Here is a 117156-nt window from a genome sequence, read left to right as displayed (position 1 = left end):
ATCCACTAGCTACTGACTGAGCTTTTCACTGTCCTAGCAGACGACAATCCAACTCGCTACTGACTGAGCTATTCCACTGTCCTAGCAGATGACAATCCAACTCACTACCTACTGAGCTATCCCATTTTCCTAGCAGACAACAATCCAACTCACTACTGACTGAGCTATTCAACTGTCCTAGCAGATGACAATCCAACTCACTACCTACTGAGCTATCCCATTGTCCTAGCAGACAACAATCCAACTCACTACTGACTGAGCTATTCCACTGTCCTAGCAGACCGAAGATCCAACTCACTTCCTACTGAGCTATCCCATTGTCCTAGCAGACGACAATCCTACTTGCTATCAACTAAGCCACCCCACTGTCCTAGCAGATGCAATCCAACTCTCTACAGCTATCCCACTGGCTTAGCAGATGACAATCCAACTAGCTACCAACTGAGCTCCCCCACTGCCTACCAACTGAGCTATTCCACTGTACTAGCAGACGACAATGCATCATGCTACTGGTAGAGCCATCCTTCAGGTGTTTTTAATTAAAAATGTTACTTTCCTATCAGACTATATCTATTATACTGTAGTATATAAATCAATAATTAATTTACTGGACATACCAATCATCTTCTTATATCAAACACAGATACCACTCAATTTAACTCTTGATTGCATTTGGTATGGTTTTACATGTTTCAGGATCTAGACTTGTCAAATCTGAATTTATCATCTTCTTATTTCAAACAGAGATAACAGCCAATTATATGATTGAATATATTTCTCATGATCCAGGCTTCTCATATCTTAAATTCTGATGCCACAGCATGTTCTTCAGAAAGTCCTGCCAGTAATAGCTTTAAACCCATATTACTTTTTTTCTATTTTAGATACCAGCCAATTCTTCTCATGACCACAACCAGCTGATCACTTTTAAATATTTCAAACGGACTCTTTAAGGGATTGTAAAGAAGTTTTCTAAACTTTTTCTGTGTATCAGAACACTGATAGCAACAATTTGAACCATTCCAATTTTCATTGTGTTGATTGTAGCAATTCTACTAAAACTAACATGTTTTATGACGTCACTAGAGGGGAACTGCATAGATATTAATAGTAGCTTCCACTAGCTCCCCTCTAGTGACGTCCTAAAACACATTAGATATGGTAGAATTGCAAGAACCACAGTTGCTAGACCGAAAATTGGAATGGTGCAAATTGAATCTATCATTGTCACCCATGCACATACAAAATTTAGAAAACCTCTTTACAATCTCTATAAATATTCCAATTCCTTTACGTGTTACATGTGTTATATTTAAGCATTTTGTATGGGTCCTTGGTTCACTTTATTAAAATAGCTTTGTATTAGGTTGTCAAAAGGTGTCATATGGTTTCAGATAGCACCATGGTCCTGTGTGCTGCAGGCTGAACATCTTAAAGAACCTGCGAATGTTGGAATTGAACAGTGTAGATTAAGATTAAAGTCCAAACAAAGTTTCCCTCTTTGCACACCCCAATGGCTAAACTAAAAGTTGGATCTTATTTCATTTTCAAAATTTGTATGTTTTCAAACAATACAAGCTGCGGTGGCAGCCATGTTTTATATTACCGTGACAACAATTGTCAAAATAAATATTACTAATCATGTTATACTGTAATAATAACTAGTTCATTGTCAATATCATATACCATCTCTTGGCACCAAAACTGTGAAATTCCTGGCATTGCATGAAACTGGTTCAGATTCCTCTGTAAGTATAAGATCATCATACAGTTCGTCATGTATTAAGGAACTTGTCTTTAGTTATAATCAGGGGCAAACTGAGCTCTGGTCCCTCTGACTGATGGGTTTCCTAAGGCCCCAAACCCAATGCCTAACTCCACTCTCCCAGCTTTGTCCTTACCCTTCCTATACTAAATTTTTTCATTGGAATTAGGCTTTTGTATTTTTCAAAGAATTTGAATAAAATAAAATTTACAGTCAAATTTTGTTGTTGTCAGAGCTATAGGGCCCCTGTCCTCTCTGGGCCCTTGGACTGTGCCTGACAGTTAGTCTGCCCTAGGGTCATTGTCAAGTACATGTACCAATTTGTCATATATTTATACATCTGAGGGAAAGGTGTTAAACTAAGGATAATAGCCAGGGGATGTTTGAGGATATTGAAAGATAAATTGAAAGATAAGATGAAGTATTTTGTTTGATAATTGTTGATAAAGGTGGTGATTGTTAAACCCAGATAGCCTGAGGGGTAACATTGTAGGGGGTTAAATACATAGTACAAACTTTTTACAAGACCCCCCTCCTTCACTTAGTAACTCTGACAAGCCTAGGGTTAACTTGGAAGGTTGAATACATAGTAGGCTACAAACAAAATTCTTATCCCCTGACCCTTTCAGCACTTTTTTTCTAGCCCAAGGGTTAATCTTGTAGGGGTAAACCCTGCCCCTCTAACTTTTCAATTTAATCAGCTTGCACTAGCCTGATGGTTTAATTTTGTTGGGGTCTTCACAAGCCCACAAAAGCTTCCCTGCCCCTAAAACCTTTAGTTTTACAGTCCTAGGGTTATTCTTGTAGGACAATATAGAAAATTTCCAAAATCTCTATAGATGTATCAGGAATTACATTGCTTGGCCTTGGAGTTTCCAATCCAGATTTGGAGCAGTTTAAGATTCCACTCAAACCCCCAAATCAGTAACAATTTGATCCCCTCAGGATAATCATATCCAAGGTAAATCCTGGTTAAATATTAGACAATGAAAATCTTTATTGGACCCTGAGACAGAGTAGATTATTGGGGGGTCCAACAAGGAAATCTGATCCAGATAGATATATCCTTGCCAAATCCCTTAATGATAGCACATATCTTGACAGTTATAACCTGAAAGGTTTTCATAAATCACAAAGTCGCTTATTGAGGCTCAACAGTTGAGGGTGCTTTCATTTAGATTGGGGTCCAGAGTCTTGGGACTAATATTCTCATTGTTGATTTCTCCACCCTGTTAAGTGACTTTGATTACTTTGTTCAGCAGCTTCAAGCCCCACATTAGAAAGTTAGACTCCATTTCTAAATGTAACTCCTGATGAGGATTTTGTGTCCAAAACATGTGTTGGCAGCATGAGATGAGTTCTCGCTCTTAGCTAACATTAAGTTGTATATTAGAAAGTTAACCCATTTTCCTAAACTAACTGTCCTGATGAGGATCGTGTATCTGAAACATGTATCGACAGCATGAGATGAGCTCTTGTCAATTTCATATGAGTTTACATGATAGAATAGAATGTTCCTACTATTGACTTCTCCATCCTGTTCAGTGAGCTGGCTTACATAGCTTTAACTTATAGACAGGATACTTCAGAACCATGATGAAATATCTTTACTTAATAGAAAGAAACAAATTTCAAACATTGTTTCCTTGTGATCATCCAAGAGCAGATGGTCTCACCTGAACGATCTTGACAATCTGAAGGTCAGTGAGATGGATAATGAGAACTAATGAGATGTGAAATTATAAGAGATGTCTGTTTCAAGGTCATTAAGTTGAATTCAAGGTCAAGATCTGGTATCAATCAAGCCTGTCAATATGATGGTTTATTCTTGTTAAAGAGAAATATTCAGGTAATGGTACAGGTCTTAGCAGTGTCATTTCTACAAGGGCAAGAAGGGCCATGTCCCCCTTCCCCCCACCCCCCTCTAGAACAGAGGCTGGCCAAGCTTTCCCCCCAATTCCCTTTCAAATATGTTGTAATTTTACATAATGAAAGAACGCCCTTTGGCCAACTGAAAATTTTGTGGCATCTGCAAGGCCCCCCTCCCCCCTTTGATCTAATGCATCCGAGAAACGCTACTTGTAGCTCTTAACAGATTTTAGAATCCTTCCATTTCTGACAGTCAGTGGAGGTGTGATAGGTCAAAATGTCTTCGCTTTGTACAAAACTATTTGGTTCAAGTGAATATGGGTCGATCTTTTAATTGAAAAGAAGATATGGTTTAATTAAAGATGGCTGTTACTGTCTTTTTCATTTCCTAAAAAGTATGTCTCCAAATTTAAGAACTCTGATTTTCTGTGGCTTAAAGGATTAATCACATCACTCTGAAGTGGTAATACCAAATTAATTCACAGTGACAAGCTATAGATTAACTTGATCTTGTTTACAACCTTAACTTAATCAACAACATAAGCTATAGCTGCGTTTAGACAGATCGAGTTCGGATTGTAAGAAAAAGTGGCAATGTAAACAGTGTAAATTGGCTTGACACTGTGCTAGTTTCAAGTGGGTTGAGTCCCACAAGAAGAGGTGATCTCGGTCCAAATCATATACGACATGGCAAAATATCAGTGCAGTGTAAACATGACACTGGGTTGGGTCCACTTACCCCAGGGATTGTTGCAACCCTGGTGTTAACACATTTGAAAGTCGAAATTATGACTTGTCTTTTCTTGAGACTCGGACATAAGAAAGATATGAATAATATTTTTATTTTTGAAGGCATTATGGGATTTTCGAAAAGTTCTAGTACTTCTGAAGACCATTTACATATTCTAGATCCAAATCAACCCTAAAAAATTGCAAACCAAGGCCTTAAAATGGAGTACATTATAAATGTTTACGAGACCCAAAAAAATAAAAATAATTTCTAACTTTGTGACAAGGTGAAAAGAAACAGAAACGGGGGAAAAAAAGGTTAAGAACACATTTCTGTTAAAAGACCAGGAAAAAGCCATTTATCTTGACACAATGGAAATAAAACTCTGGTATAATGTAAATGATGAGACAGGACTGACTAACCCAGACTAGACTCGTAAGAAAATTCAGTTTTTTGTTTAAATATTGTCTTTCTTTAATGATTGAATTTACTTGAGTAGTAAATGTAGAATAAAATTTCTTTTGTATTTTTAATTGGTAACTTTTTAATGTATAAAGGGATTATTTTCTTAACTATTTTTCAATACACATTAAAAGTTTACAAAACCTTCTTAAAAAATCTCAGGGGGAGACAGACACATCCCCCTTTCCCTGTTTCCTTCCCTTAAGATCCTTCTTTTCCCTATTATTTTTTTTCACAAATAATTTAATATTATCACAGAGAGAAACAAAGACAAACACTTCTTAATGATCCCCATGGCTCTCTTTTTCATTCCACTCACAATAATCAAAAATTCCATCCTGAGAGAATGCAGTATTCATTTCCATTTTCACTTTCCCTTATCCCCCCTCAAGATCCCCCTTTTCCCTCCCTTAAAATCCCTCTTGCCCCCCCCCCCCCCCTCAAGATCACCTTTGTTCCCCCCTCAAGATCACCCTTGTTCCCCCCTCAAGATTCTCATTGTTCCCCCCTCAAGATCACCTTTGTTCCCCCTCAAGATCCCCCTTGTTGCTCCCTCAAGATCACCCTTGTTGCTCCCTCAAGATCCCCCTTGTTCCTCCCTCAAGATCCCCCTTGTTCCTCCCTCAAGATTTCCCTTGTTCCTCCCTCAAGATCCCCCTTGTTGCTCCTTCAAGACCCCCCCTTGTTCCTCCGTCAAGATTTCCCTTGTTCCTCCGTCAAGATTCCAATTTTTCCTCCCTCAAGATCCCCCTTGTTTCTCCCTCAAGATCCCCCTTGTTCCCCCCTCAAGATCCCCCTTGTTCCTCCCCCAAGATCCCCTTGTTCCCCCCTCAAGATCTCCCTTGTTCCTCCCTCAAGATCCCCCTTGTAACCCCCTCAAGATCACCTTTGTTCCCCTCAAGGTCCTCCTTTTGCCTCCCTTTCTATTTCACAAACAAAAAATCATTTCATCATGTCCCAGAGAGATATCAACCTTCTCAACTCAATTTCACCAACAATACAAGTTGAAATTCTGAAAGTCTGAGAGTCTTGTACAATTTCTTTCAGGAAACAAGGAACCATTTCTGAGACTGACTTGAATTATTCTCCAACAAAAGATATTTAATTGTCAGCCAGACATTTAAAGACGAGGAATTGATTTTTCAATACCCAAACCTCAATGGTGGTGAGGAAACATTTTATAAGTCACTTAATTTTTGATTGAGTCAGACAAAAGCATTTCTATTTTATTCTTTAGGGACTTGTTTACAAAATAGAAAAAAAATAAAATGGAGTTTTCAGGTCCTAATTCCTGTTTCTGGATGGGCTTATGAAGTAGTTGCCATGTAGTGTGCAATGAGGGTAATTTTGCCAGGATGCAGGCATTGACCTACTCTTTTAGGAACCCAAACTGTAGTAATAACTTGACATTGTGAAGATGATTCTCTTATATATAGCTTCAAGACAAGACAATACTGGACCAATATTGATATTGAGTATATCAAAGAAAAGGTGTATTATTATTTCATGAAGTGGACCATGTTACTATAAATTATAAAAACAAACAAGATATCTATAGTAACATAGATCAAACATCCAGTATACTACATGACTAAATATTGACCAGATAGTTTTACATGTTACAGGCTTAATCAAGGGTAATATATAACCATGGTCAAAAACAGACCTATAAGACTTTGCTACACATTGCCTGGATGGTTTTACAGTAGTTTGGTCAAAAACAGATCAATATGACTTGACTAGATAGTTTTACTGTCCTGTTCGGACTTGATGAATATTACTGTCTAAAATCATATCTATATGTGTTAAAAGGTAAAAAAAAAACTATCTGTTGTCCAAACGATGTATTAAAGTAGAGCTGTGTAGCACCAGGCAGGGTACGCTAAGTCTTCTAGACACCTGATATCATTTTTAGTTATGATATACTCTATCATATGAAAAGATCATTAGCTGCAATGTATTGCAGTGGAGATGACTGCTCGCTAATTTTGGGGGTTCCGTGGTTCAGTCGTTCCAATGTTACTTAAAATACCAGCCAATGAGCTCTCATCTTGCTTCAGACTCCTGGAGAACCTGGATCAATGGAGTAGACCAGTACAGCACGCTATGGTTCGAAAGCAAATATTAAATATAACAATATTTGTACATGGTGTTAAGGTGTTTTTAATATCTAACAGAGTAAATATTAGTGATATACTATTGTGTATTGTTTATCTTAGAAAGAGATTGGACAAAAAGGGGTTTGATATTTACACGATATGGCATGTAAGGTTCATAACTAGAAACCACTTTGTAAACACCGATGATTCATTCATTTTCTACTGGACAAATCTTTAGGATCATTTTCTATAAGTTGAAATGAATCTCTGTTGTCTAAAAAACTTGATTATAATGTTTAGAATGATTTTGTCAATGGAGATATTTTTGATTGTCAACTTGCTGCCCATTCCTTTCAGAGAGTCCACATAGTTAAATAGTCTGTAAAGTTATATAGGTTAGTCGGATCTGTAATCCTTTCAGAGAGTCCACATAGCTAATAACACTTATACAGCGTTTAGTTATTGTCAATTCTGCATCTCATTCACATACCTTATTTTGTTATTCAGTATCTAGGTTTGTTATTTCAGCATCCCTTTCAGAGAGTCCATATAATTACTAGTGATTATTTATTTTATATTAAGGTTTATCAACTCAGCTAATAATGTACATCAGTTATTTCAGAGAGTCCACATAGCTAATAATATTTATAATATTTAAGTATATCAACTCAGCATCCCTTTCAGAGAGTCCACATAGCTAATAATTATTATAATATTTAGGTTTATCAACTCAGCATCCCTTACAGAGAGTCCACAAAGCTAATAATGTTTATAATATTTAGGTATATCAACTCAGCATCCCTTAATGTTACAGAGAGTCCACATAGCTAATAATGTTTAATGTTTATTTGGCATTCAGTGTTGTCAACTCAGCATTCATTTCAGAGAGTCCACATAGCTAATAATGTTTATTTGATATTTCATTTATTTTAGAGAAAAAATGTACTTAAATGTGATCAATAAATAAACTAGGTCAGACGACAAACTTATACCTGATTGAGTTGTATTTTAAATTGAATCAATTCCAATGATATTTCCTAGGAGATCATGTAACAAATACATCATTAACATTTCAAAATAACTCCAATTTCAAAACTCTTTCAATTTTCAAAATTGTTCTTAAACTAATATTTCAAAATAGTTAAAATTTCAATTCGGATGAAATTTGAAATTGATTTACAAAATTGTTAAAAATTACAAAATCAGGGAAATTAGAATTTGATAAATATCAAAATGAGTAAAAAATGAAAATGATTGTTTTCAGTAGCACAGGTTTTTGACCAATCCAATTTTGAAGACTTGTGGCCATGTCAGACTCTTTGACCAGTTGGGGAATGCACTTGGTATGTTCCATGTACCAAAAACTTACCTTCAGCTTAAGGAAATATGGAAGAGGAAATCATTAGAAAGAAAGAAACAAACAACCAATTTTAACAAGGATAACAACTTAGGTTCATGAGGATCCTGTCTACAAGCTGATCCTTGTCCAAACCTCTTGGCATTGATCTTTCCTGGATTATTCATATCTATCTACAGCTGGGTTAACTGGAATAATGAGGTAAAATAATTTGAAAGAAGAAACCAGTAGAGATCTGAAGTATTATTTTCTTGGTTCCTGGAAAAAACATCTGTCTAGACAGATACCCTGGGGGTGACATCACTCAGACTAGCTAGGATAAATAAATACTTCTAGATAGAATCAACTTATATCTATCTCTAATCCTTTCTTAGTATTCCTTGTTATTTTCTTGATCTCAGAATCTCTAAGCTTATAGAACCATTTGAAATGATAAATGGAAGGTAATGGAGTTTTACATCCCTTATTTTCATTTTAAATACTTATATACTTTAGATATAAATAGAAGATAGAGGTGTTCTAATGACTTATAAAAATACAAGTTTGTCTCCCATGTCCATAATTAATTCATAATTAGCTAAATTAGAAGAGAATTACCAGCAGATTTCCGATGAGTGACCGATCAAGAAAGGTCAAAAAGTCTTTTTCTGTTTATCCAGACTGTACATACATGGACATTTATGATTGGTTGAAACTTTTAATTATATGCAATAAGAACATAATGATATGATTAAGAATACAGGATAATTCATTAGAAACACCAATTAATCAAATAGTTTGCTTAATTTAACACTAAAAAATAAGGAAACCCATCTTTAAATTCTGATTTGCTAGATTTTAATTTCATTTGACTATTATTGGCATTAACCTATATCAAGTTTGGGATTCAATTGGTCTATATAAACAACAAGACTGCAATAATTAAGACTATATTCAGCCCAAAAGCATTTATACTTTAGATGAAATTGATAATATTCTTAGATATTATAAATGATTATGGCATCAAAAAACACTTAGTTTCAGCGGAATTACAAGAACCACAGACATCTGATTGAAAATTGAATGGTGTAATCGATGCTATCAGTGTCCCCAATAGACTACACAATCCCTTTAACTGCTGAGATAGTGGAGCTCCAATATCCCTCCCCCCCCCAAAAAAAACAGACCAAAAACTACAAATTTACAGGATTCAAGCCCTTAATTTTCAAACATACCCTTCCCTCACCCCCCTGAATAAGATTTGGAGATGGCCCCTCCTAAGTGAATGTTCTGCAGCTGCCAACGTTCTGGAATATTAAACAATATCAGGCAGGGCTCTATAATGAAGTCAGTCTGAACTCTGAGACTAAGTACTAATATTGATTCCCACTAGCAACACAAAGACTTGGAATTATTCCAATCGTGTTCTTTAAAACAGTCCATTTATTCTCATTACTGGCTTACATTATCCCCATATCTTAACTAATCTCCATTTCATTATCAACTTGTCTCTTTCATTTATTTATTCATTCATTTTTATTCACCTCTTCAATGTTCATTCATTCATAGATTGTTCCAATCAAATTTCTTTTTATTCTTAACTAAACCATTATTTTATTCATTTCTTGATTCTTCATTATTTCATTCCTTGTTCTTTTGCTGTTAAAATTCATTCATTCATTCATTCATTCATTCATTCATTCATTCATTCATTCATTCATTCATTCATTCATTCATTCATTCATTCATTCATTCATTCATTCATCCATGCATTCATTTCTTCATGCATTCATTTTATTCTTCTTTCCTTCTTTTTGTCCATGCTTTTTCGCTTTGATTCTAGTCTATTTTATCATTCATTCATTCACTCATTCTCTCAACGAATCTTCTTCCACCTTCTTCTTTCATTCTTTCTTGTCCATACTCTTTGTCTTTGTTTCCAGCCTAAATATCACTAAATCATTCATTCATTCATTCAAACATTTTTCTTTTTTTTGATTCATTCATCTCCAATTCATGTATTCATTTATTCCAGTTCACTAATGAAACAAGTATTGATTTTGAATATAACAATAATTCTATGTTTTCTATGCTCTAATAACCAGAAGGTATTTTAACACTGCCATTCCTCTCTAATGGTTATTGGAATAGAATCAAACTAAGCTAGCAATTTGTAACAACCAATAATTATTACAGACTTCCAACTTAATGAGAAATATCATTAAGAAAAGACTGTTTTCTGTAAGACTGTAAAATGAAAATGAAATAAATAGAGTTTTACGTCCTACTTTTCTGCACCATGTAGTCTTATGAAGATGGGCAACCCCATTCCGGGTGCAATGAGGAAAACTTTGAAAGGACAGCAGCATCAGCCTGCTCTTTTTCAGTTTCCAACTGTCGAGGGATCTTTAACGTACACAGCCTGTAGCACACAGGGTCTCGGTTTATTTCGGTCTAAGATGAACTGTATCTAATACCTTGACTGCAATAGCCATCATTCGGGTATCACAGCAATTTGAAAATTCAGCGATTGGATTATACGCTAGCGAATTCAGCAAATCAAAGGACCCCCCCCCCCCCCCCATCACCTAGTGGAGCCACTGACATCAAGTTGAATAAACTAATTGAAGATAGAAGGATGAGTTAATGAAATCTAGTTAAAGCTCTCTAGTATTGATCAGTAAACTCCAAGTTTATTGATTTTAAAAATTATAGCAGCAGTGAAAACTTGGCAGACATTTCTTATCTGCTTGGCATCACAATTAGTATTGATTACCTCCCCTTATTTTACGAACAAATTATCGAAATCTTCTTGCTAACATTCCTCAGGCAAAAAATATACCACACATCAATTTGAGCTTATTGGATGGAATAAACCTTAAGGAATGCCAAGAGATTTTCTAAACTTTGTAACTCAATGACATAAACCATACAAAACTAAGAAGAGTTGAAATGAAAAAGTTAAACTCTACAAAATCAACCAAAGCTCAAATCTTATGGCTAGACATGGCTGGCATATAAAAACAATTCAACATCCATGGCTGGCAAATACAGTTCAATCGACATCCCTGAACTGAAAATAATTTCCATAAGATATTAACCTAAATGTTACAGAACAATAACTACCATGGACTCCCATCAAAATCAGACATGACTGGCAAATATAGTTCAATCGACATCCCTGAACTAGTAATAATTCCTATTCTATATTGACCAAGAAGTTACAAAAGATTTAATAGACCACCATATTGATTTTGTAGCTAGGACGTGTCAGTCTCACAGACCAATAATTGGAGGGTGATAATCAGACATATTGGTCTAAAATACCAGACAGAATTCATAATCAGAACTCATAGGTTCAATTTGATCCCAGCTGACCAGTGTCCAGTGATTCTAGTCTGGACTTACTGATTGTCTATATGTCAGAAACAGTTTTCATCAATTCTGAAAACATGCCCCCTTCCCCATTTCCCTTCCTCCAGTGAGTTCAATATAATGTAATTCCGGGAAGGTATAGCAACAAATGTCCAATTTGATCCCAGCTCACCAGTGTTGAGTTATTTAGTCAGGACTTACTGATTGTCTACAAAACTGAGAAGTGATAGAATTGGGATATGTATGTTTCCTCAATTCTGAAATCAGCTCCATTCTAAAATTATGGACCTTTATCTAGTTTCGGATAGATTGTTGTAAGGGGTTCGTCTAATCGTCCATACAACCACCAGTTAGCTATCAGAGGCTTCAGAAGTCTGCGTATTTGTCATCTGGATGTTAAGCATGTATCTTATTGTATTGTATTTATTACTGTATCTGTATTGTATTTTGTATAATTTATGATTGATAAAGAAATATTGTTTAAAAAATTTTGTTGTATCGTAATTGTACTTTAAAAATTACTATTACCTACCTCAAAATGCCCCTCATACGCTGCCATATGCAGAGGCGTCCACCCTCCATTATCCCGATGCATTTCATCTAATCCACGATCCAACAGAAGAGTCACCACCGCCGGATTACCCTGAGCGGCCGCAACGCACAAAACACTACGACCTTCACCGTCTATATGATCCACAGCCGTTCCCCAGAATAGCAACTGACCTACAACTTTATCATGACCCATAGACGCAGCCGCCCATAACGGTGTACGGTTATTATGGTCGCAATGATCAACGTCTGCGTCCCACTCAAGCAACATTTCACAAACTTCATGGTGCCCCTCGTAAGCGGCGACTAGAAGTGGCGTCATCCCGTCATGATCTCGATGGTCAACCTCGGCCCCACGTTCTAGTAAAAGACTAACGACCTTCTCGTGTCCTTCACTAGCCGGTATACATAATGCCGCAACGGAGAGAGCCGTGCGTCCGTCACAATCCTCATGATTTATATCTGCTTCATAATCCAATAAATGTTCCACAATCTCTACGTGACCCATGTAAGCCGCAGCAATGAGGGCTGTGCGTCCTTCATTATCGGCTTTATTCACGTCCGCACCGTGTCGTAACAGTTGTATAACGATCTCTTCGTGTCCACCCCAAGCTGCAGCACGTAACGCAGTCCGTTGATCACTATCCGGATGATCGACCATCGCACCAGCCTCCAGCAGTAGCCTCACTACCGCCGTATGACCACCCCACGCAGCTGAACGGAGTGCGGTCCAGCCATCATTGTCCGCATGATCGAATTCCGCCTCAGCTTTCAGAAGAACTTCCACAATGTCACTGAAACCCTGTCGAGCCGCCAAATTGAGTGCTGTTTGCCCCGATTTGTCCACCGCTTCAACGTAGGCTCCTTTGACAAGAAGAAGCTTGACTAGATTAAGATTACCCTGATACGAAGAAGTATGGAGCAAGGAGCGTCCATTTCCGTCAATTTGATCAACGGGGATGTCTATTTCTTCCACAGAAGATCCCGAATCGTCTTTATCATCGTCAACCGATAACGTGCTCGCATCCATTTCGTTGCTAGGCATTCTCGCACCTGCGTCTAGCAACAATTTCACGATTTTCTGGTCTTTTGGTATCCCAGAACATAAACTCGATTCAACGTCTGCACTTGACAACATGAGCCACTGAACTAAATGATGGTATTGAATAGGCGGCTGGAAGTTTGTGCGCAACAGATGGAAGGCGAAGTCTTGAACTTCCGGTGCTGTTAGATGAGCCGCGTTTAAAGTGGCCGCCATTGCAATCATTCCGTGGCCATAAGTGGCGTTACAAAGATATTTCTGTGTACAATGTTTCACGTCCAAAAGCCATTCTGCAAAACTATGGTGAAACAAAATCTTAGACCCATTGTCGCCATCAATAAGAATTTTAGACATTAGTTTCAAACGACGTTCAAATTCTTCGAAAGTTAGAGTTGTGTCGATTCCGCGGCTACAAGAGTATAAATTGTCCACCGTCAAAGGACGTCTGGCCGCCAAGATGGCATTCAATATGGGTTGTATCTTATCAAATTGTTTTTTCACAAATAAACGTTGACAAAGCCACAAATATAATCCATTAAGAGTTCCTGGTATTTCTTTGATCTCTCGTAGCATGATGAAATTATCGGCAACTCCATCCAAAACTTTTTCCAGATACAAAAAGCAACCATTACTCTTTATGTGTAATTGGTTCAACATTTCCGCCGTTTCGCGACTTAGATGTTGACGCAACGCTTCCTCTTGGTCCAAACGACAAAGAATATACTGTTGTACATCGCGAACGATATGCGACTTCCGTAAATCGTCCAGACTTATCTTACGGAAACCGGTGAACATGCGAGTGACAGATTTGCTCTGTTTTCTCGAGGAACAGATTAGTAAAAGCCATGGAGGTATAAGCGGATGGTAATTGGCTAAAAGTTCGGCAATGTTCCGACTTACGGGTGATTTCTCAGTGAAAGTTTGAAGGTAAGATTCGTCAATGGAGTCCACGAGGATAAAAAGCGTGTCTTTAGGAGGATCGAGGGCCATTAATGGATTCAACACAGTCTGTTTGAACGCCTCATCCGGAGATCTCTCGATTTCGTCTTGGTCAAGAAATTTCCGGACTGAAGGGTCCTTGAGTTTTTCTCGGTATCCCACGATAAGTTCGGACCTGGACAGCTGGTCTACTATACCGGAAATGAAGTCCACTAGCGATAAGGTATCTATATTATGAGCCTGACAGAAATGATGCGCAATCAGGCGCTTCCTCAAAGTCGTCTGCTTACCGTTCGATGATGTCGGCCAGACCAGCTCACAGCACAGTGCCGTCTTCCCACAACCAGGACCGCCCATTATTAACGCCCCACATGTCTTGGATTCCGGACGATGATCTAAACAGTGTTGAATTTTACTGAAAGACCATTCACGACAGAAAAATCGCTTATTTTGTAGTAAACTGTGCGCCATTTCGGAAAGTAATCACGATGAAAAAAGCAATTTAGATCTTTAATAACTACACTTCGGGGATATTAACTCCTAAATTGGTTCACGTCAGAAATTCACAAAATCATACTGCTCCAATTTTCTTTCAGATATTGAATAATTCCACAATGATCACATCACAGGGTTCGACAAATTACATAAAACTCCGTGTAGTAAACATAGAACATACATCACGCTATGTTGTTCTATCGGCAATCCACCATTCTCGAGCTGTAGCGAGGGTGTGACGGTTTGGAACGTCCGTACCACACTGTTACTATAGGAATCCTTCCAACTTTCACGTTCTTCCATAGAAACACACCAACATCCACTATCTATTGACCACGTCTGGCGTCGTCATCCATTCAGATTTCAGCTGAAAGTACAGAAATACAACAGTGATAAGAAACCGAGAGAGAAAGAGAGAGGTAGAAAAATCAATATGGTGGCAGAAAGATAAAAAGTGACTGGTTGTAGCTATTAGTTAGAGCGAATTCCCTCGTTATATTCATTATTCACTTCATTGCAAATTTAAAACATGGGAATACGATACATCAGTCTTATCTTGCTATATGATGACCTCCGACAAATAATACCGTACTCCATTCCAACTGCCGAATGTAATTCTACGAAACGTTGTAATGAGTGCTTCATTTTATAAGGGTGTTGTAAAAGACATATAAAAGATCTCTAGACAAATAATGGAAACCGAGTGTAAATCTGCGAAACGTTGTAATTCTTGCATACAATGTAGGTACTATTTTAAATAAGAGCAGTGACCAAGGTCTACGAAAAGAACGTAAATTTCAAAACGTTGTCATGGTTTGTCTTTTACTTTGTATATGGTTGGGCCACCCAACAAACCATTTGCATATGTCACGAGAAGAGAACATTATATTGTCAAATGTAACTTTGCGAAACGTTGTAATAGCTGCCTTTGTACATTGCTTGTTATATGGCGTGTTACATAAGCTCTCCTACGTAAGCGCACTAGCCTAAGTCACAAAAGGAACTAATAATATAAGCCAGATAATCTTTAGGCAAATAAAAGAAACCCACTATCGAGTGTAATTCTACGAAACGTTGTAATGGTTACATATCCTTTGTGTTAGGTATGGACGAAATGTATCTTGTAAACCTTTTTGTATAGATGGGTTCAACATGGGCCATCGTATGGACATTGAAACCTACCACGTAATGTTATTCGACCATTGGCAATAAAATTTATCCTTCAAAGAATTTAAGTAGAACATCTCAAATAACTAAGTTTGCGATGAGTAAAACCGAGGGAAATCCGGACAATCAGCGAAATTGGCCAAAGTACAAGAGATCGCCCTATTATCGAATAAATTACTGGACTGGTCGTGGGTGTAATCGAATCACAAGTAATCACTGATTGGAGATTCTAAATAACCTAATGGGCAGATCACAGGCTGGCGACGAAGGTTAGAGCTTTTCAAGATATCGGTCTTTACGAAACTATCAAGTCCATCTGGCGGTTACGTTTTTGGTGACCAGAACGAAGGTTGTGCGAAACTTTTGTGGCCAAAACGTGATCATGGCTTCCATTCAAGAGAAAAAGAAGCAGCAACTATCTCCAATAACATCGTAAGATCACAAGGATCCTGTCTATCAGCTAGTCGGTGGCTAAATCTCTTGGCATTGATCTTTCCGCGGATTATCCGTACTTATTTTCAGCTGAATCGACTGGAATAATGAATTTTACAAGATCACCAAACTTCCACACGTGTTAAAACCTGCTACCATTTATTCGACGTAAGCAAACGACGTCATATAAGGGTTCCAGCGCTTTAACCAACTGTGCTAAAGTTTGTCTTCAGTCATAGCCAAAAGATGGGCCACCATTTTTTGAGCTAAATGAGTCAGACTTAGAAATGTGATTTGAGAAATTGTAAATAGTAAAAATCTTAGATCATCAAGCGAATCTGTGATTTTATCACGACTGCTAACAATTCATTATCTAAATTGATAGTAAACACAACATTTTAATCTGAAACCTTATACTGGAACACACAAAACGACTAGTAATGCCGATCTGGTGGATCTGAAATGATTTCAAATGGAATTTGACGTCCTACTATTCTGTTCTAGTGAGGCCAATGATGAAAAGCAACCTTTCATTGTCTAAATTGAAAATAAGCACATCCTTTTAGTCTTAACCTTATACTTGGAGAACGAAAGGTTCGCAACGTGATATTTGATCTTAGTGGTTCTGGTTGGCATGAAATAGAGTTTTACGTCAAACCTTTCTGATCAACTTTAGGCCAATGAGGACTGGTACTAATTCTGAACCAATATCTTATCAATTATACTGAGAATTATAATACCTTAAGATGGAACACATACATAGAGAAAATAGTATGAAACCATGCAATAGACCTCTGGTGGCTCTGAAATACCATGCCGAACATCAGTAGCTCTTTCGCCGCAATGAGGTGCCATGGGTTCGAATTCCACGTGACACACCATTTAAATAAATCTCGATCAGATTCAATCGTATAAATCAGAAAAATCATTCTCGAAAAAAAAATGATATTGGAGGTTCCTGTAATTCCAGCCGAATATGTTTGGTAAAACTGATACCAATTTGGCCATGACTTAGCAATCTCTAAAATTAATAATATTAATGGAATTAATTATTATTTGAATTTCTGACCCTCTCAATAATAAAGTTATAGAATTAATTCCCTTCTGGCTATTTGACTGTTTCCATATCATACATTATTAACTGATGGTATATCGTAACAATACATATATCATTGACCATGGACTCCAAGCAGACTGGCATCATCTATCTTTTATTGGATCAAGGGATATGATCGTCTAGTTATTAGACCAACCACATTGATAAACTATACATGTATACGTTTTCATACTTTAAAAAGGGGGTTTGAAATTCAGGATTCGCTATATAAGGGATATGTATTTCTAGTTTTCACGAATGGTAGTCATATGTTTGGTTTGAAAAATACCCTAAACGAACGACTACCAATCGACAAGAATAACCATGATCACAGCGAGTTTGGAATATGAAGAAGGTAACTCACGCCAGGCCATCTATGTCATTCGACTTAAGAATTATCCACTACCTAACCAACAACACAGAATCACCCAACCTAACCAATCCAACTACCAACTACTACGACTACCATCAACTAACTAGTTTGCGATAACAGTTAGCTGGAAGGGGAAGGTTTATTCATTTCTACCAACCAACCAACCTACCTAGTTTTTACGTCACACTTAACAGCCTGAAGTAATCCAGAAAAACTGAATTTACCCCGACCCCAGCCTCTCCCACCCCGACACTTAATACCACTCTTCGTCTCTAGTAAATATAGCCCCCACTCACATGCATTGCATACATTTCATACCACATTTATAGCTATGGTATTTTTAAGTAACATTTTATCGGTGTATGTTAAGAGGGTAGAACATGTTCAAGATAATAAGACATACTGTAAACATGTACGTGCTGTAGAACGTGAGATATGCATTAACTCTACACCGACTGTCATTAGTTGACTTTTAACACAGGTGTATGTTTATTTTCACCTGAAGGTCAGGTCAAACTTTGGGTCATAGAAAACAACATTAGAATCCATGTCCAATTCTGTTCCATTACAGATGAGCTAAGGTTACGAGTGTCATCTCTGAGGCTGACTCGAAATTTGTTGATTCTTATCAATGAAAGAATTATTGTTCATTTGCCCGACTACCTCCATCAAAAACTATTGGACTGCGACAGCTCCTACCTTCCATGCTATAGTACTCGGTGAAATGAAATGAACCCCATTTCTTTGCTCCCGATCGGTTCCAATGGGGATGGACAGCGTACATTAAGAGAAGTTTTGCTTCGACAGTGCCTTATAGGTTGCACTTCCCAAACCGGCCAACCCCCATGGAGAGTCAATGATACACGATATACGAGTTCTTACATACACATATCGTTTGGTGAGAAAACTGGTTAGTTCACACAGTGGTGTAATTTCCCGGATCAAGGAGGGTTAACTAGAATTTTTGAACCATGTGTGGTTGAAAAGAGTGGTGGGATAGCTGATAATTGAGGGGGGGTAATAAAAGAAGAGTTCCTATTGGACATCTGATCGAAGGACTTATCATCTGTATAATTCATGAAGCGGGAAAATGTGCATCAGTGTAGCATAGCTTTGATGATGTACATAGGCGAGCTAAGCTTGTCGCATCGGTTTCTGGTGATATATGCCGATGCCCGATATGTGGTATTCGATGTGCGGTCCGATGTGGAATTAGCCTTATAAAGTAGAATATGTAAAGTTGAAGGGATGACTAAAGATGCCGTGACGGGGATTAGAAGGATCAGAATCAACCAACCAAGTAGGGTCAAATTGGTACTTGGAAAATCGAAATGGCACCAGCCACAATGACCCAAAACACGGGACACGACACGTATAACTGATTTAAATAGGATAATCCAAAGCATCCGCTGGAAGCGAACGTTAACTTGTCATTTACCTACCAACCTAATCCAAATTTCTCGGCTGTTCTTTTCGATCAGTCTTAAATAAAAGGATGCTCCGTAATGGTCCGACGTGTAGCGAATTCAGTTCAATTCAAGATTAACAAAACATCACAGACTAGCAATACTAGCATAATGAGAAGAGGAAACATAAAAGATACATAGCGAGGTCTGATATTTCGCCAGCTGACAAGACTCGACCGTTGTGGGGGATCGATACAGCCAACTCTCGTTAGTTCAAATACTTCAGCAGGCTATATAGTATTGTTGTTCAAATACAAATATCTAATACGCTACCATTCATTAAATGTAGGGAGATTTCCATTTTCGTTATGTTGCCGTTATACCAATCGACGCCCTGATAAAACTACAAGCAACGCTAGAACCGGTACCGTTATTTTCAAATTGATACACAGTGCCAAGTTTCACGAATCTGCTGGCAGACATGGTCTCAAAGATTCGGGTCGATGCAAATCCTCCGCTTTATGATACCAAATCCAAGCTTTCCACTGAAACTTCTCTTGTTTGAGTGGTGTCCCCTACCTTATTTAACTAGTATATCCACAATTGCATAGCCCAAAGGCTCACATATTACATAAATCCAGAACATAACACATAGCGCATTACATTATATCCATCAAAATGTTCACATATATAAAATCTATTTTTAACTCACTAGACACCGACAAAGACTCGAGAATCGCTATAGGGTGGGAATTATGACGTCAGCGATATTTTCATTGGTTCAGGTTAAGGTCATGTTATGGGTCAAATGAATGATTGACAGGCGAGGATGATGAACGACTCGTCGATTTAGATCTATGGTTTGCGATAACAAAAGAAGGACTATTTGACCAAGTCATTAAGATTAACCGTTTATTGTTTGGACAAGAAAGAAGAAGATAAAACAACGAAGAAGAATTTTATCCTCGTATTTACTAAATAATTGATTCATATCGCTAAGGTGTCACGTGCAGATTTGGAATAAATGCGCGCGGTGGAGATTGGATCAGACGAACATTGACATCGAAAGCAGACGACACTTTAAATGACAGATGTGCTAATGTAATGACCGTATGCGTTGCGACCATCCCCGAACGTCCTATTGCATCCGGATAGTAAATGACATTAAGGTGAAAAAAATATTTGAAAAATGTACGAGAGGCTCGCCTGAGTTATAATTTACATAATTAGGCCATTGTTTGGTTATGAATCATACATAGTCTATTACAAGTTTTAAGGTCATTTGAAAGCATTGTCATTTATTAAAGGGATTGTAAAGAGGTTTTCTAAACTTTTTAAGTGTATCGGGGCAGAGATAGCATAGTTTGTACAATTCCAATATTCAATTAGACGTCTGTTGTTCCTGTAATTCCACTTAAACTAAGTGTTTGATGACGTCACTAATAGCAAAATATACTTTTTCACATAAGGCCCTTCGTCATCAAATACAGTTTTAGTGGAATTACAGGAACTACAGACGTCTAATTGAATATTGGAATGGTGCGAATTGATTCTATCAGTGTCCCTAAAACACATAATTTATTTTAGAAAAACTCTTCACAATTCCTTTAAAGGGATGCATTCTTATAATATTTGCTTTTAGATTCAGCAGCCATCCGAATTCAACTGTGGTTATCCATATCATTTTTCAGACTGAATACCAGAAGTGTGGCTCGCATACAATTAGGCCTACTGGGTTTTATGATAGTTTCAAGATAGCTTGTAACATTTCTGGAAGCAGATACATACAAAACCTATTACGATTAGAGAAAGAAATATTCTGACGACTATATATAACTCTTATCAACTATCGGTAGGCTACTGACTGGGTAATATTTTCCCCATTGTACATTTCATGCTGACATTTTCGTTCATTGAACCGCTAGTAACATTCCCCTGAGAAGATAAAACCTGAAGCAATAACATCGGTAATATTGTTACAAATATCGATAGTTCCTTAATATACTGTATACATGTATATGAGCAATTTACCGCATTGCGCACTCAGTGTTTCCATTTCACTATATATACCGTAGGATTCTGTCTGGGCTGCGTTTTTCCCCATTGCGCACTCCATGGTTCCAATCTCCACTTATGTAACATTTAACTCCGTGTTCCATTCCAATTTATAAGAAAATGATGTGTTATTAGACTAAATGCAATGTAATTTGAAGTAGAATTCAAGTCCTTCAATCCATCAAAGCATGCTAATATCCAAGCTATTGACAGTATATTTCATAATTACGTAAGAGAGTTATATATAGATCAGCCTTTAGCCTAAGGTCAGAACTTAAATAGGTTTTATTAGCTTACTTTTCTGCTCCTTATTGAGTTTATGAAGAAACACCATGCAGTTCACAATGAGGAAAATTTTGTGGAGACATCGACTGCTCTTTTTCAATTTCAAACTGTCGATGGATCTTTAACGCCCACTAGGATATACTATGACTTTCGAACGACTATGAAGCGTTAAACGGATCCTGAAAAGGATTGTAAAGAGTTTTTCTAAAATTTTTATGTGTATCGGGGACACTGATGGCATCAATTTACACCATTCCAATGTTCAATCAGACGTCTGTTGTTCTTGCAATTCTACGTCAGTCTTGGTAACGTCGATCAGATGGCGGCTGTGGGTTCCGATCCTGATCGGCGTGTGATAGTCTGATGACCTTGAATAAGTCATCTTAATTCATAATTCCAGTCGACCCAGCTGTAAATGGGTACGGATAATCCGGGAAAGATCAAAGCCAAGAGGTTTGGCCAAGGATCAGCTGGTAGAAAGGACCCTTAACTGTGAATTTAAGTTGTTATCGTTGTAAAATATATTTGCTTCTTACTTAAACTAGGCGTTTGATGACGTCACTAATCGCAAAATATGCAGTATCACAATGACATAAGAACTTTGCGATTAGTGACGTCATAAAACGCTTAGTTTTAGTGGAAATGCAGGAACCACAGAGTTCTGATTGAAAATTGGAATCTTGCAAATTGATGCTTATAGTGTTTTTTTTTTTAGAAAATATCTTTACAATCCCTTTAACATACACAGCCTGTAGCACACCGGGCCTCCGAAATTATCCCATCCTTACGGATCTTTAACGTGTACATCCTGAAGCACACGGGGCCTCGGTTTTTACCTTTAGCCTAAAGTCAGTAGATAAATGAGCAAGGGATTAAAGGAATGTGTGAAATGTCGTCCAGTAATTTTCACATCAATTAATACCGACTAATACAACGGTGTAAACCAAGTAAACATGTCCTATTATCACGTGCTTGACCCTAATGAGGTCAATTTTCCCCTGACATTTTTTACACGTTGATATTACGTCACCACAAATTACATAATACCAAACAGACAATGTTAGCTATGTGGACTCTCCAAAAGGGAGGCCGAGTCGATAAAATTCTTTGCAAATTGCAACAGTGGTTAAGTTTTGTCTACACAAAATAAACTGGGAAATGTTTCAAGGGAAGTAATAACAGATAAATTACCAAAGCTACAGACTACTAATAACATACCTCTTGAACGAACATGGGAAGTAATGCTATTTAATCTCGTCAACGCTATAGACTACAAATACAATCTCTCGTGAAAAGATTAAAACAGGGGAAGTAATGTCTTTAAATATCATCAACGCTACGGACTACAAATAAATTCTCTCGTGAAAAGATTAAAACAGGGGAAATAATGCTCTTTAATGTCATCAACGCTACAGACTACAAATAAATTCAATATTTGAGGACAAAGATGCCTTCTCTTGCGAACCCTTCACCAATGTTTCCAAATATGCATGGTCGCACATAAACTAGACTGAGTATGGGATGGATTGTAAAAGCCTGGTTAAAAATAGACTGCGAGACTAGGGTTGACAGGGGTGTCTAAGGTGAAAATCCGTATGGACTCACGGACAGCTTCGGTTACGAATCATCTTCGGATACGAATCTGGAATAATATAATATCGAGCGTTGCGTCCCAACCAGATATTCTCTTCAATAAATTCCCATTACATCCGGATTCAAACGCCTATGCGCCATTTTCATCACCATCGTCGACTCTGAAAAAGATATGTATATTTTGTTTACGTAAACCTTTTAATTAGTTTGGCTCTCTGAAAATTAACAACAAGAAAACTCTTTTAGTCGAACGTTTAGACAGGTTAAGGGACCCGTTTATCCTGATTTACCTTCACGTATTTCTTTAATTGGAGCACTGAACTTTCTTAAAAATCAGACTGCCCCTTTAACTAGACTGGAAGTATTCATCATTCATTTGAAAAGGATAACACCATAGTTTTATCAGGATCTTGTCTACCTGTAGGTCTTTGGCTGAACCTGTAGGAATTGGTCTTTCTCTGATTAAACCTACCTGGTAGAATAACAAAGAATGATGACTTATTCAAGATCACCAGACGTTCACACATTGACCGAGATAAGAAGCCATGATTATTTTTACTTGACCAAGCAGATGACGTCATGCAGATTCGAACGCTCTAACCGACTGTGCTACAGCTCGTCCCCGAATTCGTTAATTTAACCCCATAAAAATTAACATCAATATGTTTATTAGAAGTAGGCCTCTTCCACAGTTTCACTTTTGTTCTGAGATTCATTCTAGGTTCGATACTTTAAATATGAGAATTTTAACTTGCTGAAGCCGTTAATCTTAAGATATACATGTAATTTATTACTTTGGAGAACCCAAACTTTACTGAACGATACAAAATATTTAAATAATACCAAGTCTAAAAGTTACCTCAGTAACAAAAGTAGCACGGGTTAATAGTCGTTAGGGGTGGTTATCATTGACAAGGTTTCAACGTTTTCAAATTAGAAACACGATTAAAATACTTCAGGTTATTATTGGTTAAAATAATGAGTTTAATAAATGAACAATTGGGGTTTACAGTAGACTGATAACCAGCCATTTGAGATTTCCGACTCTTCACTAAATAATGTTTAATTCTTTGACAAAGGGCATTAAGCAGGACCATACCTACAGGAGGACAAGGGGGTCCAAGCCTCCCTTAAAAAAATGAAATTACCCCCCATTGCCCCTCCGAATATATACTTGCCCCTCCGAACAATAAAGTCTTGCAACGTGCCTAGCTTTAAGTCTTCTCTCATTGCACACCGCAGAAATGAAAGTGTACAATTTTTGTTTTCGCCAATTTCAGTCAATGTCTTGGTTTGAAGTTGCATCGACATGGTGCCTTTCTCACGCAAACGTCAGTTGCTTCGACCTTCATCACTAAGAGATGGAATCCGCTTCAAGTTAAAACACGAAAGGCGAAATAAAAAACCCCAAATACAAACCTACTCTAAACATAGCCCTACTTACTTTCTAAAATGAGATATAGACTATAATCTGTAGGCTAGTAGAATCTTATAATATATTCTAACATAGATTTCAATTTTAACCTGTTCCCGACGATATTCTGAACTTAAGTCTGATTGGCTAATTCATCATATCCGATTGGCTGGAGACAATACAATATAAACTGTTCCACCAATCACACAATTTTCTTCATATGACGTCACGTTTGAATTAGGTTGAATTATGAATATCAAATTTTATGTTGAAATCCATAGTCTCTACTTGTGACCTAGGCCAGTGCTTCTATAAGAGTATCTTCTATAACACCTTTTGCCGTACAATCTCATTATTTCGTTATCTTTCTTTAAATGTAAATTTCAGTTATGTCGGTATCGTTTGATGTTTACCCAATGACGTAATAAGTGTGCATTAATACTCATATACCCTACTATCTGTTCTTATCAAAAATATATCAAAATCCAAACGGGGGTAATTTATTTTAAGATGATTTCTAATGAGGATTAAATAATATCTTTAAATGGGTTGAAATCTTTATCAAGTCTCACAACACTCCTTTGTATTTTAGATATTTATAAATTGATAAAAAATCTCAATCATAAAATTTTCAAACATCAAAAGAACCGCCGTAGAGATCAAGCCTGTAGATTCAGAAGCTGTTCGTGATAGTTGAATTTAATATAAAGATTATAAAGAGGTTTTCTAAACTGTTTTTTTATAAAAAGTGACTGCGTCTATTTGTACCACTCCAATTTTCAATCAGATTATCTTAACTAAGCTAAGCATTAGGTGTTCTTATGACTTCAGTATCACCTAAGCACGTTGATATTATTAGCAGCTTTTACGATATGAGTGGCGCAAAAAAAAAAAAGCTCAGTGAACCAACCGAAGACGTCTGACTAAAAATTGGAACGGTGCAAATCGATGCTAACAGTGGAAATCTTCTTTACAACCCATTCAAACATCATAAAGTCTCAGATACGGACTTCCGATCTCGAATATGTTGAGAATATATGGAATGAGAAAAGATGCGAAGCGAAATAAATTTCAAATCAAAATACTTTCCGGTATATAGTTCATACAGAATTGTACATTTTTACAAAGATTTTTTTTGAAAAAAAGAAAAGGAAAACTAAGAAAAGCCTACGAATAAACATTTTTGGATCTTTCTTGTATTAAGACAGACCCTGGCGGTAATATCAAAGATATTATTTAATACTAACGAACGATTGAATAACAATTAAATACATTTTAACATTTTAAAACTCGTTAAAAATAAACACATTTTTTTATAAAGAGATTCACAAACTATCAAGTTTTAACAATGATTATATTGATTAACATCAAAGAACGCCGCTAATTAACTATGCTAATTAGACAGCAAGTAATTAATGATTATAGTAAATAAAAAAAGTGATAAACAACAATAAGACGATATTGTTTATTTGCGAACAACTAACTGTTTGTATTGTCTTTTAGCATCTTAATGTGAAATAAGAACAATAGAACGAGATAGACGGTGTAGTGTATTCTACGGAAGCACTGACCGAGACAGTAGCCGAGCTGATGAGATCGTTAAGAAAAGACAATAACATGATAGTCTATTGGGGTGAAATTCTCATTAAAATGCAATGAAGCTCACTAATTATGGTGGTTGAGGGGGTGTGTCGCCTTGAGCGAAAGAAATTAAAAAAAAATATGCATAAAGGTTATCATTAAAAGATTTCACCAAAGGACTCCAAATATTTACCCTTTAACCCATAATATTCCTTTCGTGACAAATACTATCTTTTTTTTTACAACAAAAAAACTTTTAAGCGTTGTCCGATAGAGGATGAGGTGAGAACGACTTACGCTCTTTCTGTCTGATTTAGTATAACTTAACGTTGCTGAGCAAAACACAGATCTATCATCAATCTTCTCGTAATACCGACAACAGAGTTTCTTAATAAATTTTGTTGTAGGAAAATTGCTTTCAAATTGTTTATAAATAATTTATATATTTGTTCTGAAGATAAGCAGATAAAAATGTAATATTGTGACTCTATAATCAATATTCGACGAACTAAAACTATCCGTATATAAAATGGGCAGTATATTGTGAAACGCTTAAAGAAAGATATTTCAAGGGAGAAAAATAGGCATATATTTTAGGATGCGTTTCACATTCAAGATGGTTTCAAATGATTGACCATTCGGGATGTTATAAATCTTCATAAATACCAACATGATATTTTTAGCTTTGTTAACGAAGGCGAACCCGGATTGACCAAACACCCACTGGAGAAATATTCGCTCAAAGTAGCTTTTTCTTTATTGTTTCGCATGACAAGACGATATCACTTGTTAATTTTCTTATCTTATCTTATAGGGCCTATTACTATATTGAAATCAGCACTTGGAAATTAATAATTCTGGCTTCGGACCTATAATAATATAGGCCAGTGCTTTCTTTGAGTTGTAATCTCATTTCAATTTTACACCAGAAATGATTTGATAATTAATGCCAAACATCAAAATAACAATATCAGTTATGTGGACTCACAAAAGGGATAAGGAATTGTGAAAAATCTTCTTTTTTTATAGTTTATATCAATTGATATCACTGCATACAAAATACTGTAAATATTCTTATCAGCTTTGTGGACTCTCCGAGAAGATAACTCTAGTTGAAAACCCCAGACGCAGAGAGGAATAAGATTCTACGGAAATATCGAAACAAAGGTGCTAGAAATATATAAAAATAGGTTTTTTACTTTTTGTTATTAAGAATATAGACCCACAAAAGTACTGGTCTAGGTCTCAAAAAAAGGACGTTCGATATGCTCGCGGGCAATTCAGAGCATTTACACCTAGCCCGGAGCTTCTATGACCACTAAAACGCCACATAAGAGGCATAAAGACCTTCAAGATCGCCCACCTTATATCAAACAGGATTTGAAAATTACTTCAACCAAAATTTTGGTCTAAACCCACCTTTTACACATCCCTTTAAAGATATATCTCCAAAAATCATTTTTCGTGAAAAATGTCGAAATGTATCCTATCCTTAATTCTAATATTCTCATAAATTCTATAAAATCGAAAATGCATAACTAATTTTCCCGATTGGGCGTGATGTAATCTGATTGGTTGAGCCAACTGTTTATAATATTGTATTAGCCAATCAGTGAGCTAGCTTCAGACTAGCTAATAAATATAACGATTTACCTTGTTGAAGCTGGAAACTGGAGAAAAATCAGTCGATGAAACACAGTTGAAATATAACGAATATTTTCCTCGTTTAAACCATTTCCTTAATTTTTTTTCATTTGGAAATTATCCTATTTCTAAGGTAAGAGAAAGATTTTTTATCATATTTTTAGGTTAAAAACTCAAATTGCAGCGTTTATTGTTAAAATTGACTCATTTATTTCTATCGATTCCAAATTATGCATTTTCCTTTTGACGAATGTGCACATTGAGCACTGCTATGCCGACATAATTTTGTGTTTAAGAGACTCGTGCAATTGTGGAGTCTCCAAAGGACTAAAATTTGTGGAATTCAGAATTTGTCTTCGTCATACAAAATGTCTGCCCATTAGTCTCATAGACAATGGCTGCAAATTTATACCATTTCGTTTTCAAATTGCCATCTCGAAAATTTATTTAATTTTGAAAAAAATGTCTTCCCTGAAATTAGTTTACCAATTATTTTTTTTGCAAATATTTTGAGATGTTTGGCGAACCATTTAATGGAATGAAATTTCGGTTTGTTCTAGAAAACTAGATTAAATACAAAATGTCTGCCGAACCAGGGTTCGCCTGCTGAGCAAAATATAAACAGAAACCGTATTACGATTTTGTGTCCAATTTTGTTAGTAAAAATGATTCTAAAAGAATCATTTTTTTAATTCTGTGTTGTATTTTGACAATTTTTGGAAATTTCTGGTCACGATTTTAAGGGAAAATATGGTATTTTTGAGAACAAAATGTTCTATTTGTCATTGTTTGATGCGGACTGATCAATAAAACATAGCAGGTGATCTTACTGCCGAGCTGAAAACTCGCTTTGTCTCCTGTAAAATCTAAAAAAAATATAGGACAAAATAGTTTTTAAACATATTTTGAAGCAACGTCAACCAAATGAAAATTGCCTTCCTTTTTTTCTGTTGGTTTGTTGATTTTAGTTCAAAATCTCATGATCTTTTCAGTTAATTCTCCCCTCCAAGCGAGGTAGGTCATGGAAAGGCTGGCATGGAAAACACCAGACGTCAAAATTATGCACAAAACCAATAGCTATATTTTTTCAACTCCTTCGTCGATATCATGTAAGACTATCATTCCAAAAATTACGTGCCTAATGAAACCTTTCTGATTTTATACGCCGTGCCCCCTTCTCCATAATGCCTACCAAATCAAGTTCTTTTTAGAGATTTTTAGGGTCCAATAGCAAACCATACAACCATCATTCCCCTTCGAAATTAACATTTAGTAATGGATCGCATGCCTACAAATAAATTGCGGTCAGCTTGCCCCAATTTTGGTCACTCACGCCTTCTTTTTATCGCTAGTATTATTTGTGAATTTTTGTTATCTATGAATTATAATGATATGATTGATATATTTTGATAAGCCGTCTATTGTTTTATACTACATTTCATATTTAGCCCTCGAGCTAAAACAATACAGGCTATACAGTGAATATTCATCGTTCTTTGTTTTTACTCAATGATTTAAGTAGAATTACTGAACCATCATAATTATAATGTTCATTATTTAACAATCGGAACATTTAGCTAGCAGAATGTTGCTCTGGTAGTTTTCTGTAGTCAGATTTTGGACCAGAGCATACAAGACTTTCGTTTTCCAACATTTAGCGAGCAGACTGTCGCAATAGTAGTAGTCTTTGGTCAGAAATGGACCAGAGCATACTAAACTAATAGCTGTCGTGTCCAACTATATAGCTAGCTAGCAGATTCCATTGTATAATGACAATATTCTGCGGTCAGAGCACAAGATTGTTAGTTTTCAATGGCCAGAATGGGATAAGAGTTTACAAAATTATCATGTTAAACTTGCTTGCAAATTGCTTCGAACAATTTGTCTGTGGTCAGACTAAGTCTAGAGCATAACCAACTATCGTGTCCAGTCTTTGAGGACATACCGAATACCCTACCTATGCAACTAATGTTAGTAAACTGTTAGTTAGAATAAGTCTAGAGCATAACATTCGTTAGAGTGCAGATATCTGCTGTCAGAATATCGAAATAAGGCCAAACATTTAGCTATATTATCAACTGAAACTTACACTTCCGGTTGATATTACTATACGAATATATAAAAAAAATATTAATCTAGGCTAAAGTTCAACCTGTATTTAACAACTTTTAAACTGTGTTTAAATATGATGATATTGAGACCTTTGTTTGAATCGACACGAATATAAAAGTTTATTCTGTTAAAAGGTTTCGGTGTGTTTCGATTGTATTGATATAATATTAATGAATTTTTTTCAAATGTCGGTAATGAGTTAATTAAAATTCCATTTTTCAATTAGGTACTAATAATAGAAGTAAATCAATTATATATGTTGGTTACGAGAATACAAGAGTAAAACGATGAATCACCGTTTCCTTATTATTTTACTTTTGTACCGGTTTCAGATTCATGGCGGTTTCAGAATGACTCAACTGGTTTTAAATTGACGCAGGTTTCAGAATGCTCTTATTGTTTTATATTTTTTTCCAAATTAGTTTTCCTAGAAAAAATTTTTTAAAACTCTAAAATGCACCATCCTCAACATCGACATTTCATTGCTTCAAAGCTTAATTGCACACTGCTTGGCGTTAACCGGTCTTCATTAGTCTAATCAGGAACAGAAAATCAGGAAACCAAACTCTTTTTCATTCTAATATCTTATATAGAAAAAATAAGGAATCAAAAGGACCACCACCATACGATGAAGAGAAGATGAAACATTTTTTATAATATAAAGCTATTTAATAGTCGTATCCACTGTATCTTTATATACAAAACACTCTATAAATCTGATAATGTACCTATCTCATCACGCCAGATTAAATCAGAAATAACTGAAGGCATTAAAAAGGGTGATCTATAAATTATGTTCTGGTTGACAAATCTTATAAGAAGATATATTTTTACTTTTATTTTGAGCAACACGTGTGGATTTCTGGAGTTATCGGTCGATTTCACCTATTTTAAGAGATAAAGTTGGATTGATTTTCGGTTAATTTGGCAAAAAAGGTCAAATTTAGCCATCTTTACCACTTTTTAGAATTGAATTATGACTTACAGTTCGTCTGCGATTAAATTTTTTGTTTCTGTGGCACAATTAGCTATAAAATAGTGGCGACGCCATCCTCCCGAAACTTGCGGTGAAAAAAATAGGAAAAACTGAATTGACGGGGGAACCACCGTCAAGGTTGAAATTCAAAATGTATTAGCTCTGTTGCATCACCATAGGCGCAAGCCTCCCATGGAGCGTCTGAGAGTGCCCCGCCCCCCTCACCAAAGATATGTTTTCGAAAAATAGAACTTTCTGACACATATTCGGGGCAAACAAGTATTAAAAAATGATATTTCAAAATTTGTTAGAAATGGATTGGGGATACAAACAATTTTTCTAAGCGCCACAACTGTTGCAACTTATTTTTACTTTCTAACATATAACTTAGAATACACGTGCGTTATAATTGATTAAAGATTAGCGGTATAGATGTATATTTCAGTCTGCAGGCCAAATAAACCTTTCGACAACATCTGGACTTACTTTCTATCTAGTCGATATAAATAGATTTTTACAATAACAAAATATTTTAACTTCTCACTTTTATTTTTTACCTTGTTTTGTTCGAAGTTAAAATCTATTTTAACCAGTTTTACGTCAAACCTCATTGCTCCAGATGAGGTAATGAATAGGGGCCATGCAGTGTGCAATGGACGAAAATGCCCAACCACATCACCCTTTCTTTTATTCCAACAGTCGACGGATCTTGAAAGGTACAGTCTATAAGACACAGGGCCCCGATGAAACACACAGATAATTATGAGTATTTTTAAACCAACGACTCACTCGAAAAAATTTGAGTTATTTTAGGCCGATCGGATATAATACTTGATGTCAAGGGGAGGTAATCCGTACTGAATACACAGATTAAGATTGACTGTAATTCTATCTGTATGAGAAATAGTGCTATCCTATCGTTTTTTTTTAATCAGATCACATTCTCGCTATATCGTTCAGCTTAAATACGATAATTTGATATCAAGGTCTGAACAATAGGTTTTGAATAACATTGAGATTTTCACTTTTTAGCGAACCAAGGGATAACAAATATCTGATTAAAAATCTCTCAATAGCAGGTTGGCCCAAACGTAGCGCCATAAGTCACTACCGGTTGTTTGAGTCGATTTTTACACAAATAGAACGTACTGGAACAATTAGATATGTCATTCACAAACTTTCCTTCACCCCTCCGACATTTTAAAAGCACAATTATATTTGACTCCATTTTCTCTTTTTCAGAATCCAAGATGGCGGATAAAATGGCGCGAAGACGTTTGAATCCCAAGAAAGTAGATAAAAGTGTGATAGATTTACAAGAAATTATTGAGAAGTATATCTGGTCTACAGCCTACTCTAATGAAGTTGGGAAGATGAAAGCCTTCTTTACGCCCAAAAAACTTTATGATGTGGATATCAAGTGGACATTCTTAGACATTAAGCACTCGACACGAGAAAAAATTCGAAATGACGGCACGGATTACGTGGTAACAAACGATAAACGACGAATTAAAGATCATTCTAAAGTTCTAGGGAAACCAGTATCGTTGCAAAAGTCGCATTATGAAAATGACACTAAAAAGTCACAAAAATTTGCATTTAGTTGCAAACGTCAGACGAAAGCGTCGACGTCATTTTCGTTTCAGGAGACGTATTCGATTGGGGGCGAGGTCAAAGTGGAGGTCAAAGTTCCCGGTGATATTTGTTCTGTGAGTGCCGGGTCAGATGGAAGGTTTACCATCACCGAAGGGGAGACGCAGACATTTGAGGACACCCTGGCCTGGGACGTGAACTCGGAAATTATTGTAAAGCCGGGAGAAATGATGGACGCTAATCTATTGGTGCGTGAAAAAACGACCGTAGCCGATTTGACGGTGACGTCTGAAATTAAAATGAAGGAAGGAAAATTACCGTACGTCATCAGACGAAAATCCGACAGAACAATTATGCTTGTGGGAGAACTGACGAACCTCGAAGCACCATTCAGGATCCATCCTTTATTCAAGGACAAGAAAAGGATGATGTTCAAAAACGATGGACAGTTAATGATCCTTAAATCTCGTGGCACGTGCAAATCAGTGTCGTGGCTTCAACAAGATATCGACATCCACTCAAGTAAATCTAAAAAGAAAAGCGACACCTCCGACAAAGACAATGGCGAACCCATGACTAAAGATGATGATGATGATGATGATGATGAGGCCATTACGGCAGCTCCTGATGGTGGCGATGATGATGATGGCGACGACGATGATGATGATGATGATGATGACGATGAAAGTGATGAAGATAAAGACGAGGATAATGATGAAGATGGTGATGGCAATGATGGAGAATGATCTATTATTTATGAGACAATGTAAATACTGTGCTATGCTACACTATGCGCATGCATTTTGATACATAAAGAAACAATTTAAAAACTGTACTATGCTATGAACGTGTATTTTTATACGTAAGAAACGTGTGTATAGACGTGTGCAGCTATGCGGGTGCATTTTGATGCAAACAGAAGCATATATGTATGAGTATGTATTACGCTTTGTACGTGAATTTTGATGCAAAAAGCGACAGTAAAAAAACTGTGCCATGCTACTTTATGCGCGTACATTTTGATACATAAAGAGACAATGTAAAAAACAAACATATGTAAAAAAAAAAACGTGCTATGCTATTTACATGCATTTTTATTCATAGGAATTTTATGTAAAGGTGTGTATAGCTATGCTATGTGCTATATTTTGATACATGAAGAGACATGAATCATGAGTATATGAAGCTAAGCTAAGTAAGTGCATGTATAGAGCTATATTTTAAGCTTGTATTATGCTTTAAGCGCGCATGTGCATTTGGAGCAATTGGAGACATATGTATAAGCTCATATAAAGCTATGTTGTGCTATAAGCGGTCATTTATATACATTCAAAGACAAATGTTTGAGCGCGGTTTAAGCCGATATCTTATAAGTCTTATAAGTGATCTGGATAGTCCAAATTGACGCTGGTGAAGCAAATATATAGACGATTGTATCCCTTTGATATTTATATTCTTTTGTATGTGTTTATTGTTTGCCATACTCTATGTTTCACTATAATGATTTTTATAAGCCTACCGTATACAGATGTCTTTCAAAATAAATCTGGATTTCTAAAAGACATATAAATAGTATTTTAAGAAGCAGCCTAGACTAAAACTTCAAGCCCCATCTGTACCATAAATTTTTTCTTGTAAAAACTCGCAAAACTTAGAATTCGAAATACGAGGCTAATACAATTTTATTAAAATAATCTCAAACTGTATTGCTTAGCCCGCCCCCAGTGGTTCAAATCTAAAGAAGAAAAACAGAAATAAGACTTTAAGCGTCAATTCATTTCCGTCCCATAGATTTCTTCCATCTCCCAACTGTTTTGATACGTCAAGGTTGTACAACCTTTGAGAATATGGGAAGATCAAGGGTGAATGTCGTCATATCAAGATGGCACCTGTACTGCAGTAAAGCAGAAATTGAAGTAAAAAAGCTCATTCTTCGAAGAGCTAGCCTACACCTTCGGAGTATAATGAAATTGAACTGATTTGTAGGTTCGTTAGCGTTTAAGGAGAATTACTAGATAAAGGACATGCTTTCTAAAATGAATCAACATATGGACATGAACTCTGATAAAGGTGCTCTTTTAATGCGTAGAATACTTTGTAGTCTGTATTTAATTATTTCTTCGAAGATTACCTCCCCTCCTTGACAATCAGAGCCGTATATATACGGCTCTGTTGACAATTCCAGTAGTTATTTGTGGTTTGTCGTCTTTGAAACTTAATTTGAGTTGCCTCCCCTGACATAGGAAATCCATCTGTCAAAATGGCTGCCCACGGATCTCAGGTTTTGATGAATTTCAATGTTATGAGCACGATTTACTTGCATTGTTATAATTTAGACGTTGCATGTCTCAAACCAGGTAGTTTCTTTACTAACATTGTATCAAAATTATTTTTTCTAACTGCTTTTTACACTAAACAGCAGAAAATTACCCAAACTTCCGAAGTTTTGACTTTTATGGTGTATGTAAACTGCTTGTAAACTTGCCAATTTACTCTCTTTTCACCAGTGGGTGCCCTGGACAGTTATGAAAACTACCGGTAGGCCTACGTGACGGTGAATTTTGCAGTAGCTGCTGAAGAACTGGACAAATTGCCATTCTTTTACATACAAAATAAATAGACACGAAAATGATTATGGTGTATGTAAACTGCTGTCTTGCCAGCAGGAGACTGTGGATTTGTATCTGGAATGTACCCTGATGTATCGAACTCTCTGTAGTGATTATATCATAGAATGTTACTTTGTGTCATCAAACAAATTGAATGGTTTTAAGTTTAGGCCTACAGGTTGCATGCCTTCTTAATGACTGTCTGATCTGTTTTTGCATGCATTGTAGCAGAACCAAGTAGCCTTATTAGGCTTAATTCAGTATGAACAATATATCTAGATCTGTATTTTGATCAGATCAAATGTTTTACCAGCAATAAACGTTAACCAATTTTTTATTTGACAGATGATCCACAGTGGTGGAATGATGCCTGCAATGAGCACCTTATCAATGAGGGAGAAGTCTCAGCTGAAACGCCGGATTAATCGTGAACATAACTGTAATTTCCGAGCTGGATATATAGAAGTGAATGAAGAATATCTACATAAGACTGGAATCAGGGGACGGAAGAGATATCTTCTTTACTGTGTAGTTTTCACTCTTATTTTTCTGGCTTTAGTCAATGCATTGGTGAGTGTCTTCTATTTTTTATTATTTGCCCCTTATGAAGGGATATAATTGTTAACATTTCGCTTTGATTTATAACATTTGAGAATTTTGGAATCAGTAGCTCTAAATGGTATCTGGTATTTAACGAGTCATCTTTCCTCATCGTTACAGTCAACCCAGCTGTAATATGGGTAGAATTATAACCAAGAGTTTGGCTAAGGACATAATGGTATACAAAACCAAGTTGTTATCCTTGTAAAATCATTGCCAAACAGTTTACCTAAGAACCAGCTGATATACAGGAACTTTGAGAATCTAAATTTTGTTTACCTTTGTAAAATCATTGCTGAGTAGTTTCCTCAAAGACCTAAGATGAAGACGATTTCTTAGAAAAAAGGATTTTCCTTTCTTTTTCCTATTGATTAGCTTGACTCATCTTCTAATCTTTCAAGGCGACTGCTGGATTGGTATATTTTCTTGGAATCAGTCATCTTGGAATTAATGACCTGGAATTTCTGTTAAAAGATGATTTGCTACGAGTGTTTGCTGATACCGAGATTACCAAGATTAAGATGTTTGATGCTGGGGTCGGAGGTCGATTTGACAAAAACCTGAAGATAGTTGGCATGGAAGGCTCGGTCAGTAAAGAGACACAATTCACTAAATAATTTGTTTTCCTACCCCTCTTCCCCCTATGAATTTTTTTTTTTGTTATTTTCTCGTAGGTTTTCTTGCAATCATATTGAAGAATATAGCCTGACTGATTAGAACGATTTGAAATATACTTTTCCAAAAAATTTTAATGCTAGATTACAAAGCTTCATTACCCCCAAAAAATTTCAAAATTACCCCCAGGAACTAGGTGTTCAATTTCAATTCTAAAAAGTGATAATGATGGTTAGAATTGAGCTCTGTCAACTTTAAACCCTGATAATCTGGTCTTTTATTTTCAGGTTGTGATCCAAGCACCATGGGATAATGGAACCAGAGGTATGGTTGGTCTGTCATAGTTTTTTTTTAAAGTTATTGAGATAAAAAAAACAAGGCTACTCCTAAAAGAGCAATCTTTGACAACACGAAATTATCCTGCAGTGAGCACCTTGTCTAATGCCTGAGCTATTCTGGTCTTTAATGGATACATTCAGACCTTCTGTTGGCTGTCTCATGTTTATGTCAGCTCCTCCATCTTGCACTAATCCAGTTTTCAGTGAGACGTCTGACTAAAATGCAGCGTTTTATGCTGTCACAATCGCAAAGGCCTTGATAAATCATACTTTGCAATTAGTGACTTCATAAAGCGCTTAGTTTTATTGAAATTGCAGGAACCACGGACAGCAAACTGTAAATTGGAATGGTGCAAATTGATGTTAACACTGTGCCTTATACACTGTTTTAAAACCCCTTTATAACTCCTTTAATTAATATATGTCTAATATATTTTTCAGTTGTTTTGTTTGATAAGAAGATCACAATAACAAGCGATAATTTTCAAGTGTCCAGTCTGAAAGATGACCGTGTGTTCATGTCTACTTCCAAGAAGTCATCCTACCCTTTAAAGAAAAGTCGAAATCTTCATGCAGCTGGCGTCCAGGCTGACATAGTGAGTATTAGCAATATTCAAAATGAAATCTCGCTCTTTGGCAAACTTTTTCGAACACTGAATGAAGAAAGAACTTATTAAACCGTTTTTACCTGGATAATAACTAAGGCTCATGAAAATCATTTCTACCAGCTGGTCCTTAGTCATACATCTTCGATGGATCCACTGAAATAATAGGGAAAGATGATTTATCCAAGTTCAACATACTGACCAATATTAGAACCCTTGAGTTACTATAAGATTGAGTTGATAATTTTTCTGTATCGACAGAGGCTTTGTTAAATTTTGATCAAAAAAATAGGCTAATGCTGCTTTCCTAGCAAAATTTCCTTCTTACCAGTATCATTTCTTGATACATGTATTTTGTCATTATTGTACACTGCATGTGTAGGCCGTCTTCCCAATCCAATACAGAAAATTTTGAAGAAATTTGACCAGTCCTTACATGTATTTTGTATCTTGTAGGTTCGAAGCGGAACAGAATATCCTGATTTAGACATCGAGTCTTATAACAGAATTCTTATATCAGGATCAGAGGGAGTAACAATTAACAGCCAACAAGGTTTGGTTTCCATGACAGCCAATCAGAACATCAAGCTGAATTCTACTGTAAGTAATAGACTGAGTATTAAAGGGATTCCAATGAGCTTTTCTGGCCTAATCTGCAATACTGTCTTATGTTTGAAGCTTCCAGTGGATGTTAACTTTGTCATCTTCCAACCATCCATTTTTGCCCATCGTATGTGTATCAGAGACACTTTCGCTTCTATTTACACCATTCTGATTTGCAATTCTGTGTGTGTATCAGAGACACTTTTAGCTTCTGTGGTTCCAGCAATTCATGAAAAATTGGCATTGAAGATAATGGTGCCATAAATCTTCAGAAAGCAAGGTCTTTGTTGAACCAGCTTGGTTTCTATTGTTTTTCTTTACAGGCTGGCTCTGTGAACTTTGAACCCATGAAACATTTCTACATGAGCAAGCAATTACCAATTTCATCTTCCAAATACGACCAAGTTCAGCTCAATTCTACCATCAGCCAATCAAATAGCTCAACAGATAACAGTTCCAGTCAATCAGATGCGTCCATACAGTTCAGCCAATCAGAACAAGCATATAAACTATGTTTTTGTATGTCAACTGGAAAGTTATTTGCAGTGAAAGTAACAGACTCTTTGATTGGTTGTAAAAATTTCCAATCAGATTTCAATCCATGTAGTTGAATATTTGAAAGTAACAGAGTTTTAGATTGGATGTAAATATATCCAATCAGATTTCAATCCTTGTATTGAATATTTGTTGTGTTATGTATATTGTTATTTACAAATTGTGGTTAAAAAAAATGATTGAATTGAGGAGTTCTCAATGCTTTGTGTTGTGGTTGAATATTTTTATAAAATATTGTTTTTTTTGTAGTATTAATTTTATATTTTTGTAAAATGATTTGTTGTTGTGTTATTAATTTTTTTGTTTTGTGAAATTTTTGTTATTGTAAGTGCACAGAAGATGCTGGAATTTGTCTCTAATAGTATACCCCCCTTGCAAATGCTGCAAGACTATTGTGAGCTAGTATATTTTTAAATTCTTGTAATAAATGGAATATGAAAGCAACAATAGATTCTTACCTTGCGTACTTGCTTTCATCTGAGCTCCAATCACTAGATGCATAAGAAGTTATATGACCGACAATGCCTCGTAGTGTGTCAAATCAGTTTGACACGTTGTAAATGAATCAATTATTCCAATGCATATTAGTCAAAGGAACAGATTCGCCATTCATTTGACCAAACGCACGTGAGATATGGGAATGTTTTAGCTAGGCTAATCAGTAATCGTGTTCACAGCTCACCGTCGAAATTTGAGCCTTCAAATCCATGTGCGTCCAGAGTTATCCGCGTTTGAAAGTTAAACAGTCTTTTCTTGAGACTCCGCCGTAAAAATCCTAGTTTGGGGAATTTTTTTGAAGGTATTAAGCGAGGGAATTATGACATTGACATACATTTCTAGTACTTCTGAAAGACTATTTACATATCTTCAAGACCCAAATCAACCCCCAAATCGCAGATCTGTCCCTTTTAGGACTTTCATCCGAGCACGCATGCATTATATTTACAAAGCTTAAATGGTCGTACAATGTCAAATCCGTTCGACACAATAGGAATGAATTAATTATTTCAATCTATACTATAATTAACATATATCTTGTGTGTCTTTCAAGGTGAAACGTTGATAATATTGATCGAAACTGTTAAAATAACCATCAATTTGTTTAGACTTTCACACCTGTTACTACCAGGCCTGCGTAGAGCCCACTTCCGGAATGTGCCTAAGTATATTATTATCATTAATACATGTTGTTATCCTTTAATCTCATTGTGTCGGATTAGAGTCAGAATGGGTTAGGCGCTTTAAATACCCACTTTAGCCTACGGTGTATATAAAACTTTGGTAGGCTAATAACTGTTTTTCAATTTGACCTCCGGAACAAAGGGCTTTCTAGCTGAGAGGGTAAGTTGTGGTATCCATAATCAATTTAATGCGATGGGGGTGGGGGGGGGGGGGGGGGTGGATTTGGTATTGTGTATCAGCTTCACCAAAAGAGGAATTGTAACTAAATACAATCTCCAAGTGCTCAGAAATATATGATTTTTTTGTTGATATTTCGAAGCCATTTTATATTTTTTAAATTAATGAATTGGAGAACAAACTCTTTATGATATACAATTATTTTGGTTATATCATTATATCACAACAAAAACAGTCCGATTTTTGTTAAATTCTAAAAATCATAGTGATATATCCATGACGACTATGATATAAGTATTTCAAAATATATCTGTAAATTGACTCACACTGCCACCCCCACTTTGATATTTACATATTGAATTAATATATTAATATATATCAAACGCGCCACCATGAAAGTTCCGCTTGGTCTATATGAAACGACACAGAGTTGCCGAATGTTACGACATATATTATATTCAATAAGGGAGTGACAGACCATTCTGATATGGAAATCGCGTCTTGAAGAGTTAAAACTTAGAACTGTACGACAATTTTTGAAGGTGCGTGTGGATTATATTTGCCCACAGATATATTTGCCACACAATATTCCACTACCATCAAGTACCGTTGATGTTCTTTTTCCCGAAAAAACCCAGTGTTTTTGAAAGTGAAAAAGAAATCGAAGCGGTCTCTAAAATTTGTGACCTACGCCAGTGCCTCCTCAGTGGCAGAGTCAAAGCCACCCCCCCTCTCTTGCAAGTTTTTCGGGCACGACTCTCATAACTAGGTTAAAACTTCGGGGAACCCTCTCACCCCCTCCCCCCCCCTCTCCCCCTGACGTCAACCTGGCTCCGCCACTGGTTCTCCTGCTTTTGGTGCCCTCAAATCGAACAAATCCAGTAATAAATCAGATTCTCCTTGTTGCTAATTCTCCACCAGTTGGGAGTGATCCTTGAAATGAGCGTTGCTCAAATTTCTCAAATATGCCACTAGTCGCTGAATACCGTACTCTCAGATTTCATAGTTCCAAGGTCGACTTGTGCCCATACGTGGGCATTACATTGGTCAATGTAGAGACAACAAAACCGTAACAACAGATGTGTGTGATGCATATCTATAATAGAATAGTCACTGAAACAAAAAAACTACACAATTCTATTATAACTATGAAATACTATGTGTATTTATCTTATATTTCTGCGTTAGACACATCAACTACGGTTGACTGAAAACAGTGACAAGACCAAGGTTTGACCAGGTAAGATAAAAAGCTAACATGTTTTTACTGCACAGAAGGTTATGACTGATGCAGAAGGTGTATTTTGTCCCTTTTTGCACGAGAAGGTCAAGGGTCAGAGTGTATGTCCTTCAGAGTGTATAAGTTAATATTAATTACGATATAAAAACCACACACAATAAATTAATGACAACGATAATAATTTAATTTCTTTTCCCATGAAATAAAAAATATTTCTCACTCAAGGAGATTCATAAGGCGTTTTTGATTTTTTTGAGTCTGATCTAAAAGTAGCTGATTATTTATTTCATCTTTTGTTATTCTCATAAACTCTCACAAATAACGCAAATTGTCTGCAAGTATTTTAATCGCGCATATTTTGAAGCAACTTCACCTAAATCATCCGTCCCCTCCCCACACATCAGTGGCTCAACTAAATAAGTGGGGGCCGCGGACTTCAGTGTGTTCTTTTTTTATCATATGCTTTCCTGTATTTTTTGTGGCAGTTGGGAACTCTTTAGGGGCCCGTGGACTTGGTTCAACCACTTCCTGTGGTAGTTGAGTCACTGTATTTTTTTTTCTGGGGTGGGGGCCCCCTTGGGTGTGAGGGCCTGTGGACTTGGTTCAACCAGTTTTTATGGCAGCTGAGTCACTGCAACTCATCGGTTCTGTTTTTTTTTTGCCATTTTCAGTTTCTCCATTTTGAATCACTGATGAAATTGAAAATCAAGGCATGAGGCACGACAAATCTAAGATCACGTACAAGATGTCATTAGGCAAAGCTGAAGGCATTTGACAACACCCACGCTTATGATATTGTCAGCTTGAGTCAGAATAAGCCCTCCGTTCCTGACATGTACTGCAAACAACTTATCAAAATAAGACGTCTTGTGATTAAATAGCTTCAAAAATCTCATCAGTGTTGAAAGTGAATCAAATTGGATCTAAAATAAGAAATAAGACTTGACTGAAACTGTCAAATATAATGCCCTTTGCCATAAATACCTCATGGATTTTTACAGGATTTATTTATATTTTTATGACCCATTTTCACATACGAACTAATGTGACTTATATTCCCCAAAACTAAAATCAAATTTGAATTTCTCACTTTTGCAATTTTTTTTAATTTGGAACGAAGGGTGCGTGTTGTTAAAGTACTTGCTAAGAGGGGGTTTTAAATATTTTAAACAAGTGCAGAGAGCAATTGATATTATGCAGTTCATCTTTTATGAGGCATGTTTTTAAACAAAACGTTTTTGTGGTCAATTAAGACTTATAGTAATAAACATAGGCAAATAGCGTCTCCTTGGGTATATTTTTCAACATAACTTAGTTTGTCATTGTCATTTGTGACTAACGATAAAAATCAAGGGTACATAACATCTCCTTGCTACACACCACAATCAAAAACAAAATTTTGGAAACATTTAATGTATGAATTTTTTTCATAATTCTGGGGTATGTTTTCAAAATAAATTATATTTTTTCAATGTCATTTGTGACTAACGATAAAAAACAAGGGGACATAACGTCTCCTTGCTACACACCACAATCAAATAACTGTCAAAATTTATGTCGGTTTAACCTTGATTGAAACAGTTGAATTTTTTAAGATACTTTTGTTGTGAATATTTTTATCAGACGTTTATATACATATCTCTGACATATCATTTTTATGAATTATATGTTTTGAAAATAGTCAACTTTATATGTTCATTAACCAGAATTATTTTTTATCGATCCAAGCTTATATTATGCTGTTCAGTTGAACTTTTCTTAGCATACATTTTCTCCATAAGATTTTTTTCATACTTTAATTGATATATCTTTTCAACGGTGGAAAAAGTATTGCACAAGATTTGTCTTATAAGCTTTGAGTTCTAAGCCAGAAGTTGCATTCCAAAAAAACGACAGTGATTAGATAAAAGTTAGATTTCATGTTCGGAGTAAATCTTATAAATTCCATATTTGTCATACGATATTACACTATTTCAAGTTATATCGACTAAATAATCCTAATGCATATTCAGAAAATCCACTACATCATTCATCACTGTGCATTCTCTTCATTTTATTGCATTCCGAGAGCTGTGAAAGTTTGCACGTAGACGTATACACCAAACTATCCCTTCCAAAATATTCGCACGTCATCAATTGTAGGCCATTTCGGGGATGAATAATGTGCTGTCTTCACTGTCCTGGCTTTTTTTATGTTTCTGATTTTTATGTTTGTATTATTACTGTATAGTGATGGTAAAATTACTATAAAACACGTTGCCAGTCGTCAAGAACCAGTTTCCGGTCATCCATCTTCTTCTCGTTGGTGAAAATATTTTATTTATATAATAACATTTCCTTATTGTCAAATTACTGTGGACTGTACAAACAGAATTCTATGTCCTACTTTTCAGCATCGGATATTACATTAAAATTTCGTATCTTTTTCGTAACATTTTCTAATATTTTAGTCTACCTCGAAATCTAAATATATTTCTACCAAAAGTCTGTCCTAAAGGTAGTATTTTCAACCAATCAAATTGTAATCTAATTTGAATTAGATTGGGACTCGTGAAGAAGAGCAACATTAATTCAATGCGAAATTATGATCATTGTAAATAAACGCAGCTGAATTCATTTCCAATTCAACTGAAATCCGAATGAAATTCCATTTCAACTTCTTCGCTTCTTACGCACTGTAGATATATATGGATTTTTTGTTCCTGTGCATCTTGAATGTTGCAATCATGAACTCCACCATCGTGGTTTTAGTGCACATGGGCCTTGTTACCAGCGAAAAAATGTTAGCTTTGTAGAAAAAGATTGTCAAACCCAAGGACTATTTTTGTTTGACAATATCATATTCTTCAAATACAAGGAAATACATTGCGAAATAAACATTACATATTTTATACTATAAAAAAAAAGTTTACATATTTCATAAGATTCATTTTTTTAATTTCGCCGTGAAAAGTCATAAATTAAGTTAAAAGTAAACCTCTTTTGGCCCTGAGCATTTTTTAAACTATTAAAATAGAATAAAGAAGACAGTCACTATGTCCCTGACTTGAATTGTTTTTAAATGAAATAATCAGGCTAAAGCTTGTCAAAATGGTGAAAATGGATGATTGAAATGCAGTCAATTTAAGAGACAAATCTGACAGATGAGATTTGGTAGTGATTTATCTCCTACTAGTGTTTTTATTGCCAAACATTCTTGTTAGAAAAGAGAACCCGCATTGTTTTTTCCTATAACGTTCGATTGACGCCATTTATTGTTATTGATCGACACTTTGACTCAATTTTTACGTGGACATTTTCGCTCTTGCATAATTCTTTTTTTTTCGTCCTTGGTACGTTGAAATGATGATTGTTATGGTATTTTATTTTGTGGATTGCCATTAAATACTACAGAGTTTTCAGTCAAATACTACGACTCTTTCAGTAAAATATTTTTACTGTTAATTACGTATATCTTTTGCAGTAAACTGTTTTAAAATGTTTTAGGTAAACTACACCGGACTTTTGTAGTAAAAGACTTAAGAACTATTTATAAAATAATATTTCTGAAAGTCTGTGAAATATTCAAAATATAATAATCAAAACTTTTGCAGTAAGATACTTTTAGACTTTTGCAGACCTTGATGTATTTCAGACGTTGTTAGGACGATACTCCAAACTCTTGCAGTAAAATGCTTCAAAAAACTATTGCATTAAATTACTTAAAACATTTGCATTAAATTACTTAAAACCTTTGCAGTAAAATACTTAAAACCTTGCAGTGAATTACTTAAAACATTTGCAAATTACTTAAAACGTTTGGAGTAAATTACTTAAAACCTTTGCATTAAATTACTTAAAACGTTTGCATTAAATTACTTAAAACCTTTGCAGTAAAATACTTAAAACCTTTACAGTAAAATACTTAAAACCTTTGCATTAAATTACTTAAAGCCTTTGCATTTAAATACTTGGAACTCTCACAGTAAAATGTTTTGGAATTATTTTGCTGTTAAATACATGAAAATACAGTAAAATCTTTGTAGTAGACTTTTCAAAACCTTCCTCTTTGACACTCTAAATTGAATAGTTAACTCGTATTTGGACACTATTTTGAAAAATTGTTGTTATTTATTTTCGTGTTGTAAAATATCTAAGTCTTTTGCAGTAAAATACTTTAGTAAAGGTTTAGGTAAAGTACGAGCGCTGCATATGGCCCTATAACTTTTACAGTAAAAAACATAAAACTTTCACAGTAAAATACCTTAAACTTTTGCAGTAAAATACCTTAAACTTTTGCAGTAAAATACCCAAAACCTTTGCAGTAAAATAGTTTAAAATATTCTTGCAGTAAAATACTTCGGAATTTCAGAGTAAAATATTCAAAACTTTTGTCCTAGATGTTCACAGGCTTAGTTGAATGGTTTATTGGTATTTCAACACTACTGTAATATATTTTTATTTATTTTCGTACTGTTAATATTATTTATTAAAACTGACAGTAATATGATGATTATAACTATAAAAATTTCACTTCTTGTTATACACGTCAAAATTTCATTTTATATTTCACTCCTGTGACCTCATCAACATCCTTGAAATTCTAATTTTTATATTTTTAGTCTAGATCGTAAAATGGGTTATACTTCATTGGAAATAAAAAAAAAAATTTTTACTACATTTTCTAAAATATATGAATATATGTGTTGAATCAATGAGTTCGCTTTTATACATCCCTTGATGTGAAGTAGTGCCCTCAAATTTTCAATGACACACAGCGAATAGCAGAATTCGTCTCTAAAAAAATAGCGAAATAGCGCTACCTGTGCTACTTTGTCCTGTTTCGCAATTTATCGAGTTATTGATAACAGCCTTGTTTGTCTCAATAAACTGAGATTCTTATGTATGCTGCTGTATCTGGTTCAAAATAGTTTATTTTTTATTAGTAACACGAATGATAATGATACGCAGAAAATGTCACGTGATCTAATATTCGTAATATTCAAGGTACCAAAAGACGATCCAAAGATTACATCCAACTGAAACGATCCAGTGTTGAAGTTCCAAAGATTACATCCAACTGAAACGATCCAGTGGTGAAGTTCCAAAGAGTACAATCCAACTGAAACGATCCAGTGGTGAAGTTCCAAAGAGTACAATCCAACTGAAACGATCCAGTGGTGAAGTTCCAAAGATTACAATCCAACTGAAACGATCCAGTGTTGAAGTTCCAAAGATTACATCCAGCTGAAACGATCCAGTGGTGAAGTTCCAAAGATTACATCCAACTGAAACGATCCAGTGGTGAAGTTCCAAAGATTACATCCAACTGAAACGATCCAGTGTTGAAGTTCCAAAGATTACAATCCAACTGAAACGATCCAGTGTTGAAGTTCCATAGATTGCATCCAACTGAAACGATCCAGTGTTGAAGTTCCAAAGATTACAATCCTACTGAAACGATCCAGTGGTGAAGTTCCAAAGATGACATCCAGCTGAAACGATCCAGTGTTGAAGTTCCAAAGATTACATCCAGCTAAAGCGATCCAGTGTTGAAGTTCCAAAGATTACATCCAGCTGAAACGATCCAGTGTTGAAGTTCCAAAGATTACATCCAACTGAAACGATTCAGTGTTGAAGTTCCAAAGATTACATCCAGCTGAAACGATCCAGTGTTGAAGTTCCCAAGATTACATTCACCTGAAGCGATCCGGTGTTGAAGTTCCAAAGATTACATCCAGCTGAAACGATCCGGTGTTGAAGTTCCAAAGATTACATCCAGGTGAAACGATCCAGTGTTGAAGTTCCAAAGATTACATCCAGCTGAAACGATCCAGTGTTGAAGTTCCAAAGATTACATCCAGCTGAAACGATCCAGTGTTGAATTTCCAAAGATTACATCCAACTGAAACGATCCAGTGGTGAAGTTCCAAAGATTACCACCCGCGTTCTGTGTTCTACAAAGTCTACGGTTTACATTATGTTCTAGAAAGATTAACATTGAAAAAAGTAAATTAGGAGATATTATACGTAAAATTACTTCAATTTTATAAGATAAATCATTTTTACCAAATTACCATGTGGTTATCAGAATTTATACAATCTGATTTGGATCCTATTTTGAACCAGATACAGCGCCATACTTGTTATAGGCTGTGGACGCTGAAGATCCGTCGATAGTTGGAAATTGTTCTTGACAAAAGGATTAACCTCCATTTCATTTCTCAAATAGCCTTTTGTATTTGTAAATTATATCTGGACTATTGTTTCAGAGAAATAACAAATTGAATTGAGAGAACAATTTTTTGAATGGACAATATGTTCACTTTATTCAAAGTAATACAAATAAAGGTCAAGGTCACACTTGATGGTTTGTTAGATTATGTTATTATTACAGCAGATGGTGTATTTCTTGTAATTTAAACACAAAATCTCCTTGTGTGCATAGAGTAGAACAAATTAACGACATTATTTTAAATACATACCTTTATTTTTGTCCATTGTCTGTAAAGAATACCAATTTAATTACTTGAAGTGGTAGGTTACATGAGAAATCCTGCCGTGACGTCACAGTATCAATATCAAAACAATATACCATTATTAATGTTCGTTGTCTACAGGTTATATGGGAGATCCTGGCAAGACGTCACAGATTGCAGAAACTTTAACGTCATCGTTTTTGTATCCCATTTGAGGGGAGGGGAAAGGGTAAGCCTTCATGTGGTTTTGAGGCAAATCTCCCTATCTTTAGAGTACAATTGTACTGTACAATTTAAAGCCTGGTTTAAAATCTGGATTGAAATGTAAATAATTTGGTGTACTTCAACAGCATGTGAATAAAATCGATCAAAACACTTGCCGAGTTTTCAAATTTGATAGTGTTTTGTTAGTAACTAATAGCTAACTATATAATTTGGTGGAATTTGTATCGGATTTCTAGTGTTTATTGGTGATAGTAAGTTATACTTTAGTTGATATATTCGTATGCTTTTAATATATTCGATAAATCATGCATTATATTTAGAGCAACGCGCTACGACATATGTTTCGTAAGACTTGACATACATGTACTTATTAAAAGTTCATTAGCTGCGACTAATGTTTCGCCAAAATTTCGGGTTTCGTTTTGCTGTTCGGATCGTTACATAAACGATGCATTATTCAAAACAACTCGTTACGACACTTGTTCGTGAGATTTTTTAAACTTCGGCTTAAAATCTGTAATGGGACTTCGAACAGGCTGTTGAGAAGACTCGATATATCGTAAACATTTAGTATTTGCATTATATGCGATGCATTATTCAAAAGACTTGTGTTTCGTGAGACTTCTTAGGACTTAGAGCTTAAATCTTCATCGGGACCTCTGATTCGAATCTACGGTAGCAAAGACTACCCTACTCTGTGGGTCTGCCAATCTGTCAAAAATCATCTTCACAATGTCAAGCTATTAAGAACTTTCAGTCAATGTATAAGTACGAAGTTTTCTAAATCTATATGAGTCAGCTTGGTGTTATCGTCTAGCTATCCACTGAAATGAATGGTATTGAAGTTAATATTTCACGGTCTGTTCAACCTGTTGGGTAACTCATAAACAATCACCACACTAAGTGTTACATATCATATTTAAAGGGACTTCTGTCTATTATAGGTCTAACTTGATGAAACTCTCGTACTGGGTTTGTCAACTCCTGCATTCATTCCTATGTCTATGACTTTGTTTTAAGATAACAATCAGTACATATATAACGATGTTCAGGTTTCCTTAACATAAGTACATAGTAACACCTATTTCACCATAGCAACACCATAGCCTAGCAACACAATTGCCTAGCAACACATAACTCTCTCTAACAACACGTTAACATAACTCTCCAGAGCAGGAAGTACAAATCCTTAGTAACACCCAGCTCTCCATAGAAACAAATACAAACACCTAGCAACACTTATAACTCCATAGCAACAAGTACAAATACCTAGCAACACCTATAACTCGATAGAAACAAGTACAAATACCTAGTAACACTTATTACTCCATAGCATCAAGTACAAATACCTAACAACACCTATAACTCCATAGCAACAAGTATAAATACCTAACAACACCTATAACTTCATAGCAACATGTATAAATACCTAGCAACACCTATAACTCAATAGCAACAAGTACAAATACCTAGCAACACCTATAACTCCATAGCAACAAGTACAAATACCTAGCAACACATATAACTCCATAGCAACAAGTACAAATACCTAGCAACACATATAACTCCATAGCAACAAGTACAAATACCTAGCAACACAATCCCCACAGCAAAACGTACATGTGCCTAGCAACGCAACTCTCTACAGCAACCAGTACGCGTGCCTAGCAACGCAACTCTCTACAGCAAGCGGTACATATGCCTAGCAACGTAAAGTTATTCTTAGCAACAAGTATACATACTCAGCAACACATAAGTTTTCCTACTTACTCATACCTTGCAATACATATCTTTCCAATACAAGTAAACATATCTAGTAACACGTAGTCACAATATCCTAGCAAGTAGCAACTTATATATTTCCCCTAGAAACACCCCACATTAACATGTACCCTTCCACGAAAAATATTGTCATAATTTGAAATAATTTGCTATTCAACGTGACGTTTAAAATACGAATTGTAAAAATAATCGAAACGACAAGAAATGGCGAGGACTTGCCTGCTGTGAAACGGTCGTTTTCTTGTCACAAACATAAACTAAAAAGTTGACCATGAAAAAAATTTTGAGGTGGTTTTTACGACAAAATATATTTAATATTTTTGGTCATTTTTAAATTTTTTCGTATCCTAATATATTTGCAGTGATCATTAATACTAAGTTGAATTTTAATTTGTCTCCATTAGACTGACAGATAGCTAGAATGTAAGGTAGGACTAGGTTTTGATTTATTCATATATGACTTGATGAAATGGAGTTTTACGTCTTACTAATATGCAACCCATTGAGCTCATACAGAGCTGCAACACCATACAGTTTGCAATGAGGAAAATGTTGCCATGGCTTGATGTAAAATATAGAGTTTTATTTTTTTTATTTTAATTATTTTATGCACCTGATTGAATTAACATAGAGTGGGCACGTCAAGGAGTGTGCAATGAGGGAAATTTTGCCATGACTGCATAGAGAGTTTTACGTCTTACTCGTTTTACGAGTTAACATAGAGTGGCCATGCCAAGGAGTGTGCAATGAGAAAAATTTTGCCATGACTTGAAGTATGTAAATGAAATGGATTTTGGGGTAGAGCGGGTTTGATTCTCCCAAATGTACAGATGAGTGTATACCTTGATATTTAAATATAAATAATCTATAATACATGCATAATGTATCAAAGTCATTTAGTGAACTGATCACGTAAAGCTCGATCGTGATTTTGAATTTTCTTGCTTACTGAAAAGATTTCTTATTGATCGAGGTCAAGGGGACGAAATGAATGGAAAAGGAAAGATCATCTTCACATTATCAAGCTATTACGGACTGCGTCTTATACCTTGATGCAATAGCCACTTTTTTTTAAATCGCGGAGGTTTGTAAATGACGCGATTTAATTGGATTGTACATCCAATTATAGCCCCCGATTACATTTGAAGCTAAATTGTTTATAGTGTTTCTGTCGAGTGTTCTTATTGGCTATATTTATTACGGTACAACCCAATCAAATTGCTGTAGTTACAAACTTCCGTGATACAAAAAAGTGGATATTGCAGTCAAGGTATTAGACGCAGTTTGTAATAGCTTGACAATGTGAAGATGAGGACAGGTGGCTGAATGAGAGAAAGTGATATTTTGAGCGAGTATTTCACTTTACTTTATATAGCAGGTTTTTTTTATTCTTTGCTCTAAAAGGGTTAAACGATTGGCCCTCACTAAATATAATTTATCAATAACTGTCGTGAATCATGAAAAGGCAAAACATCAAAAACGTCTATAGACGTCTGTTTTACAAATGAATCAATGGGATTTAACATTGCAAAGGTATCCAGGATCGGTCACGGCAACTAACTGTCAAGGCTTTGACAACTTGTTTGTGGTATGATGCCATGAAGGGCATTAGAGTGCAAACAGGCGAAAAACGTTTCCGTATTTATGTGCAAAATTTTTCTCTTCAAATTAGAGTTCAATAACTTTGTGAGTTTTAGTACAAGGTTATAATTCGATGTGTCGTATCTCTTTTAGGGCTGAGTATCAATGATTATCTTAGACCTTGTTATGCAAGTTTCGTCCTAGATCAAGTGGGTTTTAAGTCAAATCGAAAGTAGAGCTATCCCCGGTTCGTCAATTTTATCACGCTTTGATTGGTTATGAATAACGTCTTAAGAATGGGACTGTGGTAGAAAACTGGTTAGATTACAATAGAGATGCATGTATCATAACAAAGAAACGTAATTATAATCTAATTTTAATAAGATTGTTTGTAAGTCTATTTCAATTAAGAAGATCATTTCATTTCATTTTTTCAAAATAAAGAAAATCAAGGTTTATTTAAAAAAAAGAGCCAAAAGCAGATAGTGGTATGAACATTATCCATTTGATCTTAAGTGTTTACCAAAAATCCCTAGGTAATTTCAGCTAATTCTATGCCTTAAATCAAACAAGAAGCAGCCAATTAATCAAACTACTTGTTTCCCTCCCTATTTATCATCTACACACAGATTTTCACAGCTTTCTGTCATATCAACAGCCCTATCTAACAGTTCATCGATTGTCTTCATTAGGGTCATTTCGCCTCTTAATTGAATTAAGAGCATAGCCTAGAGGGATGTTTCGTGTAAGTTACGTTAGGTCTACTCGAAGCCCCAGGGTCAGTTCGTCACGATAATTGAAAGATCAGTTATTAATGAGGAATAAAACCCTGTAATGATATAATACCCTTTTAACCCGTGATTGAAAACAGAGTTATTGTCCTTGATTTTATCAATATCGTACCTCGACGTTAAACTGTCTAGTCGCGGTAATTAAATAAATTTAAAGAGATATAGCCGCTTAATTATTCACTTAACCAGCTGATATAATTAGCTTTGAAATCTCTATCTTCTATACTAAATGGCATACTAGCCATGTGAACACTCTGAAAGATACCTGGAAGCCATTGCCAAAAAGATCGAAGTTCGACTGGTAGAAATCTCATTGGATCCGTCGAAGTCAACTTGAACAAACGCCCATTTCGCAAAACTATAAGAACTGGTTACGACTGGTAGAAACTCTGGTGTTTCCATAGCTCAGATCGACTAACTCAAGCGATAGAACCGCCCATTTCTCTCAAATACCATCAATTACAATCAAGTTGCTCTGGGATGCCTCCCGTCCCAAAGTCGACTCTGGGCACGAGCACCACTCAACCCCTTTGTACTAACCTTACCTGTTGTCTTTTATTTCTTATGTCCTCAGCAGATATTCATGCAAGTTTCTAATTCTACCACTACCAACTATAATGCACAGTGGGTGTACACGTATCTGAACCGGGTCAATAATCTTTATAGGTGTACCTGCACCTTTGAATATAACAATTGCATTCAAATAGAGGACATAAGGACCTCTCTGACAAATGCATGCAAATGTTGTTTTCGAGCTTTATTGTTGTGTGCTTAAAGCGATTGTAAAGAGGTTTTCTACATTTTGTTTATGAGACATTGGTAGTATCAATTTGCACTATTCCAATTTCCAGTCAGAGGTCTGTGGTTCCTGCAATTCCACTAAAACTTAATGTCAGTGCTTAATGACGTCATAATAAATTTGAATCATACAAGGCTCATCGCGATTAAACACTCATTTTTAGTGGAATTGCAGGAATCACAGGAATCACAGACGTCCGGCTGAAGATTGGCAAGTTGCAAATTGATACTATCAGTGTCCCCGGTACACATACAAAATCAAGAAAACTGCTTTACAATCCCTTTAAGCTGTTTTCATTTAGAATGGATATGAACCTTTTTTGTAGCAAACAAGAAAAGGTGAAGAAAATGGGCGTTGTTTGAAAACTTTGCATCATATCTGAGCCATGACATATTAAGTTAAATTGATAGCAAAAAATCTTTGTATCTTGGACTCAATCTCAAATAAAGGTGTTAGGTTCATCGCACGAGCATCTAAAGATTCCCCATTAACCATCTGTCAATCATACCCAAATGGGCGGAGCCTAAACTCTACTTTCACTTTTTTGCTTCACAATATTCTTTTACAAAAAATTCACGACGGTGTGGGTTATTTAATTTTTTTCAAAATAATTTTGATTATTTTTTTCATTAATCTTATGACTTCACCCTAATTTTTTTTAAATCACAAACAGCGAATTGGTGTAAACTTGAAAAACAAGTGTCGTAAGATGACGTTCATTAGCGAAAAAAGTTAATACTTTATCCTGTACCGTCTTGATTTTATTTCCAATGACGTTTAAATGGGGGATGGGGTTAAAGGATTTATTGCCTAATATTTGTCACTACATCAAATTCAACTGTATATATTTTGTTCTCTTTTAGAACTGTCATTCATCCAAAAAGATTTCTCACCTGTCACTTGGCTGCATAGATCAAAGACTACCGTACCTGTATGACGTGAGGCTGCGACTCGAATCTTCATTCGGTTTCTGGACTTGGAACTGGGCGCATCTCAATCAACAGGAAACTCTGTGACATGCATCTTTGATAGTCAATCGAGCGTCTGATTTGTGAAGATTGTTCTGTGAATCTTAAGAACTTGCAGTGAAGTGAACCTTGATAAAAATCATCGTCGGAATCCAAGGTTTTGTGTGATTCGGAATGGATGTCAACGAAAATGGATCAGTTCCGAATAAATATGTGGAAATCAAACGACCAATGTATAAAACATGTACATTTAGAGATAGGTTTCTGAAAAATGAAGAAAAACCGCCGTTGTCGGAGAGGATGAAACAATCCGTCCGGAATGCTACGACCTGTACTCCGGCGAAACGTAAGAAATGTTGCTTCAGTATGTTTCCAGTGGTAAAGATCATGAAGAGGTATAAATGGCGAACTGATTTACCCAATGATATCATTGCTGGTCTGACAGTCGGCATCATGCAGCTGCCACAAGGTGAGTTGATTCTAAATTCCAGATAGGCTTCTCCGTTTCATTATTACAAAAGGTAACCACACGACTTTGTGTCAAGTATACCATGGGAAGATCAAACGCAATGTAGCCTCTGTCACAAAGATTTTAATACGAGTTGGAGCATTACTAACCCAACACGTTTAGAGGGTACAAAAGGACGTTCCTAGATTCATGTATTACAAAATCAGCATTTATTTAAGTCATATATTAACATTTTGACACTTTGTCGGTATAAACATCATCACGATCTACACGTTATACAACTTTTATTGTTCATAACTGAAAAAATCATCCTAAAGCATCTTGTTCTTCAAAAAATATTAGTTATGTTTATGTCATTTGCACGACATTTAGCTTGAACACAAGGCCCGTAACTCTTATTCTATGCAATGTGGAATACCCAAACCAAGATATGACTCCTTCAAAACTGAGACTGGCCTCTCCTTCTCATTTCAATTACATTTTCTGAAAGACATATTTCATATTTCTATACAGTGTGGGAAATCAAAAGCAAGGCATGACTCCTTCAGAACTCCCCCCCGCGTTACTATTTTTTTTAACATAGACTCCCACTCCCACCTGAAGATTCATAAACATGCATCTGAGTTGAAAACAAAACCACGTATGCAGCAACCAAAACCGTACTTGTGTCTCTTTGAATCTGATTCCGGCCATCTTAACTTCATGGCTTGGAAGTGTCCTATCGTTTTGAGAAACATTCCTTTAAGGTGGTGGTGGTGGTGGTTTCTTCCGAGTGTTTGAAACCTTAGAGTTCTTAATTTCATGAAAACGTGTTTTTCTTTTCTTTCTTTTCAGGAATGGCGTACGCCATGTTGGCTGACCTTCCACCAGTTGTAGGTTTATACATGTCATTTTTCCCGCCTTTAATCTACTTCCTGTTTGGTACTTCAAAACAAATATCACTAGGTAAGTCACATGACTGGGTTTCTATATCACGTGATACAGTGATTCGTATCTAACATCCTTGACATGAGCTCATATTCATGACAAGACAAGATCAGTCCAATTAGTCTGGAGGTAGAATAAATAGTAATTGGAGCTATAAATCTCAGCCTTATATTACGTTCATTGTTACTTGAACCACCTAGAAATAAAGTGGACTGTTCTTTCCAAGATATGAGTCGTTCCTGGACGTTCTTTGCTATCGTTGGATCAATAAAAGAATTGTGTATATCGTAGCACAATGATATACATTGCTCAAGTGCTTCCCATTGATTAACCACAGGCATTCGATAACAATTGTTAGGTAGGAAAGAAATAAAATGGGTGACGAATTAGTTCAAGATGCGGCTTGTGCCCGAAACCTTACTTATACATATGTTATAATGTCATTCATAAAGTAATAACGATCCGAAACCCAATATCCAAAGCAACATATTGGCAGAACATTGCTATGAGAGCAAATGAACTTTTCATATGAATATATTTATAAAATATGAAGTTTAAGTCATGAAATCAGAACAGGTGCCTGTGTCATATTTATAAAATAGAATCACTTTCTCGACTTAAACAGTCGAATTTTTAAAAAGGCTATAATATTTTAACTTAGCCTTCAAATTATATTTAAAGGTTTAGAAATGGCTTTAGATGTGATTTAAGGCTTTGTTGAAATACTACACCCTTTTTAAAAATTCGACTGAGGAAGTGTTCAAAACGGCTGTGAATTACGTTTCCACGTAAAAACTTTAAGTTGTCTCGTATGGTGACTGTGCATGGGAAATAACATGAAAAATTATTATCAAGTACCAAAAATAACGAATCCGTTGTTTTTATTCAATCGATAATGTTGTTTATGAAAAAAACATGTTCAGAATTAATATCAATATGTTCATATTCACATATGATTTTAATGTGTGTATTTGTTTCTTTTGGCATAGTTTAGTGCACTCTGTCCAGGAGACATGCTCCGTGACTTCTATCCAGGGTAATTAAGGCAGTTAATCTTGCTCTAATGATTGAAATGGTTAATGTTTAAAATACAATTTTAATCAGCTAGTTTCGTATTTAATACATTTGTTATGCAAGGAATACTGACGCTATGTTTTGCCTCGCTCGCAAAACCCAGACACTAACCCCTCTACCACCTCAGAACAAAAATTTTTCCTTTTCTATATATGAGTCTCAAGAAAAGACGAGTCGTCTTTTTAACTTTCAAGCGCAGATAATTATGGACGCACATGGATCTGAAGGCTCAAATTTCGATGTTGAGATATGGCCGCCGTTAGCTCAGCTAAATAAAATCCCGTTTCTGAGACTAAGATACGATTGGTCAAACGGGTGACGAACATGTCCCTTTCATTCTGAACTTGTATTATTCAGGAACGGTGGCCGTGGTGAGTTTGATGACAGGAGGAGTGGTATCGAAGATGACCACAGCTTGGAAGGCTGGTGGTGGAGGAGCGGATGCTGGTGGTCTAGATCTAGCCTTTAACTCCAGTCTAGTCAATGGTACGGGTGGTATATCAGCAGCGTCAGATGATGAAGGATACAGTCTTGAAGAAGCTCAGTTCCGGATAGCTATTGCTTCTAGTGTTGGCTTCGTCGCTGGCTTGATTCAGGTATGAGGATTTCTTAAAGAGGTTCTAAAGGGGTTTTCTCATTTTTTATGTGTATCGGGGGCACTAATAGCATCAATTTTCACCATTCCAATCAGACGTCTGTGGTTTCTGCAACTTCACTAAAACTAACTGTTTGATGACGTCACTGCATTAAAGTTTAGAAAACTTCATTACAACCCATAATTTTATAATTTCACTGAATGACGTATCTACATAGCTATGTAGGGAATGATATCAGGGGACAAAGAACTTAAATTCAGATTAAAAGAAGCCATTCGACCAATGACACTGAAAATCCGATCCATGGCACGAGTCAAGCTTCAAATTACTACGTCCTCTGACGTAAAACTATAAACTTAATTGGTCCAGCTAAACCACGGCTCTGTCATAGTATGTTATCATCGTCTACCATCAGTTGCGGGTTTAGGGTCAACACACTGTTGGACAGTTTCTCAACCTTCGTTGTGTCACCTTCCATTAAGTGGCGTTTCTATAAATCATTAGATGAAGAAGGGGAGGGGTAGGGGTCACATAAATAACAAGGGGGTGGAGGGGGCTCACAGGGGGTACCCTAATCAGCCTTATTCCTGGAGGGATGGTGATTCACCGCACTAACTATCGCCTCGTGGCATTATCTGCACAGCACGTTTTTGGAAAATCGTACTAGAAATGTACGGAAAACGCACAATTTGTTAAAAAATATCTTAAACTGGGAATTTCTTTAACTATTTCTATAGATGTCTTTTCTATATATGACAGTGTCACAAGAAAATACGAGTCATCTTTTAACTTTCATACGCGGATAATTCTTGATACACATGGATTTGAAGGCTAATAAACACCTAATAGTTAAAAAAATAAATCCCGTTTCTGAGACTAAGGTATGATTGGTAAAAGAAATAGCGCATTTGTCCCTTTAAAACGCAAAGGGTGTATCCATATTTATGTTTGTGGGTGGGTATGATGTTTTGTATACAATTATGTTATATGCTTCAATGAAATATAAAGAAATTCAGACGCAACGAGTCTCAAGGTTAAAAAGTCATTGAAATTGTGTCGATCTTGATTAAACGTCATTCTAAGATTTGTCATCCGAGCTTTGAAGACTCCGATAACCTTCTCTATATCAGTAGTCAGTGTAAATATTACGAGAGTTTTTTTTATATTAACAGCCTAGCGGTAACTGACCTGCCCCTTTACGATTTGTTATTACAAACTTTCCTTTTAGTACCCAGTGGATTAAAGCCGGTTGGGGATCTCTCCGGGATTCTATATTTTAACATATGCTCTCTTACATTATGAGCCACTGTTATTACCGTTGTACTTGATGTACTGGACCGACCTGAATTGTTGTTAATATTATTTGAGTTCAGTGAAGCCTTAAAGGTGTATGCGTCGGTAAACTCATTTACGCTAACATTCTCGTTTGTTAAATTTAGATACCCCGTCCTAAAGCTTCAAGTCGATAACCTTCTGATGATTGAGAGTGCTATGGTAGACTTTTATTGCTAGTGAATCTGTGTACATCAGTACTGTGTAATGTTTCAAAAGTTACTCCCCTTTCCTGAGCCTAGGTCTTCATATCCCAATTAAAAGATTGTAGCTTTTTCAAGATGCTAACAAAAGTTCTCTTTTTTCAGGTTGCCTTGGGTATCTGTCGAGTTGGTTTTGTTACGACATACATGTCCGATTCGTTAGTTAGTGGTTTTACTACGGGAGCGGCTGTCCATGTATTTACTAGTCAGGTTAAATACGCCTTGGGAATCAAAATTCCAAGATTTGGAGGCCTCTTCCAAATCATTAACGTAAGTATGAGATTCAAAGGAATTCAACTAAAACATTAAAACTTTAACAAGTTTAACAAGAGTTGGAATCAACTTTTTAAGATTAAAAATAAACAAATGATGAACTTATGATACTTCAAGCGTCCTTTCCCGGAATACTCTTACGTATGTACATAAGGATAGGACAAGCGAATTGCTGAAGGTCGTCGAATCCTTGCTGACAGGAAAATCTAACCCACAACCATTATTATCCTAACGAGATAAGTATAATGGCGTCATAAGAAACTGCAAAATAAGAATATCAAAGATGCACGTGTATTTTCAACCTGACCTATTTTCTATTTCAGACGTATATCGCCATCATTAAGAATATAGTGCACACCAATATACCGGAGCTAGTGATAACATTAATCTGTATTGTGATATTATACCTGGTGAAAGTTCAGATTAATCAACGCTTTAAGGCTAAGCTGAAAATTCCTGTTCCTATTGAACTTGTTGTGGTAAGTATTGATCTATACCAGACTATGTTAGCTCTAAATATATTTTAACGGAATAAGTCAAACATGGACTCAGCTAATAGTCAGCTATTAATAGATTATCGGAATACGTCACACATAGACAAGCATGGTATACCAGGTAGCTGAGGGTATTATTTTAAATGGAAATCATCAACCAGTGTTGCTTAAAATGTATTTTCTTTCTGAATAACGGTTGAATTCTAACCACTGAAAACAACCACTGTGATCTGGAAGTTGGTTGGACACGATGATGAACGATAAATTCATATTCAAGAGCGTGATTTGTAAGAGATTTGTGGCGTAGATACCACCAAAGCTTGGGGGGAGCTCTAGTTGAAGGGGTGGGGGATCTGAGTTTACAAACCACATCAAACATGTCACTACCCTGTAATACTGTATAACCATCCCGATGCTGTGATTTTTAATGCTTCATCTTATTTTGTAGGTTATTCTAGGAACTGTTGCATCACATTTTGGTAATTTCCATGAAATCTATAATATACGTGTTGTTGGTTATATTCCACGCGGGTAAGTGATCTTGATCTCTCCTTCTATTTCATTGAAGCTCGTCTTATGGAAAGCGGCATATGTTTCTGATACAAAATCATCATCAGATTTGCTTTTAATCTAAATCCAGTTAGTTGCAAGTCGCAATTGTTCCACCAAGAGCAAACAAATTACACGTAGAACTCGAGTCCATTGCAATTGGGTGCTTCACACGAGGAAGCACATCAATCAATAGCTTCCCGAAGTTTTGTTTGCTCATTTTTCCATTGCATCTGGATTCTATTTCAGTTTACCAGTTCCCGCTGTACCAAAATTTGATCATGTTAACGATTATGGTGTGGATTGTCTGATTATAGCTATAGTAGGATTCGCTCAGTCTGTATCGCTGGCTGCTCTCATGGCTAAAAAACATCATTATGATATCGACTCAAATAAGGTACGCAGTGGTTTTGATCCCACGCTCCCCCGTCTCCCTCATCTCTCTATCCCACCAGCACACATAGGGATGTGTATGATTGCAAGACGTGGGATGGGTTGGCATAGGTTACGACTTGTTTCCCAATATCTTTTGGTTTTAGCAATAACATGATCAAGTCTCTAGAGAGCCGAGGCTGTCTCATTGTCATGAAAAAGGGATGACCTGTATTCTAAGTTCCGTTTCACTCATGTTCTGAATGCACAAGTCCACGCTAATTCATATCTTACGAATCTTTGAGTAACGGAAACCACCTCTTAAAGGTCATCTCATCGCATTACTTAAAGTGTTGATCGATATATTTCTTATAGGAATTTATGGCTTATGGTTTAGGATCATTCTTTGGATCCTTCTTCTCCTGCTACCCTATTGCTGCCTCGGTATCTAGAAGTTCTGTCCAAGACTCTGCTGGTGGTCGCACTCAGGTAGGTGGCTAACTATAAGATATTTTCTGTAAATTGACCGTTGATGAGCTAGTGTTACAGGCAACTTTGCGCTCACGCAATGAACAACAATGCTTTCGCCGAGTTCCACATTGAACACCAAAGACCTGAGTTTTGTGGTTGCCCATACTAGAGACCATCGATCCAACCAGTAGTGTATGCATAGCTCACAGCGCCCTGAAGACCTTTTATATTCACAGACCTCATGAGTCAACAGTTTAAATTCGTATTTTTCCAAAATGAGCGATCAACGTGCCCCGGCATCATTTGTTTTTCGAACCAAATAGTTTTTTTATTATTGAATTTACTAGTAGCTGCAGTGATTTGGAATAAAAACTCGCATACAACTCATTGATGGCTACTGGAATACTCTTGGCTTTGTGTACGTGTTCCAAACAAACCTTTTGGTCTTATTTCAGGTTGCCAGTATCTTCTCAGCTTGTCTGGTTCTGATCGTTATTCTGTTCTTAGCCCCATTGTTTGAAGCTTTGCCCAACGTAAGTAAAATATTATCTTATATAGGAGACAGTATCATCATTGTTTACTTTTTGTGACGGTTAGGGAGAGGGGAGGGTGTAATTGTGATGGATTTCATATGATACCATCCAATTTTTTTATGGATTAACATCTATATTTTTTTTGCAGTGTGTACTATCAGCTATCATCATAGTAGCGTTACGAAGTTTATTCTTACAGTTGTTGGATCTACCAAAACTCTTCGCCGTTTCTCCATTCGACGTGGTAAGCTACCTTAAATGTTGGTCAGAGATGCTAGTAGGGTGATCTGGAGCAACTGTATTTTTACCTCAAAGGCTCATGTTGCTCTGGGTTTGTTCGTCATAATGAACAGTCAGAACTTACGACCATCAAGTTAATCGCAGTTAATAGTTAACAGTTGTTTTTCAATATGATTCATTCGCTCATTTTGACTGCGACAGACCAGATGAAATACCCTGAATTGGTCGTTTTATAAACTTTTCTAGATTTTTCCTTTGAGCATTTCTCAAAAATAATTCGTTAACTATATTTCAGGCGATCTGGCTCGTAACATTCTTATGTGTGGTTGTATTACATGTGGACTATGGATTAGGTATTGGAATAGTCTTCTCCTTCTTTACTGTGGTCATCAGAACTCAGATGTAAGTATATGTACTTAATCTATACATTATTCATTGGGAGCTATGTAGACCCTCGAAAACGGACAAAAGAGGATGAAAACTCAAGCTCCAAAGTATATAAGTATGAGGGAAAAGAACAATAATCATTTTTACAAGGAAAACAACTTACGATCCTTTCTACCAGCTAGCCTTTGACCAAACTTTTTGGCATTGATTTTACAAAGAAAACAACTTAGGTTCACACAGACCCTTCATATCCAGCTGATGCGTGGCAAGGCCTCTTGAGATTGGCCTTTACCATTCTTTCACCAGCCGATAGAGATTAAAACCCATGACCACCTTTTGTTCGACGTAACCTAGCAAAATTGTATCATGTAAAGAGAAGAGAACAACGCTCTGACAGATGAAAGTATATTGGATGATGCCAAGAGGAATACAAGGTTCTCCGTCATCCACTAAAAGTGTGTTCGGTCGGAACGACTTAAAATATCATATTACCCCACAATAATAGGGCTCTTACGACTCTTGTGCACTAAAATGTGACTAATTTGTAATTATAATACGCTGTATATTTCAGGGCGTCTGCTAAAGTTCTAGAGAAAGTATCAGATGTTGAAGTTTTACAAACATCATCTACATACGAAAAGGTGGGTTTAAATACTAGAATAACATTTTTCACAATATAAACCATTCGAGAGAGAGTTTTATCTGAAAAGGGCTGGGAAACTAGACCAATGGCAATTGTCAATATCAGTAGCAGGCCCGAAGTCAGACTTCATTGTTCGGATATCACAATGGGCCAATATTGTTTGGTGTTGAGTTGCAGTAATGATTTTTATTTCTGGGAAGTGGGTAGGGGCAATACCTTTTTTGGGGGTGGGGAGGGGGAGGGTCACTTCCCTCCTTGCCCCCTGTAGCCACAGGCCTTATCAGTAGTTTGCTTTGTCCAAAAACGTTTTTTGAACGTCAATTTTCATATAATTTCTTATATTCCTGTTTTTCAGTCTGAGAAGATATCTGGAGTCAGTGTTATTGGTTTCAACTCTCCACTGTATTATGCCAATGCTGAATTATTCGTCAAAAACGTCTACAGAATTACAGGCGTCAAACCAGAACGATTCCGAAAAATTCTGAAAAAATTGAATCTAGACAATCAATTTACGATTGGCGATCCTGAACAGGTAATTATGGTTGATTGGACCATGTTGTTGTTTTATAACAGAGAAATATTTTTAAGAAATTTTTTCGTAGCGAACCGATATCGAGATGCTATTGTTATAAATGTAAGGTAAACAACGCGTCAAGGTCAAGTCGCCCAACTTCGTCTTATACTTTGACTACAATATCAACTGTTCTCGTATCACTGAATGCAGTGTTTTGATTGAATTATATGCCAGCAAATACATGTATAGCCAATCACATCCCGACAGAAAGACTGTTAACGTTATGGCTTATTATTAACAGACCTCTTGTCGAAGCCTCTGATTGGCTATATTCGCTAGCGTACAATTCCGTAATACAAGAATGCAATAAAAGTCGTTCATTTACTAGTGATTTCTTTACTTTTTTCAGAAAAACGGTACAATAAGCCAACAAGACTTAGTTCCTAAGGAACATATAAGGTTACAATTAGAGCGAGGAAGTATCGTTTCAGTAGACTCTTATATCAGTACGGGTAGTGTCAGTTCTCTAGGTAATGATAAACCAGACGTTGACGATCCTCGCCCCTTCCATCATCTCATTATCGACTGCTCGGCCATGCACTTTGTGGATCCTGTTGGTGTCAAAATACTCAAATTAGTAAGTATGATACGCTTATACTGTACAATTTAGAAATACTAGAATTTTATTAGAAAAAGTTGCTTCACTTGAGACATGTCTTATTTGTACGCGCATCTAAAGTACCTGTCGAGTGTTCAATAAACCAGCATAACGTTGCACGATTGGTCCCTTATCGGTAATAATCAATAATTCAATATTTGAATTTAAATTGTTCATTTTTCAGTTAATATCAGATTATGAAGGTTGTGGTATTACAGTTTTCTTAGCTGCTGTAAACGGTGAGTGGACGATTTTAAGATTCTAGGCGTACGTGCCTTATTGGTGAAGGATCTCTGTAACAAAATACGGCATAGGAACATGCAATTTAGTTAATGAAAGCAATCCCTACTTGATATAACGTGATGACATCTTCAAAAGTTTTATATATAAAAAGAGTATATGGCGTTATATCGCTAAATTATTACTAAACTCGTTATGGGGCAAATTCAGACGTTTTGACGTTATTTATTTTAGATGATGTATGGCGTATTTTTGAAGCAACGGAGTTTGTAGATAAACATAGTGATAAGATATATTTAACAGTATTAGATGCAGTAACTGCTGCTAGACAATCTGAGTATTATCCTGATTATGAGGTAGGCACTGTTAACGATGTTTTTGGTGATTATATATTGGTGGTCGGTTTATGTAGCAAGATGAGTATTTTGATATTGAAATGATTAACAAATTGAGCCTTCATGATGGCGGGCCTCAATTAATCAAGAAGCAAACAATACATGGAAATGTAAGAGTCTAAATAGCTAATATTTTCGTATATTTTGTAATGGTAATTGGTAAAATTTTGTCATTAACTCGAACTGTTTAACGCTAGATTAATGCATGTTACTAATACACGAGCGATAGATATTATTGTTTGCATGCACGGATGTTCTACTATTCGTCATATAAATGTGGTCGAATATCAAGCAATGATATTTATGAACATTCAGGTACGATTCAAAACATAAACAAAAACACTTAGTTTATGCAGTTAAAATTGAAATAAGACCACCTTTCATTTCGTTTTTTATCAGCTTTTTTCTAATATAGCCACTTCAGTTGGGGTCTAACAACAGCCCTCTTAAACGTTCATGAAATGTACCTTTTGATCTAACCTTATGAACACCGTGCCACAAAAATGTCAACGCTGGAGAGGGTAGAAATTTGATTGGTTAAAGCAGACGTTAACGAGTGAGGTCAAAAGGTTGATTTGACGAACGTTCATCAGGGCTTTAGTTAGACCCTAACTGAAGTGAATATATCAAAAATAAAAGTTAATAAAAAATCGAAACGAAAGTTAAGTTTAATTTTAATTGTTAGTTTCAGGTATGGTAATTACTAGTAACTATTCTGACCTATACACAAAGAAAGACAACTCTTATTTATATTTCGAATCCGATCCGCATGTACATAATATCTTTGCTCGACTAAATATGTGATGTATAGGCTATTTGTCTCTAGCATAGTAACGATCTGGGTATATGGGCCAATGTTTGTATATCGTATGTAATATGCCATGTTATTTCCAGCCTCGTCTAGAAGTAATAGAAGAAGAAAGTAGCGTGGACACCGCTCTACTGAACACAATCAAATCTTAATTATTATATATACATAAACAATAGTATGGTTTGTACACAATACAAATTACCTCCCCTTACTTTACCGCTTCCTTGCCTCTCATCTAGCCTTTCTCGATTTTAACCCTTTTTCCAGCCTTTTTCAAATTAGATGTTTTTTCTCAATTTTAACTCTTTTTTCTCCTAGCCTTTTTCCGATAAACGTTTTCTTTCTCGATTTTAAACCTTTTTCAATTAGCCTTTTTCAAATGTTTTTTTTCTTCATTTAACCCTTGTTCACCTAATATTTTTAAATTTGATATTTTCTTTCTCGTTTTTAACCCTTTTTCAATATCCTCTTTCAAATTAGACGTTCTTTCTCGATTTTGTCGTTCTACCCTTTCACGTTACTTCTCTAAACCTTCGTCCCTCTCAACCTTCTTTTCAAAACTCTTCCACATTTCTCTTCTGTGGTTTCCCCCTCAATCTTTAGGTTTACACCTACATTTTACATCTTACTTCGTTACCCTAGTTTCTATGAATATTATTTTTGAAGCTCTCTTTTTCAGCTTATATTTTCCTTCATTTCTTTCAGATTAACTTATTTTTCATTCTTTTTAAAAATAATTCTAGCAATTAATGTTTTATTTTACAATTTTCTCATTTACAAATATCCTCCTTTCAACTTTCAAACAATTTATGAAAAATAAAATTTAATAAATTAATATTTATATAAGTAGAAAATGTAATATCGAAAATTAGTTTGATAAATTATGTAGTTTGTTTTGATGCAATCATGTAACTTTAAAACCCCTCTTAAGGGCCATGACACCATAATTTATTCAAATTTAATAATACAACTATTTATTTTTTTTTAGGTGATGACGCATATGTAAACACGTCATATATACTAAGACTATGTAACTCAGGTTATAAGAAAAATGGGCATTTGGCGTGCTTGAATGGTGCTAGAACGTGCTTCCTGTAAGATTTGGATTAAGTCTGGAATTTTATGAATACTTAAATCAAATTCGGCCTTGTATTATATACATAGAATACTTCTACCATTCCGTACGTGAACCTTGCAACAATGGTAACGAGTTGTAAACTTTAAACCTTTGCTGTTCGGACCACGAAACCTTAAGGTGTGACACATTTATGTTACAATGCAATATTTGTTTTCCTGAAATTGGAATTGGGTTCCAATGACGTCATAGTTATATAAATGTTATAATTGTAATTGTATATAAATGATTTTTAATTGGATTCCAATGACGTCATAGTTATACAAATGTTATAAGTGTAATAGTATATGAATGAATCCCGATTTGAATTGGGTTCCAATGACGTCATAATTATATAATTGTTATATTTGTAATTGTATATAAATGAATCCCGATTTGAATTGGGTTACAATGACGTCATATATTTGTATTTGTGATTGTATATATATGAATCCCGATTGGAATTGGGTTCCAATGACGTCATATATTGGTATTTGTGATTGTATATAAATGAATCCCGATTGGAATTGGGTTGTGTAATAATTATATAAAAGTTATATTTGTACTTCTAATTGTATATAAATGAATCCCGTGAATAAGGCATAAAACTTGTAGAAATATATATTTTAATACATGCCTGTATTTGTTTTGTTTTATATAAATGAACTACAGCTCTAGATATGTTCAATTTATATAGGTTTTTCTATGGGTTAGTTGATTGAATGAAAGACGTTTTCAGTTCTCGAGTGAGTAACCCACAGAGAATATACGAAACGAATTATCTAGAGATGTATTTTAAATAGAAATGTTAAAGTTACCCACAGAAGATATAGGAAAGTCAATTTCCAGGGTTGTATTATAAACATACTGAGTTTTAGGTAGGACTGTACACGAGGGCGTATCTAGAAAATCACTTAAAAATTGTCCTTTCACCGACCTGAGGGAAGGGTGGGGGGCATGGCCCCCCCAAATCACATACGCCATTGACTTTACAGGTTTTACTATGACCATTGTACTACTGTACAATATAGTGAAACACAGGCCGCTACTTGATACTTCTGAAGTAGAAGACAGGGGTTAGTCAACCGTGGCGTTTTCTATGGCTGTACTTGTTTTGGTTTCACTTAGTACACTTTTCTGCGTTATGACATGCCATCTTCACAATGTCAATCTGTTACGAACATCTTCACAATGTCAAGCTATTACAAACTTCATCTTCGCAATGTCAAGCTATTACAAACTTCATCTTCACAATGTCAATCTATTACGAACATCTTCACAATGTCAATCTATTACGAACATCTTCACAATGTCAATCTATTACGAACATCTTCACTGTCAAGCTATTACGAACATCTTCACAATGTCAATCTATTACGAACATCTTCACTGTCAAGCTATTACCAACTTAATCTTCACAATGTCAATCTATTACGAACATCTTCACAATGTCAATCTATTACGAACATCTTCACAATGTCAATCTATTACGAAGATCTTCACAATGTCATGCTCAGCCCTAGGTCTTGGGGTCAACTGACAGGTCAGACAAGACATGCAGCACCACACTAGGTTTACTGATTGCAATGTGATGATCTAAGATAGACATTAAAGATATCTGCTTCCGCGAACTTCTAGTCATATTTTATAGCAGGACACTTTTATCATTGGTTAGAGTTTTCCAGGGGGCGAAATATTTCTCAGGGGGTATGGGGAGAAGTTGACCACTCTTTGAGAACACCTGATGCCACTATGAAACTGGGATTATCACGGTATTCAGTCGATACTGTTTGTTTGGTCTGTATATTATGTACATCTATACACATAGGGTCTACAAACACCTGGCGATACAATATATAAACGGTATAACACGAAGTCAACTCGGCCTTAAAAGAGATAGGACAATAAGAAAAGAATCAATGAGTAAAAAAAGATCATGTTGTTGTTTATGTTACTAGGGAACTTTGTTACGGAAATTATCGAACGACGAACGGTAAAGTTCGGTAAATGATTGAGAAGAGTGTTAGACTATTGAAGGATAGGTTGATTATATCACACGACGATAATCGTTCTGGCGCTTCGTCTGATAATCTTGACGTTTAACTGTGGATTTATAAACAATCTCCGAAGGTGTGACTTTATGATATTTTCATAATCGTATCCTTTAGAAAGGAGACTATATATTTTAGTGATTTCGAAAAGATTTTCAGGAATTGACGTCCAGATATATTAAGTCGTGACTGAGCGTTCTAGATTATTACTAAGTGTATAGGGATAGATAAAAACAAGGAATCTTTCCTCTGATTATTTGAACGGATTAATCAAGAATTGAAACTAATACCAAGAACAAAAGGTAGGCAGAAATAATTTCATTTTTCATATTTTGGGTATTTTTGATATTTTTCAATAATTTGTTCATTATTTTTGTCTTCTTTTTGGGGAAATTTTTAATAACTAAAAATAACGTTTCGTTTCATTTTATTTAAATGAAATATTTCGGGTAAAATGAGTGGGGTGGAGAAAGAGAGGGGAAGGGGACACATTCTTTTGTTAGTTATAGTCAAAAAAATTACGAAAATAAATTCAATCTACGGTTATATATATATAAATATATTGTCAGCAGAAAAATAAGAAGCTTACAGTTTGTTTTCATGAAATATTAAAAATTGACAGTGTAAATATGTCCTCTATTGAAGACATTGGGTGTTACTTCATACAGGCAAATATGTTATAGCATTAAGTATTATAATAATTTAATAAGGGACCTACGGCAGTTTTAGTTCAAATGTGACGTTATTGGTTGGAAGGACATGATCCCAAAAGCATTAGCCGTGGTTTAAGTATTAATGGTAACACAGACAAATATGCATTGGATATTATCATTAATTCAATAAGGGACCTACTGAAGTTTTCGTTCATAAGAAGCTTAATTAGATGGTAGGACTTGATCTCGAAAGCATCAGCCGTGGTGCGTTTATTCTAATATAGTAAAATATCATTTAGTATTTTCGTAATTTAATAAGGGACCTACGGCAGTTTTACTTCAAATGTGACTTAATTGGACAGTTGAACCTTGATCGCGAAATCATTAGCCGTGGTGTATTAAGTTTTAAAATTGACAAATTATGTTTAAAGCATTATTATTTCAAAATTTAATTGGGACCATGGCAGTTTTAGATTTAGTATAACGACTCTCGAAAGTGTCTGTGGAGGCTTCAGTTTTACCACAATAATATAGTCGATGCCTGTAGATCTGTTTTAGTAAATGTTGTAAACGGGCCTCAGTGTTTTGTTCCATTGGAATGACTGAACACTGGAGCCATACCCTTATACCGACTTTTGAGTATATGATGCATACCAACATTCTTACGAATTGCTACTTATGCAGGGAAAGGATTGACCAATCGACTGTCAGACCGCTTTGATTCTGCTACCAACGAAATATCATAATAAAATCCTTTTTCCAAACCGATAACCGAGCTACGCCCTTTAATATCCTATATCATTATCAAGAACGTAACCACCCCCTACAGCCCTCCAATTCCCCCTACCCTCTCATTCAAGCCCCGTCCCATAATATCATGTTAAACGAATGAAGGAAATTGCGAAATAATACCAGGTATTCTGATTAGATCGAGCTGACATTTGATTGACACCGATTATAAGATTTTCATTCTTATTCCAAGCTATTGTCTATTTCTGGAATTTAATATAGGCTATACTCTATTCGGTTCCTAGGTTACATTCATATAGGTACTAATCAAAATTGATATTTCGCCTGTGGATTCTAGGTTACCTTAGTGTATCCAAGCGATAGAATGTGCCAATTAAAGGGGTATATTTTGAATATTTATATCATAGTCCGTAATGAAGTGCTGGAGATAAAATTTATTACGAAGCAGATTTAATTAAGGTTTGAGCTTATTTTTGGATCGTTGTAACCCCTCAGCTATTGAAATAAAAAAAATAAAATAGAAATATAGCTAATGCCAATGGTGGAACATTTTTTTTTTAGAAAAATTTGGGAAAATCTATAACCAAATGAAGTTCAATATACAGGCTTAGTCTTTCTGCCTACATGAATTGGGGAACCAAATTTAATTTGGACACAATGTAAACTTGAGAAAAAATCCAATTTGTAGGCTAGAAGATACACGCGAGGGCCATCTGCACAATTTTGTACCGTGTTCCTTGAAAAACAAGACACAAAATTAAGATGCCGCAATGCTAAATGATGTGGTAACATGTATATTAGATTATCATTAAGCCACGTGAACGGCATCTGTGCACCTTGTTCCGGTGTTCCTTGACGAACGAGACTCAAAATTCAGATGCTGATTTGCCATTAACATGGTCTCACAGTGACCGATATGATTAAATATAGAGGAGTATCTGAATACCTGAAAACAATACATGACAATATATTATTATTATAAGAATAACAACTACTATAATCCTGTATAATCGGGATTAGATAAACAATGGGTCGGACTTTATTAACTGACTAAGTATTCACCGCGGCTTATAGTCAGATTTCAATATATTCCCACTCTAGTTTATAAGCATAGGTTTGTCCTTGTTAGTGTCAACAGTTTAAAAAGAACGGATAGGGAGAAAAGGACAATGATCCAATGAAGACGATGATAATGACGACGATGATTTTGCTGACAATAACGACGACGATGACAATGACGTCGATGGTGACAACAATATGGACGAAGTCGATGGTCATGACGACAATAACGACGACGACAACGACGAAGATTATGATGATTATCATAGTGACGGAATTGATCATAATGACGTCGATGATCATAACGAGAATGATTATGATGATGATTACGGTGACGTCTTACCACCAATGGTCCTTTTTTAAAAATCCTTCTCTTAATGTCGATATTGAAGGTTATAGGAGTTAAATGACAATGCCAAGGCTGAAGAAGATCAAATGTCATTAAGAAACAATAATTGATAATAACTGAAATTTAATCAAGCGTAAAGATTTACAAGATTTATAAAAGATTTAATCATCGTGGTGGTTGAATTTTTGGAATATCTTTTTCTAGTCAGTGCTGAGGTTAAATTTATATTGTTACATATTTTGTAATTGAAAGCACTCAATAATTACAAATTACTAAAAAATGACTGCATTATATTTTTTAATCAGGGGTTTAGTTGGTATTTTACAAGTGCATAACGTTTATGACAACAAACCCTAACACACTATTATTACCCTATATCAAAATATACTCCTTTGAGTTAAAAACTATGCAAACATTAGCATAATGTAGAAATTGGTAGTTATTATAGTGAATAAATGAATGAAATAGTATAAATATTTCATATTTGTATTGCAAAATATATTGATATCGAATTTCACGGTCACTATGGGGGAGGGTGTAGTCTGAATTGAGGAGTGTTTTGTTGACCGGTTACCGAAAAAAGACATGGAAACCTTAACTTATGTCAAAATCTGATTGATTCAAGCATTCTAAATGTTGTAAATAACTTGTTTTCCATTATGGCCGTTATTTGCACGTGAACGTAAGTAGTAAAATGTACTTTCTGCTTTGAAAAGAACATGGCGTTTTATGACTTCCGGTGTAATAAAAGCTAACTGGATATGAATTGAAACAGTCGTAAAACGATCGGGAGTATTATAGCAAGTATTATTGTACAATAACAGGTCCCAAGTTGTATTGTTGTATACATACAGTGTACAACAATGTTAGCAACGTGTTGGCCATTGATTAACCATTTTTATTCCGTCAAAAAGAACAGTAAAAGGAATTCTTGGCAAACAGAATAATACTATTGTAAGTATATTACTTATTGTTTCAAAAAGTTGTTATTCTCGCCCGGCCTCAAGTGGTCAATCCTAACACTTTCTCCCAATGGCACTCCAACACCTGAAAGGACTATTTAATGAGATCCATTATCCCAGGTCGTGTACTCGATACATGATTAATAATTTCTTGAATATCTTGTCATATTTCTTATTATGCTATATTTTATCTCTTTATGAAGGTCGTGAATGGCCAAAATTATTTGCTAATTGTCATGATTGAACTGTTGAAATTGAGTCATATTTTATAACAGATTATTTCTATTTGGTAATCACGATATGACAGTTTTTTTATGATTAAATACAAAATAATGTGTCATTATAGAACTAAAAAGACATAATCCATCCATCAACAGTGTTATGACATGAAATGTTTTCCATTTGCTTTGCGTTGCCTTCCGACATGAGTACAACGACGATAAGCATTTCTTCAGTCCGAGTGTTGGATGACATATTTACTGAAATGACGTTGTAGAAGTCGACATATAATCATTATGACGTTGGATATTATATTTTTAGAATGACGTTGAGGTGACGCTGGACGTAACATCAACGCAGTGACGTTAGACGCCATATTTAATGAAGATTGTGGTATTAAACATCACATCGAGCAAGGACGCTAGACGCTACATTTACGTTATTACTTGAAACGCTTTACTGAGCGATACCTTACTACAAACGCGGTATGATATTGAAATGATGGCGTGAAATTACTTCAAAGCTGATTAGATTCGCTTCTTAATAACGTCGACTAGGCTTGAAATCTATTTCACAGGCCATAAACAATAATCTTGGTAGATTAAAACACTAACTTTTTAACGTGAAGTTTTTAATCGATAACTGATGATAAAGAATTAAAAGAATGAACTATCAGCGATGGTGTTTAAATAATTATGAGCATAGATTCCTTCTTGACTACAGTACACGTTTTGTTTAGTTTATATAGCTCTGCTGTAGGTCATGTATTCACTTTTCAGTTCTCAATAGGAAGGGTTTTAAAGTACACTTTTAATGGTGCGAAAAGATCACCATGACAATATCCTAGGAACAAATTTAGGGCTTGACACATCTTTCAAGTCTTTTCATGTGAACTAAGAGGAAAGAAAGTGATGATTATGATAAATCGAAACACTAAACTCCTGGTTCTTAACCCTTAGGGACTCGAGATTTCCATCCAATCAATTGCTGCATTCCATGATCCAAAAAGGTGCCTATTGCAGTCTATGTTTAAGACGAAGTCCGTAATAGCTTGACATTGTTAAGATGAAATTGTCCTACAAGAATCTTAAGTTCTCTCGTATATTGCTGGTAACCTAAGGGAGGAACCTAAGTTGAGAACCAAGGTATATGAAAGACACAGTTTGCGCAACTTCTACGTTGGACATTTTACGTCACGGTAGATGGTTATGTAGGAGACTCAATTAAAATTGTATTAGACCTTTGTTTTCAATCGAACCACTGATACACAATCAATATTTAAGTGATCTGAGACAACTTCAGCACAGCACGGAGACTTGAAATTACCCTTCAATTTCTAATGTAAACAAAACAGTTCAAGCCTTGGCTAAAGGCGGTGGGGAATATTTCGCCCGTCTGAACCATTTAGACCTATGACGTTATAAAACGTAGTTGAGCCATTGTGCTATATCCATATGAGAAGAGGTTTGATCAAGGACCAGATGGTAGAGGGCTCCCTGGGGGACCTAAGCTTTCATCATTGTAAGTCCAGAAGTGCCACAAGGTTTGACAACCCTGAGGTATACGATACATTTCGGATCGCTTCATCAGCAACCGGAAGTATGGGAATGAATTCTTTGATTGCCTCGGAATTTTTTCGACCGGAATGGTCTTTTTAAATGTCAAATCTACACAAAAAAAATTATTCCATTATTTGAAAATAATGAATAAGTATTTTGCTCGCAAAAATATGACACCGTTTCTAGTAATAAAGTTCGATAATATTTATAAAAGCAAACAAACCTGAATCGTGCTTTTCAATAGAAATATTGACATTTTTTTTTTTGAATTTGTGACGAAATATTTACATAAGAATTCAGCATTCAATACATTCAATAGATATTTCACATTCAAGTTTTTCTTGACGACAAAGTTTGCGTTGTCTTGGGTTTTGTTATTTGTGAACTATACGAATATCTTGCGGGCAAATACCAGGAATCTTTTTCATGCTATTTTTCAAGTATTCAGAGGCATATATTTTAATATTACTCTTTTGTTTGAATTGTTAATGTTCTAGATTTGTAATATGCTGCTGTTTCACTGTAGTTAGACTCCTCGTTCAACGATCAATAGGCTACTCAACAGAGGCTCAACAAGTTGAGTGGACTTAAAGTGGGTTTGTGCCTTAGGAAATATTTTTAACATTTGTTCTCCTGCATTCTTAGACCCCTCTGCAAGTCAAACTAATGCCTGTTGGATTTCTTTGAGGGGGGGTCTCCTTAGGTGCAGTGGTCTCCTTAGGTTGAACCAAATCCCGATAAACTTCCGAGGGGTGGGGTGGGGGCCCGTGTAGTCCCTATGTTTGTTAAGCTATTTCTACTCAAGTCATTAATCAAGCAGTTTCAATTATTACAGCTTTCGTTTTTAATAACTCGAACGACTTATCGTGTCGGTAACAGTTCCTGTAGGCACGCTCCAATCACAACAAACGACGATTATTGCTGGCATCAAGCCTGTTTGTCTCCATACTAACCGGAAATAGAATTATTGGCAACTGTCACGCAGAAAGGATATTAATCAGCCTCAGGTGTCGATATCTGATCTCCATTATCCAGACTGAAATACTAATCATGGCAAATATAATTGTCTCAACGATCTGGATAATCGGGTATAATTGATATCCACTTTTACTTAGCGACACTTTGCTTGCGTTTTTAGCATGTTTACATACAGTCGGTAAATTAATAGACTCAGCCATAAATCACTCTGTTCTTTCTTAAAATGCCAAGCTTTTATTGCAAGTGCCAATATAAAAGCCTGTCAGAGATGCAGTTCGCAGAGACTGACATGGAAAAAGCTGACGTTTGGAAAATGAAAGAAAGAACGCTAAAACACACAATATCCTGGCAAAACAGCTTGGGTTCATGTGGATCCTTTCTACCAGCTCCTTGGCAAACCTCTTGGCTTTGATTTTTACCGGATTATCCATACCCATTTACATCTGGGCCAACTGGAATAACGAGGAAAGATGAATAATGCAAGGTCAACAGACTTTCACTTGCATTCACGTGACGTCATACAAAGATTACAACTACCAAAACGACTGTACCACAGCCGTCCCCTTGAAACATCAAGATGACGAATAATCGATGTTATTTACAACCAACAAATACTTTTCTAAAATTTCATTTCAGACAAAAATATAGATTTTGTCATGGATTATTTAATATCATCGAGCATATCGCATCCCCGGTAAATCGATATGACTTTCTGTAGAAGAGAGTTCGATAGGACGATAATATTGAATTCGAATATAGACTTAACATTGAAATATAAAATAGATCATTAGAGAAATAAGCTAATTAACTATACAACACCATATAAATTAGTTAATAGACGTTAGCATTGATTATAAACTAGGACAGGCTATCTCCTGGTGTGCAAATACAGGGACAAGTGATTCAACTGAGAGACAAACGGTGACAACTGTTGAGGTTCGGATTAACAATAGGGGCAAGCCAATGTATTGGGGGTGGGGGGAGGGATGAAGGAATTCTCTGTCAAAAAAATTGAATTAATTTCGTGCATTCGTATTTCTAAATTTTTTAGAATTGAAGTGGGGGTAGAAGCTAATGTTCTGGGGGGTTAAATGCCCCATTCCCCCCTCCCCCTTGTACCTTCACTAGCGCCCCAACTGAGGACAAGCTATCATGAAGGATATTAAGGCCTATTTATTCTTTCATTTTGTTGATGTTACGATTGTTACGGATGATATACCTTGCTTCTATAGATATTCTTAACGAGACAAGTCAATCCTTCAGTATAATTCTAATAAACACAAGTAAATAATCAGAGAATCAATATAACTATTAATTTATCATTAGATCTATTATATTGCTTACTGCTATTACAGAACTATTGTCATTGTTGTAATGCTTACTTTTGTCATGATATTACCATTCTATCCCTGTAGTATGATATCATTCTACGTTGCTAAGGGTTGCAACGTTTTGAGCAATGCTATATGGAGCAAGGCAAGGTATGCGTACTCTTCTAAAAACCTGATACCACTATTCATTATGAAATACTTACTCACTTATGATTGATATACTTCCTCATGTGAAAGTTCATAAGATGCTACTAATATTTCGTCAACATGTTTTTTTTTTTTTGTGTTTCGGGTTTCGTTCTGGGTTCGCGTTAGTACTTCGTTGTTATATAAGAAACATCGTATCAAATGTAAGAACGACACGTAGTTCGTATGCAATGCTATACTGCCTGCAGTCTATTTTATAGATGATTTGAATTTGATTATTATTTCGTTTCGTATTTTCCTTATACATTCCACAATTTAAATCACTAACCTTTGTAGCCATGGAATAAAACGGAAACAGAACGAACAAATACTCAACAACGAGCGAAATCAATTTGAACTGATATCTGATGATGTATTCATGTGGGCGCACCATATGTATTAAAGAAGCTTTCCCGGCTTTATTTGGTGGTTCAAAACACCAAACATATCCTTTCAAAAACAAATTACGTGTATTGAATGTTCAAACTGCTCTAGAGTGAGACCAAACCCCTAGACGTTCTCATACTTCCCAAAGGAAAATGAATTTGAACATGAAATTGGAATATCAGTTATACCAGGTTTGAATAACAGCTATTCTGAAAGCTAGAGTGAAACAATAGAGATATATTGATGAGCTAAATTGAAGAATCAATCATGACGGACTACTGATCTAAAATCAATACAGTAAAATCGATACTGTAAATACTGGGTTGAATATCTCCAAACAATGTACATGAACACATAGTGAGCATCTTCACAATGTCAAGCTATTATGAACTGCGTCTAATACCTTGACTACAATAACCACCTTTCTTGTTTCACAGAAGCCTGTGAATGCAGCAATTTAATTGGATTTTAGGCCAGCGGATACAGCCTATCCGAGCCCTCGAAATATAGACTGTAAAAATACTGACGCATGAAATCGAGGAATCTGATTGGCTATATTCACTGACGTACAATCCAATCAAACCGCTGACCGTGAAACAAGAAAGAGAGCCGTTGTAGTCAAGGTATTATACGTAGTTTGTTATAGCTTGGCGTTATGAAGATGCTCAGTTTGGTGATATTATGTATGTTTATATTTTTGAAAAATTGATTAAAATAATATTGGTTTATTGGAGAAAGCGTCACGGACATCGATTTGCACCATTCCAATTTTCAATCAGACGTCTGTGGTACTTTCAATTCCACTATAACTAAGCGTTTTATGACGTCAGTATCATAAAAACTGCAAAATTAATATTATTTAATTATATCTATGTCATAGTGGCGTCATAAAACACTCTATACAATCCCTTTAATGTCTAATGCGCTTTCAAATCTTGAGATCAAGTTTTCAAAGTTGACTTTTAACGTATACGTAAGTCATAAAGCTGTAACCACTTACATTAAATCCCTTTTCACTCAATGACAAAAGAGACCCAACCCGATTTTTTTTTAAAATGACACTACGGTGAATGGAATAAATCTATTTTATGTTTTCTTAAGTGAATTATTATCCCATATCAATATAATAGTCAAACAATGACAAGTGTCACTGCACCCCCTCATATTACAAATAGATTTCTAGATATATGGATTACGTGCCTTATTGATTTACAAATTGACAAATCTATTCTGTTTTACTTTTATTTTATGAAAAGTTAAGTGTTCGATTGTTTGGTTTTTTACTTCTGCATGAAATAGTACCAATTCTTCAGCATTTATAAAAAAGACCGAATCAAGGAATGGACCATTCCTTTACTTATGAATAAAGCATTTATTTTTGGGACTTATTTTTGGCAGATGTAGATGGCATGAGTTTCATGCTGTCAAATTCTAGAACTTATATTACTACGCCATTCGTGCCCGCGATAATGTGAGATCACCGACTTAAAATACACCCGATTGTACTATCTCATTCAAAAGACACATTAAAAGGCTCTCACTTTATACCTCAAATCATAAATACTATCTATTGTCCAACACAACATAAGGTGTATTTTTATATCGCGTATTTCTATCTCTCAAGTGGCCTGTTTTGTTAATATGATCGCCCTTCTCAAATTGAGTAATCCAAATAAAACACTAAAAATATATATTAATGTCTTGATTTGACATAAGAATTAAATCACACTATGACTTGATATTGAAAGGTAGGATTTTTATTGTATAAAATAAGTCTTAAAACATTTAGATGACTATGCAGATAGCTGAAATTGAGCTCTTTCAGCTGATAAAACAAATATTTAGATGAATAAACAGATAGCTGAAACTGAGCTCTTTCAGCTGGTAAAGTAAATAGTTAGATGACTATAAAGATAGCTGAAATTGAGCTCTATCAGCGGGTACAGTAAATATTTAGATGACTATACAGATAGCTGAAATTGAGCTCTATCAGCTGGTACAGTAAATACTTAGGCGAATATACAAATAGCTGAAATTGAGCTCTATCGGCTGCTAAAGTAAACATTAAGACGAATATACAGATTGCTGAAATTGAGCTCTATCAGCTGGTACAGTAAATACTTAGGCGAATATACAAATAGCTGAAATTGAGCTCTGTCGGCTGCTAAAGTAAACATTAAGACGAATATACAGATAGCTGAAATTGAGCTTAATCATTTGGTTATGCTAATATTTGCTTGGATATACAGATAGCTGAAATTGAGCTCTATCAGCTTGTAAAGTAAATATTTAGAGGAGTATAATGATAGCTGAAATTGAGCTCTATCATTTGGTAATGTAAATATTTGCTTGGCTATACAGATGGCAGAAATTGAGCTCTATCAGCTTGTAAAGTAAATATTAAGACGACTTTATGTTATTAAGAATTCCTGATTCTAGATTGAAGATAAGCTTTTACCAACGTGCAGATAAATCTTATTATTATTCTAATATTTACTAAGCGATGACAGTAATTATATAAACAAAGAATTAGTATTAGATATTTATTATTTTAAATATAATATTGATTACCGAGTATAACAGGTGAAATGGCAACAATGTTTCAGTTGCCATGACAACCGGACATAATTCTACCTGCGATTCCATTAACAAATCCTTACGTCTAGTAATATAATTATATCATATTAAAAGAGGTTTATATTGGATTATAACACGGGTTTGTATTTTCATGCTGTACAGTTGTTTACTTGTATTCTGGACAGCTTTTGTCATTTGGTTTGTCATCTTGAATGACCTTCTAGGATGGTCATTGGAATCTTGTCTACCCCATTGATTTTGTCAGCTTGTGAATGTTGACTTTGGGTGGCGATTTTGATAGGTATCAGTTCTTCCTTTGAACTTGGATAAGGATAGATAAATGTCTTTGTTTGGCAACGGTTTGGATAGATACACGTCGGTTTGATCCTGAATATTGTGCTATATGTTATTGCATATTGCATAATCATGTGCATTGCTCTGAATAATAACAAAAAGTTATATTCAAATATTAAGAATATCAAGCTATACGTTATAGTATGTATTGGATAATCGTGTGCAGAGTGCTGAATAATAACAACAAGTCTCATTCAAATACTAATTACTTTCTCACCTTCCAAGAGAACTGAATTTTGAATTGTTTAAGTTGTTTTTTTGTAATTTCAGATTACTGTATAAAAAAATCTTTATCCACCTTCATAAGCAAACACGTTACCATGTAAACAGAATTCGATGGCGAGTTTATCTCAGTCGTGGGAAATTTCGGTAAGTTGCTTTCTCACTTTCAACTGTTGATCGTTTGAGTCAAAATTTAGGATTTTCAAATTTTCAACTTCTTAATTGATATAAAAAAATGACACTATTCAGCTTTTAGTGGACCTTTTGAATTTCAAATTATCATTTTCAATTTTTTTTCAACTTTAAGTTGATAACATTTTGAGTTTTTTTTTTCATTTGCATCCTTGATCTAAAAATTTGCTTATACTTTCAATGATACGAACAATATACTGCTATAATCATCTTGATGACCGATAATGTCCACTATACCATTCTACTACTTGGGCTTGAAAACCTTGATGATTTTTAATTTATGAATTTGATGGCAACGTTTATATACGTTTTACGCCAAGGGAGGGAACTCTCTACATGTTTTTAATAATTTTTCTTTGACCACTGAGACTACTTATGAATATTTGTTAAATCCAATTTAAGTCGCAATTAAGGTCAGATTCGAATCAAAACAAAGTATTGGAGAAATACGTCTATAAAATAATAAGTCTTTGGAGTACTGTAATTCGAAGCATTGCACGGAGGTACAATGAGTACCTCTCAATATAAAAGAACAAAACCCCCTCTCGTACTACACCCGCCGCCTAATCCTATTTGGATTTCTGCCTTTCCGACACAAGCAGTGACTTAATGAAATGTTCATTAGCTGCTACAAATGTTTTGTCAATATGTTTTGGATTTCGGATCGTTAGTGCTTATTTTATTTATCCAGTCTTTTCTTACAATGTCTATTTTAACTTACTCAACGTCCCTTTTGGTTTGTTGTCTGTTATGTGGTTTTAACGGTCTGTATCTTTTTTAGAAACGATAACACTATGGAATTATCCAGCCGAGGACAGACGGTGTATTTGACAGTTTCGCTGGTCTTTATTTTTACCTCATTCACTCACACAGGTAAGTAAGGGTGCGAAACTTTTCTTTTGTATCAGCATCGATAAGAACCTTTCCAAAAACATAGGTTGTTTCTCATTGAAAACGATAACCCATAAAACTTGAGTAAATATCATCATTAGCTTATTTCCAATGGAGTCCTGAATCGGATCGTAAATATTCATGAGTATTATGTCTGATATTTCCAGATGCCAAGCCTTACATATCAACTAGTGGAAGAGCTGTAGAGGGACGGGATTTTACCGTGAAATGTGTCGACTTGTCATCTGGCAATGCCGTCCAGATGGAATGGACGCGGGTTGACAAATCAGGCAACCCTATTGGTGGAGTCCAAAGTGGAAGTTATTCTTCGAAGATTATCAGTGGAATATGGGAGAGCTCCACCACGCTAACCATACCGACCACCCGAACTGACGATCAGTCGGAACTGAAGTGTACCACCACTTCTACTAATGGTCTGGTTCAGAGTTCCAAAATCAAAATTTATGTCGACGGTGAGTTGAAATTGCTATGCTTTAGGTCGTCCTGGCGAAAAAGCTCTCCTTGCACACCCAAACTGATATTTTTTTATAATAAATCCCTACGCAATGTGTTGAATTGTTTTGGATATTGAGATATGTAATCGTTATTGAATTTTCAATGTACATATCTGTTGATTTTTATTTAGAAACAATTATTTGGTCTAACGTGTCAATTCTTTTATTTTAGTCGTTCCTATGGCTCCAAAAATTACCGGAGATGGAAACTTAGCAGAAGGACAAAACGCAACGTTCGTTTGTACGGTCGATGAAGCGAAACCGTCAGCGTACATCAGTTGGCGTTGGAGTACAGGAACTCTAATACAAGATGATACGAGTACGATAACGCAAAACGCAGACGGAACGTACAAGACTGTGAGTGAAGTATCATTTGTAGCAATACAGTCGTACAATCAGCGGGATTTAATATGTGAAGTGCAACACACAAAACTAGTCACCAAACTGACAGATGACGTTCGGATCAACGTAGTATGTAAGTACATTGAAGCAGGCTCGTAGCCCTGAAAAACTTCTTACAACCGACCAATTCCAATACTGCAACTACACATCGTGCCCCATTGCTCCTCCGAGTTATGTAAGGCAACAGAGAAAGCAGAATGTGAACAATTTTCAGTTAGAAATGCCGCCATATTGTAAGGGGAGATAACATGATATATAATTATGTTATTGTGCTCTGGTGGTATAATGGTTACGAATTCTCTTGCGGGAGCTACGTCATTTCCGGTTAACCCTTTCTCGAATCGTAGGAACCCATGCATTGGACGAAGAATTGGAATGTCCCAAATAGAAGTTAAAGGTTCCCCGATACACATAAAAAGGCTAGGAAACCTTTTATAATCCCTCATATCTTATTTCATGTTTTATTTTCAGATAAACCCAGTGTCAGTGTATCAAAAATTTATTATGAGACTTCAGTAGGTTCCCGATTAACTATTGATTGTACAGTAACGTCTAATCCACCAGCATCTAGTGTGGGGTGGTTTAAGAACGATTCAGCTGTAACCATAGGATCAAGATATTCTATCGGACCCAATGACAAACCGTCCCTGACTATATCTAGAGTGATACAAGAGGATGCTGGTTACTATGTATGCACGGCGACCAATTCCGCTGGAACGCTTCGTAGTAACACTGTCAGAGTAGAAGTCAAATGTGAGTAGACGTCTTGTTTGCATGAGAATGGAACTGATTTCTGTCCATGATCTGACTAAATCTGTATACAACTTAAGTTTTAGGTCGTTAAGATATAGAGTGGAAGTGAAATATGAAAAGGCGTCTAGTTTAAGGTTTTGTTTCAATTGCAAAAGAATGGAATCGACTGATATCCATGATCTGTAAAAATTGTTATCCAACTTTGCTCGGTCATTGAAATACAAAACTAATCAAATGCTCTGTTCTAGAAAAGATCCAATGGCTACGCAGAGCCAAGCATCTACATTTGTAATTGAATTGGATTGCTTCTTGATGAATATTGAACGTTTGATCAATGATCTGCCACGATTCAATGTGCTTTCAGATGTTCCCCAAATCACACTTACTGGGCAAAAGTCATTGAGATTGAACGAGGGAGAAAGAGTAACACTGGAGTGTGAGGTGAATACAAACCCCGCTGCTAATTTCGTAGTTTGGAGAAAAGGGACAACGTCGCTAATTCCACTAAACCAGACACTATACGAAGGCGGCACACCACAGAATCCAAGCCTAGTGATCAAGTCAATAACGAAATCGGATGCTGGCCTTTATCAATGTACAGCTGAAAATGATTATGGAACGGGTTCGAGTCCTGATAGCTACAACTTAGTGGTCAACTGTAAGTCATTTAGTTCCAAATAGGTCAATGATAGTTTTGCACGTGCATCTGCGAAGTTTATTTAAACAGCATTTTATTTCTACTATACATAATCTTTACAGAGTAAAGACGGGGTTTCGGAAACAAGCCGAGTTTTGTGATAATCCTTCACTCAATCTGTTAAGTTGCCAAGCAAAAACAGGGGTAGGGTATTTACAAAAGAATGAATGGTGATGAACTCAATCTGTGGCATTCTTCAGCTGCTAAGTAACAAGATTATGCTTATATTCGTTCTCCTTTTGAACACAGAATAATAAGTTTTTGTTAACATTTATTAGTGTATATCACTCAAGAAATCCTCATCAACCCAGAAGCATTCTCTCTTTCAGATGCACCAACGACAGTTACTATCAGTCCACCGACTCATACGGTTACGCAGCAAACTCCTGTATCGTTCCAGTGCTCGTCGGACGGAGAACCTTCACCTCAGTTCCAATGGTATAAAGACGGTGCTGTTGTTTCTTCCAGCCTCTTCCTAAATATACCATCACCTGGACCGGATGACATTGGTGTTTACACCTGTGTATCTACCAATAACAAGGGGACATTGAACCAAACCGCGGAACTCAATGTGAGATGTAAGTGGCATTACAAGACTTGTATGCAACACGTTGACAAACCAAGTGTCTATTTATAGTTACAAGCTATGATCATACAGGTCCCCCCACGGACGCGAACTCCAGAAACTTGAGGCCCGGAGTTCAACCCCAGCATGGGTCGAGATGAAAACTTCTAATTCTCAAATCATTGTTCCCCTGTTAGTGGTGGATATCGGTGAAACTGACATGGTATTTCGTCTTATCATTCAAAATACCGATTCAATATTAAGACTTCGTGTGCTACGGGGTGTGGACATTAAAGATCATGTTTTGTTTTTGCAGATACTCCTATAGTTAACATACCGTTAGAGGAATACGCAGCTGACGCAGGCGATACTGTAACAATTCCGTGTAGTTTTAAAGCAAACCCGGATGCCGTTGATGTCAAATGGTTTAAAGAACCAAGTAGCCAGGCTTTAGATGGTGGAAAGTACTCCACTGACAGTAACGCTACTTTGACTATACCCTCTCTAACACGATCTGATGCCGGTGTTTACAGATGCCAAGTGACCAATAACATTGGAAATGGAGAAGATTCCACCAGACTTGGTATTAGCTGTAAGTTATTTTTAGAATCTATTCACAGAGGCGAACGATATTCCTGTAGAACTCACTCCTGAAACCTGAAAAGATCAGTGTATCTGCATGTAAAAAAGCCGCTCCTTCCTCTCAGCTAAGACTGAGGTGCGAGAACCATTTGCCTTCCTTTCTAGCTCAGACTGACTACCAATTAAGAGGATCGGGATAACCAAGATAACCAACAGTGTCCATATAGCATGTTGATGCACTTGGAATATTTAAGCCATGTGCTTTGTAGAGTGTCCAGATCTAATAATATTAATTTATCCCTGTATTCCAGATGCCCCAGTAGGAGGTGTAATCAGTAATCCAACCCCAACACCAGAAGAAGGGGACACGGTCACGCTGACTTGTTCTTCATCAGGAGTACCACAACCGTCTTTCACCTGGTTTTTAAACGGAGAGAAGGTACATGAAGGGAAAACCTACAACATTCCGCAGATTGCTGCTACCGATGCTGGGCTTTACACGTGTTTGGCGAGCAATGACAAAGGAAACACGACTTCCACGGCTAGCTTGGATGTTCAATGTAAGTATTTGGTCGGAGCGATGTAGGTCGGAGCGATGTAGGTCGGAGGAAGAAAATAGCATATAGTAGTACGGTGTTGGCAAAAAACTTGACCCCCCCCCCCCCCCTCCCTGTTTAGACAGGTGTATGTTACTAACGAGAGTTATTTTTCCAATTTTTCCAATGTAGGGTTGTCCTCTTCTGTAGTACAATGAGATGTAGAAAAACTGGACGTAAGAGTCCATGTTATTGCGATGATATCCATTTGCATGGTGTTTCACGAGAACTATAACTAACTTTGTTAAAGAATATAGAAAATGTACCGACTTTGAAATTTCATTTGTCTTCTGTTTCAAATAAGGCACAGTTAAGTAGAGCGTAACAATTTCATTTCTTTTCATTTTTGTGTCGAAACTGCTACAAGATCTAGCACTCCTCCCGTGGTTAAGGATAATTTTGGAAAGGGTGTAGTATACAATCATTTTAAATTCAACTTTTCGTAATTCCAGATGCACCAAAATTGAAATTCACTGGAGACGTAACAGTAGTAGGAGGCGATTCAGCTGTAGTTATCCCCCTGGAAATAAAAGCTAATCCCGCACCAACTAGTATCACGTGGTACAAAAATGGCTTGCCGTTTACTCTGACGCCTGCAACTAAATATGGTGGTGGTACGGTTGACAATCCACAACTGATCATTAGTGATGTGAATCCATCAGATAATGGAGTATACCAGGCACAAGTTACCAACGACATCGGGTCCAATCGTAGTCCCATCATAGAGCTAAAAGGATTGTGTAAGTTCACATAAATTAAGTAAATCCGGCATTGATTTCGCATGGGGTTAGTCACACCTCGATGCCTCAGTGGACGATTGTCGGCGATGATGCTCTTAAGTTTTATTACGATTTGTTTTCTGAGAGCTTAAGGGAAACCATCATTTGTTGGTATGTTTGTTTGAGTCGATATATCTAAAAAGTGATAATTTTACTATTAGACGAAGAAATAACCCCGACATTAGAAATGGGCAGTCCGAAGAATAGCAGCATGGGGAAAACTGGAGGCATCTTCGGTCACTCTCGACATTGTTACTAATTGTCATATTCGATTTCAGTTCCACCAACCAATACCAGGGTCGACCCAGAAACTCAAACTGTCAAAGAAAACGAACCCTTCAATATCGACTGTATAACTAATGGTTCGCCAACTCCAGTGATCTATTGGACCCGAGGGGAACAAACCAGTAAATATTTCGAAGGCAGTTCCCGACTTGCTAAATCAGGGGCGTCGTTTGAGGATAACACTTATTTCACCTGTTGGGCTAGTAACTCGGCTGGTAACAATTCTGCCAGAGCATATGTCGTTGTATTATGTAAGTAATAAGTATCATCATCATCACCATCACCATCATCATCATCATCATCATCACCATCTTCATCATCATCATCATCATCACCTTCATTTGTAGCACACAATATCAAGTTGTATCATCATTAGCATCATTATTATCGTCGTCAAATTGTCATCACACATCTTCTGTCATCTTTTGTCGTAGTCGGCATCATAGTAATAATTAACTACAGTATCATCATCATTATACATCATCATCATTCATCATCATCATCACCATCATCATCGTCTTCATCCCAATCATTTGTAGCTCACAAAGTTATATCAACATTAGCATCATTATTATCGTCGTCAAATTGTCATCACACATCTTCTGTCATCGTTGTCGTGGTCATCATCATAGCAATAATTAACTACAGAATCATCATTATACATCATCATCATCTTCATAATACATCATCATCATCATAATACATCATCATCATCATCATTATAATACATCATCGTCATCATAATACACCATCATCATCATCATCATAATCATATCATCATCATCATCATTATAATACATCATCATCATCATCGTAATACATCATCATCATCATTCCCTCGTAAAAAGTGTCCTCATGTTGTAATTTTTTTGAAGCAGCTTTACTTCGAGTCATGCTGTTGGATTTCTTCCTAATCTGAAAAGTGACTTCCTGGAGGATCTCGGTTATAGTTATATATACGTAGCGTAAGATGAGGCCATGTGATCCTTTTCATTTCAGACAAACCAAAAGGTAGAACAGATAATAGGAATTTTGCCGATATTGGTGAGACGGTGACACTAACCTGTCCAGTTATCAGCAACCCGGCCCCCACCTCGTACAGGTGGTGGTTCAAGACAACACCCCTACTAGAGACCTCCCAGAACCTTACTGTGAAAGTCAACTCCACGTCATTTGGCAACTATATCTGTAGAGCCACCAACAGTCAAGGAGAATCCGGTGATATTTCCATATCAATTGAAGACAGTGGGAAAGGTGAGAGTTTAATTCAAGCGTAGCCAGACTTGATTTTTCAGGGAGACAAGTAATTTATTTAAGTAATCTGTTACGTTGAAGTAATGGAATTGGTCGTTTTTAAAACTAGCTGCAGACTCAGCTTGATAAATGCAAAAAAAAAAATTAAAATGAACCATGTTATGCTCTCTGTTAGTCTTGTCCTTTCATAAATTCATACATTCACACCTAATCTCTGATAATTATTTTGGACAGTACCTCAACTACCATAGGGATCTCGTTGAGCCAATGGTTTTGGATGGTGTCAACTAGCCAGAAATTTGCTTCTTGTTACCTGGCCTCTTATGTTGACGGTATTGACGACAATAGCTAGGACTTTTGCTCGCCTCTTGTAACTATGTTGGAGATATAATCTCTTACTGGGAATGATGAGTTATTAAGACAGTAACACATGCCCACAAAACTTAATGTAGACTTGACATTCGTTTCAAAGAGTCCATGTATTTATACTTTCAGTGGGAGAATCTGTAGACGACAGTCTATCTTTAACCTGGATAGTACTAATTGTACTCATTATCATTATCCTGCTTTGTTTATTAATCATCGCCATCATCTTCTGTTGTAAGCAGGGTAGGTAACTTTATTGAGGGTTTGTAGCTCAGTCGGAATAGGTGTTCGAAATTACATGACGTCATTTACGTAATAACGTCGTGAGATCATAGAATCTTTTGACGTTATTTTCTTGATTGGGCCGCGAGTTCTAATCGTGGTCGGCAGGAGATTTTGCCTGGATCCTATATCTTGCGTCTTAAGATTATCTTAATTCTACTGGAAGATGACCTTGGTAATGATCTTTAAGATTGTAAGCATCCGTGGCCTAGTGATGTTATCATTATTTTCGACTTTGGGTGTTTTTGAAGTTTTTCTCTTACTTGAGTGTTTCCCTAATTCAGGTCTTTGTGCAGCTATTTGTGGTAAAAAGAGGAGTAACTCTACTGCACGTGTTAGTCCGGAACCGGAAACAGGAGTACAAGAACCAATTAAATCACCGCATGGTATATCTCACATCCCGTATAATGGTTACACGTAAGTTATCATTCATTCTTCATAATAAAATACTTGTCTACTTTACAAATTTATATTCCCTATAACTGGAAAAAATCGGTCTTTTTTGGACTGAGGTGGTCAAGATACACGCAGTAGATAGAAAAAGATGGAGGTTGGATTCATACGCTACTATTGAAATTATGTTGCGTGTACATTGGAAATTATTTCATCGCAATCTTTCTTTTCCAGATCTTCAACCTCAACCGTTTCCAGACAGGATGTGGAAGTTTCCATGAACGGAAGCACATCAGGTCGACCTAAAACTGCTCGACCGACTACAGGACGAATCAGGTAGGGTTTAGACACAGCTATTTTAGCGTCCTCCAACATGATGGTACTTAAATATTATATTTGGGATAATTCAGGTCTTACGCAACAAGGAACCGTATGGGCTCACTGCTAGTACGTGGTAGCTCAGAATCTAATATTTGATTTATCGCTTAAAGGATACAGATAGATTGAAAGTAATAATGTACATCAGTAATCTAATACGTTAAAAAATAACGGAACGTAAAACTGTCCATTGTTCATAGTTTTAGGATTAAAAAATTTGACTCTCTAACTTTTAATTCAGGTTTATGGAAGTCGGGTTTGTATTTTACTAACGTGTTTCTTTAATCCACAGAATAACACGGAATGGATAGTTCTAGGATAGGCTGTGTCACTCGCGGATACAAGTATTCAGATATCGTTGCCACAGTCACACTCACGTCATTGATTTTAGTCGTCTCGGTACGCTCTAATGACGTCAAATTACACAATAAATTGCGTCACACTCACAATGTTGATTATGACGTCACAGTACACTCTAACGGCGTCAAGTTACACGCTGAATTGCGTCACATTCATTCATTGTTTTGTGATGTTATTGTGCGTTATGACATCAATCAACACACCCAATGACGTGCCTTTTAACGCCACGAATGGGGCCTAGGTATGACGTCACAATATCACCATTCTTAAATGCATTTATATTTTTTATTCATCTATTTATCAATTTTATTTTCTCTCTCTGCATGTTTCACTTTCTATATTCACTTTATTTTGTTTTCACTATAGAATTGAAGAAGGCTCACAATATCATAGCTATTCCAACGGTAAAGGTCCCATTATGTAAGTATAGAGACCAGTGCAAAACAAAAGCGCGCGCAGCAACTTTGCCTCAAATGGCAAAGTTATATATATAAAAAAAAGTAGCCAATGGGCTGTTAATGTTTCTATTGAATTTACATAATCCTCCTGAATATACTATTTCTCGTCAATATTTTGTTCAATGATATATTTAGAAAACTTTTTCTCAAATACCATCTCTGTTAGATATCCCCTGCAATTTTTTATATAATTTTCTTACGTGCTTACCTCTACTGAATCAAGCTGCCTTCTTTCTCCCCGTTTCTGTTTTAATTTTGTCAGTTCCTGCTTAGCTTGATAGACGCCTTTCTATATTCCGCTTTACCTTTATTGATTATCTTTTTATAATAATTTCAGCTCCATTATGGAACCAGACCTGAAAACAGCAAGAGCTCATCAGTTACCTCCCTTACTGGGTCACGATCAAATTGAAGAAACGCCAGTGAAAAAGATGAAACGAAAAAAAAAGCGACGTCATAAGGCACCAATTCGAGAAGAGGATGACGCAATCTTGACGCAAAATCAACAAAACGGAACGCCGATAAGCGATTAAGGCATCGTCACATCAACGGCGCGGGAAATGACGTCAGCGACGTCATTACGTCCAAGCTGACATCCTCATATTGCGACATAATAAAATAAATTCATTCGAGTGCTATAAAACTGGTGAAATCACAAAAAAACAATACTCTATTACAGTGATTTCTTACAACTGTGATTACGAAATATAGAACAGTATCGAATGATGAGAAATGATAATTAATTTGAAAGTGATAAAAGAGCTGATATTTCGCATTCTCCTGAAAGTGCCTTTTTAACGGTGTGATTTAAATCGATAGTGCTTATTTCAAATAAACAGATCAAAATATCATAAATATCAAAATAAACCGGAGTTATATATATTTTTTCATTATATATTTATTGTATATTAGCTTATTTTCTGTTATTCCTTACTTTTTAAGAGAGTGAATAATGAACTCTTTTCTTGAAAGGATTTTTTTTAAAAATGGTTTACAGGGTATTTATCTTAAAACTACTATGACGTCATTTTATGTCGTCACATGGTCCAAAAGACTACGATTCGGGTTGACAGCAACGTGCTCGTTTGTAAAACAACAAGATCATGAATTATAGTAAATTGGAATTAGCTTTACCTTAGTTCTGTGATGTTGTATTTTATTTGTGATATGATATTGTTTTTGTTTACTCATTTAAGGGGGAATATTGTCTCGTATTCAACAAAAATTCTTGTTTTCTGCTTGATTTCAAAAACTACCATGTCGTTAATTTAGAATTCATTAATCTCACTAAAAATACAGTTCCATTGTTTCGTTTAGTGTTTTTGCCAAGGGTGACTTTATGTGCCATCCATGATTTGAGGTAATACAAAAAAACTTCAAGTTCAGAGGAACATACTCAAGGTTTAGATTGGCTTGATAATTTCATTCATAATTGGTACCATAATGCCTTCATTTGCATATATCATTCTAATTTATGTAAATTTATTCATAAAATTTCAATTTTGATATAAGTGATTTACTCGAATTTCAATATTTGTAAAATAGGTTCCATGTTATTCTAATTTATGTAAATTTGTTCATTTTATTTTGTATTTTTTGCTATCAGTGAATTACGTTAAAATTAAATTTTGTGAAACAGACCTAGGTCTTCTTTTCAGAATATTTTTATCACAAAATATCACCAATTATAACTTGTATAAATTTGTATAAACACAATAAATTATTTATTCTAATTTTGGGATGTTTATTGGGCGTAGAACTCAAAAGATAACCTCCATTTCCAAACCAGATATCATATCAGAGGACATCAGCTCATAAGCGAAGAGCCTCTTCCCATGTTTTCTGACAATATCAGGGGCTTGGTTTCAGACTCAGTTCATTACCCCAATCGGTAAGTTCGTGTAAGTTTTAAGAGCAGACACACAAAGGCACTGGCCGTAAAATAACAAATTAGAAGTGTGATATACATAACTGTGGTCTGACAATATATTTTGGAAAGAGCTCTGCCCCTTAGTGTAAATGAATATACTATTTGCATTTGCTACAGACAACAGTTAATGAAAATTTCGATCAGAGACGCATTTTCTACTCTGTAGGTTCGTTTTTACCTTGGCTCTCTGCCGTAGAATTTATTGGAAATAGTCCTTGACTCTATGCATCTGTATTCGAGGTCCGAATTTGAATAAATTAGAAGTCTAAATGCAAAAGAAGAAGCAGAAACACACCGGCAATCTTCTGCCGAATTTTTATTTGGTTCTTAAGTTACCTCCCTTCGTAATTTTGTCGTACATGGTTTGTTTGTCCGTGCACTCCCGTTATATTTCTGATCAGGTTAGTATTCTAATACGGGCTTCGAAACTTAGCGGCTCTTCCCGACCTTTAGTTGCTTTATTTTAAAAGACTTCCGGGCCCGTATTCTAATTAGTCTGTTCACACTCGCTATAACTTTCTTTCAGCATATTACGAGCTCGAAATGCCTATTCAGGGAGCGGAATTGGACGAGAATGGGAAAAAAATTCGATATAAAGGTTTAGGATATTTTAGAAAAGACAAACAGACTTATTGTATTCAAGATGGTAAAATATTCCGATGTGTTCCCATTCCACCTAAAAATCAGGTCCGACATGAGTATATAGAGCTATATTCTGATGAAATTGAGGCTCTTAATCTAAATGGTATGTATTGAAAAATTGTTTAGAATGAATTAACAAGGATTGTAACTTCCTTTTCTCCTGAACGAGTGTACAATGAGGGAAATTGTGCATAACAATTGCATTAGCCTTCCATTTTCCCATTTCTAATTTGTCAAGGGATCTTTACTATACTATGTACAGCCTGTTGTATTTGCGGCTCCGGTTAATTGTCTCATCTGAACGACGAGACGATGCTCTTTCCAGTTCTCAGATCTTCATTGTATGGAGCAGATAGCTTTGTTGTATGCATCTGTCTTATATTTTCATTCTACAGGTACCAGGGCCAATCCAGAAGTCCTAGAAGAAGACTTAAAAATCCCAAATCAAAATAATGGGGATGCGAATACGCAGTTTAAAGTGAAAGCAAACACGGGGTTGTCACAAGCTCATCAAAACGGACACAGAAAACCTAAATCTTATGCCCAGGTCGTAGAAAGTCATCTTTATTCAAAAGATATTCAACAGAAATAACTATCTGAACGAATAACAACCATAGCTCAATAACTGAAAACAGTTTTAATATTTTTATATAGTTTAATGATAAACTGGTCAAGTCAAACCTTTGCTGAAATTTTAACAAACATGAACTGGTGCAAATGGTAGCTTTATCTGTCCTGATACCTAAAAACTTCGTCTTAATCCATTGAAAGTAACTGTTACCTATAAGACTGTGTAGGTTGTAACTATACAATTACTATATACATGTACCAGCAAGTAATTTATCAAAATGATTCTGATCGATTATGTGTCCAGTATATATCAGCTAGTTATATACATCAAAGTAACCATATACCAGCAAGTAATTTGGTAAAGTAATTTTTATCTTTAAAACTATGTAGCCTAGGTTGTAACTATACAATTATTATATACAAGTAATTTATCAAATTTATTGTTATCCATTTAGTTATATTCGGTTATTTATTATTTAAGTAATTGTTATCTATAAAATTGTGTCCAGATATTCACGATCCAATTACTATATACATGTACCAGCAAGTAATTTATCAAAATAATTCTTATCGTGAACTTAATAAAATAATTGTTCTATTTGAAACTATGTGATATATATCCATATACCCTTCATTGCGCTAAAACCCCAACTTCCAATTGGACCAAAATTTTGGACAATGAATACAAATATTACCCAATCGTGAGATTAAGCAAATATAGAACAAGTAGATACCAAGGTGCTCTTGTGTTTCTATAGTGAACAGAGACCGAGTACGATAACTGTTTTGCCTGGGGTATGTTATAGACTTCAACGTTTTCGCACACGATCCGTTGGCAAGCGTCAAAACAAACCGACACTTCCCCGACGTATCCCTTCTCCGACAGATTCCGTGTAACGTATTTACCTATTTTCAAATTTTCCTCTCTCAACAAACGACCTCCGCCAGTTATGGTATCAATTTGAAATTGTATTGATGCTCCCAATAAATTGTAACTCCATTTTGCATACCTGTACCCCTGTTGGATAAAACTCTCCAAAATATCTCTCACTTTCAAAGTCAATTCTGCAACAGTCGCTTCTGAGTTAGTCCCGTCGTCGTTCCCTGCTGTGACATTCCACCAGCCCATTTCGAGCGCATAACAGACTTTTCTGTTATTCACGGAGCAGATTCCGTCTACCATTAACAGAAAATCAAAGCACTCATTGACCGTACAGTTTAATGTGGATCGATTTGTGTAATCGCCCCGGCATTCAATCGTTTTCCAAGACAGTTTGTATATTTGGCTCAAAACCATACCCCCTTTCTCTCCATTTTCAAACGGTTCCCAGCTGAACAATGACACCTGCTCGGAGGGCAGTTCCAGTTCAAAATCATCATTTAAAGCACTGCGACATTGGGTTGCGTTATCTTGGTTACAAACCAAACAATATCGGTTACTATAAATAGTAGTACCGTCATCTGGTTCTAGTACCACATAGGATTTCGATACTTCGCATTTCTTCTTTAATTCTGGATCTGTACCGACCGGACAGGAGTGGACGATAGATGCCCTACACAACTTGGGCATCGGTGTTGGTGGAATCCAAGCATGGCTTCCTTCTAGAGATTTAAAATCATCTATAAACCTTGGTCCAGTCATCCATGTATATCTGTGCTTCGTTTGAAGAATAAACTGCAAGCTCCACTGTGTTACACCAGTTTCGTTAAATCCATTACAACGAAGACAGTTTATATTCTTAAAATGGAAATGCCCAATGGAAACAGGGTTTTCAGGCATGGTCTCTTCACAATCTTTTCGTACCTGGTCAGAAACGGGTAGGTTGGTACTGTCAGAACAGCTGGCTATAACTAGATGACCAACAGGACTCTGTTGGAGGCATTGAGTCTTCAGGTTCATCAGGTGCGGATACATCGTGTTGGATTCCCGCCATGTCTCGGGGCAGAAATGTTCGAAATCCTCACAACAAGTGTCATAGATCAAACAGTAGACGTCACAACTACACAGTAACTGGTTCCAACTCGCTTCCTTGGCCCCACATAGATTCGCACAAGATGATCTTTCAGGTTTACAAACCGATTCACCATCGACGTCCTCATCGTCTACATTCTTATTCTTGTGTTTCATTTCGGAAGTCTCATCAGGATACATGGGCGCGTCTACGTCTATTCCGAGAGTCTCATTAGAGTTTGTGATACTGTCTGCGACTCTTGGTTCCGTTTGAGTAGCCACGTTCAAAGACACGTCTAGATTAAAAGAATCCATTTCAAGAGTCTCGATGGGATATGTTGTGTTGTCCACGAATCTTCGTTCCTTTTGGGTAGCTATATGATTAGGGTGCATGGTGTCGTCCACGGCTTTTGGTTTCGTTTGGGTAGCCACTGGTTTTGTTGGGCCCTTTCCAAGGGTCTCACTTGGGTTCGTGCTGTTGATTGAATCACTGGCTGTCCAACTGAAAGATGGATCCAAATCAAACGCGGTATCATTCCACAGACTTGCCAAAGAGTGGTGCAGCCTCAAAATCAAAAGATGGGAAAGTATCCAGATAAATATCCCGTGTGGGTTCATGATGATCTTTGGTCCAACTGCCACCAAAGACTGAATTCTGCTCTCTAGTGTGGAACAGCAAACATTGATAAACAAATAGAATCTTTTTATCTACTTATAGTCGGTATTTAATCCATGGCTTAAAGGGACGCTGTCTTCTAGATAAATATAAGGAGGAAGAAACAACCATTGTTTTCAAGGATAAACTTACACCAGCTTCAGTGAGATCCTTTCTACCAGCTGGTCATTGACCAAACCGCTTGACATTAATCTTTCCGGAATTATCTGTACATATTTACAGCTGGGTAGAGTGGAAGAATGAGGAAAATGGCTTATTCAAGATCACAAGACTTTCACACGCCGACCAAGATTAGATTAGAACCCACGACCATGATGAATAAATCACGTGCTACAGCCCGTCCTTGTACGCCTTTTTATCGGGTGCTGTTTCAGGCCTATTCAGGCCTATTCAGTGTGAAGATTTGATGTCATATGAGTGTACACTGAAGGTTTGCAGGTCGATATCAACGATATTATGACGTCATTACACTCTTTTTGGAATTGTAGACGAACTATCGATATCAACGATATTATGACGTCATTACACTCTTTTTGGAATTGTAGACGAACTATCGATATCAACGATATTATGACGTCATTACACTATTTTTGGAATTGTAGACTAACTTTCGATATCAACGATATTATGACGTCATTACACTCTTTTTGGAACTGTAGATGAACTATCGATATCAACGATATTATGACGTCATTACACTATTTTTGGAATTGTAGACTAACTATCGATATCAACGATATTATGACGTCATTACACTCTTTTTGGAATTGTAGACGAACTATCGATATCAACGATATTATGACGCCATTGCACCCTTTAAGCAGTTGTAGACGAACCGGTCCCAGAATTTACAATCTGAAAGTGATTAAGGTTAACTGAAATGGTGATCTATGAGCTGCAATAAATTCGACGAATATATCCCTATAATGTAACAGTATATTTTATATAAATGGCTCCTGTATTTTATTTTATAAAAACTCTAAATTAATACCATTAATGATATTCTTGACAAAAACAAACATATCTTATTCGTTACGTGACCAATCACCGCGATGAAACCAAATTAAAAAAATACGAAATGCGGCTTTGTGCTTCTGATTTAACAACCGAAGCTGAGGGCAAGTTCTTTCAGAAGACAATACACCGGCAAACACTGGTCGATGTTTTGGCGGAACGTCGTAGGATTTTTGACGGCGTAAAATCATTGCAAATAAATGTATTTGTGTCTTTTGTGAGATTTAGTCAGACCAGTGATCTTATCTATAGAAGAATGGAATCCGATGCTTAGTATAATGCAGTAGCATCAAATATCGTAAAAGTCACCATAATAACATCTTTCTCTTTCAAAGTATCAGCGTCGAGAGAATTTGCAGTGGCATTTGATCAAGCTCCGGTTCTTAAGCCCTAAGGCGCGGATCCTCTTGGCGGGTTGTGGCAGGGAACAAGTAGGGCTTTAATGATGTTGGAAGTAAAAAATAACGATTTATCACTTAAATAGCATGTTACATCAGAAAATCTATTGTCCTAAATTGCTGAAAATAGCGTTTATGGGCTTTAATCCTCTCGGATCCAGAAAAAAACCTGAATAGCATTCTCTCATACAGAGTTGTCGTTCCTTGCAATCACATGGACTTACTCCACTAACTCATTTGCCATCTCTTCCCATTTTGAAACACAAAATTCAACCTTCTATAACTTTTTCCAGAAATCTCGTTGAAAGCTTTCCAACATGTCGAATGAAAGCCTGACCAATCCACAATGTCTCCTAAAAAATTCAATATATGATGACTATGAACATTTTGACTATTTTTAGAATTAGCCCTCTGCCTGTAAGTCTCTCATCATCTCACCAAATATTAAAGATAATGCAATTTCAGACATAAAATTCCAAATCTAGATCAAAATTACCCAAAATAGGCATGCAAAAACCCCAAAATAGAGAGAGAAAGAAGATTTCTAAAAATAGCCTGGACTACATAGAAGGGGACTGCAAGGAACGACAACTCTGTATAAACGATTGATTGAATAGAAAGGAAAACAGAGTTATTCCCCATTATCTGCTTTGTTGTACGTGGTTTTAATTTTCAGCAAACGTTTACCGCCTGATTTGTTGAAACAGGGCGCGTTATTGGAGCTTGGCCCTATATTAGGATGGAGCCGGAGTACAGTTATCGGCTGGTGAAACATTGGTGCAACAAGGGATACGAAGAGAAAGAGTTTACGTTGGGTCTAGTATAACCTTTATTCATTATTAATGGTGTATTGAGTAATATCGCATAGATAGATGAGATAAGGATAATTTATTAACAGTCCTAATTAAGATCATCCATTAACGATTTAATTATTGATGTCCAGTAAATCATCTATGACAACTTGTAATAAAAGAGAATGGGGTATTTACTGTTCATTTCGGCTGAATCCTTTTTCATTTTTGTTATTCATTCATTCATGCATCGTAGTGTTTTATTATGCCTAATTGAATGAATGAATTAATCAATTAATTAAAGATTTTTTTCCTTCCCGATATTCATTGTCTGCAGTTTTTCTACTTTATTTATTTATTCATCGTAGTGTATTATTATGGCTAGTTAAATACCTTGCCATTAGAATGGATAAGTGAATGAATGTATGAATGAATGAATATTTCCTCCACATTCCATCACCAATGTGTGGCTTTCTCCTGGCTTCATTCATTCTGCAATTCATCCATCCAGTCTTTAATGTTAGTCAATTAGCCGCGGTTAATAGATCAACGCCAAATGTAAAATCAATATCACCAGTGCAGATTCCAGATTCCAGTTGCTTCTCTTTTATATGTATTCTCATTGTTAGAATCAATCATATTGAACTGCAGCGCTCTCGATCGCAATAGGGGAACGCGCTGTCTGTTTGCACCTTCACAGTGCGTATTGCCTTTGGCTGCTCCCAACGGCACCGAATAAGATGGAAAACAATAGACGCGCCAATTTTTTTTTTCTGAAGCATCAAGCCATTTTGATTGTCAAGAATGCAGTTAAGTGTCTTGGTTGGGTTTCGGAGAAAGGATGGTCATATGTTGTTAAATGCTCGTTTTTCGTACCCTCACGGTGCTAATAGCCATGACCTTTTTGGAACCAAATTCAACATGTCAAAGCAGTTAGGTTAACGAGATAGTTACAAGTCTAAGTCCACAAACAGGAAAATCTGCAAGGTAGACATGACAGGCCAATCAATAAGAGAAACCAGGTATTTGCTTTTACTCACCGCTATGTACACGAAGTTCACAAAATCAGCGATTAACATGCAATGAGTTCAATAACCTTCTTGGATCAATCAGGATAGCTCTGAGCCTTTTTCTAGGATTGTTGATTGCGAGGGGAATAAAAAAACGACATTTCCTGGCATTATTAGACAATCGTCAACATTTTTGTACGTATAGGTCTGGCACCAAAGATATCAGACGAACTGGATTTGGATACCCATTTTGAAAATTGACCTATGTTGTCGAAATTGAGCTCTATCAGCTGGTATATTAAATATTTAGACGCATATACAAATAGCTGAAATTGAGCTATTTCAGCTCGTAAAGTAAAGATATAAACGACTATAAAGATAGCTAAAATTGACCTCTATCAGCTGGTAAAGTAAATATTTATACAACTTTACAGGTAGCTGAAATTGAGCTCTATCAGATGGTACAGTAAATATTTAGATGACTATACAGGTAGCTGAAATTGAGCTCTATCAGATGGTACAGTAAATATTTATACTACTATACAGGTAGCTGAAATTGAGCTCTATCAGCTGGTAAAGAAAATATTTATGCGACTATACAGATAGCTGAAATTGAGCTCTATCAGCTGGTAAAGTAAATATTAAGATGACTATACAGATAGCTGAAATTGAGCTCTATCAGCTAGTAAAGTAAATATTTAGATGACTATACAGATAGTTCAAATTGAGCTTTATCATCTGATAAAGTAAATATTTATACAACTACACAGATAGCTAAAAAATGAGCTCTATCAACTGGTAAAGTAAATATTTATACGACTATAGATCCTTAGCAGCCGACAAACGACAAACAGAGAGCTGAAATTGAGCTCTATCAGCTGGTAAAGTCAATATCTAGACAACTATTATAGATGGACATTTTTGATATGAGCTATTGAAATGGTGGACATGATTTCCGTGACAGGACAATCACCTTGCGATATCGGGGAAACCTAACACCTGTGTATATGATTAAACAATACAATACAATGGTACATCAATATGCACGTACTATACTAAGATAAACATTATTACCTGATAGAGTGAATTAATAATAAATATAAACTTGTTTAAAACCATTAATTCATATTTTAAATCAGCTGATAATGGGATATTGAAAAGAAGGGATTATGAAGAGATTGTCTCAATTTTTCTATTTGACGAAGCCATTAATGGATTTTTAGTTTGATGCCCTAGTTTTCTAACTCTATGGACTCTATGCAGTATGCAACGTGGGAAATTTGCTAATGACGCTGTGCAACAAGTTTTGATTTTTTTTTTTATCTTTTTTTTGTACATTAAAGCATGTAGTTCTTCGAAATTTTAATGAATTTAAAAATCACACGAAAACATATTAGTCCTAATATATTATGTGCTAAAACAATACACCAATTAAGTGTCGTCTGACACAACGAAGATGACAATGGAATCAGTCTAACGAAGATGCCAATGGAACAGTCTGCAATAAACTAGTTGAATACTACGCAGTTGAATCAGTCTTGTGTAGTTTTACTAACACGGTGCCAGCCTCTGGATTATTACCACGATATATAGTTCGATATAGCTCGTGGAGGTAGTTATTCCTACTCTAGCCACACGACGTTTGTTGGCTTCAGGATATTATCCCGATTCTTGTCGAGTTATTTTGGATTTATCGGTTGAAGGAAAAGATTGTATTTGCAATTTTCGGTAAGTTTGGTTTTTCTGTTTTCAAGTTTTGTATTTAGTAACAGATGCATGCGCTCATTTGAAATTTGTTTTAAAGTTTTTTGTACGTCGCTTTCATTGGCGCTTTTCAAAATTTCGTGGTCAACAATAGCGATTGAAAACTGGTAGAATTTCCCTTTTTGCACTCTGCATGGCGCTGACTGTCTTAATAAGCCCAGTCAGGTGCGGTTTTTAATATTGGATATTTTGGTGTTGTAATGAGATAGTACATGTCGTGTTGTAAAGGGTAAAGATGTACTAGCTGTCTAAAGACATGTCTGTTAATTGGGCGACAGTAGGATGATTTATGTACAATCATTAAGCCTTTTTAAAACATCAGAATAATGTTCTCAACTTTACACTTTCTCACTTTGGTCACCATTTGACCAGATTTAATTAGTAAAAATGTTACAATATGCTTTGAAAAGTTGCTTTATGGAACACCTCAGGCCCGTAGCCAGACTTGATTGTTTGGAGGGACAAGTAATATATGCGGAAATAGTGTACGGTGTTTAGTTGCAGTAATTTTTTGCCCCCCCCCCTCCCCTTTTTTAACACCGGGCTGCTAGTTTCCCTATTAGCTGACTTGCGTTTAATCATTTACTGTTATAAAACAGCACTGCGTTTGGTAACGTTTTGTTTTCTACTGAACGAGTTGCTTCATACCGATATGTAACTTAATGACAAACAAAACATTGTCTGAAAACAGTTTAAAACGAATAAGTGAACATAGTAAGTTTTCGAAAAAGTAATTGTCTATCATGCTATTATCACAGATCAATTTCAGTTCATCAGCCGGGCATTATAAGTGTATCTTTGAATGGAATCATAATTTATTCATAGGGCGGAAAACTTCATTTCATTTTAGATAACCAGATACGCATTAAACATGTTTCTTCGGCGGAAAACTCATTATACTCAGATAAACTTCATTTCAGATTATCATATTAAACATCAAAATAATGTATCTTTGGCGGGAACTATAATTTATTCATATGATGTAAAACTCCATTTCACTTCAGATCATCAGAAAGGCATTAAAAAGGTAGCTATCTTTGGCGGGAATCACAATTTATTCATCTACGTAGGCTTATATTTTCTATGAATAATTTGTATTTTTTATGATTATTGATCGGCGGGAAGAAAACTTTGTGTCAGACTAACACAATAAAATATGGAATGACACCTTGTTAACAATTATAGTAATCTGCAACCAATATTTTACTTGAAATAAAATCAATCATTATGTCTTTAATATCAAAGATTGCTATGAGACTTTTTTCAAGACGCCATGTTGTAAAGGGAGACAATTCCCTTCATGTACCTGGCTACTTTTTTTGTTTTATAGGTCTTTGTAATACGTCATACTTGGTTAAGTTAAATTTGGAAGGTGATTTCGAAGCCATTAAACAACCCTTATACCCTCCCTGAAAGTTGCTATGTGACGTTTCAGAAAAGACGCCATTTTGTGAGGGGAGACAATTCTCATCATTCGTCATGTTTACAATTTGTTTGTCGCGAATTGTCGTTGCTATAGCTGCATCCTATTCGGTTAATCGGAAATAGTGCAGATATCACCCAAACTGTAGTTATAGCAGTTATCATTCTACTTTCCAGCAAAAATTGGAAATGGGGTCGGGATTTGCGACAATCGAGTTGATCCCGGTTGTTTGTATAAAACAAAAACATGTCAACCAATTGACCGACATGTTTTCGTTCCATTTGACTGCGGTGTATTAGGAACAATAAAAGCTTCTATTTGGGCTTGTTAGATTTCCATTTGGATTTTAGTAATGCAATAGTAATGTCATTAGTTGGTAATCTCGACTCGATCTGCTTTGAACATGGAATTTGGAATTCCTGACAGTATTCCAAATCGATGCTGTAATTAACCCAGAGGTCTGGAACCAAGGAGGTCAGAACTGGGAGAATTTATGAGATTGATTCCTGTCATTTCGAGTCATTTCTATGCTAATTTGACGGTCCACTAATTCAACACTGACAGAGCGGAAATAATGACTGTGCTGTTGAAGGAGATGGGGTGGGGACGGTTTTGAGGGAGAACGAGATTTTTATAGAAGGGGAGGGGGTTAAAGGAGATAACATACTCTGAAGAGGGGATTGGGATTGGGGTTAAGGGAAAAGGAAATTTTGTGAGTGGTAAAAAGGGGATTTGATACTGAGTAGAGAATGGGAGGGGTATAGCATTGTTTGGAGATGTAATACTGAGAGAAGATGGAGGGGGAAGGGGGTCGGAGTCTGTTAACAGAAAGACGTCGTATATGAGATCGTTACCGGATAGTACTTTCATAATCTGATGTGACTCAATATCCTCTTGTAACCGTTTCCTTGTATTGTATAGACATGGACCATGAGGCATTATGAAACCAAGAAATGAAGTCGACTGGTGCTGTGCAGACTTCCAGTTGACCTCCTCTTGACTTTGTTTGAACCTCATTATTTCAAATTTTCTTCAAATACCAGAGATTTGATTAATGAATAGGTTAAATTTGTTTGCACTGGAATATTGCTTTTATATATTGCGATATGTACATGCATGCCTCAATATATTAATGGCTTTCCATTAATGAGTTTCCATTCCTTGACCTTACGTGACCTCAGTTTTTCAAGTAGCTCCTCCTTCCTCCAACGAACAATCATATTTTGTGTAGATAACAACTTAAGTTCACAAGAATCCTTTCTACTAGCTGATCTTTGGCCGAATTTCTTAGCATTGATTTGTCAAGGAATAACCGTCATTTACAGCTAGGTCGAGTCTGGTCGCCATAATTGATTTAAAGAAACCAAGCATGTTTCAAAATTACTTAGTTTAATGAATTATTACTTAGTTAATTGAATTATAACTTTGTTAATGAATTATTACTTAGTTTAATGAATTATTACTTTGTTAAATGAATTATAACTTAGTTTAATGAATTATAACTTTGTTAAATGAATTATAACTTAGTTTAATGAATTATAACTTTGTTAAATGAATTATTACTTAGTTTAATGAATTATAACTTTTTGTTAAATGAATTATTACTTAGTTAAATGAATTATAACTTAGTTTAATGAATTATAACTTTGTTAAATGAATTATTACTTAGTTTAATGAATTATAACTTTTTGTTAAATGAATTATAACTTAGTTTAATGAATTATTACTTAGTAAAATGAATTATTACTTAGTTTAATGAATTATAACTTTTTGTTAAATGAATTATTACTTAGTTTAATGAATTATTACTTAGTTTAATGAATTATAACTTAGTTAAATGAATTATAACTTAGTTTAATGAATTATAACTTTGTTAAATGAATTATTACTTAGTTTAATGAATTATTACTTAGTAAAATGAATTATAACTTTGTTAAATGAATTATTACTTGGTTTAATGAATTATTACTTAGTTTAATGAATTATTACTATTTTTATGAATTGAATTGGATTTTAAAGGGATTCTGTTGTATAATTATGATACCGGGTTAGTCATTTTGGCCAAGTTTACCATTTCAATTTTTTTTGTCATCCTAAGAGGTAGTATACCTTTAAATAATAATTGATCGTTATGTTTGTTAATAGATTTTACAGACTGTTTTACGCACTGTTTAAAATAAAAGGTAAAATTGGAGTCGTATTATTTTTTACCAACTGGTATTGAATTTCGTCAGTTATTTCAAAACAAATTTCGATATCATGTTCCTTAATTATTTCTTCATCTTCGTCTAATATCTTGACCGCAATAGCACTTTTCGGGTATCACAGAAGTTTGTAAATACAGCGATTTGATTAAGCTAGAGAATACAGAGAGCCAGGGTACTGTAAACGTTTGTGAATAATAAACCAAAATGTCTTTCTGTCTAAGGCTTTAATTAGCTGTATTTGCTGGCGAACAACCCAATCAAATCGCTACCCTCCTTGATACAAGGAAGTTGGATTATCTCAAGAAGAAGTTGGTAAAAAAATTTATGGGGTTATGTTCTATTGAAATTACCCAAGTAAGACGTAAAACTCCATTTATTTCATTTCATTGAATAATTTTCTATGATTTTAGATAAGCTAAGAGTTAAGAAGAGTAATAATGATAAAAACTTAATGTATAATGTTAATAGAAGTTAGATAAGCTAGGTTATAATAATCATAAAAACGTGTGTATTTTTAGTTAATAGTGTATGTTTATCTCATTTTAATTAGAGTCACATTCTTCACTTCATGATATAAGGCATCTTCACATTGTCAAGCTTTACGACCTTCGTCTTAAACCTTGACTGTAATAGCCACTTTTCTCGTATCAAGGAAGTTTCTAAATGCAGTGAATTGATTGGATTGTACTGGATGACTGGATTGAATTGATTGGATTGCAAACACAGCCAACCAGTCGTCTCGACACTAAGCCATACTGTTTACATACTTTCTGTCGAGGGAGAGACACTGGATTAAAAACGTTTCGAAGCTATCTTCCCTACCAACTGCAGACCCGATGAAATCGACTGAACGTTACTCGACGAATGCAGAATCTTTACTAAGTATTGTATACCATGCGTATTTCACATTTTCATAAAAAATAGTTAATAAGAAATAGTAATGATTTAGCAATAATGTAATTAAGTCGTGTTTTTATTTCATTACCGTTATATATTATAACGTTATATTATAACACTGTCTGTTTTAGCTTTTAAAGGGATTCTAAAGAGATTTTCTAAACTTTGTATGTGTATCAGGAACACTGATAGCATCAATTTGCAACATTCCAATTTCCAATCAGACGTCTGTGGTTCCTGCTATTCCACTAAAACTAAGTGTTTTATGACGTCACCCCGCAAAATTTGCTTGTATCACATATGAAATAAAAAGAGAAAACAGTTTGGTCTACTTTTAATTAGACTGTAGCTCTTCAAAGTAAAATCCACTTTGAGAATTATCTTCAAAAGCATGATAATAATGAAACTTATTAAACATATAACAGGAAAATAAATGAGAAACGTAAGAAATAAAACAGCCACCCTGGAACCAATTAGGCAGTGTTCAATCAGCCGAGAAATGTCGATGAATAATGAAACGTAAAATTATATAGTTTCTAATTTCAACTTTGTCATCGTCTCATTTGTCATGGTCATTATTATCGCCATCATCGTCATTATCGTCGTTCATCTATCCATCCTACCCTTAAAATAACGTCGTCGACATCATCATTTTTGTCGAAATCATCACCAATCGTCATAAGAATCCAGCAATTATCATCATCATCATCATTCATCATCATCGTCATCATCTTCATCATAATTCATCTTCATCACCCTTCATCATCTGTCATTCATCATTCATCATTCATCGTCAACGTCTTCATCACCATTCTTCTTCATCATCCATCACCATCTGTTATCATCATTTATTATTCATCGTCATCAGCATCCGTCATCATCATTCATCATTCATGTTCATCACCATTCTTCTTCATTATCCATCACCATCGGTCATCATCATTCACCGTCATCATCAGAGAACTAAAGATCTGTATTGGTTTACTCTACAATTGAAACTAAATAAGGACATAATCCGTTTTAAACAGAATTGTTTAGTTTGTAAGGATTTGTCTTCCAGTAAGAAAGTAAATAGATCGTGTAATTAAATGAAGTCTTGAAGTAATAGAATGTATTATGTATATGTTTCTTCAGATGAAAAGAAATATAATAAAGGTCTACCAGTTTGTGATCTAACAACACAGTTCTAGATAACTGACTTATTTATGAGTTTTTAGTCCAATAATTTCCGTCTTTGTTATGTAGAATAATAAACTTGTCGTCAAGAGAGAACTGTTCTGTAATTCTCTGTTCCGTTCGAGATGATAACAAGGGTTTAGACTTCCATTGGGCTCATATTCTCATTGATCCCGTTTTGTGGCTGACAATGGGAGAGAAGAAAAAGACAAGGTAAAGTAGATAGCAAGACGAAATAGAGGTACTGACGGTTACAAGATTCTAACCCCTGGAAGTTGAGTGGGAGAACATCACCCAGATGAATAGGTAGGACGTGTGAGACGGTATGAAAGGACAGTAATCGTAAGCAGGAGGCATTAACAGTGGGTATAGGTACGGAAGCATTGGGGGAGTAAGGAAGACGTAAGAGATTGAGTAGATTCTGGTTAAAGTAGGGCGGAGGGTTTAGGCTAGATAGAGATAGGCCACAGGTAGCAGATGGAGAGATTAGCCTAAGGGTCAGTAGATTATATTGGGCTATAAGGGTATTCTCTTATATTGAGAGGTACGTATTGTACCTCCGTGCAATGCTTCGAATTACAGTACTCCGAAGACTTATAATAGGTTACAGTATTCCATCTCTCTAACTTATTTGATACAACCTTGTTGTAGTGACTAAGAGTGGACTTTAAATAATTAATAATAATTTAATAATAATTTTAATAAGTAGTTTCATTGGTCAATTGAAATTCAATTAAAAAACAGTAAAGAATTACTCCCCTTGAATAAAACGTATATAAAACGTCATGACCAATTCAAGATTACCAGACTTTCGTACGCCGATCGGGATAAGAACAAACGAACACCAAATGTTCGACGAAGCCAAGTAAATGAAGGGATTTGATTGGATTGTAGAGCCAATCATCGTTCGTAACCAGCAGTACGTAATATCTTGACACTGTGAAGATGCTTTCATAAAAAAAAATTAAGAACACCATTGAAGTGAACTGAATGATAAGGCGAAGTGGTTTGTTTATAAAACTGCCGTCTTCCTTTTCCAATGATAAACACTTCATTCATTATAGGATGCATGGAGCAGAAGAGGGCGTCTTGGAAGTATTATTCCAGACTACTAAAGTGAGGACACCAAAGAACCCACAATACTAGAATTATATCTGAAGTGAACCATCTTAAAGAGATGCAGTCGTCTAAATATTTGTTTTATCAGCTGAAAGAGCTCAATTTCAGTTATCTGTATAGTTGTCTAAATATTTACTTTACCAGCTGATAGAGCTAAATTTCAGTTATCTGTATAGTCATCTAAATATTTACTTTACTAGCTGATAGAGCTAAATTTCAGCTATCTGTATAGTCATCTAAATATTTACTTTACTAGCTGATAGAGCTAAATTTCAGCTATCTGTATAGTCATCTAAATATTTACTTCACCAGCTGATAGAGCTCAATTTCAGCAATCTGTATAGTCATTTAAATATTTACTTTACCAGCTGATAGAGCTCAATTTCAGCTACCTGTATAGTCTTCTAAATATTTGTTTTATCAGCTGATATTTCAACTATCTAAATCACCTTTCAAAGTTATAATCCGACGGTTGGTTATCCTTCATTTCAATATAAAATAAGATAGGTACCGCTTTAGGCTTGCCGTTATTACAAATACCACAACGTGATAGGTAACAAACTGCGCACGAAAATGCCATTAGCGCTTTAGAAGAGACGATAGTCTTATTGTAATTGACATGGAGTATTTCTTTTGAATTTCATTCTAAATGTTAAGGCGACCATATGTCTTTAAGGGATTGTAAAGAGGCTTTCTAACTTTGTATGTGTATTGCAGGAACCATAGACGCCTGACTGAAAATTGGAATTGTTACAATTGATGCTTTCTTTGTTCCCGATACACATTAAAAAATAAAAAAAACATCTTTACAATCCCTTTAATCTGATCTAACGACAAGACTTAGTCCGTAATTAACTTTTATCTTGGTAAGAAATCGAGTTGTTCCGAAAGAGACTGCAAAATAATAAGGTTAACCTTGGTTAACTGTAAACATACTGGTAATTAACCGTGTTATTATGTATTAACAGCGTTTCGGATTTCAGACCCTCGTCAGCCAGTCTGCTGACAGAAGCTTCTTTTCTCAGACTGACGCCACAGATTTCATTGTTTTTTGTTGTCTTTTCCAATCTTTTTGTCATTTCTGAGGTACAAAAAAATGATATCATCCGCAACGACCTGACAGACTCTCGTTGTCAGTCAATCTGTTGGCAGAAGTCTATTTTTTCATGTCGACGCCATTTTGAATTCCTCTAATTTACTTTTTCCAATAATTTTGTCATTTCGACAGAAGAAAGGAATACTAGCTTTAGTAGCGTATTGATGACAGAGCCTCGACAATCTCTCTATAATTTCTTTAAGTTCTGACTTTGAAGTTTTCTTTCTCCTTGGAATTTAAATTGACAGCTATAAGTGTTAGAACATCGTCACAATGTCATGCTATTCTAAACATCGTCTTATACCTTGACTGCAATTGCCACCTTCTTGCATCATGGAACTTTGTAAATGCAGTGTTGTGGTTGGCTTTTACGGTAGGGAAAACAACCAATCAGAAAGTCTATGAACAATGAGCCTTGATGTTTACAGTTTATTTGTCAATGGCTTTGATTGGTTGTAATGATGGCATACAATCCAATCAACTCTCGTCATACCATGATACAAGAAAGCATCAGAAAGCTGTTGCAGTTAAGGTATAAGATGAAATTTTAATAGCTTGAAATTGTGTAGATACAGTCTCTCTAGAATTTCTGACTCTAACGATTTCATTGGAATTTAAATTGATTTCTTCAAATGTTAGAAATGAACGCCCGTTGTCATTATAAGATTAATAAAAAATTTAAACGAAATTTGCACATCTGAGAATCGAATGAGATCTTTAGTCACGAACGATCATACAAATTTACAACAGCAATAAATACCAAACGTTTTTGTCCAATTACGACATCTAACCAACGTTCCACGATTTACCAAATTCCAATTTCCGGTTAAACATGAACACTTCGATTGTTTGAAATTTAAGAAAGAAATTCGATTAAATTGTGTTTAAAATACGATTCTTTAGTCATTTTAGCTTAAAGGGATTGTAAATTGGTGCAAATTGATCGGTGACCTCGAAACACATAAAAAAATTTAGAAAACATCTTTACATTCCCTTTAATGATAGCCGTTAAATAGCTTTTCTGGTATTTTATGTGTATCGGGAACACTGATATCATCAATTTGCATCATTCCAATTTTCAATCAGACGTCAGCAGTTCCTGCAATTCCACTAAAACTAAGTCTTTGATGACTTCACTAATGACATACTGAATGTATCACATAAAACACTTATTTTTAAGAGCCACAAACGTCTGATTAAAAATTGTGCAAATTGGTGCTATCAGTGTCCTCGAAACACACGAAAAAAAATCATCTTTACAATCCCTTTTATGATAGACGTTTTGAATTGTCGGATATTTGCAAGGCTTGGGTCTCTCACGTTTACAATGACGAACTTTTCAATGTGCCATTTAATCAAATCGGAAATTGGTAGCATGTCACAAAATGAAACATGATAGGAAAAGGTTGAAAATCGTTAAGAAAGCCTCGTCTCCATTGAAAGCAATTTTGGTTTTACCTACTGCTGTTATCTTTTTCATTAGACTAATAAAATGAAATGTGGTTTTACATCATGCTATTTTGTATCTTATTAAACCAGTGAAATGAAATGTAGTTTTATATCCTACTGGACTTTTCTATATCTTATTGGACTAATGAAATGAAATAGAGTTTTATATCCTACTGTTCTGGTCTTATTGGACTAATGAAATGAAATAGAGTTTTATATCCTACTGTTCTGTATCTTATTGGACTAATGAAATAAAATAGAGTTTTATATCCTACTGTTCTATATCTTATTGGACTAATGAAATGAAATAGAGTTTTATATCCCACTGTTCTGTATCTTATTGGACTAATGAAATGAAATAGAGTTTTATATCCTACTGTTCTGTATCTTATTGGACTAATGAAATGAAATAGAGTTTTATATCCTACTGTTCTGTATCTTATTGAGCTTATGAAATGAAATGTAGTTTTATATCCTACTGTTCTGTATCTTATGGATCTAATGAAATGAAATGTAGTTTTATATCCTACTGTTCTAAACTGAAACGTCCACAGTCAATAATATCTGTCGCTAAAAGCTTAATATCGAAAAAAACTGTAACGCTTTTGCATTAGCGACGTTTTTGGAATTGCAAGACCCAAAGGATGTTTGAATGAAAATTTTAGTGGTACAAATTTATGCTTTCGGTGTCCCCAATACACCTAAATCGTTGAAACAACTTGTGTACAATCTCTTTTAGAGGTCAGGTTCGACACCCGTGTGACCAATCGTACCATAGTCTCAGAAACTAGAATTTATTAGGTAAGCTTATCAGTAATAGTGTTCACAGAGCACCGTCGAAGTTTGAGCCTTTAAATTCACGTCTTTTAGCAAGACTCCACCATTATAAAGAAAAAGGAAGGAATTTCTATACAGTTCTAGTACTTTTGAGGACAATTTACATGTATTCAAGACCCAAATCAGCACACGAAAATGGCGAATAATGGCCGTTAAGACAAACAGTGAGTGAATGAGTGACAAGACGAACAAATGAAGAGCTATTTAGAGATTGGAATTACTATCTTGTCAACCTGTCAGCCTGAAACAACCAGACAACCGACTGGATTCCTCTTTCTTCATTCCATTTTCTATTGTTAGCTCGTTCATTTCATTAACAAAATATCATCAATGTTCCGGACTGAGCAAATTAAAGATCAATCCAGACTGACCATTGTTAGATGTACACGATATGCCTCTATTTCAAGCTCAGATAGCTATTTTGAAAGTGGTAAAAATCCCCATTACACAAGGCCTACTTTTTTCTGACTCTACTGCAGCCGACAACTGTCATAATAGCTATCAGAGGCTATAATTTGTCCCTCACTGCACACTAAATGGCGTTCATTATCTTAATTCATTCAGAAGGTTGTTAAAATTCGATACCAGTAGTTTAATAGCGGGTTGTATTGTCGTGATAAGGTGCCTAGGGTTAGTATCCTCAAACAAATCGTTTGATGCCAAGGCAAATGCTCCTGGAAGTCGGCCTGGTGTCGGCTTTCAAAGACTATTAGTAACCCCCCCCCCCCCCCTTCGTTTTCTCAAAGGATTTTCTAATTGTGTTTAATCCCAATGGTAAATGCTTAGAACAGTTAATCTATATCATTCCATAATAAAAACTCAATGATGTATCGATAAGAACGAAGTTATTCCGAATGAAAACCACACGGGACCTGGAGTATATTTTAAACAAAGGAACATGATAAATATTGGCTCAGTACGAAGCAACTATTGTATTCTCGTTTTGACAATAGACTTATCATTACTTCATTTAATCAAATTTCACTCGGTTTCATATTCTCTCGATATGTCACGTGACTTGATACTTATACCAAATATGGTAATTTCAGACCAAACGTCAATTTGACGTCATCCCTGATATTTGATGCAGAAGTCATTTTACATGTAATTAAAAAAACAAAAATGGATTTATTCACTGTTATAAAATGAAACGGAGCTTTCTGTCCCCGATTGAATGAAAGAAGACGACCAACGCCGCGTAGTGTGGGTTGCGAGGAGATCGACATGTGCCTTCTTATTCGTTTTCCAACTGTTGTAGAATCTTTAACTGGTAAAGCCAGTAGCAGTCACTTGTACCCATTCAGCCTATACCCATGAACTTGCCACCTGCACAAAAATTGAGGCCCTTAGATAGACGCCAGCCCCCCCTTCCTACCTACCTAATGATTCTTAGAAACGCCACTGACTTGCAACTCGTATCATCTGAAACCTCTCAAGTATTTACAAGTATATTTTCACAGAAGGAAGCTAACGACTATAACATATTGCAGTTATCGATTGTACTTAAGTTGTATTATTACTTTCCTAACCTGAAGTACATACGGCACATAAAATTTCTATAAAGACTAGGAAAATCGGTAAAATAAATGCTCTTATCATCCTCACAATGTCAAGATATTACAATGTCTGTCTAATACCTTGACATCATTAGGCACTTTTCTTGTTTCATTTTCTATTTCCAACTGTTTTAGAATTTTTATCAAGTATCAATCCAATGGAAGGCATTTAACAATAAAACCTCTTACTTTTCTCCATCGGATTGGGCTCATGATGACGGACAACGCCATGCAGTGTGCAACGAGGGAAATTTAGCGTCAGATCCTATATCTCGTTAGCTTGACATTTCAATGTATAACATTAGAATACATGTTTATTTCTACTGAGACACCGGGGAAATCATGTAGAAATGATCAGATTGCCTGTGTCATGGTCTGCCATGTACCGGTTTGCTTGCTTGACATATTTTGATCATTTCTTAGCAGTTATAATTTGAGATATTCCAATTTCCAATTTTCAGATAGAAGTCTGTGGTTCATGCAATTCAACTAAAACTAATCGTTTTATAACGTCACTATCGCAAAAGCACATACTGAAGATATAATTAGCAGCGATAGCGATAGAATGATTCAGCATTTCTTGAACAGCAACCACAGACATGTGACTGAAAATTGAAATGATGCAAATAGAAGCACAGATACTCAAAAACACAGGAAAACCTCTTTACAATCCCTTTCGAAATTTCGTTTGTAGTTTTAACACACAGAGAATAGGTACTTAGGACTCTCAAACGCCGAAGAGGAGAAAGAAGTTGTTGAACGAACAAAATCATAGCCTGCCCTGACGACCAAGCGATAGCCACAGCTGTTAAGGTTCCGCTTATTACAGAAACTCATTAAAAGTGAAACTTGACAAAATAAAAAGATTTAGGTAATAATTGGCATTTCTCTCAAGGACAGAAAAATTCACGTTGGCACGGAAACTGAATGACAGTAATATGATTAGCCGTTTACATTTTTCTTTTTATTAAAATCGGTTTAAAACGTTTGACCCAATAGATAAATCTGTGTTACATAGCAAGCTTGATCGATTGAGGAACTTGAATAACGGAAGCCATATACACAATATCAAACCATTGCGAATTTCGTCTTACATCTACAATAACCACCTTTCTTGTATCATGGAGGTTTGTAAATGCAGCGATTTGATTGAATTGTATGTTAGTTAATACAGCCAATCAGTCCTTGACATGATGTGATGATGTTTACAGTCTGTCTGTCGGGGGCTATGATTGGTTGTATTCGCTGTTGTACAATCCATTCAAATCACTGCATTCCGTGATACAAGAAAAGTTGCTATTGCAGTCAAGGTATAAGATGAAGTTCGTAATAGCTTAACATGGTAGAGATGAAGGGAACCAAAACATTTACTATAGCTTCATCAAGAAACCGGTGAAGTGTTTATGAACAGTCTGTAAAAATATAATTTCATATACTTAGAACAATTTTATTCTGCTGTTTTTATGGAAAGGTTCCTACTCTATGTTTTGTCATAAAACATGTTGGAATTTTTAAAGCTCCTTAACGCCATAAACTTCAAATCGTTTGCGTAGGTTGAAATCGATTTCAAAACCGATCAAGTTTGACATTTTCAGAAGCATTCTTCGTCATGGTTCTACAAAGTGTTGAACAGAACCACCCTTAGTCTATAACCTCGGTTCCTAACCTGGAGTGTTTTCACCCCCTGGGGTGTGGGACTAGGGTGTCAGGGGTGTGGTCAACTGGTGTAGGAGAAGAATTTATTTTGAATTGAGAGAGCACCTCACATGCTAGGAATGTGGATAAAACATTTTTTGGGGAGTGGGTTCAAGGGTTGTGAAGGCTGAAAACAGATTGGGAACCACTGGTCTATAACGAGCGCATCTGTTCTTTGGATATGGAGCTTTATGTCGTATATGCCTGGTCCTAACTGACTTAACGTTGACGAGTCCTACAGAGTGTAATAAGTATATTTTGCCAGTCGCACCACCTTCCGTCTTTTCGAATTCCCATTGTCGAGGGACAAGCATTTAGTACACGGCGTCTCAGTTTGTCATCAAATCCGAACTATTTGACATTTTGGCTGTCCCTCCGAGCTGCATCAAAGACACTCGAATTTTGTGTTGAGCTCCTCCAGGCTCTGCCAACAAAAAGTCACGACGTTGCCTGTTGGCAATACCAAAAATAACTGCGACTTGTTTGCTTTGAATGTCATAAATACTTCATATTCCACAGGGCAAACAACATCATAAAAAACATGTAACATTATTGCCTTTTACAGACTGTTATACTAGCGAGTAATCGATCGTCATTCCTAGCTCTTGAGCACATCAAATAAAACATAAATATTATTTTCATAAACATAATATAGAACTATTATGCTAAGTCATGTCTAGAGACTTGCTGTAAAAGAAATAAAATCTTGTTGATAATAATGACTCCGATTAAAAAAAATTTATATCCTTGTTATAAAGTTGTTATCATTCTTTTTGACTTTGTTTGAAAGTGTTGCTGAGTGTTTTCAAAATAAACTCCATTGTATTTTCAAAGGGTGGTACTTTATTCGTAGACACTCATATTTTGATCCACCCCCCACCCCAACTTATCTACGAATAGATGGGACTGTGGTTCATTTTATCTTTATGACTTTGAATGAGGCGGAGAGGCGTACCATAACCCTTACCCATATATTATTCACGTATTTTGTGCGTGTTAATATTTTTAAAATATACATAAAAACGACCTTGTGCAAGTGTGTTGATTGGTCGGCATCAGAATCACGTGACATCATGAAAGAATATTTATCACCCAAGTCTGTAATACGAAGTTTACCTCCTAAAGTTTAACGCGGTAGAAATATCTATAGTAATATGTAATAGTTTCAAACATATTGAAGAGCCAGTGTCTTGATCTAGCTAGCCGATGATTCTTCACTAGTGTCTTTTTCTATAAGATGTAGGATATCTAATGAATCAAAGACCTCAAGCAAATCTTTTAATGTCAACTCATGTCAGAAAGAATTGTCTTGGTTAGGATTGTATGTCCGAAACACGTCTCCTTTGTAAGAGATGATCAATTGGCAACTGCACTAAAAAGAAAAATCGACGGCCTGTTAATCATACGCCTGTCATTCTAGAGTCTTTTCGCCCTGCTTCCAACTCTCAAGGGGGAAACGTCAAAACTCGGCATCAATACATCATTTATGATAGATGATAACTTGCTATCTTTTCATTTTCCATCTCGTTGTTTTTGATTGATAGACAATCATTCGGGATTTACCGATCAAATTGAGTTTTGATTGAGTTTCTTAACTCGTTTTGAGTACGAGAACGAAATGGTAGCCCATGCCACAGAGCCACGCCAAGTCATTCTGATATTCTAGAAGAAGTCAGTCTAGATTGACCAATATGAAAATGATATTTCATCTGCTTGTAGCACTTTCTTTGCCTCATATCTACCATCGTATCCCGAATACGGGTTTTTCAGTATGACGAATGGAGGAGACATGTTGAACATCTACTTGCTCACTATTACGTGTGCTGTGGTAAATAGCCTCAGCCTTACCAATGCGTCCGAAGCGGCATAGGTCGAGTTGATAGGTGATATTTTTCAGCTGTGAAGAACTTTTTGTACAGAGAAACGTCTTGCCGTTCGAAATGGACAATAAACCGAGACCCCGTATGATATAAGCTGTGCAAGTTAATTATCCCTCTCGGACAGAATAGCGATACGCCAGTTGAGTAATGCAGCTGACTGAGTGGCGTCGAGGCTATTCCTGGTTCTCAATCACACGGGACTTCCCAAGGGGAGATAACAATAATCAAATTGTGCAATACACCGCTCTATATTAGACGATTTCAACTTGCCTGGCAAGCGCTCTGTATTTATTGCAGTCGATAAGTCGAATCAGCTGTTTATGACATTACTCCGGTGAATATCGAGGTTTTATCATCAATTAAATAGAGTTTACTGACATCTGTCTTGTGGATGATAAAACATGCACCATAATAATATCATGATATTAAATTAGTTTCCTTTTCACATCAATAACTGTGAAGTTACTGTGGTTGCTTTCTCTTCGGGTCAGGGGCAATAACTCCACTCGTTGATACTGAAAAAATCATAATAATATAATACCATTACATTATTTTTTCATTCATCGTATCTTACTGTGGTTGTCTTCTCTTCGGGTCAAGGGCAATAACTCCACTCGTTGATACTGAAAAAATCATAATAATATAATGCCATTACACTATTTTTCCATTCATCGTATCACACTATGGTTGCTTTCTCTTCGGGTCAAGGGCAATAACTCCGCTCATTGAAACTGAATAGACCCATAAAACAATAATATCAGAAGGGAACCTACATTCAAATCAACTGTGAAATTACTCTGGTTGCTTTCTTTTCGGGTCAAGGGCAATAACTCTTCAATGGCATTCCATTCATATCAATAACTGTAAGATTACTTTGGTTGTTTTATATTCGAGTCAAGGGCAATGATTCTGTTCGTTCAAACTGAACAAACCCATAAAGTATATTCTCATTGCATTAGTTTCCCATTCACATCAATAACTGTGAAATTACTGTGATTGCTTTCTCTTCGAGGGCAATAACTCAACTCGTTGAAACAGAACAGACCCATTAAAATATCTTGACTCGTTGAGCTGGAGACCATTGAGTCGAGGGGTCTGGGTGTTGCCAAAGGGCCCGGTAAGCCAACAGTTTTCAGATGGCCTGAAATGAGTTTGAAAGCATTTAAAAATGGGGGCAGAGGCAAAATGGCCCACCTCTTAGTACACCACTGAAAGTATACCTGATATACTTTCAAGGACTAAATATTCAGGATAGTGTAAACTGAATTACCAGATGTCCCTGATACATAGATTAGAAAATCAGAATTGTTTTAGTAGAAGCACTTGTCTCTGATACACATATAAAGACTAGAGAATCAGAATGGTGTAATGGGATTAGTAGATGTCCCAGATACATATATAAAGACTACAAAATCATTGTTGTGTTATTGAAGCTGAAAGTGTCCCTGATAAACATATTAAAGCTCTGTTGAATCCCTTCCATGTAAGATATCTAGACTATGTTTTTCTTCAGGCAACGAGGATATCTGCTTATCTGAATTTTACCTTAAATCAATCGAATGCAGATTTCCAAACGAGACAATGGGTTACTGTTGTTTTTATTGATTTTGCTTCTCGATTAGTTTTCTGCTTGAGATTTCAGGGACATATATGGCCTTTATTGTAAGATCGATTTCATTTCATGGATAATCAGTCAAATTGATCTCCCATAAAAAGGGTTTTGATTTGAATTGCATGTATAGTTAAATTATATCTTTTAAACGTAATTAAGCAATAGCTTCGGTTTAAGTAGTTGTCGCCTTTTTCATAAAAAGAATAGTTGTCTAAGTACGTTTTTGTTCAATTGCATACAAACCATATGCTGAACAAACAGATAGCT

The 117156-nt window shown here is 35.8% G+C and overlaps 7 protein-coding genes across 7 annotated transcripts; 5 read left to right on the top strand and 2 right to left on the bottom strand.

Annotated features, from left to right (window-relative positions):
• Positions 1-10121: 10121 nt before the first annotated feature.
• LOTGIDRAFT_165076 (hypothetical protein) lies at positions 10122-14637 on the bottom strand (the record flags this gene model as incomplete). Its single annotated transcript, XM_009061595.1, has 3 exons — positions 10122-10205; positions 12169-12359; positions 13086-14637. 3 exons carry the CDS (start codon positions 14635-14637, stop codon positions 10122-10124), a joined length of 1827 nt encoding a protein of 608 aa, XP_009059843.1.
• A 17408-nt stretch (positions 14638-32045) lies between these two features.
• LOTGIDRAFT_165075 (hypothetical protein) lies at positions 32046-33134 on the top strand (the record flags this gene model as incomplete). Its single annotated transcript, XM_009061594.1, has 1 exon — positions 32046-33134. One exon carries the CDS (start codon positions 32046-32048, stop codon positions 33132-33134), a length of 1089 nt encoding a protein of 362 aa, XP_009059842.1.
• Positions 33135-34648: 1514 nt separating this feature from the next.
• On the top strand, positions 34649-38755 carry LOTGIDRAFT_234314 (hypothetical protein; the record flags this gene model as incomplete). The annotated part of the gene is made up of 7 exons (XM_009061593.1): positions 34649-34669; positions 35343-35567; positions 35999-36184; positions 36500-36536; positions 36992-37146; positions 37612-37755; positions 38082-38755. The coding sequence occupies 7 exons, from the start codon at positions 34649-34651 to the stop codon at positions 38367-38369; spliced, it is 1056 nt and encodes a 351-aa protein (XP_009059841.1). The 3' UTR covers positions 38370-38755.
• A 15040-nt stretch (positions 38756-53795) lies between these two features.
• LOTGIDRAFT_192974 (hypothetical protein) lies at positions 53796-62572 on the top strand (the record flags this gene model as incomplete). Its single annotated transcript, XM_009061592.1, has 14 exons — positions 53796-53985; positions 54820-54930; positions 56344-56433; positions 56500-56582; positions 58223-58387; positions 58714-58869; positions 59333-59415; positions 59683-59830; positions 60181-60294; positions 60732-60809; positions 60958-61053; positions 61345-61451; positions 62008-62077; positions 62435-62572. Coding segments are annotated over exons 1-14 (1608 nt in total), but the record flags the coding sequence as incomplete, so codon positions are not given.
• Positions 62435-66449, top strand: LOTGIDRAFT_218854 (hypothetical protein). Its single transcript, XM_009061591.1, has 5 exons — positions 62435-62611; positions 63003-63230; positions 63436-63490; positions 63726-63847; positions 65686-66449. The coding sequence occupies exons 2-5, from the start codon at positions 63189-63191 to the stop codon at positions 65701-65703; spliced, it is 237 nt and encodes a 78-aa protein (XP_009059839.1). The 5' UTR covers positions 62435-62611; positions 63003-63188; the 3' UTR covers positions 65704-66449.
• Positions 66450-91631: 25182 nt separating this feature from the next.
• On the top strand, positions 91632-92608 carry LOTGIDRAFT_234311 (hypothetical protein). Its single transcript, XM_009061590.1, has 2 exons — positions 91632-91871; positions 92164-92608. The coding sequence occupies exons 1-2, from the start codon at positions 91670-91672 to the stop codon at positions 92358-92360; spliced, it is 399 nt and encodes a 132-aa protein (XP_009059838.1). The 5' UTR covers positions 91632-91669; the 3' UTR covers positions 92361-92608.
• A 421-nt stretch (positions 92609-93029) lies between these two features.
• Positions 93030-96621, bottom strand: LOTGIDRAFT_165070 (hypothetical protein; the record flags this gene model as incomplete). The annotated part of the gene is made up of 2 exons (XM_009061589.1): positions 93030-94791; positions 96602-96621. 2 exons carry the CDS (start codon positions 96619-96621, stop codon positions 93030-93032), a joined length of 1782 nt encoding a protein of 593 aa, XP_009059837.1.
• Positions 96622-117156: the final 20535 nt, after the last annotated feature.

The sequence above is a fragment of the Lottia gigantea genome (genome assembly GCF_000327385.1).
Source record: "Lottia gigantea unplaced genomic scaffold LOTGIsca_49, whole genome shotgun sequence".
NCBI lineage: Eukaryota > Metazoa > Mollusca > Gastropoda > Lottiidae > Lottia > Lottia gigantea.
This window is presented reverse-complemented; position numbering and strand designations above follow the sequence as displayed.

Bases quoted from the DNA above. Each gene is read 5' to 3' on its own strand.
- LOTGIDRAFT_218854 (XM_009061591.1), top strand. From the start codon at position 63,189: ATGCACTTTGTGGATCCTGTTGGTGTCAAAATACTCAAATTA. The intron at 63,231-63,435 runs GTAAGTATGATA...TTCATTTTTCAG, and splicing joins GTGTCAAAATACTCAAATTA to TTAATATCAGATTATGAAGG. The intron at 63,491-63,725 runs GTGAGTGGACGA...TATTTATTTTAG, and splicing joins TTTCTTAGCTGCTGTAAACG to ATGATGTATGGCGTATTTTT.
- LOTGIDRAFT_234311 (XM_009061590.1), top strand. From the start codon at position 91,670: ATGCCTATTCAGGGAGCGGAATTGGACGAGAATGGGAAAAAAATTCGA. The intron at 91,872-92,163 runs GTATGTATTGAA...TTCATTCTACAG, and splicing joins TGAGGCTCTTAATCTAAATG to GTACCAGGGCCAATCCAGAA.